The sequence below is a fragment of the Anomaloglossus baeobatrachus genome, chromosome 2, assembly GCF_048569485.1.
Source record: "Anomaloglossus baeobatrachus isolate aAnoBae1 chromosome 2, aAnoBae1.hap1, whole genome shotgun sequence".
NCBI classification, from domain to species: domain Eukaryota; kingdom Metazoa; phylum Chordata; class Amphibia; order Anura; family Aromobatidae; genus Anomaloglossus; species Anomaloglossus baeobatrachus.
In genome coordinates, this window is record NC_134354.1 from 200264335 (window position 1) to 200408513 (window position 144179).

Consider the following 144179-nt stretch of genomic DNA (forward strand, 5'->3'; position numbering starts at 1 on the left):
ATCTGTAGCGCCACCTGGTGGAAAACATGGAGTTAGCATAGAGAAAAAAAATTGATTAAAAAATTGTTGGGCATCAATAATTCAATACAAATCGACACCTTGCATTCAGAAATGCTATGATATGAAACCCATGCCCCCCCCCAAAAAAAAACACTGAATACTGGTCATGAATATGGCGCTCATTTAACTTTGATGCTCAAAGTGGCCATCATCAGCTGCAATGCACATCTGGACTCTGGACAGCATACTGTATCTTGTTGCACATTGTACAATATGGTAATTGACACGTTTGCACAAGCATCTGTGATACGTCATCGTAGGTCCTGCAATGTTGGTGGGGGGGTCGCATACACCTGCTGTTTGATGTGACCTCACAGAAAGAAGTCCAATGGGGTCAGGTCAGGTGAGCGTGGAGGTCACATCACGCAGCCACCATACCCAATGACTTGTATGAAGGTCTTCATGAGGTATCGCTTCATGTCCGCAGCCTTGTGAGTTTTCCACATTCTAGTCATAGCATTTCTGCATGCAAGGTGTCAATTCGTAAGGAATTGATGATGCCCTACAATTTTTTAATTCACTTTTTTTCTCTATCTCGTTCCGTTTTCGAGATAAAAATGCTAACTCCGATGTTTTCCACCAGGTGGCGCTATAGGTGGTTTCATTGCGTAGCGCATAACTACTTTACTATACCTTGACACCACTTCTATTCCTATAGCTGCCATTGTTCTCACGTTAATGGTAGTGGACAGGATATGGGTGGACACACTATATAAACACCCCCACAGCAGTCATCTGCACCCCAAAATGGAAAAAATTGAATTATTTTTGCAAGTTCAGTAGTCTAAAAAGTCTGATAAATAGCCTGTTTGTTACTGCTTTCCATCTGTTTCCCAGTAGCCAAGTAGGTTGAGGTCACTTGGACAGCCCTCTAAATTAAAGGAAGCTATCAGTGAGTCAAGGGGGCATGGTTACAGCCACTGCTTTTGTGGCGCCCCTGAGGGTTCAGTCGCCACAAAGGTACTGCACCTCATCCAGAGGTGTGGTAACCCATTACCTGGTAAGGAGGGGGACACAGGCTGTTGTCCACACACTCATAGCATAGACACACCCCTTCAGGTCAGGGTTAGGGAAAGATTGCTCCTAAGGGAGGGCACAGCACCAGAGCCAGCCTAAAGGTAGGGATTAGTTGGTGGGTGGAAATAGGTATAACATAAGAGAAAAGGAAGAAGGACAGTGAGGAGTGAAGGTGAGGGATGGAAGGAGGAGAGAGGTCCTGAGGACTGGAGCAGGTGGAGTTCATCCAAGGACAAGGAGGGAGCAGGAGAAGAAGAAGGGGTTCCAGAGTCACGGGCAGGCAAAGATCCACCTGTGGGCTCGGATTCACATCCGACGCACAGAGGAGGAGGAACTAGGCCGCAAAGGGGAACCATCCCCTAGACTAGTGGAAAACAACCAGGCTCAGCTAGAAACCAGAGGCTGAGGTATCTTTATATTCTGAAGCCGCAGCCACACACGAATCCGCCAACAAGGGGACCACTGAGGGCTAGGGGACAGGGCAGAGGAGCCTCCCTAGCAAGGCCCGCGGCACTGTGTGTGAGGCGCAGGGCAGGAGGGCGAAGCCAGCACAGGAAGATGACCAGGAAAGGGATACTGAAAGGGAAACCGGTTATGTGCCTCCAAATTGCCTGGGGATCGGCTGGATCCCGCTACTGCAGGACTCAGCATTCCAAGGGCGGTGTTTGACCGGCCGGCCGTGATAACCTGGAACTGCCAACTGTGAGTAAAAGAACTAATGACTACAACCCGCTGTCTGCTGGAATCATTGTCTGTGCTGCCAGCCCTGTGCTATTCAAAGCACTTTATCTGCTAAAGAACACCACAAACAGTTGCCCTTGTGTTCAGCTCCTGCTGTGGGGAGCTGTACCATCGTAGCTGCGTCACCATCTGCCCCAGAGTTTTTGTCCTGCAGCATCGGCCGAATACCACAGGTGGCGTCACGACTCCTTTTCCTCTGTAAATATATATAACCCCTTATTTTAGAATGACACCGCCAGGGTCACGGAATCAGGCCCCGCCTCCTTGACCTCCCGAATGGACCCGGCCTGGTTCCGAGTGCCACCCACGGCCATTGTGGGTGTGTTCTTTTTCATACACACAACGGTGACTGAACCCACACTGGCACTGCCTCCATGACTCAAACCCGAATGTTGCAAGGAGGATTAAAGTTAATTTCCTCCTGGCAGTGGGGTTTAATGTGCAAGGGCTAAGCAGGTTAAGAATGCTATTAACCTGCAGATTAACCCAATATCAGAAGGTTAGCAGCGTTTTTCCATGTGACAGTGTGCCGCCCCCGTGCAGCAGCCGGGCTGCTCGGATCTGGATCCGCGGTGGCTCGAAGGGTGTCCGGACCCGGGGGTCGTGTGGTCACTCAAATGAAGGGGGTATTTACAGGGGATAGTGTTAGAGTTTGTGACGCCACCTGCGGTATGTGGTAATGTGGAGTACCACCGCTGCAGTTGGGAGTACCCGGGAGTGATGGAGTGGGGTAGCCAGGGGATAGAACCCTCCACAAGTAGGGGGAATGCCCCAGGACTCGGTGCTGATGTCTGGGAAGTGCCGTGGGGAGTGAAGGGATCACTTGCATACTCACTCAGTCCATAAAGCTGACACCGACAACTGGATAAACCAAAGTTCTGAATACCGCTGTCGCTGAGGGGAGCTAGTTCGGGTCCTCTCCCCAATAGTGCTGTCTGGTGGTCCATGACCTGCCTCCTGGCACTAAATTTACTTCTCTATTGGTCCCAGTTGTATGGAACTAGTCGGGTCCCGCTCCCCAGTATGGCTAACTGTGGGATCTTGCTCTCAGGATTCACGCTTGGGATTTTCTGGACCGTTTTAGTGGAAAGTCCTATCCGCCTCATTGTGCTAGTACCCTGATTTTGGAGCGGGTGGAGAGCAGATCTTGAAGGCTCCACTCTCGTCGAATAAATTGTCAGGTTGCATGAAGCTACTCCCTGACCTAGAGTCCACGTACCCCGTAGTGCCGTGGTCCCAGCCCGATGATGGTACAAGGCCGCCGGCTGTCCTCCTCAACAGTTCCGTGGCCGTTGTCATGATCCCCTGTGACCGGGGGTTCAGCTCTTCTAGGCGCAGACCACCGTCTGCTACCTAGACAGCTCCTAGGAACCCTGCTCCTGATCTCCTCTCTCCTTCACTTTCAAACTACTTCTCTCTCTCCGACACTCCTGACCTCCAGTAAGCAACCCCCCAAGTGGGCGACCCTATTCCACTCAGGTCTGCCACTGGTGTGTCTGTTGGGTGTGATGCAGAGTGTACCTAGGATTTTATTATCATAACAGATCTCCAGAAAACCATACTAGAAATTTACCCGGTGTCCCTGTCTGCCCAGGGACCACACAGGTAGCACAAACTCCTAATTAAATCCAGGAAAGGAGAAACACGAGTTTTTATAGTGCAAACAATACATCATTTTTTTGGTGAATGTGGTGACAAGGGCTTGAAAGAGTTAAGATGAACACTAAAGAACTGGATCAGAAGATAGATATTACATGCACCTAATACGTTAGGTCCAATACATCCACAAAGAATGTCCCTCTGTTTACAAAATATAGATGATAGCGTACAAAATCGTATTTACATATAATACAGAGGGAACATTAGTATACCCAAATAGATAGTGGATGTATCAAGGCCATTGGCAGGTCCAAGGGTATGCAGTCCGATCATAACATTATATCAATAGAGTTCCTAGTGAGTCCAGGGTTTTGGCAAGCGTGATGTGAACATCACGCCTGAGCATAGATCATACCCTTTACTTGCCAGGCCCACGTCCGATAGCAGGTGCTGTGGTGTGACTTTTGATCCGGAAAGGAGGCCCCAAATAGCCCGACGTACGTTTCGATGAAGGTATTCAGTCTTCTTCAGGGGATGGGATGCCATGGGGTACGTAGCAGAAAAGCTGGTATTTAAATGGTGGCGGTAATTTTCCAATCCCGGAAATCACGTAGTGGCGAATGCGCAGATCCACCCGCAGAGTCTCGCGTGATGCGCCGCCGTCATATCATCCCGCGCATGCGCGGGAGCGGGGACGCGTCACCATAGCTCCCGCGCATGCGCCCGATACCAGACGGCGGCGACAGTCACGGAGACAAAAGCAGGGGGACCTGGGCATGCGCGCATGAGAGCCGGGAATGGAGAAGATGTACATGCATCAAAACATTCAAGCCACCAATGAAAATGTTTTCCAAAGGGATCCATAGTAACATCATTAGGTGAATAGGATGCCTATATGGAAAAAAACAGATAAAGCCAGCATTAAAATGATGGGACCATGAGAGCAGTTAAAAAAGAGTTTAAAAATCACATTAACAATGACAAGAATTGCAGTAAGGCAAAAGGTGGTCACTCGGAGAAGATCAAAACCAACTAAAATAAGAGAATTTAATACCTAGTTTTTTAATAATAACAATGTTATAAAAAGGGAGCGTAGCTAATGGACTCATTAAGTCCCTGAGGGGCCATGGTGTTAAGTGTGAGGATCCATTTCACTTCATATTGTGCCAAGCGCTTTTTAAGATCACCACCCCTGATCCCCCCATTTATCATATCAATACCTCTGATTTTCAATTGGGAAGGGTCACAGGAGTGGTGAATCTTAAAGTGTCTTGGCAAGGTTTTCAGGAGTGTGTCATCAGTTGCCGTCCTGGCTGCAGCAATGTCTCTCACATGTTCTCTAACCCTGATGCGGAGCTCACGTGAAGTGAGCCCCACATATATCAGGGGGCAGGTACAGGTTGCAAAGTACACCACATGTGTAGAACCACATGTGATGTATTGCCGAATATTATAATTTTTCCTGCCATCCGAGGAGCAGAACTGTGTACTGCGGATTACATTGCCGCAAGCCAGGCAATGTCCACAGGGAAAACATCCCTGTAATGGACCCCGTGAACCGAAAGTATTAGGTATGGGGTCCATTACAGGACATAATGACTTCTTACTAGAAAATCTTTCAGATTTTTAGCTCGTCTAGGTGTCATCAGTGGCCGGTCTGTAAGGTTCTGGGCCAACACCGGATCGGTTAATAAAACCGACCAGTGTTTCCTTATAATGTCCCGCATAGTATCCCATTTCTCATTATATGTTCCTATGAATCTTACTGAAGGGTCGAAAGAGTCCTGTTTCTTGGGAACGTGGGCAAGTAATTGTGCTCTAGGGGTTTTCTTGGCCCTATTGTACCCAAATTTGATGTTCCTATTGCTGTAACCCCTATCTGAGAAGCGGGCCCTGAGATCGGATGACTGAGTTTCAAACTTACTATCAGAGGAGCATATCCGCCTCATTCTCAGAAATTGTCCGGTAGGGATGGCACGGATAGTAGATGGATTATGGGCAGACGAAGCGTGCAGCAACGCGTTAACGGACGTCTTCTTACGAAAAACGTCCGTCTGGATTGACCCCCTGTCGTCAACCGATATTTCGACGTCCAGGAAGTCAATCACGCGATTGCTGCACTTATATGTGAGTTTAATGTTAAACTTATTTTTGTTCAACTGCCCCATGAACCGATCAAGCTGCTCCGCCGGGCCCTGCCACACAAAAAGAATATCATCAATAAAACGATACCAGCACTGCACATGGGCCGATGCCCCCACGCCTCCGTCACCAAAAACCAGCCTCTCCCAAAATCCAAGGAAGAGGCAGGCGTACGAAGGCGCGCAGGCCGCGCCCATGGCAGTGCCGCGTCGCTGTAAATAAAAATAATCTTTAGAAACAAAAAAATTGTGTGTCAGGACGAAGCGGAGCAGCTCCAAAATCAGTTCACCCATTTCATCATCCCGACCGGACATCTCCAAGAAGAAGCAAACCGCTCTTAGCCCGTCCTCATGCGCTATGCAGGTATACAGACCCTCTACGTCAGCAGTGACGATAATCATATCGTCATCTAAAAAGATACCGTCAATTCGCCTAAGGACGTCCGTCGTGTCACGGACATATGAGGGTAGTGTCTCAACCATTGGCTGAAGATAATAATCGATGAATTTACATATAGGGTCACACATCCCCTCAATGCCCGACACGATCGGACGTCCAGGCGGATTGACAGCATCTTTGTGTATTTTTGGTAAGACGTAGAAGGTCGGTATTTTAGGGTATTTTCTGCATAGGCCATCATACATTTTTTTTGTCAATCAACCCGATCTCAAGGGCCCTCTCAAGGATTACAGCAAGTTTGCTGGTATACTTTCCTAAAGGGTTTGAAGGAAGCCTCTCATATGTTCCCTTATCACGTAGTTGCCGAATTACCTCATGCTCATATTTAACAGATGACATAACCACAATGTTTCCCCCCTTATCCGCGGGCTTTATAACAATATCAGGATAACTCTGTAGTTCAGTGAGGGCCTTTCTCTGCGAGTGGGTTAAATTATCCCATTTACGCCGAGTGTCAATTTTTCTGAAGTCCTCACTGACTAGCATCACGAAGATATCTACCGCAGGGCAAAGTAAGAAGGGGGGAAACTTAGTGGATTTTGGTAAAAGAGACTGGGGGAACACACCTGTTGAGGGAGCCTCCTGCTCCTGGAGTAACTCTTCCAGGTTTTGGATGGCTTCCCTTTCGGCTTGGCTGTCTGTCACGGTGTCCTTCTTGTGGAAAAGTTTTTTAAGGATTAATTTACGTGCAAATAAGTTAACATCTTTCAGGGCTGTAACAAGATGGAAAGAGTTAGATGGAACAAATGTTAAACCGCGGGAGAGGACCTCCACCTGAGCACCGGAAAGAACTCGTTCAGATAAATTGATTACCTGTAACTTGTTTCCGGATTTTTTATTTTTTCCAAGGGGCACAAGTTGTCGGTTCCGCTGTTTGACGCGATCTCCCACTATCTCCGCAGGTATATAAGAACTCTCCGATGCCCCGGAGGAGGAGCCCTCACCAGAGGTCTGGGACACAGAAGATGCAGATCTAGTGCGCTGGCCTCTACCAAACCGGTTAAAAGGGCGTCCCCTACCATTATCAATTTTCCATCTATATGCTTTTTGAGTAGAATAGTCCAATAGGTCCCTATTGAATTTCTTGATTTTATACATTTTAATTTCTTTTTCCCATTTCTCCAATTCCTTCTCCATCTCTGAATTAAATCGGGTTATAACTGTGACATCACATTTCTCTGTAATAGTTTTGTCCAGGGTTTCCAGCTCACTTTCAATCAGAGTCAGGGAACTGTGAAAAACACAGAAATAATCAATATCATAACAGATCTCTCATCTTAACTCTTTCAAGCCCTTGTCACCACATTCACCAAATAAATTATGTATTGTTTGCACTATAAAAACTCGTGTTTCTCCTTTCCTGGATTTAATTAGGAGTTTGTGCTACCTGTGTGGTCCCTGGGCAGACAGGGACACCGGGTATATTTCTAGTATGGTTTTCTGGAGATCTGTTATGATATTGATTATTTCTGTGTTTTTCACAGTTGTTACCAGATCCAACATGAATTTTCGAGCCAGGGATACTACTTGGCTCTCCTTATTGGATGACGTTATGAAAATTGATGGTGACTCTGCTGGTGGGGCGACTGGTGGTCACTCGGATGATGGTCTTATTAACAAATACAAAGATCTTTCCAAAAAGAGAATGAAATTATGGTGGAACCGTGCCTTTTTAACTAAATATCTCGAAAGGGACATGGTCCCACGAGGCCTTAGAATTAAGGTATTCCCGTCTTTTGCAATTGAGGACGAGGAATTCCGCAGTAAATGGGAAACATTGGCACAAACCTGCTCAAAGGGGTTTTTGACTCTCTTGTGTGACCACAACTCCAGTTCCCTGACTCTGATTGAAAGTGAGCTGGAAACCCTGGACAAAACTATTACAGAGAAATGTGATGTCACAGTTATAACCCGATTTAATTCAGAGATGGAGAAGGAATTGGAGAAATGGGAAAAAGAAATTAAAATGTATAAAATCAAGAAATTCAATAGGGACCTATTGGACTATTCTACTCAAAAAGCATATAAATGGAAAATTGATAATGGTAGGGGACGCCCTTTTAACCGGTTTGGTAGAGGCCAGCGCACTAGATCTGCATCTTCTGTGTCCCAGACCTCTGGTGAGGGCTCCTCCTCCGGGGCATCGGAGAGTTCTTATATACCTGCGGAGATGGTGGGAGATCGCGTCAAACAGCGGAACCGACAACTTGTGCCCCTTGGAAAAAATAAAAAATCCGGAAACAAGTTACAGGTAATCAATTTATCTGAACGAGTTCTTTCCGGTGCTCAGGTGGAGGTCCTCTCCCGCGGTTTAACATTTGTTCCATCTAACTCTTTCCATCTTGTTACAGCCCTGAAAGATGTTAACTTACTTGCACGTAAATTAATCCTTAAAAAACTTTTCCACAAGAAGGACACCGTGACAGACAGCCAAGCCGAAAGGGAAGCCATCCAAAACCTGGAAGAGTTACTCCAGGAGCAGGAGGCTCCCTCAACAGGTGTGTTCCCCCAGTCTCTTTTACCAAAATCCACTAAGTTTCCCCCCTTCTTACTTTGCCCTGCGGTAGATATCTTCGTGAGGCTAGTCAGTGAGGACTTCAGAAAAATTGACACTCGGCGTAAATGGGATAATTTAACCCACTCGCAGAGAAAGGCCCTCACTGAACTACAGAGTTATCCTGATATTGTTATAAAGCCCGCGGATAAGGGGGGAAACATTGTGGTTATGTCATCTGTTAAATATGAGCATGAGGTAATTCGGCAACTACGTGATAAGGGAACATATGAGAGGCTTCCTTCAAACCCTTTAGGAAAGTATACCAGCGAACTTGCTGTAATCCTTGAGAGGGCCCTTGAGATCGGGTTGATTGACAAAAAAAATGTATGATGGCCTATGCAGAAAATACCCTAAAATACCGACCTTCTACGTCTTACCAAAAATACACAAAGATGCTGTCAATCCGCCTGGACGTCCGATCGTGTCGGGCATTGAGGGGATGTGTGACCCTATATGTAAATTCATCGATTATTATCTTCAGCCAATGGTTGAGACACTACCCTCATATGTCCGTGTCACGACGGACGTCCTTAGGCGAATTGACGGTATCTTTTTAGATGACGATATGATTATCGTCACTGCTGACGTAGAGGGTCTGTATACCTGCATAGCGCATGAGGACGGGCTAAGAGCGGTTTGCTTCTTCTTGGAGATGTCCGGTCGGGATGATGAAATGGGTGAACTGATTTTGGAGCTGCTCCGCTTCGTCCTGACACACAATTTTTTTGTTTTTAAAGATTATTTTTATTTACAGCGACGCGGCACTGCCATGGGCGCGGCCTGCGCGCCTTCGTACGCCTGCCTCTTTCTTGGATTTTGGGAGAGGCTGGTTTTTGGCGACGGAGGCGTGGGGGCATCGGCCCATGTGCAGTGCTGGTATCGTTTTATTGATGATATTCTTTTTGTGTGGCAGGGCCCGGCGGAGCAGCTTGATCGGTTCATGGGGCAGTTGAACAAAAATAAGTTTAACATTAAACTCATATAAGTGCAGCAATCACGTGATTGACTTCCTGGACGTCGAAATATCGGTTGACGACAGGGGGTCAATCCAGACGGACGTTTTTTGTAAGAAGACGTCCGTTAACGCGTTGCTGCATGCTTCGTCTGCCCATAATCCATCTACTATCCGTGCCATCCCTACCGGACAATTTCTGAGAATGAGGCGGATATGCCCCTCTGATAGTAAGTTTGAAACTCAGTCTTCCGATCTCAGGGCCCGCTTCTCAGATAGGGGTTACAGCAATAGGAACATCAAATTCGGGTACAATAGGGCCAAGAAAACCCCTAGAGCACAATTACTTGCCCACGTTCCCAAGAAACAGGACTCTTTCGACCCTTCAGTAAGATTCATAGGGACATATAATGAGAAATGGGATACTATGCGGGACATTATGAGGAAACACTGGTCGGTTTTATTAACCGATCCGGTGTTGGCCCAGAACCTTACAGACCGTCCACTGATGACACCTAGACGAGCTAAAAATCTGAAAGATTTTCTAGTAAGAAGTCATTATGTCCCCCCCATACCTAATACTTTCGGTTCACGGGGTCCATTACAGGGATGTTTTCCCTGTGGACATTGCCTGGCTTGCGGCAATGTCCTCCGCAGTACACAGTTCTGCTCCTCGGATGGCAGGAAAAATTATAATATTCGGCAATACATCACATGTGGTTCTACACATGTGGTGTACTTTGCAACCTGTACCTGCCCCCTGATATATGCGGGGCTCACTTCACGTGAACTCCACATCAGGGTTAGAGAACATGTGAGAGACATTGCTGCAGCCAGGACGGCAACTGATGACACACTCCTGAAAACCTTGCCAAGACACTTTAAGATTCACCACTCCTGTGACCCTTCCCAATTGAAAATCAGAGGTATCGATATGATAAATGGGGGGATCAGGGGTGGTGATCTTAAAAAGCGCTTGGCACAATGTGAAGTGAAATGGATCCTCACACTTAACACCATGGCCCCTCAGGGACTTAATGAGTCCATTAGCTACGCTCCCTTTCTATAACATTGTTATTATTAAAAAACTAGGTATTAAATTCTCTTATTTTAGTTGGTTTTGATCTTCTCCGAGTGACCACCTTTTGCCTTACTGCAATTCTTGTCATTGTTAATGTGATTTTTAAACTCTTTTTTAACTGCTCTCATGGTCCCATCATTTTAATGCTGGCTTTATCTGTTTTTTTCCATATAGGCATCCTATTCACCTAATGATGTTACTATGGATCCCTTTGGAAAACATTTTCATTGGTGGCTTGAATGTTTTGATGCATGTACATCTTCTCCATTCCCGGCTCTCATGCGCGCATGCCCAGGTCCCCCTGCTTTTGTCTCCGTGACTGTCGCCGCCGTCTGGTATCGGGCGCATGCGCGGGAGCTATGGTGACGCGTCCCCGCTCCCGCGCATGCGCGGGATGATATGACGGCGGCGCATCACGCGAGACTCTGCGGGTGGATCTGCGCATGCGCCACTACGTGATTTCCGGGATTGGAAAATTACCGCCACCATTTAAATACCAGCTTTTCTGCTACGTACCCCATGGCATCCCATCCCCTGAAGAAGACTGAATACCTTCATCGAAACGTACGTCGGGCTATTTGGGGCCTCCTTTCCGGATCAAAAGTCACACCACAGCACCTGCTATCGGACGTGGGCCTGGCAAGTAAAGGGTATGATCTATGCTTGCCAAAACCCTGGACTCACTAGGAACTCTATTGATATAATGTTATGATCTGACTGCATACCCTTGGACCTGCCAATGGCCTTGATACATCCACTATCTATTTGGGTATACTAATGTTCCCTCTGTATTATATGTAAATACGATTTTGTACGCTATCATCTATATTTTGTAAACAGAGGGACATTCTTTGTGGATGTATTGGACCTACCGTATTAGGTGCATGTAATATCTATCTTCTGATCCGGTTCTTTAGTGTTCATCTTAACTCTTTCAAGCCCTTGTCACCACATTCACCAAATAAATTATGTATTGTTTGCACTATAAAAACTCGTGTTTCTCCTTTCCTGGATTTTATTAGCTGTTGTAGACAACACCATATAGTTGGGGACCCAAAACCAAGAAGGAGGTGGGTATTGCACGGGAGGGCAGATTGTACAATACCCTGTGACGACCTGATAGTCCAGAGGCGTCACAACAGGATCTCTTTAAGGCTGAAACACTTTCTGTTGGTCAGCTACTTTTATAGCCTTGAGTCCATATTGTGGTCATAAGGAACAAAGCCGGCATGTTAAAAAACAAGTAATAGTCTAAAAAAGACAGGATCAGCCCTTTATAGTTATGTCCATGCATAGACGGAAAGGAAAGACTGTGGATAGTTCTCATTATTCAAATTATCATGACAGTACTTTCAGTAGCATCAGTGGTTTTCAGGTGTTTGTTGCCAATTGTCTAAAACTTTTGGACAGTCCATAAAAATATAGCAATAGAGCACTTTTCCCCTGTTCATAAAAAAAATAGTGTCTGTGATTTTTTTGCAATCCAGAGATATTTGTACAGTATACTATAACTGTAATTATCATCATGATTGCAGGTATTGCTTAGAATTCTTAGGGTTTACTGTTTTTTGAATGTATTAATAAAAATATTGTCTTTCCATGATCTTTTTTAGCCCAACACCCCTCAAAAATAAGGCAGCAACCCTGGTCTGTGTCCAGAAGGGAAATAGATGCAGATAACTCAAACATACGCAGCTATGACTTGATAAATGAAAACGTCCTCTTGTGGCTAGAACAAGGATTTTCATCTTCCCCTCTTTTCTAGGAATATTCATACAATATGTTTGTTATGTGATATGTTATACATAACAGTAATCCGGCACACGATACTACTATGCAGCTAAATTTCCAAATTTTTTGCAGGCGTCACAAGAATAAAATATTAATATTATAACTTTTATTAGATGGGATTTGAATAAAATCCCATGGGATAATGTTTCTTACTGTAGTTGTCTAGTATAACAGTAGAATTAGGCAAAAGGAAAGGAAAATGACTTCATGTTTGAGGAATAAAATGGTGTAAGCCCATAATCTTGCTTTATTTATACAACTGTTACTTATTGTCAGAATTTGCTTATTTTAGATGAGAGATGTTAATGATTATAGGTATGGAATTGCACAGAAACGCTGCAGGCTTTTTACTTAACACTGATAACAAAGACTATGTCATAATTGTAACAGACTAACAGATTTTGCCCCCAGCTTCTGCTGTATTGCATATTGTAGCAATACAGCACCATCTACTGGGAACATCCACAAGCTACTGAACATTTGGCTGAGGTTGTCCTGTGCACACAGGATCATTTATGGTGAACCATGAAATGCAGATAGATAATAATGGAAAACATCCTACCGTGTAGTTTTAACCAACAGACAAGCAAATGAAACAGAAAGATTGATGGGATATCCAGTTTGCTTATATGCTATATCATAATACCAATATTAACAAGTGTTTATCTGGTACCTGTGTAATGTACATAATGTATATATTCTGGGTTTCATTGGCTCCTACTGCAAATATGAAAATAAAATCTCCATAGACCAAAATTAGTTACATAATTATATAAGTTAGACACAAACCCATCCAGTTCAACTTTTCTCCACTAGTTTTACTTTTTCTGTTGCTAGATCATTTATAATCCGCTACACCTACAGTCACAGGTAGAGGACCATGAAAACCTTCAGCTGAGGCCGCAACTAACCTGAGTGACGTTACCGCTGTTCGCTGGGGATCACCCTCTGCCTGAAGTTACAGCATGCGGTCATGCTTTATGGCCCCATGCTGTGGCTTCAGATGTAGAAAAGTTGAAATCATAATGGGACCTCATGTGGATTGCGTTGGATCTGGCTATTTTTGGGGATAATAAAATGGTGAAAGAGGTTGGTTTTTTGTATTTTATTTCAAACGAATTTTTTGGGTGTTTGTGTTTATTTACTTTTATTTACAGATTAGTAATGGTGGAGTATCATAGATTCCTTCCATTACTAATCTAGGGCTTAGTGGCACCTGTGGGCTGACATTAACATCTTATTACCCTGATTGCCAAGGCACCAAGGCAATCAGAAAGAACCGGGTAAAGTGCTGGGACTGTCACATCTAATGGATGTGATAATCCTAGGTGGCTGCAGGCTGCTATTTTTAGGCTGGGGGGCCCAATATGCATGGGTTTCCCCAGCCTGAGAATGCCAGCCCCCAGCTGTTGGGCTTTATCTTGGCTGTGTATCAAAATTGGGCAAGGAACTGCATGCTGTTTTTTAAAAGTATTTATCTAAATAATAAAAAAGAAGTTGCATGCTTTTCCTCCTATTTTGGTACACAGCCAAGATAAGCACATGGCTGGGGGCTGCAGCCTGTAGCCGTGGGCTTTAACTGTGCTGGTAAAATAGATGGGGGGACCTTACGCCAATTTATTTATTTAATACCATGATATAGACACACAGACAGGGTCTGTGATTCCAACCAATCACAGGTGTTATCTGGGGGTGGGATCTGACTGCCACCAATGAGAGACAATAGTGGGTGGGAAAAGCAATGAATATGGATGAGAGATAATCAGCGGCCCTGGAAGTACAGCCACGGGAGTAGTTACAGTCGCGAGAGCACTTACACCCACCAAGGAGACTTGGTAAGTATGTCCTGCTTTATTTTCTTTTTACAGCCCCCTACACTTTTTTACAACACCTAAGTTTTGCCTCCCATTGAATTCAATTGGCACAATTCAGCGAACACTGGGAGGCTTGGTAAAGGTTGGCGAACCGAACTTTGTAAGGTTCGCTCATCTCTAGTCCCTACCTCTGGAGCTTCAATAACAGGCTATGTGGCTCAGTATCAAATACCTTTACAAAGTCCAGATAACTCTAATCAGCCACCTGGCCAACATCCAGATTTGCATTTACCTCCTTATAGAAATTTGGTATGCTGGTTAGACGTAAACCAGCAAGGTCTTAAATCACATAAATCTCCTAGGAGACACTAGTATAAAACTTAACATTTAATATATTGATTAAAAAGTGAACAGGGTCACTGAAAAACGTGACATACTAAACACAGAAACAACACATACATATATGGTGTTATATCACAGCCCCACACGTATTATTATATAGGTGCACTAGCACACCATCATACTCAGTACCAATGTCAGGCCTACTCAAGAATCAACACCAATATAAATGACATTTATATGTTCATATGAGAATTAACCCCTAGTTTAACTATCCTAGGAACTAACCACCTAATATAGGGGTACCCAGAGATAGAAGGGGAACAGGTCTCACTCAAAGTAGCGGGCTATATTAATGCAGCAAACCTGAAACTCGACTGTCATAGATCGAGTATACTTGTTTCCTTGATTTGTCAATGCATTTTTGGGTGAAAACTTCCATCAATGTACACATAACTTCCGACGCGTTTCATTAATATTCCTCAGGGAAGTCAATAATCCAAACTAGAGGGTAATACCACCGTCATAAGGGCAAGCATCCCCGGTGGAACCCCAGTGCTGGACTGAAAATGAAATAGAAATAGCCATAAGTCCACCATTCTAAATATCAATGTATCAAAAAAGACCCAAACAGGGCACTCACCCCATCATCCCCGATGATTCTGCAATGAGTGGTGGTTTAATAGAGTCTTATTTGTTTTAGTGTGCGTTCATAGATGGGCAGTTGATGTGGCCTAGCACCAGGACTTATAGAACTTGTTTCTTGGGTGAGTGCCCTGTTTGGGTCTTTTTTGATACATTGATATTTAGAATGGTGGACTTATGGCTATTTCTATTTCATTTTCAGTCCAGCATATTAATGAAACGCGTCGGAAGTTATGTGTACATTGATGGAAGTTTTCACCCAAAAATGCATTGACAAATCAAGGAAACAAGTATACTCGATCTATGACAGTCGAGTTTCAGGTTTGCTGCATTAATATAGCCCGCTACTTTGAGTGAGACCTGTTCCCCTTCTATCTCTGGGTACCCCTATATTAGGTGGTTAGTTCCTAGGATAGTTAAACTAGGGGTTAATTCTCATATGAACATATAAATGTGTCATTTATATTGGTGTTGATTCTTGAGTAGGCCTGACATTGGTACTGAGTATGATGGTGTGCTAGTGCACCTATATAATAATACGTGTGGGGCTGTGATCTAACACCATATATGTATGTGTTGTTTCTGTGTTTAGTATGTCACGTTTTTCAGTGACCCTGTTCATTTTTTAATCAATATATTAAATGTTAAGTTTTATACTAGTGTCTCCTAGGAGATTTATGTGATTTAAGACCTTGCTGGTTTACATTTTGCAAAATTAAGGTTGATATTAAGTACGTTTCTGCTATTATAAAAATATGCTGGTTAGACACAACTTATGTTAAATAAATCCTTGTGTTTTAAATATTTTTGCAGGTCATCTCTTATAATGTCCTCAAAAATGTCACACCCCATTGATGTCAGACTTACCAAGTGGTAGTTGCTTGGATCCAGCTTCTTACCTTCTTAATTTAAAATAAATGCAGAAGTGGCACCATTTATAAACATTTATCTCAATAATCACTCCACACTTTAGGTCACTAAATTCAAGATCAATAGGTCCCCAAAATATGAAAAAATCTAAATATAAAATCTAAACAAAATCTGAAAATAATAATTAGGATGATGGACTAGCAAAGGTAAATTATTTATGATACAAGATCTTGATGCCAATTTAAAATATTATTATTATTATTATTATTGCACCATTTATTCCATGGCACTTTACAAGTGAAAAGGGTATACATAAAAAACAATAAAAAACAAGTACAACAATCATGAACATTGCAAAAAGATATACTAAAACCCTTCCACATTCATACTGCACTAATAGACACAAAGAATTACAACTTGCTAAGCTCTGATACTATCATGGGGTTAATAACCATCTTTATGGATCTCATTAATGGAGTATATCAAGAAAAAAATAGAAATGTATGACGTCTTTCAGTCACCTATATAAGGTGCATAGATTAAAAGAAAATCGTTTTTGGCCAATTAGCCCAGAGAGTGGATCGTTAGAAAGTCAACTATCACACATTAATCTATTTTATAAATATTAGCAGGCTCATCCCCTTTGTATATTAGGCGTTCAGCTAGGGGAGCAAAAATGAATTTAAACTTTTCAACTGTGAATATGGTTATTTATTCCGTACAATAGAAGCTCCAGTGTTATATTTGAATATCGTTCATAAGCTTGGCCAGGAGGAAACAAACTCCCATTCAGTAGAGAAAAGTACAATACCACCCAAACAGAGGAACTTTTTTAAGCAATGTCCTGGAGCTTATACTAAAACAGAATGGGTCATATTTATTATATCATCTAATTCTTAGGCAGAAGCACTAAACTGATCGATAAATCATTGATTGTGGTGAAATATTTACCAACTATTGTTCAAAAGCTTATTTACACAGCCAAACCATGCTAATCGATGGGCACTGAACGAGCTGTAACATGTAATTATTCAGTGTAAAGGCAACATTTAGGTATGTTCACATATTGCCTTTTTGATGTGTTTTGACGCAATTTTTCCACTGCAGTTTTGCTACATACATAAGGCGGCCTTTTCTTGTACTAGCAAAGTGAATGTGATTTCTGAAATTTCATGCACATACTGTTTTTTTCTTTCTTGTACATTTTAAGCAATTTTAAATCTGTAGCATGTCAATAGTTTCAGGTTTTTTGCAGCATATTTCAACTATTCAAATGAATGAGAAATAAAATGCATCAAAATGCACTCAAAAATACTGCAAAAATGTGCCTATTTTACGTAGTGATTTCCTGCCAACACTCCAGTATTTCAGCAGATTTGTCTATTTCAGTTACTACTTCTAAATGTTTGCAGATAACCTTAGTCTGCATTCCCATCATGAGCTCTTTGTGAATGTTTTGATATTGCAGAATTTCTGCACCTACGAGGCGCTGCTGATAAGTCTTTGGCTTTGTGAATTTTTTTTGTTTCTATGGTAATTAATGTTACATCACATGAAAACCTTATGTGTCTAATATGTTTTCAAAATGTTGTGTTTGTTGCTTATAGCAACAGTGTTCTACGCACGTGGGAAAACAAAATGGCGAAGTCTAATGCGATATTCACAGGAACTGAGAACAGAGGAGTGATAAAATTCTTGTTTCTGCAAGGAAAGTCCACCAAGGATATTCATGGTGATATGTTGCAGACATTGGGGGATCAATGCCCTTCATATTAACAGGTATGAACTGGGCTTCCAAATTTAAAACAGGCCACTTCAGCACCAATGATAAGGAACATCCTGAACGACCGAGTGTGGTGGTTGTTCCGGAGATCATCGATGCTGTGCACAACCTCATACTGCAGAAACTATGAATTTCAGCTAAAGCAATAGCAGACATGATGGGGATTTCCCGTGAACGTGTTTGTGTCATTATCCATGAACATTTGGACATGAGGCTATCTGCAAAGTGGCTTCCCAAATGTTTGACAACAGATCAGAGAAGAATGTGAGTGAAAACTTCCCGGTCTATTTGTCAGCATTTCTGGACTGATAAGAACTTCCTTGATTGACTTGTCACTATGGATGAAACCTGGATTTATTTGTTTGATCCTGAAAACAAGAAGCAGTCAAAAGAACGGAGGTATAGTTGTTCTCCTCATCCAAAGAAGTTCAGGGTGCAAAAATCAGCCACTAAGGTGATGGTGTCGGTGTTCTTGGATAAGGAGGGTGTGCTGTTAGTGGACTACCTTCAAAAGGGTTCCACCATCACTGCAAGGTATTACATTGAACTTTTGGACCAATTCAAGGCAGCTCTGAAGGCCAAAGGCTCGGCAATCTGTCCAAAGGAATCTTGTTCCTGCAAGACAACGCTTCCACTCCCACTACACAAGCGACCAAGGCAAAATCAGCAGAGCTGGGCTTCCAGCTGGTTGACTGCCCACTTTATTCACCAGATCTATCTCCCTCTAACTATCATCTGTTTCCAAACCTGAAGAAATACCTCAAGGGTACCAAATTCAACACTATTTCTGATGCCATGGCTGTTATGGATGCCTGGTTTCAGGCACAACCAAAATCCTTCTTTTTTCTAGGCTTACAGAACTTGGAATACCGATGTAAGAAGTGTGTTGACATCAGTGGAAAGTATGTGGAAATAATGGAAAATTTCATCATCCTATCTCGTTTCTTTCTGAGTAAAGCCAAAGGTTTATCAGCAGTCCCTTGTATAATGTAAATTAGGTTATTGCATTTTTGCATGCTTTTTTATTTGCAATTTTTTTGTGCTTTCATCATGTTTTTTGACATTGTGTTTTTTTGTCTTTTGTTTGTGTGTCATATTTTAAACAAAGCTGCTTTGTTTTTGTTACTTTCTGGTATATGGCTTTAACAAAATCTTGTTGAAATAATTAGGTGCGAATTATATGCTTTTTTGATGCATTTCTGAAGCTTCTTTCTTGGCAGGATGACTCCAAGAGGTTATTCCCTGGTGGCTTCTCCTCACTATATTTACCTTGAGTGACAGATTTCTTCATATACAGACATGTGGGGTCAGATCTCTTACCTGCCTGGAAGTTGCCTCACAAACTAGTCACTAGTGAATCGTGAGCACTAAAATGCCCATTACTCGATTCAAGTTGGTCAGTCACTTAGACAAGCTCAACTGAAGTTACGAGCATTATGGAAAGTCAAAGATTAGCCTGTTTGGATCTCCATCAACATACAACCACCCATAAACAGAGCATTTCCAGCAGGAGGGAGGGCGGGGTTCTTTCTTTTTTTTGGTCTATCTAACTCTACATTTTTACCCCCAGTGAGAGCCTTTCAGAGACTCCGAATGTCTCTCCCTTAGGTGCCTACACACATCATGCAGGGAAGCAAGCCTGTGTGTTGTGGTCATTTCACAGACGACACATCTGAGCACCGGTGATACTTGGCCGAGCTCTGTGAGTACTCGAGCACCCCAATGTTCAAACAAGTAATGAGCAGAGCCGAGCATGCTTGCTCATCAGGACTAGTCATACAAGCGTCACTGCTCCCAGCCGGCTTTAATATATATATATATATATATATATATATATATGAAAATTGAAGGTCTGCAAGGATCCAGTACTAATTTAAAATAGCCTGAGACTGATGGGAGGAAAGATCAGCCATAATAATAATACATTTTTATTTCTATAGCGCCAACATTTTCCGCGGTGCTTTACAATTCAGGAGGTTCATATACAAACAAATTACAGTTATAGAAAATACAATAATTAGAGTATGGAAAAAAAGAGACAACCCTGCTCGTGAGAGCTTACAATCTACAATGCGATAGGGGGGACAAGGTACAAGTGCTTATTTAGGCCATGTGTGCACGTTGCGTTTTTTTCTGCATTTTGGCTGTGTTTACAACTGCACTGTGTCATTGACAAAATGCATGCGTTCTGCTTTCCCAGCAAAGTCTATGAGAATCATGCAAAATCCGTGCGCACGATGCTTTTTGAAACGCAGCGTTTTGATTGTCAAAAATTTGACAAAATCTCTGCGTTTAGAAAAGCAGCATGTCAATTCTTTGGTCCGTTTTGGCAGCGCTCTACACCCATTGAAATCAATGAGTTGTTGAAAAATGCTACCAAAATGCTAAGCAGTGCATTTCCATTGCATTTTTGTTGTGATCCGCATGTTTATTTGACATAACAAAAGCAGGTCTTTCGGTCTCTCTCTCTCTCTCTCTCTGTGTCGGTCGCTCGGTCGGTCGGTCTCTCTTTCTATGTCTCTATCTCTCTCTCTGTCCATGTCGGTCTCTTCCTCCCACCCCCTTTGTCATACTCACCGATCCACGATCACCGGCGCGGCGCTGCACGGCGTTCACACTGTGGCGGCTTTTCCTCTTTTGAAAATGCCGGCTGCTCATTAATCCATCTCATATTCCCTGCTTCCCCTACCCACCGGTGCCTATGATTGGTTGCAGTCAGAAACGCTCCTCCATGATGAGTGAAAGCTGTCTCACTGCAACCAATCACAGCCGCCGGTGGGCGTGTCTATATCGAGCAGTAAAAAAAATAAATAAATAATTAAAAAGAAAATGACGTGCGGTCCCCCCAATTTGGATACCAGCCAGGGTAAAGCCACATAGCTGAAGGCTGGTATTCTCAGGATGAGGAGCTCCACGTTATGGGGAGCCCTCTAGCCTAACAATATCAGCCAGCAGCCGCCTGGAATTGCCTCATCCATTAGATGCGACAGTCCCGGGACTCTACCCGGCTCATCCCGAATTGCCCTGGTGCAGTGGCAAACTGGGTAATAAGGAGTTAATGGCAGCAGCCCATAGCTGCCACTAAGTCCTAGGTTAATCATGGCAGGTGTCTCCCCGAGATACCTTCCCTGATTAACCTGTAAGTTAAAGAAAATAAACACACACATCCAAAAAATCCTTTATTTGTAATGAAAGACAAAAAAAAAATACCCTCGTTTACCACTTTACTAGCCCCTCAAAAACACCTCCAGGTCTGACGTAATCCACGCAAGGTCCCACAACGCTTTCAGCTCTGCTACATCGGAAGCTGACAGGAGCGGCAGTAGAACACTGTCGCTCCTGTGAGCTCCATGCAGCAACTGAAGTGAGTCATGTGATCAGATGTGCTGTCACTGAGGTTACTCACGGCCACCGCTCTCAGGTGGAAGACTGCAGCTGTGGCCGCGAGTAACCTGAGTGAAAGCACAGCTGATCACACGGCTCACTGCAGACATTCAGGGGATTTGCAATCACAGGTGAGTCCTTCAAGTGTGACCGCAAATCGAGCCGCGGCACACGCACAGAGCCGCGCGATCACAATGAAGTCGGGTGAAGTTCATTCGAGTTAATTCTGATCACGTGGCACTGTCTCGCAGCCAACCATGCTCTTTTTGACAGTGCAGCCCTACTCGGGTCTGCTGCAAGTCTATGGGGATGCTGCAGAGCCAAGTGGGACCGCACTGTAAAAAATGTGCGTTCTGGATGCTTTTCCCACTCTGTCTATGGCAGAGCAAGCATCTAGAACGTATGAATTCTACAGGAATGTGCGCATGTTGCATTCTGCCGAATGCGTCTCAGAACGCAGCTTTTTCGGCTGCGTTCTGAGAAGCACACGCAGTAACTTACACGCTGCGGAATAGAACGCAACGTGCGCACATAGCCTTACAATGACAGTCCAGCTATCTCAAGGAAATGGGGGATAGATAATGGCTGCCGGGACCAGTTGGCCAAAATCTTGAGATGCATTTGGGTGCCATGGAGTTTGACATGGGGTTATGTTCTGAGAAGACGTGGAGGGACTATGTGAATTTAGTTCGGCTAGGGAGTGTGATAGGCCACCCTAAAAAGAGTGTTTTTAGGTAGCGCCTGAAGCTGAGTAAGTTCTGATTTGTCCTAGCTTCTTGGGGTAGAGAGTTCCCGAGGATTGGTGCAGCTCGGGAGAAGTCTTGGATCCGGGAATGGGAGGTTTGAATTAGTGTGGATGTCAGTCATTTGCAGAGTGTAGAGAATGGGTAGGGTGATATAGAGAGAGGAGGGTGGGATGTAGGGGGTGCCGCACTGTGGAGAGCTTTGTGGGTGAGAACAAGCAATTTGAATTGGATCCTGTGAAATATGAGCAGCCAGTGAAATGACTGGCACAGAGAGGAGGCATCCGAGTAGTGGTTAGCCAAGTAGATGATCCTGGCTGCAGCATTAAGGATGGACTGTAGAGGAGAGAGTCTAGTTAGGGGGAGACCAATTAACAGAGAGTTACAGTAGTCGAGGTGGGAGTGGATCAGGGCCACGGTGATGGTTTTTGTTGTTTCCATTGTGAGAAAAGGGGCGGATTCTAGAGATGTTCTTGAGGTGCAAGCGACAGGAGTGGGCAAGAGATTGTATATAGGAGGTGAAAGACAGATCGGTGTCAAGTATAACACCCAGACAGCGAGCATGCTGCCTAGGAGTAATAATGGTGCTACACACAGAGAGGGAGATGTCAGGTTTAGGGAGGTTAGAAGATGGAGGGAATAGAAGTAGTTCAGTTTTGGAAAGGTTAAGTTTCAGATAGAGAGCAGACATGATGTTGCAAACTGCATGAATGAAGTCACCACCTCTAAATGTATACTACTAAAACACAAAAGAAGCTGACCAGCATATGAAACAGTTTTATAGCACTTATATGAGGAAAAACTGGGCCCTAAGAGACAAAGTAACCATTGGCAGTGATTTCCGGACAGTCAGTGCTGTGATTACAATATGGCGTAGAGAAAGCAGTCTGGCACTGGGAATATTAGAAGTCAGAGACCAATAAGTAATTAACTACACACAAGGAACGTACATTACTGATATCTACCTGATGGTGAAATATCGCATTTTTCGGACGATAAGACGCACTTTTTTCCCCCAAATGTTGGGGAAAAGTGGGGGGTGCGTCTTATAGTCTGAATGTAGGGCTGTGGGGAATGAGTTTGCTGCAGTGGAGTGAGTCAGTGGCGGCATGCATACTCTTTAGCAGCGCCTGCTGTGACCACGTGGGCCCGCTCATTTCATATGCATGCATCCTCCCGCCCATCATCTCTCAGCGCTGAAGCCGGCGCTGACAGGTGGGCAGGATGATAGGCAGGGGATGCGCGCATAAATAGCAGCCGGCCCACATGATCACCCCTGGCAACTACATCCTGTAGTGATCATGTGCGGCTGTATTCACTGCTCCCCTCGCATCATCATCAGCGTGGGGGGCAGTGAATAAGTAAGGTATACTCATCATTCCCTGCAGCATCGCGATGTCCTCCTCTCTGCTGGCCAGCTGATCTGTGTGGAGCCATGCGCACAGCGATGACGTCATCCCTGTGTCACCGCTGTCCAGGAGGACATTGCGATGTTGCAGAGAATGGTGACCGTCTTCACACAGGTCAGCGGCGCTGCTGCTGACACAGACAGGAGGACGAGCAATGCTGCTGGAGGGAGGAAAGGTAAGTATAAACGTTTATTTTTTTCTGTGCCACAGGATACAGGGCATATACCAGAATGGTGGTATATAGCAGGATGGGGTATATAGCAGGATGGGGTATCTAGCAGGATGGGGTATATAGCAGGATGGGTGTATATAGGAGGATGGGGGTATATAGCAGGATGGGGGTATATAGCAGGATGCGGTATATTGCAGGATAGGGGTATATAGCAGGATAGGGGTATTTATCAGGATGAGAGTATATAGCAGGATGGGGGTATTTATCAGGATGGTGGTATATATCAGGATGGGGGTATATAGCAGGATATGGTCATATATCTGGATGGGGGTATATAGCAGGATGGGGGCACAATTCATGATGTGGGCATATACCAGGATGGTGAACATATATACAAGGATGGGGATCATATACAAGGCAGGAGGATCATTACCAGGATGGGGTACCTTAATAGAGAATTTGGGGATATTACCCCCATAACAGTGTCAGAGCAGAACCTCGCCCGATAACAGTGTGTCATGACCACATTTTTTGCTTAAAATTTTATCTTCATATTTTCCTCCTCTAAAACCAGGGTGCGTCTTATGGTCCGGTGCATCATAAGGCCACTTTACGCACAGAGATAAATCTGCAGCAGATCTGTGGTTGCAGTGAAATTGTGGACAATCAGTGCCAGGTTTGTGGCTGTGTACAAATGGAACAATATGTCCATGACTTCACTACAACGACAGATCTGCCAAAGATTTATCTCTGCGCGTAAAGTGGCCTTTATAGTCCGAAAAATACAGTATATATTTTATTTAAAAAATGCCGGTATGGTAATAAATGTTATCTACAATAAACAATATGTGGTATGTTTGGAGAAAACACAATCAGAAAATGAAAAGCTGCAGAACTTCCGAACATAATGGAAGCCCAGCTTATTCATTTGGAAAAGACAATTTGTTAAACTACAAAAACCAACGATTGCATTGAAACGATGCTTTGTCAAATAGGATGCTTGATTTATTCCCCTAATTATCATATCACAGGAGCCCAGCGGTGTTACAGGAAAAGGTTGACTTGGTGCTTTGCTGACTTTCCTCTTTTTTTGCACCTGGTTGACCTGGAGCCAGTTTTAGATCTTTGCACAGCCTAACTCAATAGCAGCTTGTTATTTTACATTAATCCCTATGGCCATAATTACAAATTAAATCCGAACAGAATAAGCTCCTTTCTTCATGGAAAAATGTTCTATTTTGTAGGGTACAGACTGATATGCTTTGTTATCAACTTTTGACAGCCTTGCAGAGTGTATTAATAATATTCAATATACTTTACAGCAGATGTTCAGTGTGTGACGCCCTTGGACTAGTCAGGGTGTCACAGAGTACTGCATGCTCTTTATCTCTTAGTGCAGGACTCAAACCCCCATGGTTCTGGGTTCCCAACCTGTAGTACTGCCTCCATGAGCATCCAAATCCCAACCACACCTCATACCACACCCTGTCAGGCACACCAGTGGGCTGCTGAGCTGGAATAGGGCCGCCCACCTAGGGTTCAGGCAGACTGGTGGGAGGTGACAGAGTAGTTGGCTCCAGGGGAGCAAAGTGAGAGGAAGCTGGGGGTTGGAGCTCCCAGGAAGACAGAGGAGTGTGGGGCTCCCTGTTGTGACAGGTTGGGTCACAGACGGTGGTCTGGGACCGGAGGAGTCGGAGACCTGGTCGCAGGGTATTGAGGCTGGGTGCCTAGACCTGGTTTTGGGGACAGGAGGCATCTGAGACTAATAACCAGTCCGGGATCGAAAGCACGGCAGGGTGCAGGACCCTAGGTCGGGGAGTAGCTTCAAGCAACCCGGAAATTAACCTATGGAGGATAGTGACTTTATGGACTGTCCCCAAGAAGCTCAGAGATCAGGAGCACTAGCGCAACAAAGGGGATATGGATTTCCAACCCAAGCAGCCCACAGAAATCCCACATGTGAGCCCTTGAGAGCACAGCTCTTATACCCAAAAGGAGGGAGTGGGGCCCGGACAGCTTTAAGCCTACGGCCACAAGGACACTTTCAAAATTTGTGCAAGGAGGCAGGCTCCAGATCACTCGGCAGTACTACAGGAGACGGATATCCGGACGGGCTCCCCTAAGAGGGCAGCGGCACCCAGAGACTTGGTTTACATTGTTGTCAGAGTCTGCTTTGCGGTCATCACCACAGCTTCCTAAATGAGTACATGAGCCTCCCCTGCTTCCAACTGGCCCGGAGCACCCCCGCTCCACCATCACATAGAGTTTCAGGGTCTCCCCTCTCCATGAAGGGAACGTCATCTAGCTGACCCACTCCATCTCCCCCGGGTACTCCCATCGGCAGCGGTGGTACTCCCTTTTTTCCAAAAATTTGGCCACACACCCACCCCTTCAGTGGCAGCACTTATGCCCCAGTTGTACACTTCACAGCTAGATTTGCATCAAGCACATTCAAAAATACGCCATACTTAACCGTTCCCAGGATGACCCCGGGGTAGGTAGCAAAGTCTTTCCTGATCCCAGCTCTGTTCATCTTGGATCATTTTTAAAAACACTGTAAGCAAGGGTTACTCTAAGCGGAGTCTCCCTTTTTTCCAAAAATTGGGCCACACACCCACCCCTTCAGTGCCAGCACTTGTGCCCCAGTTGTACACTTTACAGTTAGATTTGCATCAAGCACATTCAAAAGTACGCCATCCTTAACCGTCCCCAGGATGACCCCGGGGTAGGTAGCAAAGTCTTTCCTAACCATGACTTGTTCATCTTGGCTCCTTTTAAAACACACAGCAAGCAAGGGTTACTCCAAGCGGAGTCTCCCTTTTTTCCAAAAATTGGGCCACACACACCCACCCCTTCAGTGGCAGCACTTGTGCCCCAGTTGTACACTTCACAGCTAGATTTGCATCAAGCACATTCAAAAATACGACATACTTAACCATCCCCAGGATGACACCGGGGTAGGTAGCTAAGTCTTTCCTGATCCCAGCTCTGTTCACCTTGGATCATTTTTAATAACAATGTAAGCAAGTGTCGCGGGCGGAGGAGGGGACGCTGCGCTCTCCCACTGCTCGGGTCCGGCCGCTGGTGCTGCTGCTCGGTGGTGGCTCGAGCGGTGGGCCAGATCCCGGGGACTCGAGTGGCGCTCCTCGCCCGTGAGTGAAAAGGGGGTTTGGATTGATTGTGGGGATTTATTGTCCGTGATGCCACCAACGGTTGTGGTGATAATGGTGACACCACCGCTGCTCTGGACGGGGATCCCGGGAGCGGTGACAGGGAGCAGCTTTGTTGTTAGTTCTCCCCTCCGTGGGTAGGGGGTTGGTTGTCCCGGGGCCCGGTGATGGGGTAGGGATGGATGGCAGGCGGGTTACGGGGCCTGGCGAGGTGCAGGGTCGCAGGGGCAGCGCTGTGCCGCATGGCACGGTGGTACTCACTCAGCCCAATGATGAAGACACAGTTCTCGGTAAAACACTCGGCTGGATGGAGGGGTCCCACAGACGGCTGCGGTGTTGTTTCTCCCGGCAGGTTGATGGTGACTGCCTTTCCCTGCACCTAAGTACGGTTGATGGTTCTGATGGGTTCCCACCGGTAACCCGCTCCCCAGCTTGGATATAGGCTGGAGGAGCCCCTGTTTGCCCGCAGGCACTGGCCCTGAGAAACGGTTGCCTTGGCGGTGGCGGTGTCTCCCTCTGTTGGTTGGACTGTTGCCTTCTGTCGGGACTTGACTGTTTGGAAACCCAGGAGGTCCCCTTCACTAATGGATTCGGCAAATTCACGGCGACTCCTAGCCTTGCCGGGGTCCGAAAGCCCCTGCCAGATGGTGCTGGCTTCTCTTTGTGTACCGGTCCGGTACCGCCGGGCCACCGCCCGTCCACGGTCCTTACGGTAACTCGGATAGGCCACTCCTGCAGACGGTCACCACCGTCTGCCAACCTTGCTGTTCCGCCCGGGCCACACACCCGGACGCTGTCAGTCAGTTGCTCCACTACCACACTTTCCTCCTTCCACTTTCACTGTCAAAACTAGACTCTAGCTCTGCCTGAGCTAAACTAAACTGCTTTTCCCGCCTCCAGGACTGTGAACTCCTTGGTGGGCGGGACCAACCGCCTGGCCCACCCCCTGGTGTGATCATCAGCCCCTGGAGGAAGGCAACAAGGGTTTTGTGTCTGACTTCGGTGTGCCTGCTGGGAGTGTGGGGTGAGTGGGTGTTGTGCTCTGTGGCCCCTGGCTTGTCCAGGGCACCACATTCCCCCTTAGTTAAATGCAGACCATCCGCGGGCTGCCCGTCCATCACCGGTTTTATTTTCATCAACTGAAAAAGATAGAAAAACGGTAACACACATACAATTATAATAACTTCTTCCCACATCGGGAGGTACTCTTACTTAAAACGTTACGGTTGCAAACGGTTACAGCTTCCGCTCTCTCCCACCCAAGCAACCTGGCCATGATGCTGGCCCTAAGCAAACAGGCAGCACCCCTTGACCCCAGTCCTGCACAAGTTGCCTGAGCGGGTTCTGTCCTTTTCAGGGGACCCACGTCCATGGGGAACCCCTGAAACCCCCAGAGGATTGCCACCAGTTCCGGTGGTGGCTGGGCCCCAGCCTGCTCCACTGCGGGCCCTTCCTCCAATCTGCCTCTCCGGAGGCGGTAACGGTGGAAGCCACAACAACATTTTTATTTACATGCCACTAAGTTTGTGGTTGCCCTGCAAGTTCTCAGGCCTGTTCATAAAGAGTTCTTTATGCAACTTTTTGAACGGTCCCCACGGGGACAACGGTGCCGGCAACAACCAGTTTCAATCAGCAGTAAATCAGATGGCAATCAGGTGACTTCATCGGTAGATTATCCTTATCATTTTTGAAAACATTCAAAACTTTAAACAGTGGTGGTCCCAACGGGGACGGTGACAACGGCATTCCGCTGCCCTTACTCTGAGTCCACTGTATCGGCTGGGGGAGGGGGCGCGGTACACACTCGGGCCTCATTGCTGCCCCTCAGCTTGGCGTCCAACGCAAACCACCCCCTCTCCCCGCAGTGCCGGGTGTATTGCACCAGGTCTCCTGGCATCAGGTTATGGCCTGGGTGCTCTTCTGGCAGGTGGGCATTAACATCCCGCCGGGCTATAAAGACTTCGGCCTCCAGGCCCGGTTCATAGATGAAACCATAGCCTCGGCAGACATCAAACTGCCTCACCTGCCCCTCATACAGCGGGCCCTAAACATGGAAGGTTGCCTGACGGAGGTTCTCTTTCTCCTGGATTGCACGGGCCACCAATTCCGCCTTCTTCCTTTCCCTTTCCTCAATTTCTGGGCCCAACGGTACCGGCTCCCTATCCCAGTATGGTGCTCCTGCGAGCTCCGGCGCACGGGTCGGGCCCGGCGAGACCTTTTGAACACTGCCCACTGCTGGTGATCTGGGCGGAAGGTCCCGCGGTGACTTGGCCTTGGGCGCCGCCTTGCAGCGGCAAACCGGCGCAACCTCAGCCGAGGTGTAGGGGATGGGCACAGGGGCTTTCTTCCGCTGGACCTTCGGCACGGAGCGGTCTGTCGGCTCCGGCTCGGGGAATCTCTCGGGGGATGCCTCCGGTTCAGGTTTCGGGATTTCCCCGGTAGCACCTCCGGTCGGCTACAGACTACGGCTACAGGTCAGTCCGCCTGGGCAGGGTATCGCTACCGGTTGCGGTGGTAGCGGGCCTAGTGGCGGGGTCATGGCAGCCAGGACGGGTGGCGAGGGAGGCAGTAGGGCGAGGGGGTTCAGACCGGGTCCCGCAGCCACGATGACCGATCCACTAGGGGTACCGGGGCGTGGGTCACTCATCCTCCCTTCCGCAACTTCCTCCTCGCGTCTCCGCACAGTCGCTATGATCTCCATCATGTCGATCTCCCACTCCTCCAAGAGGAGCTGCATCTTGACCTGCAGCCTCTGATAGAGCTGCGCGGTCCAGATCTCCACCCACGCCGCTGTTCCAGGCGCGGGGGCTACGGTGCCTCGGAACGGCATGTACATCTTGCTGGCGGCCTCTCCCAGGAACAAGATCGACGCAGGGTCCTGACGTCCCTGCTTTTATAGCCGCGCTCACATGCGACCAGCCGCCATTTCGTCCCCTTTAGTTTCTTTCCGGCTCCTCCTCTATTGGGGCGGGGTTTTGGCCTTCGCGCCTCTACTACTCGAGGAGACGATCGAGCGGGAACTCTTCGCGCCCAAGATGGTGGCTTCGGCAAATTTTCAGCCGGACACCTCCGGCAATAACAAGGCGCACCTCTACTCAATAGCAGAGCGGTAAGATCCTGTTCGTGATGCCAAGTTGTCGCGGGCGGAGGAGGGGACGCTGCGCTCTCCCACTGCTCGGGTCCGGCCGCTGGGGCTGCTGCTCGGTGGTGGCTCGAGTGGTGGGCCGGATCCCGGGGACTCGAGCGGCGCTCCTCGCCCATGAGTGAATAGGGGGTTTGGATTGATTGTGGGGATTTATTGTCCGTGACGCCACTCACGGTTGTGGTGATAATGGTGACACCACCGCTGCTCTGGATGGGGATCCCGGGAGCGGTGACAGGGAGCAGCTTTGTTGTTAGTTCTCCCCTCTGTGGGTAGGGGGTTGCTTGTCCCGGGACCCAGGGATGGGGTAGGGATGGATGGCAGGCGGGTTACGGTTCTTGGCGAGGTGCAGGGTCGCAGGGACAGCGCTGTGCCGCATGGCACAGTGGTACTCACTCAGCCCAATGATGAAGACACAGTTCTCGGTAAAACACTAGGCTGGATGGACGGGTCCCACAGACGGCTGCGGTGTTGTTTCTCCCGGCAGGTTGATGGTGACTGCCTTTCCCTGCACCTAAGTACGGTTGATGGTTCCGATGGGTTCCCACCGGTAACCCGCTCCCCAGCTTGGATATGGGCTGGAGGAGCTCCTCTTTGCCCGCAGGCGCTGGCCCTGAGAAACGGTTGCCTTGGCGGTGGCAGTGTCTCCCTCTGTTGGTTGGACTGTTGCCTTCTGTCGGGATTTGACTGTTTGGAAACCCAGGAGGTCCCCTTCACTAACGGATTCGGCAAATTCACGGTGACTCCTAGCCTTGCCGGGGTCCGAAAGCCCCTGCCAGATGGTGCTGGCTTCTCTTTGTGTACCGGTCCGGTACCGCCGGGCCACCTCCCATCCACGGTCCTTACGGTAACTCGGATAGGCCACTCCTGCAGACGGTCACCATCGTCTGCCAACCTTGCTGTTCCGCCCGGGCCACACACCCGGACGCTGTCAGTCAGTTGCTCCACTACCACACTTTCCTCCTTCCACTTTCACTGTCAAAACTAGACTCTAGCTCTGCCTGAACTAAACTAAACTGCTTTTCCCGCCTCCAGGACTGTGAACTCCTCGGTGGGCGGGACCAACCGTCTGGCCCACCCCCTGGTGTGATCATCAGCCCCTGGAGGAAGGCAACAAGGGTTTTGTGTCTGACTTCGGTGTGACTGCTGGGAGTGTGGGGTGAGTGGGTGTTGTGCTCTGTGGCCCCTGGCTTGTCCAGGGCGCCACACAAGGGTTACTCCAAGCGGAGTCTCCCTTTTTTCCAAAAATTGGGCCACACACCCACCCCTTCAATGGCAGCCCCCTGTGCCCCAGTTGTACACTTCACAGCTAGATTTGCATCAAGCACATTCAAAAATACGCCATACTTAACCGTTCCCAGGATGACCCTGGGGTAGGTAGCAAAGTCTTTCCTGATCCCAGCTCTGTTCATCTTGGATCATTTTTAAAAACACTGTAAGCAAGGGTTACTCTAAGCGGAGTCTTCCTTTTTTCCAAAAATTGGGCCACACACCCACCCCTTCAGTGGCAGCACTTGTGCCCCAGTTGTACACTTCACAGGTAGATTTGCATCAAGCACATTCAAAAATACGCCATCCTTAACTGTACCCAGGATGACCCCGGGGTAGGTAGCAAAGTATTTGCTGAACCATGACTTGTTCATCTTGGCTCCTTTTAAAAAGCACAGCAAGGGTTACTCCAAGCAGAGTCTCCCTTTTTTCCAAAAATTGGGCCACACACACCCACCCCTTCAGTGGCAGCACTTGTGCCCCAGTTGTACACTTCACAGCTAAATTTGCATCAAGCACATTCAAAAATACGCCATACTTAACCGTCCCCAGGATGACACCGGGGTAGGTAGCTAAGTCTTTCCTGATCCCAGCTCTGTTCACCTTGGATCATTTTTAAAAACAATGTAAGCAAGGGTTACTCCAAGCGGAGTCTCCCTTTTTTCCAAAAATTGGGCCACACACACCCACCCCTTCAGTGGCAGCACATGTGCCCCAGTTGTACACTTCACAGCTAGATTTGCATAAAGCACATTCAAAAATATGCCATACTTAACCGTTCCAAGAATGACCCTGGGGTAGGTAGCAAAGTATTTCCTTATCCCAGCTCTGTTCATCTTGGATCATTTTTAAAAACACTGTAAGCAAGGGTTACTCCAAGCAGAGTCTCCCTTTTTTCCAAAAAGTGGGCCACACACCCACCCCTTCAGTGGCAGCACTTGTGCCCCAGTTGTACACTTCACAGCTAGATTTGCATCAAGCACATTCAAAAATATGCCATACCTAACCGTCCCCAGGATGACACCGGGGTAGGTAGCAAAGTCTTTCCTGATCCCAGCTCTGTTCATCTTGGATCATTTTTAAAAACACTGTAAGCAAGGGTTACTCCAAGCAGAGTCTCCCTTTTTTCCAAAAATTGGGCCACACACCCACCCCTTCAGTGGCAGCACTTGTGCCCCAGTTGTACACTTTACAGTTAGATTTGCATCAAGCACATTCAAAAGTATGCCATCCTTAACCGTCCCCAGGATGACCCCGGGGTATGTAGCAAAGTCTTTGCTGAACCATGACTTGTTCATCTTGGCTCCTTTTTAAAAAACACAGCAAGCAAGAGTTACTCCAAGCGGAGACTCCCTTTTTTCCAAAAATTGGGCCACACATCCACCCCTTCAGTGGCCGCACTTGTGCCCCAGTTGTACACTTCACAGCTAGATTTACATCAAGCACATTCAAAAATATGCCATACTTAACCGTCCCCAGGATGACACCGGGGTAGGTAGCAAAGTCTTTGCTGAACCATGGCTTGTTCATCTTGGCTCTTTTTAAAAAACACAGCAAGCAAGGGTTAATCCAAGCGGAGTCTCCCTTTTTTCCAAAAATTGGGCCCCACACACACCCACCCCTTCAGTGGCAGCACTTGTGCCCCAGTTGTACACTTCACAGCTAGATTTGCATCAATCACATTCAAAAATATGCCATACTTAACCGTTCCCAGGATGACCCTGGGGTAGGTAGCAAAGTCTTTCCTGATCCCAGCTCTGTTCATCTTGGATCATTTTTGAAAACACTGTAAGCAAGGGTTACTCGAAGCGGAGTCTCCTTTTTTTCCAAAAATTGGGCCACACACCCACCCCTTCAGTGGCAGCACTTGTGCCCCAGTTGTACACTTCACAGCTAGATTTGCATCAAGCACATTCAAAAATACGCCATCCTTAACTGTACCCAGGATGACCCCGGGGTAGGTAGCAAAGTATTTGCTGAACCATGACTTGTTCATCCTGGCTCCTTTTAAAAAGCACAGCAAGGGTTACTCCAAGCAGAGTCTCACTTTTTTCCAAAAATTGGGCCACACACACCCACCCCTTCAGTGGCAGCACTTGTGCCCCAGTTGTACACTTCACAGGTAGATTTGCATCAAGCACATTCAAAAATACGCCATCCTTAACTGTACCCAGGATGACCCCGGGGTAGGTAGCAAAGTATTTGCTGAACCATGACTTGTTCATCTTGGCTCCTTTTAAAAAGCACAGCAAGGGTTACTCCAAGCAGAGTCTCACTTTTTTCCAAAAATTGGGCCACACACACCCACCCCTTCAGTGGCAGCACTTGTGCCCCAGTTGTACACTTCACAGCTAAATTTGCATTAAGCACATTTAAAAATACGCCATACTTAACCGTCCCCAGGATGACACCGGGGTAGGTAGCTAAGTCTTTCCTGATCCCAGCTCTGTTCATCTTGGATCATTTTTAAAAACACTGTAAGCAAGGGTTACTCCAAGCAGAGTCTCCCTTTTTTCCAAAAAGTGGGCCACACACCCACCCCTTCAGTGGCAGCACTTGTGCCCCAGTTGTACACTTCACAGCTAGATTTGCATCAAGCACATTCAAAAATATGCCATACCTAACCGTCCCCAGGATGACACCGGGGTAGGTAGCAAAGTCTTTCCTGATCCCAGCTCTTTTCATCTTGGATCATTTTTAAAAACACTGTAAGCAAGGGTTACTCCAAGCAGAGTCTCCCTTTTTTCCAAAAATTGAGCCACACACCCACCCCTTCAGTGGCAGCACTTGTGCCCCAGTTGTACACTTTACAGTTAGATTTGCATCAAGCACATTCAAAAGTATGCCATCCTTAACCGTCCCCAGGATGACCCCAGGGTATGTAGCAAAGTCTTTGCTGAACCATGACTTGTTCATCTTGGCTCCTTTTAAAAAACACAGCAAGCAAGGGTTTCTCCAAGCGGAGTCTCCCTTTTTTCCAAAAATTGGGCCCCACACACACCCACCCCTTCAGTGGCAGCACTTGTGCCCCAGTTGTACACTTCACAGCTAAATTTGCATCAAGCACATTCAAAAATACGCCATACTTAACCGTCCCCAGGATGACACCGGGGTAGGTAGCAAAGTCTTTGCTGAACCATGACTTGTTCATCTTGGCTCCTTTTAAAAAACACAGCAAGCAAGGGTTACTCCAAGCGGAGTCTCCCTTTTTTCCAAAAATTGGGCCCCACACACACCCACCCCTTCAGTGGCAGCACTTGTGCCCCAGTTGTACACTTCATAGCTAAATTTGCATCAAGCACATTCAAAAATACGCCATTCTTAACCGTCCCTAGGATGAAACCGGGGTAGGTAGCAAAGTCTTTGCTGATCCCAGCTCTGTTCATCTTGGATCATTTTTAAAAACACTGTAAGCAAGGGTTACTCCAAGAAGAGTCTCCCTTTTTTCCAAAAATTGGGCCACACACCCACCCTTTCAGTGGCAGCACTTGTGCCCTAGTTGTACACTTCACAGCTAGATTTGCATCAAGCACATTCAAAAATATGCCATACTTAACCGTCCCCAGGATGACACCGGGGTAGGTAGAAAAGTCTTTGCTGAACCATGACTTGTTCATCTTTGCTCCTTTTAAAAAACACAGCAAGCAAGGGTTACTCTAAGCGGAGTCTCCCTTTTTTCCAAAAATTGGGCCCCACACACACCCACCCCTTCAGTGGCAGCACTTGTGCCCCAGTTGTACACTTCACAGTTAGATTTGCATCAAGCCCATTCAAAAATACGCCATACTTACCTGTCCCCAGGATGACCCCGGGGTAGGTAGCAAGGTATTTGCTGAACCATGACTTGTTCATCTTTGCTCCTTTTAAAAAACACAGTAAGGGTTACTCCAAGCGTAGCCTTACTTTTTTCCAAAAATTGGGCCACACACCCACCCCTTCAGTGGCAGCACTTGTGCCCCAGTTGTACACTTCACAGCTAGATTTGCATTAAGCACATTCAAAAATACGCCATACTTAACCGTTCCCAGGATGACCCCGGGGTAGGTAGCAAACTCTTTGCTGAACCATGACTTGTTCATCTTGGCTCCTTTTAAAAAACACAGCAAGCAAGGGTTACTCCAAGCGGAGTCTTCCTTTTTTCCAAAAATTGGGCCCTACACACACCCATCCCTTCAGTGGCAGCACTTGTGCCCCAGATGTACACTTCACAGCTAGATTTGCATCAAGAACATTCCAAATTTACAAGCATTTACTCTCCCCAGGATGACAGGGGTAGTAAATTCCTTGTGGATCCATGACCTGTTCATTTTGATGAACGTTAGTCTGTCCACATTGTCACTGCACAGACGCGTGCGCTTATCTGTCAGCACACAGCCAGCAGCACTGAAGACATGTTCAGAGACAACGCTGGCAGCTGGACACGACAAAATCTCCAAGGCGTAACTGGAGAGCTCTGGCCGTTTTTCAATATTTGAAGCCCAAAATGAGCAAGGCTCCATTTGCAAAGTCATGGCATCTATATTCATTTGGAGATACTCCTGTATCATCCTCTCCAGCCGTTGACTATGTGTCAGACTTCTTGTCTCTGCTAGCCTTGCAAAGGATGGTCTAAAAAAATTCTGAAAAGATTCAATAAAATTGCTGTTACCAGCACCAGATACGGTGCTGCTGGTACTGGTAGACTGTTGAAGATGACGAGTCCATCCCATGTTTGTCAAATTACAACTGGGAGATTCACTCCCTGCACCAGGGTTGTTTGGTGGAAAAGCTGAGCTAAGATCGTGTAACAGCTTTTGCTGATACTCCTGCATACGTGCGTCCCTTTCTTTTTATGTCACAAAATTTGGACTTGTACCGGGGATCTAATAGTGTGGCAAGCCAGTAGTCATCATCACTTCTAATTTTGACAATACGAGGGTCATGTTGGAGGTAGTGCAGCAAGAAGGCGCTCATGTGTCTTGCGCAGCCATGCGGACCAAGTTCACGCTGTGTTTGTGGCATAGAGGTGCTAACCGTTCTTTCTTCCTCTGACAGCTCCCCCAACCTCTTTCAACTGAAATATGACCAAGGTCTCCCTCATCCGCTGAGTCTTCCATGTCCATGGACAGTTCGTCCTCCATTTCTTCATGTTCTCCTGCACCTTCCTCAACATTTCGCCTGCTACCATGCGCCCTTGTTGATCCCTGTCCCCCATGGTCCCATGCCTGCCGCCTTGGTGATGAACGTCTGGACCTTGGTGAAGTTGTTGCCTCTTGCGCATATGAATCCTCCTGTAGTTCCTCCCCTTCCTGTTGTCCCACCCCCTGACTCCGAATAGTGTTTAACGTGTGCTCCAGCATGTAAATGACTGGCATTGTCATGCTGATAATGGCATTGTCAGCGCTAAACATATTCGTCGCCATGTCGATCTGTGCAGAAGGGTGCATAGGTCCTTGATCTGAGACCACTCCATCAGGGTGATCTGCTCCACCTCTGCATCTCGTTGGCCCAGGCTATACGTCATGCCGTATTGCACCAGGGCTCAACGGTGCTGCCACAGTCGCTGTAACATGTGGAGAGTCGAATTCCAGCATGTCGGCACATCGCATTTCAGGCGATGAACCGGCAGGCCGAAAGACTTCTGGAGCGATGCAAGTCGCTCAGCAGCGGTGGTTGAACGGCGGAAGTGAGCAGACAGTTTTCGTGCCCTGTTCAGAAGGCCATCTAGAACGGGATAGTGTGTTAAAAATTGCTGGACAACAAGGTTCAACATGTTAATATGCAAGAGGAACAAACAATGAAAAAGAAGCAGGAAAGCCACTGCATGGCACCTGTCTGAGCACACTCTGAACATCAAACAAAGACTGGAGGACAAGGAGTAAAGTGCAAATAGGTTTAATAAATAGCAACTGGCACAAAAGAATCAGCGGCAAAAACAGGCCGGCAAATAAAATATAGATGTACTAGATGACAATTACATATAGGGCACAAGTAAAATGAATAAATAACAGACTGGGGCAAAAACATGAACAAGGCATCTTGCACATAAAGAGCATGGTGTAAAATTTTGACAATTGTTACACATAGACAGATGGAAAAAAACAGCTCTGGATAAGCACAATGATAACAGTGTATACTCTGAAATAACAGAGATATATAAAATATATAAAATAGGATCCAAGTCTCACTAATCAACAGTGCTTAATACAGATGCTGGTGAAAAGGCAACTTCTGCAGTGACAGAGTCAAATAGTTAGAAGTCAAAAAGCAGATAAACAGGTTTAGCCACCATGAGGTGCTAAATAGATGCCAATGAACAGTCAGATTAAGTACAAAGACATGAATGCATGAATAAAATCCCAGCCGGTTTAAGTAAACATACCCATAAGTGCACAAAGCCGGCCTGATAAGCAGCAGAGAAGACCCCCCCGGAGAGAGCCCCGACGTATACATTTCACAATCTCAGCTATAAGATTATTTCATCAGGGGGAGGTGGAACCTTGTGAAGCAACCATGTGTTTTTATACATGGTGCTCCCATGCTCCAGCTGCTCCACCCCCACTCTGTCAGCGTGGCCGGACCAATCGCGGCTGGTGACCAGCACTGTCAGCAGTCAACGCCCTTTTTTTTTTTTTTTTTTGGTAGTGTGCATGTGCGGAAAGCGGGGACATGTCACCCACGAACCGCGCACGTGCACAGGCGATAATGACGCCGACAGAGCTGGGCCAGTAGGTCACTGATGCAACCGCGCCGACGGGGGGAGGAGGGGCGGGAGCGAGCATGAGAAGACAAGGATAAGTAAATATGCAATGTAACAGTAATAAGAGAACATCAACTGTGACATAAAGTCTTAAATGTAACTTGAAAGGTCCTAGCCGTGACCCAAGAGGAAGATACATGGTAAATATCAAGGATATACATAGGTAATTATGGACAATGTGCCACTGATGAAAAAACATATACTATAACATCAAACCCTCAATATTAATGCAAGTGTCATAGTCGTGGTACAGAGAGGAAGGTAATCAATGCATAATACATGAGTTCCATATCAAAGTTAAACTAAATAAATATGAACAGTATAACACATAAGGAGATCATATACTGTAGCACAGATTGTTCAATATCACAAAAAACATCCCAAGTCGTGGCACAGGAGACGAATGACCAGTGTATAATATACATAAACTTCATGTCACAAGATGTTCAATGTAAATTGAGATCTCCTAGTCGTGGCACAAGACGGAAATAACCATTATACAATAACTCCATGATCATAAAAATATGAATATAAACACAATGACACTGGTGAAAAACATAAGTATAACATAGAGAATACAATATTGCTTCAGATGTCCCAGTCGTGGAACAAGAAGGAAGATAATCAATATATGAAAAAAATCCATGTCGATGTTCAATGTCAGAATTGTGGTTCCAGAAGAGTGCCAGCAGAAAAAAATCAGTGGATCTAAAATGAAAATACAAAAATTGTATAACATTAAAAACAAGGCACAGAAACCAGGAAGGTCAGAGAAGAGAGCAGTCATCGTAAGAAAGGCGCAAAACTCAGATGCTCATTAAGCCCCCTCGGGGACTGTGTACCTAAGGTATAAATCCAGCGTGTTTCACGTTGGGCGAGTATTTTGCGTATATTCCCACCCCTCGCCCCCCCATGTATAACATCAATACCCCTGACTTTCAGGGATGTTGGATCACAGTCATGAAAAACACGAAAGTGGCGAGGGAGGGTTTTAAGAGTGGAAATGTCAACCACTGTCCGGGCGGCAGCAATTTCCCTCACATGTTCCCTCACCCTCTTGCGCAGCTCCCTGCTAGTAAGACCCACATATATCATGTGGCACCCGCACGTGGCATAATATACCACGTTGCTGGTACCACACGATACATAGTGGCGTATATCAAAGCTGCGCAAACCATCAGCAGAGGTGAAGGAAGAAATCCGAAGAACATTGCTGCAGGCCAGACAATGGCCGCAAGGGAAACAGCCCCTGAGGGGGGTACCAAGGTCAAGAAAGGTGGTGGGTCGATTAGGAACGTAGTGACTCCGTACAAGCATGTCACGTAAATTACGTGACCTGCGAGGCGTCATTGAGGGGCTTTTGGGTAAAAGGTCACATAGAACAGAATCAGAAAGGAGAACATTCCAGTGCCTGCTCAAAATAGATTGCATATTGGACCACTCGTGATTGTAGGTGGAAATAAAACGGATTTCGCTAGGATTTGAGGAACCGCCGGATTTCGCCCCACTACTATATAAAAGAGTGGATCGAGGGGTATGCTTCGCTCGTAGATAAGCCCGCTTAATACTCCTATTGCTGTAGCCCCGCTCTTGAAACCGAATTTGTAAATCTGCCGCCTGTTCCTCAAACAGAGAGTCAGACGAGCAGATACGTTTCATACGTAAAAATTGACCAGTGGGGATGGCCCGAATAGTGCACTGATCATGGGACGACGAGGCATGAAGGAGGGAGTTAACCGAAGTCGTCTTACGGTAGACATTAGTCTGGATCTTCCTATCTTCACCAATTTGAATATCAATATCAAGGAAATCCAGACACCTACTATCATATTTATGGGTTAGTGATATAGAAGGGTTAATAGTTTCTATATTTCTTCATTAAAGATATTTTATTGTTATTAGTAAGTATATCTGGTGGTAGTTCATAGTCATTATGGAGCCTTCGGAATAAGAGACAGGCTCAAGGATTATTTTTGTCTCTAAATGTTCTTCTTATCTTCTTCTTATCTCATATGCATGACTCTACATTTTTGTTTTGCTAAAACTTAAAGGTCATATGAGCAACTTGTAAAGTCCAGCTTAGAAGCCTTATTTGCAATATCACATTGATCTGTAAATGGTATAAATAAAGTGTACTTTGGTTAAATAAACAGAAAATTGATCATGCCCACATGGATGCTGGTCTTTTTCTCCGAGCGCTCGATCTTGATTAGGTCTAAAGAGGCCTAATTGAGAAGACCTCACTGGGGATCCCATAAGCTGACTTGTGACAAAACAGAACAGCTACAACAGTTTTTGGTGCCCAACGTGGAGCCGTGGCCAACCAGCCTATTCGGAAGAAGTTTTGGGGACTCTGGAGACAGTGAAATTTCAGCTGCAGCAAGGTGAGAAGCTTTATTCTTACACTTTATTTCACTCTCTCTGATTTCCCGAATATTCTGGGTAAGGCTGTACACACGGTTCAAGAACTCTGGCATCACCAGTGAGTATTGTTTTTTCATGCATGTCTGAATGAGAGTTGAAATATAGAGTAATAAGATAATCTGTTGTCCGTCCATTAACTGATTGCATAGATTGCATAGCACGGAATTTGGGACAGTCTCTGTATAATTACATTTGCTGTGTTGCTGTGTTTTGTGTTTTGCTTTGGTCATCTTTGCATCTTTGATGGGCAATACACTGGTCTAGGGATATGTGTTCATAAGTGGTTTCATATTAATGCCTAGATAAAGTAGGCAGGCAATAGGTTGTTGTATATTGATGAGAAGCCTCTGAATAACAAAGTGATGAGAAATTGAGATAAGAGACTTGGTGAAATAATATGTATGTATAAGTTTAATGGTTATAGGTCATACTGTGGACTGTGAAAAGATGTTCCGGTTGTGAAATGTCACAGGGCATAGCCATATAGAGTATTTGAGTGGATACCTGACATATGTATGTTTTCCCATCAGTGTCAAGAGCGGTTTAGATAATTTTATTTGCATGTGAGGTTAACTGATCCTTGGAAGGTGTATTGTTACATATGTTTCTGGAATCAATGAATGAGTAAGACAAGTGGTCCTGGGATCTGTCCTTATAGTGAGATATTGTGTGTTTCTTCCCCTCAAAATGGGGATGAAGGTTTTATAGCAAAGTAGAATATTACTACTGTGAAGGTATATAAGTAGTCTCAATTTTCTGCTAGGATTGTGTATTATACCAGTGGGTATTAGGATTGTGTTTTGGAAAGCTGAATCTGGACGAGATAACACTCTTGCTAAACAAACTGTGCGCTGACATTCTTTTGGGAGGGGTCAAGTGAACAGCTGCGCGATTTTCTGCCCTCTGTGAGAAGTCAGCTCTGTTAATTGTTTTAACTCTAGTTTACGTTCGTTGCTGGAATACTTTGTAAAGGACCAGCATGGAGTAGCCAACTGCACATCAGGTCTAAGTGGGTTAGAGAGCATTTGTGGCCTTCCCACTTACATGGAGGTGGTCTAGCAGGTGAGAGGACTATCACACCTGGTCCTTCCTGCTTTAGTCATCTGGTCTATTGGGTGAGAGGTGTTTTTTAACCCTTCCCAATACGCCCTACAAGTGTAGCAGGTGAGAGTGAATGCTGATTGAGCCTTCTTGCTACCACTTGAGAGCCCATTCTGACTTGCCAGGAGACGTGTGGCCTGTTAACAAGGTTCAGGGACACTGAGAGGGCATTTGCAGAAAGGTGGGCTGTGTGGGAATAAGTTGAAGCCATGGGCAACTTGTTCAGTGTGCAGCGTGGGGCTCCAGCAGGATCCAAAACAGCCAAACAGATAGTGCAAGAAAGAGAAGGCAAAGAAGCAGTGAAAAATGTCAGACCGATACTCAGAAAGGCAGACATGCAAGAGTGTGGGTGTTTGGATGTTGAGAAATGGCACAGATTCAGGGAAGAGGTGCAGCATTGTGGAGGTAAAGAAATAACAGTGGGATGTATTATTATATTATTGTTATGTAAAGTGTATTATAAATGTTTTAATGCACCAAGAGCAAAAACTGTGACTGCTACCGCCCCCTTTCACATGATCAGAAACCCAGACCAGATGAATGGACTTGTAAACATTGTAGTCAGAAAAACCCAGACTGGAGAAGTACTTGTGCTACGTGTAGTGTTACTCGCCCTAAGCAGATTGCACTAACTCCTGTTCGAACCAGATCACATGTGATGACAGAGGACGCTGACACTGAGACAGAGGTAGTGAAGGAATTGAGTTTTGGGGAGGAAGCTGGACATTACTCTGACGGTGAGGAAAGAAAACAGTTATCTGACCCTGAAGACCAACCTTTCCCTCTTTCCCTGACTGACGTAATACAGCAGGAAGGGGAGAGTATAGAGACGTACTTTTGGAGGTTACAGCTGAAGTGGGCAGACGTGGGGTACAAAGTCAGAACCTCCCTTAATGACAAAATACTGATGAGTATATTTGTTAACGGTATGAATAAGTTTTTACGAGAAGCAGTACAGACAGCCAGACCTGAGTGGAGAAACATGGACCCAACAGACCTTCTGCAAGTAGCTAAGGGGGTTGAACTGACAAAATGCAAGCGACCAGTTATGTATGCTAGAGCACAAGGAAAACAGTGGAAGCAGAGAGGGAGGGCACCAGGTGACCGAGTGACCGTACAGTGCTGGAATTGTGGACAGAATGGACATTACGCCAGACAGTGCAAAAACCCCAAATAGGAGAGGGAGCAGACTGACTCTCCTCCTTCCTTCCCTCCTCCTTTGCCTCTGGCCTAGGAAACTGGTGACCACGAAGGGACTGGAGGGATTGGTGTTTGAAATTCCCTTGATAAAACAGTATCCCTTAAGCCCAGCCAAATCAATGGCCCTGACCAGAGAATATGTGCAAGCAGGGGCTCTAGTACAAAGGTCCTCCCCCCTGTAACACTCCCTTGTATCCAATCAAGAAAAAAAGGGCCCAAAGGTTCCCCTGAAACGTACAGAATGGTGCATGATTTGAGAGCTGTCAATGCTGTCACTGAGAGTGTAACACCAATTGTTCCAAACCCACATACCTTACTGTCACAAATCCCAGGGACCTCCAAATGTTTTACAGTAATCGATTTGGCAAATGCCTTTTTCTCTGTGCCTCTACACCCTGACTGTCAGTATCTTTTTGCCTTCACACATGAGGGGAAACAGTACATGTGGACAGTCCTCCCGCAAGGAGGAATGAATTCACCTACCATTTATTCTACAGCTATGGCAGGAATTCTGGAACAGTGGCAACCGCCTCATCTACAGGTTACGCTATTGCAGTACGTGGATGACCTTTTGCTCTGCTGTCCAGACCAGACGTCCTGCAGAGAAGCCACAATTTCTTTGCTGTGTTTTCTGGCAGAGAATGGTTGCAAAGTTTCACGTGAAAAATTACAGTACTGTAAGCAAAAGGTAACATTTTTGGGTCACTGTATCTCTGAAGGTACGAGACACCTGACAGAGGAGAGAAAACAAGCAGTCCAAAATCTCTCCTTACCCAGGTCCCACCGGCAACTGCGCACCTTTTTGGGCTTAGTGTCATACTGCAGGCCTTGGATAAGGTCTGCCTCGCAAATGATGCAACCCCTCTATGATTGTCTGTCATCTGACCCCTTTGACCTCACTCAGGAAGCTATTGATTCCTTTCATTTCCTTAAACTACTCATTGTATCTGCCCCGGCCCTGGGTATTCCAAATTACGATCAACCATTTTCCTTGTTTTGCACAGAACAGGGAGGGCATGCGACAGCCGTCCTCACACAGCAACATGGTGACAACAGAGACCAATAGCTTACTACTCAGCGCGATTGGACCCAGTTGTCAGAGGGTCTCCCACGTGTGTCCATGCTGTAGCGGCTGCTGCAGTACTGCTAGGGAAGGCTTGCGAGATCACATTGATATTTTCCCGCTACAATTTACTCCCCGCATGACATCCATGCTATACTTGTGCAAGTCCAACCGAAACACCTGTCTATAGCCAGACAGCTCAGACTTGAATGTGCCCTTCTGATTCCTGAGTATGTCACCCTCAAGAGGTGTAATGTTCTGAATCCAGCCACCCTTTTGCCAGTAGATTCAGAAAAGGGGGAATTGGTGACAATGGTAGCAAGTGAGGATGAATACTTTGACATGACGCACGAGCATGGCTGCATAGAGCTGATGAGTCAGGAGACTAATGCAGATTTTGAGTTTTTTTGTAGATGGCTCCAGATACCACCTGGATGGGAGATTCTACACTGGATATGCTGTAGTATCCTCACATGAGGTAATCCGAGCTGAACCACTCCCGCCGCACATGTCCGCGCAGGAGGCAGAGCTAACAGCGCTCATTGAGGCGTGTAGAGCGGGATCAGGTAGGAAAATTAATGTTTATCCAGACTCAAATTATGGATTTGGGATCTGTCATGATTTTGGCCCTATCTGGAGAAGTAGAGCTTTTCTTACGTCAGCTGGTAAGCCTATTAAAAATGCAGAATTGGTAAAACGGTTAATGGAGGCACTAATGTTACCAGTCCAGGTTGGCATCATTAAGGTGAAAGCACACACAAAAGGTGACTCACTGGAGGTAGCGGGCAATAGAAGGGCGGATGCAGCTGCGAAAGCAGCGGCAAAGAGGCCTAGGGATCAGAGGATAGTGGCAGGGAGCCAGCAAGTCCCAGCCACAGTGAGTCTGGATGTCCTGAAATCCCTCCAGCATCAGGCTGCCCAAACAGAGAAGGAACACTGGGGAAAATGGGAGCTGGGCTGAACTCGAATGGAGTATGGGAAAGTAAGGATAGGTTGTGTTTACCAAGGTCCCTGTTCCCTATGATGGCACAAGCAACACATGGCCCCACTCACGCCTCAAAAAGTCACATGTGTAACAAGGTGAATGCCTTCTGGATCGCTCCTGGCTTCAGTTACGTAGCCTCCAAACACGTACAATCCTGCATTATCTGCGCACAACACAACCCAGGTAAAACAGTAAAAGTCCCTAAGAAAGCAACACCCAGACCGCTCTACCGTGTCAACGACTGCGAATAGACTACATACAACTACCCAAGGTAGGAGTGTATGAATACGTCCTGGTATGTGTAGATCTCTTCTCAGGATGGGTTGAGGCCTATCCAGTAAAATGTGCAAATGCTAAAACAACTGCAGAAAAACTGATGAAGGAACTAGTCTGTCGGTATGGCATCCCAGAAGCCATAGAAAGTGACATGGGTACACACTTCACTGGAGAAATAATGAGGGACATTATGCAGGCCCTGGGAATAGAGCAGGCATTCCATACCCCTTATCATCCACAGAGCAGTGGAAAAGTAGAGAGATTAAACGGGACACTTAAACTAAAAATTCAAAAGGCCATGGCAGAGACAGGAAAGAATTGGGTAGAGTGCTTATCCCTGGCACTCTTTTCAGTCAGACACACTCCATATAGAAAGACAGGCTTGTCTCCTTTTGAAGTCCTTTTTGGTAGTGCCCCAAAAACAGGTCTCTACTTTCCACAAATGTTACAGATGCAACACGGCACTATGACAGCCTACGTCCAGGCCTTACAGGAAAGACTTAATGTGGTGCATAAACATGTCTTTTCATCCATTCCAGATCCCAATGCAAGTGCAGATGTGCATCAGCTGAATCCAGGTGATTGGGTGGTCGTGCGCAGACACGTGAGAAAGAGCCTAGATCAACGCTTTGATGGCCCATTCCAAGTCCAGCTGACCACATCCACCTCAGTGAAACTTGAGGGAAAGCCCACCTGGATCCACGCCAGTCACTGTAAAAAGGTCACTCCACCGGCAGAATGACAGTCTTGCTAATTATCCTGCTAGGTGTAGCAGGGTTGCTGCACCAAACAAAGACACTGAGCGAACTTTTAAATACGGACTGGGATAATAAACTCATTCGCCACCATATTTCTCTTACTGAGGACATGGAAGGAGAAAAGCCAAAAGACTGTTGGATCTGCACACACAGTTTTATTTTCTTCAAAGACTATGCCATATTTAGCCTTACCTCTGGAACCACAGGAGGTGTTGATATCAGACTGTATGTACAATGAAACCTGGACTCTATCGATATTCTGGTGAAAAGATGTATTTGCCACCTTGACTATAGCTGGAAAGGTCACTAATCCCTGGTTCCAGCTAAATATCACACAGCCTAGGGGACAGTCGTGGTGGATGGAATACAATCCGGACATTGAGGGTGTAGTTACCAAAGTAAAGACTAAGATCCCTCATTCAGGCCCCATTACCTACGATGGATTATGGTTCAGTCTTCAATATAATGATGTTGCTATCTGTGGAAAGGACAATGATTGTTTCCGTGTGTTTGTGTCTATGTGTGTATCTACATACATGGTCACCAGTTTTTGTCTGTTCTCCTATTATATGTATATACATGTGTATGTATATATGTATATATATGGATGACTCCAGCGAAGACTCCTGGTGAGGAAATACATTTTCTTTTATGAATCCAGCTAATTGGTTTAAGGGCCTAGCAGGTTGGGTTTCTGGCATTATACAGTCCTGTATGCAAATATTGTTATTCTGTCTATTGCTTTATATAGCTGTAAAAGCATTGATATATGCGTTAGCTAAACTATTGAATAATGTATGTTCTAAGAGTTTCAGTATTGAACCCTCTGTAGTTTACTACGGACCCCAAATGGCCTCTACTGACGGGGAGTAGGTGTCCACACTGAGGGTGGATGGGTGAAGTGGTAGGAAGACCCCTCATGGGTACTAGGCCCATGAGCCAGCAGCTCCTGTTTGGACGCCTACTGACCCTGTAGTGAAGGTTATACCATTTACAAAAGGGGGAAATTGATATAGAAGGGTTAATAGTTTCTATATTTCTTCATTAAAGATATTTTATTGTTATTAGTAAGTTTATCTGGTGGTAGTTCATAGTCATTATGGAGCCTTCGGAATAAGAGACAGGCTCAAGGATTATTTTTGTCTCTAAATGTTCTTCTTATCTTCTTCTTATCTCATATGCATGACTCTACATTTTTGTTTTGCTAAAACTTAAAGGTCATATGAGCAACTTGTAAAGTCCAGCTTAGAAGCCTTATTTGCAATATCACATTGATCTGTAAATGGTATAAATAAAGTGTACTTTGGTTAAATAAACAGAAAATTGATCATGCCCACATGGATGCTGGTCTTTTTCTCCGAGCGCTCGATCTTGATTAGGTCTGAAGAGGCCTAATTGAGAAGACCTCACTGGTGATCCCATAAGCTGACTTGTGACAAAACAGAACAGCTACAACAGTTAGTTTAATCCCAAAAGAATTCATGCCAAGTCGTTCCATGAACTCGTCGAGTTGCTCCGTCTTGCCCGTCCACAAAATAAACAACAGGATGGAAACTCACCTAATATAATTTTTTAGGTGAGTTTCCATCCTGTGCTATGCCCAGATCAACAAGGTTTCCCCCTTTGTCTGTTTGCCCGGCCGTTGAGATATTCACTAAACTTGTGATATCCGATTTTGAACATCTGTCCAGGAGACGTCGGTATGACAATTTAACTCATGCCGAGAGATTGGCAATCGAGTCCCTGGACAAACTTGATGACATCGTAATAAAGCCTGCAGACAAAGGGGGTAACATTGTGATCTGGCCAGCCGTCATGTATGAGAAAGAGGCGCTTCGCCAATTACGTGACAAGTCCACTTATGCTAAGCTCCCCTGTAGCCCCACTTCCACCTTTTCTGCTCAACTTCAGGTCATCCTCGGCAAGGCTTGTGATCAAGGGATCATTAGTAAACAGGTAGTGGAGGGACTCACGGTACGTTTTCCTAAAACACCTACTTTTTATTTGCTGCCTAAAATCCACAAAGATGCCCTTTGTCCTCCTGGTCGTCCCATCGTGTCCGGCATTGAGGGGCTGTGTCAACCTATATGTCAATTTATTGACTATTATTTGAAACCTTTGGTTGAGACACTCCCCTCATATGTCCGTGACACGACGGACGTTCTTAGGAGGATAGATGGCATCTTTGTGGACAATAACACTCTACTTGTTACGGCAGACGTTGAGTCCCTCTACACCTGTATTCGCCACGAGGATGGCCTGAAGGCTGCTGAATATTTTTTGTCAACTTCCGGTCGGGATAGCCCTTTGTGTGACCTAATCCTTGAGTTGCTCCGTTTTGTCCTCACCCATAATTTCTTTTTATTTAAAGATGTACACTATTTGCAGCAGCGCGGCACCGCCATGGGCGCGGCCTGCGCGCCTTCGTACGCAAACCTCTTCCTAGGGTTCTGGGAGAGGGGTTTGCTTTGCGACGGGGGCGGGCCGGCCGATGCCCATGTGCAGTGCTGGCTGCGGTACATTGATGATTTGTTTATTTTGTGGACGGGCAAGACGGAGCAACTCGACGAGTTCATGGAACGACTTGGCATGAATTCTTTTGGGATTAAATTAACCCATAAATATGATAGTAGGTGTCTGGATTTCCTTGATATTGATATTCAAATTGGTGAAGATAGGAAGATCCAGACTAATGTCTACCGTAAGACGACTTCGGTTAACTCCCTCCTTCATGCCTCGTCGTCCCATGATCAGTGCACTATTCGGGCCATCCCCACTGGTCAATTTTTACGTATGAAACGTATCTGCTCGTCTGACTCTCTGTTTGAGGAACAGGCGGCAGATTTACAAATTCGGTTTCAAGAGCGGGGCTACAGCAATAGGAGTATTAAGCGGGCTTATCTACGAGCGAAGCATACCCCTCGATCCACTCTTTTATATAGTAGTGGGGCGAAATCCGGCGGTTCCTCAAATCCTAGCCAAATCCGTTTTATTTCCACCTACAATCACGAGTGGTCCAATATGCAATCTATTTTGAGCAGGCACTGGAATGTTCTCCTTTCTGATTCTGTTCTATGTGACCTTTTACCCAAAAGCCCCTCAATGACGCCTCGCAGGTCACGTAATTTACGTGACATGCTTGTACGGAGTCACTACGTTCCTAATCGACCCACCACCTTTCTTGACCTTGGTACCCCCCTCAGGGGCTGTTTCCCTTGCGGCCATTGTCTGGCCTGCAGCAATGTTCTTCGGATTTCTTCCTTCATCTCTGCTGATGGTTTGCGCAGCTTCGATATACGCCACTATGTATCGTGTGGTACCAGCAACGTAGTATATTATGCCACGTGCGTGTGCCACATGATATATGTGGGTCTTACTAGCAGGGAGCTGCGCAAGAGGGTGAGGGAACATGTGAGGGACATTGCTGCCGCCCGGACAGTGGTTGACATTTCCACTCTTAAAACCCTCCCTCGCCACTTTCGTGTTTTTCATGACTGTGATCCAACATCCCTGAAAGTCAGGGGTATTGATGTTATACATGGGGGGGCGAGGGGTGGGAATATACGCAAAATACTCGCCCAACGTGAAACACGCTGGATTTATACCTTAGGTACACTGTCCCCGAGGGGGCTTAATGAGCATCTGAGTTTTGCGCCTTTCTTACGATGACTGCTCTCTTCTCTGACCTTCCTGGTTTCTGTGCCTTGTTTTTAATGTTATACAATTTTTGTATTTTCATTTTAGATCCACTGATTTTTTTCTGCTGGCACTCTTCTGGAACCACAATTCTGACATTGAACATCGACATGGATTTTATTCATATATTGATTATCTTCCTTCTTGTGCCACGACTGGGACATCTGAAGCAATATTGTATTCTCTATGTTATACTTATGTTTTTCACCAGTGTCATTGTGTTTATATTCATATTTTAATGATCATGGAGTTATTGTATAATGATTATTTCCCTCTTGTGCCACGACTAGGAGATCTCAATTTACATTGAACATCTTGTGACATGAAGTTTATGTATATTATACACTGGTCATTCGTCTCCTGTGCCACGACTTGGGATGTTTTTTGTGATATTGAACAATCTGTGCTACAGTATATGATCTCCTTATGTGTTATACTGTTCATATTTATTTAGTTTAACTTTGATATGGAACTCATGTATTATGCATTGATTACCTTCCTCTTTGTACCACGACTATGACACTTGAATTAAGATTGAGGGTTTGATGTTATAGTATATGTTTTTTCATCAGTGGCACATTGTCCATAATTACCTATGTATATCCTTGATATTTACCATGTATCTTCCTCTTGGGTCACGGCTAGGACCTTTCAAGTTACATTTAAGACTTTATGTCACAGTTGATGTTCTCTTATTACTGTTACATTGCATATTTACTTATCCTTGTCTTCTTATGCTCGCTCCCGCCCCTCCTCCCCCCGTCGGCGCGGTTGCATCAGTGACCTACTGGCCCAGCTCTGTCGGCGTCATTATCGCCTGCGCACGTGCGCGGTTCGTGGGTGACATGTCCCCGCTTTCCGCACATGCACACTACCAAACAAAAAAAAAAAAAAAGGGCGTTGACTGCTGACAGTGCTGGTCACCAGCCGCGATTGGTCCGGCCACGCTGACAGCGTGGGGGTGGAGCAGCTGGAGCATGGGAGCACCATGTATAAAAACACATGGTTACTTCACAGGGTTCCACCTCCCCCTGATGAAATAATCTTATAGCTGAGATTGTGAAAGGTATACTTCGGGGCTCTCTCTGGGGGGTCTTCTCTGCTGCTTATCAGGCCGGCTTTGTGCACTTATGGGTATGTTTACTAGAGATGAGCGAACCGGTCGCGGTTCGGCTCGAGGTTGGTTCGCCGAACGGACCTCCCGTTCGAGTTCGGTTCGTCGAACGTTCGACGAACCGAACTCGAACTGCATAGGAAACAATGGCAGGCAATCACAAACACAGAAAAACACCTAGAAAACACCCTCAAAGGTGTCCTAAAGGTGACAAACAACTCAAACACATTGGAAAGTGACAAGGACATATACTCGAAAACAAAACAGCTGGACAAGGAAAAAGAGGAGGACACACAGATATAGGCATGGCACGCCCTTCTAAAATCATGTAAAACACCGCAAGGTGACTCCAAGCGGAGTCTCCCTTTTTTCCAAAAATTGGGCCACACACACACCCACCCCTTCAGTGGCAGCACTTGTGCCCCAGTTGTACACTTCACAGCTACATTTGCATCAAGCACATTCAAAAATACGCCATTCTTATCCGTCCCCAGGATGACACCGGGGTACGTAGATAAAGTCTTTGCTGATCCATGACTTGTTCATCTTGGCTTCTTTTAAAAACAATGTAAGCAAGGGTTACTCCAAGCGGAGTCTCCCTTTTTTTCCAAAAATTGGGCCACACAGACACCCACCCCATCAGTGGCAGCACTTGGGCCCTAGTTGCAAACAGGATGTTTTGATTTGCATCAAGCACATTCAAAAATACGCCATTCTTATCCGTCCCCAGGATGACACCGGGGTAGGTAGCAAAGTCTTTCCTGATCCCAGCTCTGTTCATCTTGGCTTCTTTTAAAAACACAGCAAGCAAGGGTTACTCCAAGCGGAGTCTCCCTTTTTTCCAAAAATTGGGCCACACAGACACCCACCCCATCAGTGGCAGCACTTGGGCCCTAGTTGCAAACAGGATGTTTTGATTTGCATCAAGCACATTCAAAAATACGCCATTCTTATCCGTCCCCAGGATGACACCGGGGTACGTAGATAAAGTCTTTGCTGATCCATGACTTGTTCATCTTGGCTTCTTTTAAAAACAATGTAAGCAAGGGTTACTCCAAGCGGAGTCTCCCTTTTTTTCCAAAAATTGGGCCACACAGACACCCACCCCATCAGTGGCAGCACTTGGGCCCTAGTTGCAAACAGGATGTTTTGATTTGCATCAAGCACATTCAAAAATACGCCATTCTTATCCGTCCCCAGGATGACACCGGGGTAGGTAGCAAAGTCTTTCCTGATCCCAGCTCTGTTCATCTTGGCTTCTTTTAAAAACACAGCAAGCAAGGGTTACTCCAAGCGGAGTCTCCCTTTTTTCCAAAAATTGGGCCCACACACACCCACCCCTTCAGTGGCAGCAGTTGTGCCCCAGTTGTACACTTCACAGCTAGATTTGCATCAAGCACATTCAAAAATACGCCATTCTTATCCGTCCCCAGGATGACACCGGGGTAGGTAGCAAAGTCTTTCCTGATCCCAGCTCTGTTCATCTTGGCTTCTTTTAAAAACACAGCAAGCAAGGGTTACTCCAAGCGGAGTCTCCCTTTTTTCCAAAAATTGGGCCACACAGACACCCACCCCATCAGTGGCAGCACTTGGGCCCTAGTTGCAAACAGGATGTTTTGATTAGCATCAAGCACATTCAAAAATACGCCATTCTTATCCGTCCCCAGGATGACACCGGGGTAGGTAGCAAAGTCTTTCCTGATCCCAGCTCTGTTCATCTTGGCTTCTTTTAAAAACACAGCAAGCAAGGGTTACTCCAAGCGGAGTCTCCCTTTTTTCCAAAAATTGGGCCCACACACACCCACCCCTTCAGTGGCAGCACTTGGGCCCTAGTTGCAAACAGGATGTTTTGATTTGCATCAAGCACATTCAAAAATACGCCATTCTTATCCGTCCCCAGGATGACACCGGGGTAGGTAGCAAAGTCTTTCCTGATCCCAGCTCTGTTCATCTTGGCTTCTTTTAAAAACACAGCAAGCAAGGGTTACTCCAAGCGGAGTCTCCCTTTTTTCCAAAAATTGGGCCACACAGACACCCACCCCATCAGTGGCAGCACTTGGGCCCTAGTTGCAAACAGGATGTTTTGATTTGCATCAAGCACATTCCAAATCCACAAGCATTTACTCTCCCCAGGATGACACAGGGGTAGTAAATTCCTTCTGGATCCATGACTTGTTCATTTTGATGAACGTCAGTCTGTCCACATTGTCACTGGACAGACGCGTGCGCTTATCTGTCAGCACACACCCAGCAGCACTGAATACACGTTCAGAGACAACGCTGGCAGCTGGACACGACAAAATCTCCAAGGCGTAACTGGAGAGCTCTGGCCATTTTTCTATGTTTGAAGCCCAAAAGGAGCAAGGCTCCAGTTGCACAGTCATGGCATCGATGTTCATTTGGAGATACTCCTGTATCATCCTCTCTAGCCGTTGAGTATGTGTCAGACTTGTTGTCTCTGGTGGCCTTGCAAAAGAGGGTCGAAAAAAATTATGAAAAGATTCCATAAAATTGCTGTTACCGGCACCAGATACGGTCCTACTGGTACGGGTAGACTGGTGAAGATGACGAGACCGTCCCATGTTTGTCAAGTTACAACTGGGAGATTCCCTCCCTGCACCTGCACGGTTGTTTAGTGGAAAAGCCGAGCTAAGATCGAGTAACAGCTTCTGCTGATACTCCTGCATACGTGCGTCCCTTTCTATGGCTGGAATTATGTCACAAAATTTGGACTTGTACCGGGGATCTAATAGTGTGGCAATCCAGTAGTCATCATCACTTCTAATTTTGACAATACGACTGTCATGTTGGAGGTAGTGCAACAAGAAGGCACTCATGTGTCTTGCGCAGCCATGCGGACCAAGTCCACGCTGTGTTTGTGGCATAGAGGTGCTAACCGTTCTTTCTTCCTCTGACATCTCCCCCCAACCTCTTTCAACTGAAATTTGACCAAGGTCTCCCTCATCCGCTGAGTCTTCCATGTCCATGGACAGTTCGTCCTCCATTTCTTCATGTTCTCCTGCACCTTGCTCAACATTTCGCCTGCTACTATGCGCCCTTGTCGATCCCTGTTCCCCATGGTCCCATGCCTGCTGCGTTGGTGATGATGAACGTCTGGATCTTGGTGATGTTGTTGTCCCTTGCACATATGAATCCTCCTGTAGTTCCTCCCCTTCATGTTGTCCCACCCCCTGACTCCGAATAGTGTTTAGCGTGTGCTCCAGCATGTAAATGACTGGAATCGTCATGCTGATAATGGCATTGTCAGAGCTAAACATATTCGTCGCCATGTCGAAACTGTGCAGAAGGGTGCATAGGTCCTTGATCTGAGACCACTCCATCAGGGTGATCTGCCCCACCTCTGCATCTCGTTGGCCCAGGCTATACGTCATGACGTATTGCACCAGGGCTCTGCGGTGCTGCCACAGTCGCTGTAACATGTGTAGAGTTGAATTCCAGCGTGTCGCCACATCGCATTTCAGGCGATGAACCGGCAGGCCGAAAGACTTCTGGAGCGATGCAAGTCGCTCAGCTGCGGCGCTTGAACGCCGGAAGTGAGCAGACAGTTTTCGTGCCCTGTTCAGAAGGCCATCTAGGCCGGGATAGTGTGTTAAAAATTGCTGCACGACAAGGTTCAACACGTGAGCCATACAAGGTACGTGTGTCACCTTGCCCAGGCGAAGGGCCGCACCCAGGTTTGCAGCATTGTCGCACACGGCCTTACCAGGCTGCAGGTTGAGTGGAGACAACCATTTATTAAACTCGGACCGCAGAGCTGACCACAACTCCTCAGCTGTGTGACTCTTATTACCAAGACATGTCAAGCTAAAGACCGCCTGATGCCGTTGCGCTCGGCTGCCAGCATAGTAATGAGGCGTGCGTGATTCCTTCTGCGCAGTGAGAACGCTGGTGGCCTGACCAGGCAGGCTTGGGGCGGAGGTGGAGGACCCAGATGAGGTGGAGGATGCAGAAGCTGTGGCGGAACTTGGACAGACAGAGGATTGACACACAAGTCGTGGGGACGGCAAGACTTGTGCAGCAGACCCTTCACCATCTATCACCATAGTTACCCAGTGCCCAGTCAGCGACATGTAACGTCCCTGTCCATGCTTACTGGTCCAAGTATCGGTGGTGAAATGCACCCGTTCACACACAGAGTTTCTCAAGGAAGCGGTGATGTTGTGTGCGACATGCTGGTGTAGCGCGGGCACACCTTTCTTAGAGAAGTAGTGGCGACTAGGCATCTGGTACTGGGGCACAGCGACAGACATAAGGTCTCTAAAATCCTGTGTGTCCACTAGGCGGAAAGGCAGCATTTCGGTAGCCAACAGCTTACAGAGGGATAGAGTCAACCTCTTAGCTTTGTCATGGGTCGGAGGAAGTGGCCTTTTATTTGACCACATCTGAGGGACAGAGATCTGGCTGCTGTGTTTAGACGGTGTTGAGTAGGGTGTCCCTGGAAAAATGCAGGTTTGTGAGGAAAGTGCAGGCGGAGACATGATGTTGCCTTCATCCAACGTTGGTGCTATCGATGTCTGAGAGAGCTGTACACACTCACTTGTTTCCCCTTCCAAACCAACTGACGACCTTACAAGCAAACTGCCTGTTGCGGTTACAGTGGTGGAAGTTTTGCGTGGAAAAACAGGTGTGACAGCTGTCCCCACAGTCCTAGAAGATGAAGAGCGCGCGGATGCACTGGAAGGGGCGGGCGGTGGATGGTTCGCTCCGCTAGCCGGCATTGCAGCACGGTGAGCTTCCCACCGGGACTTATGATATTTATTCATGTGACGATTCATGGAAGAAGTTGTCAAACTGCTGAGGTTTTGACCTCTACTAACAGAATCATGACAAATGTTACATATCACATGAGTTGGGCGATCTTTTTCGATGTGAAAAAAGGCCCAGGCTAGGCAAGGCTTAGAGGCCATGCGACCTGTTGATCCACCCCGAATAATGCTCATAGGCAGAGTGGTGGCTGAGGATGCAGTTGTAGACGTGCTACCAGTGCTCCGACTCTGTCCAGGAAGGCGCAAGGTAACTTCGTCGTCGGTTGCATCCTCCTCCACCGCCTCTGTTGACCTCCTCGAGTGCCTTACTGGGGGTTGACAGTAGGTGGGATCTAGAACGTCATCATCAATTGTTGTGTTTGCACTCCCCTCCCCCTCAGACCGAGCCTCTTCTTGCCCTGACCGAATATTTAAGTTGTCATCCCAATCGGGTATCTGCGTCTCATCTTCATCAGTATGTTCCTCATTGTCTATAACCACAGGTGTTACAGTTTGTGACAAAGGGTCAACATTATGCTCAGAAACTTGGTCCTCACGGCCTGAATCTGAGTCACAAAGGTTCTGGGCATCACTGCAGACCATTTCCTGTTCTGTACTCACTGTAGCTTGGGAGCAGACCTCTGATTCCCAGGCTATAGTGTGACTGAACAGCTCTGCAGACTCAGCCATCTCAGTTCCACCATACTGTGCAGGGCTGATGGAGACTTCAGAGCTGGGAGAAATCAAGTGTGATTGGGATGACAACTCAGAGGAATGGTGTTTTTTGGATGCGGTACTTGAAGTGGCTGAGAGGGCACTTGTTGGACCACTTGAGATCCATTCAAGCATTTTCCTTTTTTGCCCATCATCTACCTTTGTTCCTCTTGTTCGTGTCCGTAAAAAAGGGAGCACATCGGATTGTCCACAATAAGTAGTAGACATCTTACTTTTGCTAGTAGATGGTCTATCTTCAGCAGATGATAATGGAGCTTTGCCACCTTCCCCACTGACAAAACATTTTTTGCCTTTTCCACCACGCCTCTTCCCCTTTCCACCAGCATCTGTCATTTTGCCACTCATGTTGATTGCGACAAGATTGTGGACTGAAAATGTGGTAGTAAAAATTGAGAGGTGGTGAAGATTGCAGTGGTGGTCTAGCTTTATTAACAGCAGAATAATAAAGAATAAATATCCCTGACAATGTAACTTAGTTATAATTCGTTGGAGTGTGCAACGCAGGCAGACGTGCTGCAAATGTCTTGGCACTAGTGGGACTATAGCAAAGTCCAATAGCCACGTATAGGATGCCACTAGGTACACTGAGTGTTTGCTAGTATAATGGCTTCGTTATAATTAGTTGGAGTGTGCAACGCAGGCAGATGTGCTCTGCAAATGTCTTGGCACTAGTGGGACTATAGCAAAGTCCAATAGCCACGTATAGGATGCCACTAGGTACACTGAGTGTTTGCTAGTATAATGGCTTCGTTATAATTAGTTGGAGTGTGCAACGCAGGCAGATGCGCTCTGCAAATGTCTTGGCACTAGTGGGACTATAGCAAAGTCCAATAGCCACGTATAGGATGCCACTAGGTACACTGTGTGTTTGCTAGTATAATGGCTGAGTTTAAAAAACTTGGAGTGTGCAATGCAGGCAGATGTGCTCTGCTAATGTCTTTGCACTAGTGGGACTATAGCAAAGTCCAATAGCCACGTATAGGATGCCACTAGGTACACTGAGTGTTTGCTAGTATAATGGCTTCGTTATAATTAGTTGGAGTGTGCAACGCAGGCAGATGCGCTCTGCAAATGTCTTGGCACTAGAGGGACTATAGCAAAGTCCAATAGCCACGTATAGGATGCCACCAGGTACACTGAGTGTGTGCTAGTATAATGGCTTCGTTATAATTAGTTGGAGTGTGCAACGCAGGCAGATGCGCTCTGCAAATGTCTTGGCACTAGTGGGACTATAGCAAAGTCCAATAGCCACGTATAGGATGCCACTAGGTACACTGAGTGTTTGCTAGTATAATGGCTTCGTTATAATTTGTTGTAGTGTGCAACGCAGGCAGATGCGCTCTGCAAATGTCTTGGCACTAGTGGGACTATAGCAAAGTCCAATAGCCACGTATAGGATGCCACTAGGTACACTGAGTGTGTGCTAGTATAATGGCTTCGTTATAATTAGTTGGAGTGTGCAACGCAGGCAGATGCGCTCTGCAAATGTCTTGGCACTAGTGGGACTATAGCAAAGTCCAATAGCCACGTATAGGATGCCACTAGGTACACTGAGTGTTTGCTAGTATAATGGCTTCGTTATAATTAGTTGGAGTGTGCAACGCAGGCAGATGCGCTCTGCAAATGTCTTGGCACTAGTGGGACTATAGCAAAGTCCAATAGCCACGTATAGGATGCCACTAGGTACACTGAGTGTTTGCTAGTATAATGGCTGAGTTTAAAAAACTTGGAGTGTGCAATGCAGGCAGATGTGCTCTGCTAATGTCTTTGCACTAGTGGGACTATAGCAAAGTCCAATAGCCACGTATAGGATGCCACTAGGTACACTGAGTGTTTGCTAGTAAAATTGCTTAGTTTAAAAAACTTGGAGTGTGCAATGCAGGCAGATGTGCTCTGCAAATGTCTTGGCCCTAGTGGGACTATAGCAAAGTCCAATAGCCACGTATAGGATGCCACTAGGTACACTGAGTGTGTGCTAGTATAATGGCTTCGTTATAATTAGTTGGAGTGTGCAACGCAGGCAGATGCGCTCTGCAAATGTCTTGGCACTAGTGGGACTATAGCAAAGTCCAATAGCCACGTATAGGATGCCACTAGGTACACTGAGTGTTTGCTAGTATAATGGCTTCGTTATAATTTGTTGTAGTGTGCAACGCAGGCAGATGCGCTCTGCAAATGTCTTGGCACTAGTGGGACTATAGCAAAGTCCAATAGCCACGTATAGTATGCCACTAGGTACACTGAGTGTGTGCTAGTATAATGGCTTCGTTATAATTAGTTGGAGTGTGCAACGCAGGCAGATGCGCTCTGCAAATGTCTTGGCACTAGTGGGACTATAGCAAAGTCCAATAGCCACGTATAGGATGCCACTAGGTACACTGAGTGTTTGCTAGTATAATGGCTTCGTTATAATTAGTTGGAGTGTGCAACGCAGGCAGATGCGCTCTGCAAATGTCTTGGCACTAGTGGGACTATAGCAAAGTCCAATAGCCACGTATAGGATGCCACTAGGTACACTGAGTGTTTGCTAGTAAAATTGCTTAGTTTAAAAAACTTGGAGTGTGCAATGCAGGCAGATGTGCTCTGCAAATGTCTTGGCCCTAGTGGGACTATAGCAAAGTCCAATAGCCACGTATAGGATGCCACTAGGTACACTGAGTGTGTGCTAGTAAAATTGCTTAGTTTAAAAAACTTGGAGTGTGCAATGCAGGCAGATGTGCTCTGCAAATGTCTTGGCCCTAGTGGGACTATAGCAAAGTCCAATAGCCACGTATAGGATGCCACTAGGTACACTGAGTGTGTGATAGTATAATGGCTTCGTTATAATTAGTTGGAGTGTGCAACGCAGGCAGATGCGCTCTGCAAATGTCTTGGCACTAGTGGGACTATAGCAAAGTCCAATAGCCACGTATAGGATGCCACTAGGTACACTGAGTGTTTGCTAGTATAATGGCTGAGTTTAAAAAACTTGGAGTGTGCAATGCAGGCAGATGTGCTCTGCTAATGTCTTTGCACTAGTGGGACTATAGCAAAGTCCAATAGCCACGTATAGGATGCCACTAGGTACACTGAGTGTTTGCTAGTAAAATTGCTTAGTTTAAAAAACTTGGAGTGTGCAATGCAGGCAGATGTGCTCTGCAAATGTCTTGGCCCTAGTGGGACTATAGCAAAGTCCAATAGCCACGTATAGGATGCCACTAGGTACACTGAGTGTGTGCTAGTATAATGGCTTCGTTATAATTAGTTGGAGTGTGCAACGCAGGCAGATGCGCTCTGCAAATGTCTTGGCACTAGTGGGACTATAGCAAAGTCCAATAGCCACGTATAGGATGCCACTAGGTACACTGAGTGTTTGCTAGTATAATGGCTTCGTTATAATTTGTTGTAGTGTGCAACGCAGGCAGATGCGCTCTGCAAATGTCTTGGCACTAGTGGGACTATAGCAAAGTCCAATAGCCACGTATAGGATGCCACTAGGTACACTGAGTGTGTGCTAGTATAATGGCTTCGTTATAATTAGTTGGAGTGTGCAACGCAGGCAGATGCGCTCTGCAAATGTCTTGGCACTAGTGGGACTATAGCAAAGTCCAATAGCCACGTATAGGATGCCACTAGGTACACTGAGTGTTTGCTAGTATAATGGCTTCGTTATAATTAGTTGGAGTGTGCAACGCAGGCAGATGCTCTCTGCAAATGTCTTGGCACTAGTGGGACTATAGCAAAGTCCAATAGCCACGTATAGGATGCCACTAGGTACACTGTGTGTTTGCTAGTATAATGGCTGAGTTTAAAAAACTTGGAGTGTGCAATGCAGGCAGATGTGCTCTGCAAATGTCTTTGCACTAGTGGGACTATAGCAAAGTCCAATAGCCACGTATAGGATGCCACTAGGTACACTGAGTGTTTGCTAGTATAATGGCTTAGTTAGAATGAGTTGGAGTGTGCAGAGGACAAGAGGGTACAGTGGCAGGATTGTGGTGCTCTGGGTAGAGGAATGGAAGCCTGCCTTTCTATTCCCTCCTAATGGTGAAATGCAGGGAGGAAATCCCTGACCTGGGCTACACAGACGCTGTTGCTGTTTGCAGGACCTGTCACCTATGGCTCTCTGACCCTGCCGGTACGAGCCCTTAAAAGGACTGCTAGAATGTGCTCTCCCTAAGCTGTCTAACGCTGTGTATGCAGCGCATACAGCTGTATCGGCGATAGGACAAAGGACGGAACTGCGACAGTGATGTCTGACACCAAAGACGCAGAAGGCAGATAATGGCGATCGTGAAGAAAATGTCCGGTTTTATAATGCAGGGACATGTGACATGCAGATCCTATCACACATGCCGTTGCTTCTCTGCCTCAAAGTCCACTTAGGTGTGTGTGTGTCTGTGATTGGCTGACATGCTGGCCAGCCCCACAAGACGCGCGCGCTTAGGGAAGGAAGACAAGAAAAAAAAAAAAAAAAATGGCGATCGCCATTATAGAAACAGCAGTGATCTGAAGGCGCTGTTCACGCACACTATACACTGAAATGTGATAATAGTTTGATTCACAGAGTGACTTACACTATTACAGCAGAAACCAAGCTAAGATTTAGCTGTTTTTTGGCTGCTAGAACCGTTCTCGAACGTTTCTAGAACTATCGAGCTTTTGCAAAAAGCTCGAGTTCTAGTTCGATCTAGAACATGCCCCAAAATCACTCGAGCCTAGAACTGGAGAACCACGAACCACGAACCGCGCTCAACTCTAATGTTTACTTAAACCGGCTGGGATATTATTCATGCATTCATGTCTTTGTACTTAATCTGACTGTTCATTGGCATCTATTTAGCACCTCATGGTGGCTAAACCTGTTTATCTGCTTTTTGACTTCTAACTATTTGACTCTGTCACTGCAGAAGTTGCCTTTTCACCAGCATCTGTATTAAGCACTGTTGCTTAGTGAGACTTGGATCCTATTTTATATATTTTATATATCTCTGTTATTTCAGAGTATACACTGTTATCATTGTGCTTATCCAGAGCTGGTTTTTTCCATCTGTCTATGTGTAACAATTGTCAAAATTTTACACCATGCTCTTTATGTGCAGGATGCCTTGTTCATGTTTTTGCCCCAGTCTGTTATTTATTCATTTTACTTGTGCCCTATATGTAATTGTCATCTAGTACATCCATATTTTATTTGCCGGCCTGTTTTTGCCGCTGATTCTTTTGTGCCAGTTGCTATTTATTAAACCTATTTGCACTTTACTCCTTGTCCTCCAGTCTTTGTTTAAGGTTCAACATGTGAGCCATACAAGGCACGTGTGTCACCTTGCCCAGGTGAAGGGCCGCACCCAGGTTTGCAGAATTGTCATACACGGCCTTACCAGGCTGCAGGTTGAGTGGAGACAACCATTTACCAAACTCAGTCTCCAGAGCTGCCCACAACTCAGCCACTGTGTGACTCTTATTTCCAAGACATTTCAAGCTAAAGACCGCCTGTTGCCGTTGCGCTCAGCTGCCAGCATAGTAATGAGGGGTGCGTGATTCCTTCTGCGCAGTTAGAATGCTGGTAGCCTGACCAGGCAGGCTTGGGACGGAGGTGGAGGACCCAGATGATGTGGAGGAGGCAGAAGCAGTGGCGGAACTTGGACAGACAGAGGATTGACACACAAGGTCGTGGGGACGGCAAGACTTGTGCAGCAGACCCTTCACCATCTATCACCATATTTACCCAGTGCCCAGTCAGCGACATTTAACGTCCCTGTCCATGCTTACTGGTCCAAGTATCGGTGGTGAAATGCACCCGTTCACACACAGAGTTTCTTAAGGAAGCGGTGATGTTGTGTGCGACATGCTGGTGTAGCGCAGGCACACCTTTCTTAGAGAAGTAGTGGCGACTGGGCATCTGGTACTGGGGCACAGTGACAGACATAAGGTCTCTAAAATCCTGTGTGGCCACCAGGCGCAAAGGCAGCATTTCGGTAGCCAAGAGTTTACAGAGGGATAAAGTCAACCTCTTAGCTTTGTCATGGGTCGCAGGAAATGGCCTTTTATTTGTCCACATGTGAGGGACAGAGATCTGGCCGCTGTGAGTAGATGGTGGTGAGTAGGGTGTCCCTGAAAAAATGCAGGTTTGTGAGGAAAGTGCAGGCGTAGACATGATGTTCCCTTCATCCAACGTTGAATGCAACAAGAGAGAAAAAGCAACCGCACATGGATCAGATGCACACCAAAAGTATAAGATAAAATAGCCTTTATTGTATACCAATTTTAAAAACATTTAAAAAGGTGCAAAACATGCAAACAGCCAGAGGTGGAGGCAGGAGTGCCCTGGGCAAAAAAAATCACAACAGCATCACATAACGGTAATAATTACATACATGAGTAGATTAATCAAAAATGCTGTAAAGAAAAAGTGCCAATATATAATGCTGAATGCCCAACAATGTTAGGTCTGGACAACCAGGAGCAATAGAAGTAACATAAATCAGCCAGATATATGCAATGTTCCAAGAAGGGGATAGTAAATATAATAGTACGGATGAAGGGTCACAGGTACACAATTTGCGCAAATAATGAAATACAATAATACAAAGCATAAATCACAAATACGCAAGAAATGAATCTGAGTAGGAGGTCTCAGAATAGGAATAACAAAATAAATGACCTGAATACAATCCCTGAACCTGCATCATAAAGTGCAAAGTGTATAACCCATGTAAGTACCAAGGGGTTAATGCTGACAAGGAACTACAAAAGCACCTGGTTTAAGGATAAATACCCCAAATGACCAATAATGGCAATGAAGGACAGGCACTGAAATAAAGCAAAAATATGCCCAGGGCAGGCAGGCCGACGCGTGTCGCCGCCTTAGCGGCTTCCTCAGGGCAAGTGCCCGCTTAGGCGGCGACACGCGTCGGCCTGCCTACCCTGGGAATATTTTTGCTTTATTTCAGTGCCTGTCCTTCATTGCCATCATTGGTCATTTGGGGTATTTATCCTTAAACCAGGTGCTTTTGTAGTTCCTTGTCAGCATTAACCCCTTGGTACTTACATGGGTTATACACATTGCACTTTATGATGCAGGTTCAGGGATTGTATTCAGGTCATTTATTTTGTTATTCCTATTCTGAGACCTCCTACTCAGATTCATTTCTTGCGTATTTGTGATTTATGCTTTGTATTATTGTATTTCATTATTTGCGCAAATTGTGTACCTGTGACCCTCCCTCCGTACTATTATATTTACTATCCCCTTCTTGGAACATTGCATATATCTGGCTGATTTATGTTACTTCTATTGCTCCTGGTTGTCCAGACCTAACATTGTTGGGCATTCAGCATTATATATTGGCACTTTTTCTTTACAGCATTTTTGATTAATCTACTCATGTATGTAATTATTACCGTTATGTGATGCTGTTGTGATTTTTTTTGCCCAGGGCACTCCTGCCTCCACCTCTGGCTGTTTGCATGTTTTGCACCTTTTTAAATGTTTTTAAAATTGGTATACAATAAAGGCTATTTTATCTTATACTTTTGGTGTGCATCTGATCCATGTGCGGTTGCTTTTTCTCTCTTGTTGCGTTCACCCACTCTACCGCACCAGATAGCACCCCTTTGTTATCATCCCTTAATCTCTCTAGAATGTTAGTGCGCTCCTATCAACTTCTATGTTCATCCAACGTTGATGCTATCTATGTCTGAGAGAGCTGTAGACACGCACTTGTTTCCCCTTCCAAGCCAAATGACGACCTACCAAGCAAACTGCCTGTTGCGGTTACAGTGGTGGAAGTTGTGCGTGGAAAACCAGGTGTGACACCTGTCTCCACAGTCCTAGAAGATGAAGAGCGCGCGGATGCACTTGAAGGGGCAGGCGGTGGGTGGTTCGCTCCATTAGACCGCATTGCAGCACGGTGAGCTTCCCACTGGGACATATGATATTTATTTATGTGACAATTCATGGAAGAAGTTGTCAAACTCCTGAGGTTTTGCCCTCTACTAACAGAATCACGACAAATTTTACATATCACATGATTTGGGTGATCTTTTTCTATGTCAAAAAAGGTCCAGGCTAGGCAAGGCGTAGAGGGCATGCAACCTGCTGAGCCCCCCCGACTAGTGCTCAGAGGCAGAGTGGTGGCTGAGGATGCAGTTGTAGACGTGCTACCAGCACTACTCCTCTGTCCAGGAAGGCGCAAGGTAACTTCGTCGTCAGTAGCATCCTCCTCCACTGCCTCTGTTGACCTCCTCGAGTGCCTGACTGTGGGTTGACAGTAGGTGGCATCTACAACTTCCTCATCAAGCGTTGTGTTTGCATTCCCCTCACCCTCAGACCGAACCTCTTCCTGACGTGAACCAATATTTAAGTTGTCATCCCAATCTGGTATCTGCGTCTCATCGTCATCAGTATGTTCCTCATTGTCTATAACAACAGGTGTTACAGTTTGTGAATAGGGGTCAACATTATGTTCAGAAACTTGGTCCTCACGGCCTGAATCAGAGTCACAAAGGTTCTGGGCATCACTGCAGACTATTTCCTGGTCTGTACTCACTGTAGCTTGGGAGCAGACCTCTGATTCCCAGGCTATAGTGTGACTGAACAGCTCTGCAGACTCAGCCATCTCAGTTCCACCATACTGTGCAGGGCGGATGGAGACTTCAGAGCTGGGAGAAAGCAAGTGTGATTGGGATGACAACTCAGAGGACTGGTGTTTTTTGGATGCGGTAGTTGAGGTGGCGGAGAGGGCACTTGTTGGACCACTTGAGATCCATTCAAGCATTTTCTTTTTTTGGCCATCATCTACCTTTGTTCCAGTTGTTCGTGTCCGTAAAAAAGGGAGCACATCGGATTGTCCACGGTAAGTAGTAGACATCTTACTTTTGCTGGAAGATGGTCTATCTTCAGCAGATGTTAATGGTGCTTTGCCACCTTCCCCACGGACAAACCCTTTTTTCCTTTTCCAACACGCCTCTTCCCCTTTCCACCAGCATCTGTCATTTTGCAACTCATTTTGATTGCGACAAGATTGTGCACCTAAAATGTGGTAGTAAAAATTGAGAGCTGGTGTAGATTGCAGCGGTGGTCTAGCTTTATTAACAGCAGAATAAACAACAATAACTATCCCTGACAATGCAACTACGGCCCTTAAACTGGCAGCATAGTTTGCAATTAGAATGGCTTAGTAACAATGAGTTTCAATGTGCAATGCAGAGGTGCCACAAATAGTTTTGCACCAGTGGGACAATAATGGAAGTCCAACAGCCACTTTTAGGATGCCACTAAGTTTACTCATTGTTTGCTAGTATAATGGCTTAGTAACAATGAGTTTGAGTCTGCAATGCAGTGGTGCTGCAAATAGCTTGGCACCAGTGGGGCACAAATGGAGTAAAACAGCCACTTTTAGGATACCACTAAATTTACTCAGTGTTTGCTAGTATAATGGCTTAGTAACAATGAGTTTGAGTGTGCAATGCAGTGGTGCTGCAAAGGGATTTGCACTAGTGGGACATTAATGGAATTCCAACAGCCTCTTTTAGGATGCCACTAAGTATCCTCAGTGTTTACTAGTATAATGGCTTAGTAACAATGAGTTTGAGTGTGCAATGCAGTGGTGCCGCAAATAGCTTTGCACCAGTGGGACAATAATGGAAGTCCAACAGCCACTTTTAGGATGCCACTAAGTTTACTCAGTGTTTGCTAGTATAATGGCTTAGTAACAACAAGTTTGAGTCTGCAATGCAGTGGTGCTGCAAATAGCTTTGCACCTGTGGGGCAGAAATGGAGTACAATAGCCACTTTTAGGATGCCACTAAGTTTCCTCAGTGTTTGCTAGTATAATGGCTTAGTAACAATGAGTTTGAGTGTGCAATACAGTGGTGCCGCAAATAGCTTTGCACCAGTGGGACAATAATGGAAGTCCAACAGCCACTTTTAGGATGCCACTAAGTTTCCTCAGTGTTTGCTAGTATAATGGCTTAGTAACAATGAGTTTGAGTCTGCAATGCAGTGGTGCAGTGGTGCTGCAAATAGCTTGGCACCAGTGGGGCACAAATGGAGTACAACAGCCACTTTTAAGATGCCACTAAGTTTCCTCAGTGTTTGCTAGTATAATGGCTTAGTAACAATGAACTTGAGTGTGCAAAGGGCTGGAGGGTACAGCGGCAGGTTTGTGGGTCTGTGTAGAGGAAAGGAAGCCTCACTTTCTATCCCTCCTAATGGTGAAATGCAGCGAAGAAGTCCCTGACCTTAGCTGCACAGACGCTCTTATCTGTAGCTGTTAAAATCTGTTTCGATGGACCTGACTGTCACGTATGGCTCTGAGCCTGCTGTTATTAGCCCTTTCAAGAGCTAAAAGAAACTTCTATCCCTATTCTGAATAGCGCTGTGTGTAGAGCGTACACAGCAGTATCGGAGACAGGATCTGCACCTGCGGTGACTGACTCCCAGACGCAGAAGGCAGATAATGGCGTCCTGACGGGCAGATACCCGTTTTTATAATGCAGGCACATGTGACATGGACATCCTAACACACATGCCGTTGCTTCTCTGGCTAAAAGTCCACTTAGCTGTGTGTGTGTCTGGGAGTGGCTGACATGCTGACCCGCCCCACTACATGTGCGCGCTTAGGGAAGGAATACAAGGAAATAAAAAAAAGGCGATCGCCATTATCCCATTAGCAGTGATCTGAATGCGCTGTTCCTGCACACTATACGCTGAAATTTCATAATAGTGTGAGTCACAGAGTTACTTACACTATTACAGCGGAAAGCCAGCTAGTAATTAGCTTGGCTTTTTGCTGCTAGAACCGTTGTCGAACGTAACTAGAACTATCGAGCTTTAGCAAAAAGCTCGAGTTCTAGTTCGATCTAGAACAGCCCCCAAAATCACTCGAACCGCGAACTGGAGAACCACGAGCCACGAACCGCGCTTAACTCTAATAGTAACACCAATGTACCTAGTGCAAAAAATAAATCAGTCGCATGTTCATAGGGAATAAGGGAGAAATGGCATTGGTGCTCACAGGCTGGGAGCACCGATGACGTGATACTACCCCCTCCCTTACACCACCTGTTCCTTAAAACGAACCAATCATCAGGATTTTCCTATATAAATTAAAACCAGTGCTATACTGGCACTATCATGCTGATTCTAAACATACATTTAGTTGGCAGCAGCTACCAAATAGCTAATATGTGAGTTGAGATTTGCTATCTATTCCTGCCCCAGTCTGCTGCCTATTCTCTGTAAATGTTAGGGCTCGTGCACACATTGCTTTTTTTTACGTTTCCGCAGAGTTTAAAGCTGCAGCGTCACATTGTCAAAATGCATGCGTTCTGCTTCCCCAGCAAAGTCTATGAGAATCATGCAAAATACGTGCGCACCTTGCTATTTTAAACACAGTGTTTTGAAAGTCAAAAATTTGACAAAATCTCTGCGTTTAAAAAAGCAGCATGTCAATTCTTTTGAGCATTTTGGCAGCATTTTACACCCATTGAAATCAATGAGTTGTTGAAAAACGCTACCAAAATGCTAAGCAGTGCATTTCTACTGCATTTTTGTTGCGATCCGCATGTTTATTTGACATAACAAGCGCAGTTCTTTCGGTCTCTCTCTCTCTCTCTGTCGATGTCGGTCTCTCCCTCTCACCCCCTCTCTCATACTCACCGATCCCCGATCACCGGTGCGGCGCTGCACGGCGTTCACACTGTGGCGGCTTCTCCTCTTTTGAAAATACCGGCCGCTCATTATTCCATCTCGTATTTCCTGCTCCCCTCGCCCACCGGCGCCTATGATTGGTTGCAGTCAGAAACGCTCCTCCATGATGAGTGAAAGCTGTCTCACTGCAACAAATCACAGCCGCCGATGGGTGTGTCTATATCGTGCAGTAAAATAAATAAATAATTAAAAAAAAACGTGAGCTCCCCCAATTTTGATATCAACCAGGGGAAAGCCACACGGCTGAAGGCTAGTATTCTCAGGATGGGGAGCTCCACGTTATGGGGAGCCCCCCCAGCCTAACAATATCAGCCAGCAGCTGCCCGGAATTGCCACATCCATTAGATGAGACTTAGCTGCTACTAAGTCCTAGGTTAATAATAGCAGGCGTCTCCCTGAGATACCTTCCTTCATTAACCTGTAAGTTAAAGAAAATAAACACACACACAAAAAATCCTTTATTTGAAATAAAAGGCAAAAAAACACCCTCTTTCACCACTTTATTAATCCCCAAATACCCCTCCAGGTCCGACGTATTCCACATGAGTTTCCACGACGCTTTCAGCTCTGCTACATGAAGCTAACAGTGAGTGGCCACAGACCACGACCGCTCTCTGTCAGCTCCACGCAGCAACTGAAGTGAGCCGTGCGATGAGCGATGACGTCACTAAGGTTACCAGCGGCCACGGCTCTCAGGTGGAGGACTCCAGTTGTGGCCACGAGTAACCTGAGTGATGGCACCGCTGATCGCGCTGCTCACTTCAGTCACTCAGGGGATTTGCGGTCACTGGTGAGTCCTTCACGGGTGACCGCTAACCAGGATGCAACACACAGACAGAGCCACCGGATGACAATGAAGTTGGGTGAAGTTCATCCAAGTGCATTCTTATCGCCCAGCTCTGTCTATGTCTGCTGTCAGCGGGCATGTAGCAGAGCTGAATTGCCGGGGGACCGCACTAATAAAAATGCATCCAAAACGCATGTAAAATGCATCCAAAATACATGCGTTTTGGATGCATTCTTTTTGTCAAAACGCAGTGTCAAGTCTGCCAGCAGGTGCGCTTTTTTCTGCACTGGTAAGGACGCAGTGTTCGCATGAGCCATTAGACTGTATGGGTTGCATTTCTAACATGCCCATATCACATGACAGAAATGACTCATACCTGGAAGGAGCCCATAAAAATCAAACCAATCAAAAAGCTGTACATTTCTGTAACTTTACTTGCCTGTATTTAAAAATTTTAGCACCAGTATAGCACTGGCTTTAGTTTATATAGGAAAATCCTGGTGATTGGTTTGCTTTAAACTGGACAGGAAGTTCTTAAGAAAGAGATGGGCATCAATTCTCCAGGGGTTCCCAGGACCTCTGCTCAGGATGAAAGCTCTTCTAATCAATAAGAAAAAGAGTCCTACTTTTCACCCTCTTCATGACTACGATATCCCTCACCTCGAAGATGTTGTCAGAGCAGATGGGTTGACAACAGGCTTAAGCCAAGACATATGGATGGAGTTGGGAATACAAAGTGTGGCTGGAAACTTCAATTTATAGGAGACTTAATCTGGTTGACAACCTCAAAAGGACTGATGAATCGGGTACCCAACTTGTAAGATGAAACCGTTAGGCAAATATATTTAAAGGAGAGCCACACCTTGTCCCCAGGAAGAATGCGAGGAGGATCCAGCCATCTCTTGTCCACATGTTTCTTCATCCGACTAAACGCATGCTTGAGAGAGATTAGTGTCTTCTGATATCTTGGAGAAGTCCCTGGAGAGGGCATCAGCAGCAGGCATATCAGATGTGGAGGATATTGGGAGTGGAACACAAGGCTGTTGACCATGGATGATACAAAATGGAAATCTAGCGGAAGACTCGCTGGAATGGTTGTTGTCTGAAAACTCAGTCCAAAGTAGCAGTTTGGTCCAATCACTATGATGAACGTTAGTGAAATGCCACATAAACGAATTCAGGATTTGATTGATCCATTCAATTTGACCATTGGACTTAAGATAGTAAGTAGAGATGAGCGAACCGGCCGTGGTTCGGCTCGAGTTCGGTTTGTCGAACGGAGGTCTCGTTTGAGTTCAGTACGGCGAACGTTCGACGAACCGAACTCGAACCAATTGGAAATAATGGGAGGCAATCAAAAACACATAAAAACGCATTATAAATGTACACATACAGTTAATAAACATTGCCATAACATTTACCGGTCCCCGCGATCCCTCCTGCACTCTGTCTCCTGCCGCTATTCCATCCGATGATCGCTGAATCCTCCCGGTGACCAGCACTGCCAGCAGTGATGCAGGACCTATCGTGACGTCAAAATAGCCATGTGACCAGTCACGTGGCTATTATCTCATTGGCTACAGACTGGTCACATGACTTTGACGTCATGTCCTGTCCTAGCTCCTGTCATTGCACTCTCCGGTACACGGTGCACATTTGTGTATCGCCGTGTACCGGCGACATGCTCTAGTACATGGTCGACTCCCCGTTCCGTTAGGGACCGGCTGACACAGCCGGTCATTAACGGAGATCACCGTTGCCATAGCAACGCAGTTAGTGGTGACGTCACCGCTAACCGCGGCTCCGGGAATTGCATGATCGGAGCACCGTTGCTATGGTAACGCGTCTGTCAGCATTACCGCTGTTACCGCTAACAGCCAGCAGCACTGATCACTCACGGAGTGAAGGCTGCACGCTGCTTCCCGTGCAGCCTTCACGGAGTGAAGGCTGCACGGGAAGCAGCGTCTTCCCCCATGCAGCAGTGATGGAGCAGAGCTGCATTTGTTGAACGAGAAAGACAGAAGACCATGGATCATGGAGGGCTGACAGGGGGTAATAAAGATGGAGTCTCTAATGTGTCTGTGTATTTATTTCTATTAAAGTATTTTTTCTCTGTGTGGTGTCTTTTTTTTAACCCTTTATTGGAGATTCCTAATGGCCGGGTCAAACGTGCCTGACATTAAGAATCTCTGGCTTAATACTGGCTAGTAAAACAAAGCTAGTATTAATTCATTATCACCCAACAAGCCACCCGGCTTCAGGGCTGTTGGAAGAGTTGGATACAGCGCCAGATGACGGCGCATCTATGAAAGCGCCATTTTTTGGGGAGGCTGCGGACTGCAATTCGCAGCAGAGGCGCCCAGAAACCTCGGGCTAACCTGTGCTGCGGATTCCAATCCCCAGCTGCCTAGTTGTACCTGGCTGGACACAAAAATGGGGCGAAGCCCACGTCATTTGTTTTTTAATTATTTCATGAAATAAGTGAAATAATTAAAAAAAACGGGCTTCCCTATATTTTTGGTTCCCAGCCGGGTACAAATAGGCAACTGGGGGTTGGAGGCAGCCCGTGGCTGCCTGCTGTACCTGGCTAGCATACAAAAATATGGCGAAGCCCACGTCATTTTTTTGGTGGGCAAAAAACTTCTGCATATCGTCCTGGATGGAGTATGCTGAGCCTTGTAGTTCTGCAGCTGCTGAGCATACTCCATCCAGGACTGTATGCAGAAGTTTTTTGCCCCCTGAAAAAATTATGTGGGCTTCGCCATATTTTTGAATGCTAGCCAGGTACAGCAGGCAGGTACGGCTGCCCCCAACCCCCAGTTGCCTATTTGTACCCGGCTGGGAACCAAAAATAAAGGGAAGCCCTTTTTTTATTATTTTATGAATTTCATGAAATAATTAGAAAGCAAATGACGTAGGCTTCGCCCCATTTTTGTGTCCAGCCAGGTACAACTAGGCAGCTGGGGATTGGAATCCGCAGCACAGGTTGGCCTGAGCTTTCTGGGCCCCACTGCTGCAAATTGCAGTCTGCAGCCGCCTCAGAAAATGGCACTTTCATAGAAGCGCCATCTTCTGGCGCTGTATCCAACTCTTCCAGCACCTGCCTGCTATACCTGGCTAGCAAACAAAAATATGGTGAAGCTCACGTCCTTTTTTTGTAGTTTTTTGGCAAAAAAAATAAAAAATGCTTCCATGGATTTTCCATTGCCAGTGAAGGTAACACTAAGCAGTGGGGGTTAGCAGCCAGTAGCTGCTTGGATTACCCTTAGCTAGCAATACAAAAAATGCAGCGGGAGCCCATATATATTTTTTTTAATTATTTATTTAAATAACTAAAAACAAAATGGGCTTCCCTGTATTTTGATTGCTGGACATCACAGTGCTGTAAAAATAAATCTTTAAAAAAAATGACGTACAGCTCCGCGGTATTTTTAATTCTCAGCGCAGATAAAGCAGACAGCTATGGGTTGCCACCCCCATCTGCCTGCCATTACCTTGGTTGGCAATCAAAATACAGGGAAGCCCATTAATTTTTTCTATTTAAAAAATAGTTAAAAAAAAATGACGTTGGGTCCCCCCATTTTTGATAGCCAGCTAGGGTAAAGCAGACAGCTGTAGCCTAAAAACCACAGCTGGCAGCTTTACCGTGGTTGGGGATCCAATGTGGAGGTCCCCCCAGGCTCTTTTTTTATAATTATTTTATAAATATTAATAATACACAAACAAAGTAGGGTCCCCCCCAAATTGGATCACCAGCCAAGGTAAAGCGGACAGTTGTGGTCTGGTATTCTCAGGGTGGGAAGGTCGATAGTTATTGGGCCTTCACAGCCTAAAAATAGCAGGCCGCAGGCACCCCAGACGTGGCGCATCCACTAGATGCGCCAATCCTGGCGCTTCACCCCAGCTCATCCTGTGCCCTGGTGCAGTGGCAAACGGGGTAATAAATCGGGTTGATACTAGCTGTAAAGTTACCTGAGATCAAGCCCAGCAGTTTGTGATGTCATGGCATCTATTAGATACCCAACATCATAAACTGTCAGTACTAACAAAAAAAAATCGACAAAACAAATTTATTTGAAAAAACAGTCCCCAAAACATTTCCTCTTTCTTATTTATTGTAAGAAAAAAAATAAAGGGGTCCCACGACGACTCTGGACCGTCTAGAATATGGGGGGGGAGACACTCAGGAAACGTATCCCCCATTTTCTAGGAGTGCAGACCCTTCATGTGAGGAGTGTGGGTGCAAAGAATCTGCACTCACTCTCCCCGGGTCCACAGCTGCAGAGTCCATGTCGTAATGGTTGCTACCAAAGCTGCAATGCCCTGCTCATGAGGTATGGGCATGCCTAATCAGGAGAACTATTCTACATTTCCAAATTTTGGTATTTGCTGATATTATTGCTATTCCACCTACTATATATTGGGGATAGGATCTTGGAGATGGAATACCCCTTTAAGTCCAGTTATCCAGCTGAATGAATACTTAACAACAGAGCTCGCTATTTAGATGTGTTTTCTTGTGGCGTATAACGGACTCTCATGTTTGGGAGTCGTTCAGCAGGGAAACTATAAAAGCAAATCCCTCCATTTGGAAATGTAGTATATAGCTCTCCTGATCAATTATGTTCCTTACCTCATGAGCAGGGCATTGCAGTAATAATAATAATTTATTGATTTAGATAGCGTTATTAATTCCATAGCGCTGTATGTCTTTGGAGTGTGGGAGGAAACCGGAGTACCCGGAGGAAACCCACGCAAACACGGGGAGAACATACAAACTCCTTTCAGATGGTGTCCTTGGTGAGAATTGAACCCAGGACCTCAGCGCTGCAAGACTGCAGTGCTAACCACTGAGCCACCGTGCCGCCCATTTAGCTTAGAGATGCATAACCATCACTCACTGTGTCTGAACACAGGAAGCTGAGCTGACAGCCGCTCTGTGCATGCGACAGCGTCTATTGTGAAGGAGAGGGCCGTGGGGGGGTCAACGCTGAACAGGTACCGTGGGACACCGGGGAACACCGGTGGGGTTATAGGGGGTGACCTGGCAGGGCCTGGGGAGGAGTTTTATGTCGCATGTGTCATGGCACATGCGACAGAAATCAGAGAAGTAGGGTGAATGCAGCCGGCGCGCTGCTGTGCGCGCGGCCATCTTGGATTTCTGGGAGGGCATCAGGGGGGGCACATTGGCGACACCGGGGGACCGGAGGGGACCAGGGAGGAGATTTATCATGTTTGTTCATGCCAGATGGGAGATAAATAATTTACTGTAACGTGATCATCGGTATACGGTGTATACCGGTGATCACGTGAGCGGGGACCGGAAAAACCGTCCTGAATCATGATCTCCAGGGTCTCAGCTAGCCCTTAAACCCCGGAGATTTTCTGACGCTGGGGGGCGTTATTCACTTATTTCTGCCTGCTGTTTATAAATGGCAGATCAGAATAAGGCTACATTAACACGACCGATCCATTTTTGCGGTCTGCAAAAAACAGTCCGGTTTTTTTCACGGGTGCATCCATGTGGCATCCGTTTCCATTCCGTAGACGGTCCGTATGTCATCTGTTTGTCATCCGTGTGCCTTCCGTTTTTTTTGTGTACTGCAAAAAAACTGAAGGAGGGAAAATACATAAATTTACCCAGGATCCATAGCTTCATCCTACATGAGGCGGTCACATGTTCACTCCAGTGCCATTTTCTACTGCTTTTCACAGCGTAGAGCGCTCTGGTGATTTTCTTGTGCTTGTGCACTTCATATCAGTCTTTTCTGTCATTATAATGGCAGAAAGACACATAATGTCCCACTCTCCTTTATTTTGTAATTTTGCACCCTTTGGTGCCTTTCATGTGGCACTAAGGGGTGCTTAGCTTTGTATTTAGCCAAAAAAATGAAAAAAAAAATGACGTAGGGTTCCCCCTATTTTTGTAGCCAGCTAGGGTAAAGCAGACGGCTGCAGCCTGCAGACCACAGCTGGCAGCCTCACCTTGGCTGGTAATCCAAAACTGAGGGCAACCCACGCTGTTATTTTAAATTAAATAAATAATTAAAAAAAAAAAACACGTAGGGGTCCCCCCAAAATCGGATCACCAGCCAAGGTAAAGCAGACAGCTGGGGTCTGATATTCTCATACTAGGGAGGTCCATGGTTATTGGACTCTCCCCAGCCTAAAAATAGCAGGCCGCAGCCACCCCAGAAGTGGCGCATCCATTAGATATGCCAATCCTGGTGCTTCGCCCCAGCTCATCCCGTGCCCTGGTGCGGTGGCAAACGGGGTAATATATGGGGTTAATACCAGATGTGTAATGTCACCTGGCATCAAGCCCTGGGGTTGGTGAGGTCAGGCGTCTATCAGATACCCGACATCACCAACCCAGTCAGTAATAAAAAAAAATAGACGACAAACACATTTTTATTTGAAAAAACACTCCCCAATACATTCCCTCTTTAACCAATTTATTAGAAAAAAAAACAAATCCAGGTCTGGTGTAATCCAAGGGGTTGCCATGACGATCCACACTGTCCCAGTCAATGAAGAGCAGGATGTTCCCCATTGGCTGGGAGAGCAGTGCAGTGACCTGAGCTAACATCAATGGGTCAGCCCAGGTCACTGCAGGGGATGACAAGTGCTGCTGTCAGCGAGGTATATTACCTGCGCTGATCTCCTGCACTGCTGACAGCCCCTGTCACTAAGTTCAATGACCACCGCCTTCACAGCCAAATATCGCGAGCGGCCCGTGACGTCACCGCTAGTCAGTCTCGGGTCGGAAGCGAGAGAAGGTGATGTGACAAGCGGCGGCCATGGAGGACAGTGACAGCGCTGAGGTCAGGACTTCATCACTGCAGGTAAGCCGAGCGGGACCATGTGTGCAGAGTGCAGGTGGGCGGAGTCATGTGTGCTGGCGGCGGAGTGCGAAGTGGGTGGCACTGATGACGTCAGTGTCATGGACTGCTTGGCTGGGGACAGGTGAGTGTGTGTGTGTGTGTGTGTGTGTACATGCCGCATGCAGGAGGGGGCGGAGTGAGCTGAGCGGGGAAGTGTGGGCTTCCTGCACGTAACTAGGATAAACATCGGGTTACTAACCAAAGCGCTTTGCTTGGATACCCGATGTTTATCTTGGTTACCAGCTTCTGGCAGGCTGCCAGCGATGGCTCCTGCACACTGTAGCTGTAAAAAGCCCTGCTTTTTGCTGCTAGAACCGTTCTCGAACGTATCTAGAACTATTGAGCTTTAGCAAAAAGCTTGAGTTCTAGTTCGATCTAGAACAGCCCCCAAAATCACTCGAGCCGCGAACTGGAGAACCTCGAACCCCGAACCGCACTCAACTCTAATAGTAAGCCAAAGAAAGGTCCAGAGATACCTCCAATAGTTTGCAGATTGCTCTCCTGAACAGGGACGTGAATTGTGCTCTTCTGTCTGACGCGATGTGCAGTGAGAAACCGTGAAGCCGAAAGATGTGCTTCAGGGCAGAGGGCAGTCCAGGTAATAGGACAAAATGAGCCATTTTGGAGAAGTGATCCACTACCACCCAAATAATAGTAGCCAGAAGACACAGGAAGATCCGTAATGAAATCCATAACAATGTGATACCAGGGAGCAGAGGGTATGGGCAAAGAAAGCAGTAGACAAGAGGAAAACTGCTTAAATTTTGTTTCGGGCACAGGATGGGCAGGAAGTGACAAAGTCACCAAAATCCTTACAGAGAGCTGGCCACCAGTAATGTCAGGAGATAAGGAAGAGAGTTTTCTTCATGCCAGCATGACCGGCCACTTTAAAAGAATGACCCCACTGAAGAATCCATTTCCTATTGGCTTCAGAGACAGAGGGCTTCCCTGGAAGAATATAGGACAGGTTGATGAGGCCAGAGGGATCATCTTGATGGGATTAATGACATGCTGGGCATCCTCCTCTAGATCAGTGTGAAGGAAGAACCAGAACAGTGCATTTGCCTTGCCATTTTTGTCAGCCAGTCAGAAATTCAGAAGGAAATCAAAACAAGAAAAGAATAGTGACCACATGGCCTGCTTAGGATTCAGTCTCTGATACAAGTGCAGGTAGGCCAGATTCTTGTGGTTGGTATAGATCCCTACCGGATGAAATATTCCTCCCAGAAGATATTGCCACTCTTCTAAGGCCAGCTTGATGGCCAATAGCTGACGATCTCCAATGGAATATTTCATTTCAGGAGCCAAGAAGGGTTTCCAGAAGAATCTGCAAGTAACCATTCATTCAGATGCAGATTTCTGCATGACACTGCTCCAGCCCCGGAAGATGAGGCATCTACTACCAGAAATAACTGCTCATTCACCTCTGGTCTATGCAAGACTGGGGAGAAGGAAAAAGACTGCTTAAGAGAAAGAAAGGCTATTTCGGCCTCGAGAGACTAGGTCTTAGGATTTGCCCCCTTTTTCATCATAGCAGAGATGGGAGCGGTCCAAGCGGAGAAGTGTGGAATAAACTTCAGGTTGTAGTTTGCAAAGCTAAGGAACCACTAGATGGCTTTAATTCCATAGGTAGACAATAAGGTTTGTTCATATTAGAGGTGAAAAGCCAGTCATATGGATTCTATCTTGAGAGTCTGGATGTCTCTCGTTAATGGGAGGGTACTGTCATGGTCGTCTGTTTCTCTGCTATAAGAGTTTATTGACAGGTTTTAGTTCTGAGTCACGCTTTACCCTCTGAGACTATGCTATTTAAATGTATTCCCTTTCCTTTGGGGAGGAAAGAGTTAATGCCAATATTCCTTGTCAGCAAGCAGTCTAACTGCCATCTCAGGTATTTCCAGTTTGAGACCACTCCCAATGTCTTTATGCCAGTTATTCTCTGATCTGAGTCATTTGGATGCTTGGCTTGAAGGTGTAAGGAGCTGGAGGACTCTCTTTGAAGTTGCAGTGGTGGCTGCAATCTTGGGTCTGAGTGCAGCTGATATTTGTTGTTTTTCCCCCTGTCTGCCTTCCTTCCTTGGGGTGCTGTTTCAGTGCAGCAGTGGGACTAGGAATCCTTACCTACCCACACCCTAGTCAAGGACTACTGTAGGGACTTTTCAAGACTTCACATTCCTGCTCGGCGACAGGTGAAGAACCTGTATAGGGACTGGTTAGGAGTGCAGGGTACAACAGTAGATAAATGTAGGAGGTGTCCATCTTCCCTCTCACTAGTGCTAGGGCTCATGGGGTCCATGTTCAATCCTGTGTCAGAGATGACATAACCAAGGAAGGGAAGAAATGACCACTCTAAGAGGCATTTGTTAAACTTGGCATATAAATGGTTCTCCCTCAGTCTCTGCAGGACTAGACGAACATTTCTCCTTTGGACAGTCAGGTCAGAAGAGAAGACCAGGATATCATCCAAATAAACTTCCACACAAGTGTACAGGAGTTCCTGGAAAAAATTCATTCACCAGATCCTGGAAGATTTCTGGGGCATTAATGACCGAACAGCATGACACAGGATTCATAGTGACCGTTCTGGATGTTAAAGGCGGTTTTCCATTCATCCCCCTGTCAGATGCGTACCAAGTTGTAGGCTTCACGAAGGTTGAGAGTGGTGAAGTTTCAAGCTTCTCTGAGGCGATCAAACAGTTCTAGGATAAAAGGAAGAGGGTATTTGTTTTAACCGTAAGCTGTTTGAGACCCCTGTAATCTACGCTAAGTCATAGGGAACCGTACATCTTGACAGAGAAGAATCCAGTTCTGGCCAGAGAGGAAGACTTCCATATGAACCCTCTGGCAATGTTCTCCTTGATGTATTCAGACATGGCCAGCGTCTCTGTAGGTGACAAAGGATAGACACGTCCTTGAAGCAGAATGGCTCCAAGCAGAAGGTCTATGGGGCAATCATATGGTCTTTTCGGATGTAGCACTTCAGCCTTCTTCTTGTCGAACACATCCATGAAAGACCAATAGGCAAAGGGAAGACCTGGCAGGCTGGATGGTCTTCCAGGTTGCTGTACCGGTTGAACAGGAAGAAGATACATCTCATGGCAGTACTGACCCCAACTAATAGCTTCTCCTGATCACCAGTCAAGGACAGGTTCATGAATTTTTAACCGTGGCAGGATCAGAAGGAGCAAGTGAGCAAGATCTGGAAGCATATGAAAAGCGATTTTCTCCATATACAATGCGCCAATCTGAAACTCCACAGGCATGGTAACAAAGTGCATGGATTCCTAGAGAGCTCTCCCATCTACTGAACAAATTATGAGAGGATTTGGAAGGGGGTAACAGGAATATGATTATGATTCACCATGGCCTGCTGCATGAAGTTCCCAACCGAAGTAGAGTCCAGATATACCACCTCCGTAAACCAGGCCTCCCCTACTGACACTTGGACGATTATTGTCTAAGGCGAAGAGGTGTTATCCTCACCTAAGGTGGACTCTCCAACCAACCCTAGGTTTCAGAGTTTTCCGGTTTCTCAGGCAGAAGCGAATATGGCGTGTGGTGCTGCCACAGTTGAAGCACAACCATTTAGTCAAACGATCCTCATGGCGCTGTTCAGTCATTCCTACATGACCAATTGCGTAGGTTCAGGTGTGGAGATGGATGGTAAGAGCTGAGGAGTGACTGGTCTCTGGAAGGAGAAGGTTAGACGCACCAGTGTCTCCTCGTGGGCCATTTTCCTGTACCATTCCTGGAATCTAAGATCTATCCAGGTGGTGAGGGAGATCCGGACAAAGAGGAAGTGGGTCCATTGATCCGTGATATCATTTACTGACCCAGACGATTGGACCTGAGGGGCCACCGAGACGTCACCACAGCTAAAGAAGGTGAAAGCAGACAGAACACTGATAAATGTCTGCCAGGAGACAGCCCCGGGGGAATCCCGATACCATGGTAGCTGATGCCACAGTACAGAGACCAGGAACTGGAGTAGCTGAGGGAGAGGCTGGTGTGGACTGCTGCAGACCGGTTCCGGAAGCCACAGGAATACAGAAGGTGCAGGCAGAGTCTGGAATACACAGGAGGGACACAGGTGGGCACATGGACAATACTAGGCAGGAACAAAGACAAGGTCACAGGACAGTACAGAGAGCAGGTATAAGCACAGGGACCTGACAACTAGCACAGGCAGGCCAGTTCCTGGGGCACTTTGAACAAGCACCTTCCAATGGGAGAGGTTGCCTTTAATACACTATGCCTATAGTGGCAAGCTATAGGTACTTCCGGGATAGGTCACACCTGGCCTTTAAGAAAAGGGAGAGTAGTACACCCGGGCCCTAAGCATGCTCCTGAGAGCCCCACCGTGTGGGCCTAAGGAGCCAGAGGATAGGCTGGACAGCAAGGGGGAGGTGGTAGCAGCAGACCATCGGTGCTCCTGACAAGGGGCCGAGGGGAAGGACCAGAAAAACGCGGACCAGAGAGGTGAGGGACTGGTCTCCGACGGCTGCAGCAGCTGTTCGGTGTCTGCGCGAGGTCTCCAGCGGCTGAGGCTGCTGTGCTGGGTCTACGGCGGCTGCAATGGCACTGCAGGTCGGGCGGTTGAGATTTCAAATAATACCGCTCGGAGTCGGCACGTGCGCAGATGGTGCTCTTGGCCCAAGCTCTCATCTGCGCAGGCGCTGCCTCCGACCCAATGATCTCCTTCCAGCAGACTTCAGGAAACTGACACCCAGAGGTGGTGTTTGCGCAGATGAGATCTCGGATTGCCATTAAGCCTAGAGCTCAATCTGCTCTGACTCCGGGCGTCATTTTTTTTTAAAACCTCACCACCCACAGCTGCCGCAGCAGCTGCCCCAGCACAGAGCCCGAGGCTCTGCCGCAGCCCCATTCTCCGCCACAGCCTCAGCCCCATTCTCAGCACAGCCTACAATTTCTAGGACACCCACCGCCTCTGCCTCCTGTGACCCCTCCATCGACGCTACTGCCCCCTCTGGTAAGACACCACCGGATTACAAGATGGACCCCATTTTTTCCCCCTTTTTTTGTTCTAAATTTGGGGTGCGTCTTATAATCCAGGGCATCTTATAAAACAAAAAATGCGGTACATGTCTTTGCACTAATAAAAGCAAATTTTGCAATTTTTTTCTATGAGTGCCAGAGTTTATATATTTCCTATTTTGTATTTTTTTTTGAGAAAGTGATCCTCTCTGCCTTTTAAACAACAGCAGTCACCAACTCCTGAATCTATAACTCCCAGTATGTCCTGTCATTTGGAGGAACATACTGTTTATGTCATACATTAGCTGTAATTTTGGGGCTTTTAACCTTTCGTCTTGCTTGTTTTTAACATCTTAGAAATATTGAAATAGGAAATTGAGATGACGGGATAGTGAAAAATCAATATCAATAAATCTACCCTTATAAAACAACGATACATTATTATGAATTATTAAAACCAACACCGTAAGTGAAGGAAGCTTAACATAAAATGCACAGGAAAGGAGATGGCTGGCCCTGATACAATACTCCCTGCTGTGCACTACCTGACAGCGGGGTCGGCACCCTAGAAATCGCTGTGGTACTTTTTTCACTGACGTGTTACACACGCATATGTCCCTCCGTGTGCCATGATTCACTGCACATGTGAGTTGTCCATGTGTAATCCTTGATCTGTGCTCCGTGGTCCGTGATTGCACATGGAAATAAACTCACCTGTCCCGTTCCTGCTGTCCGTGGTGCTGAAGAGTCCCACGGTGCTGCATCCGACCGCCGCTCTCTGACCTCTGCAGCTACTTCCGGGTCGGCTGTGTCGTGCATAATGAATATGCACAGCATTAATGAGCCAGCCAGGAAGCTGCGGAGAGCAGAGGCAGAACACAGCTTCGTTGGAGACAGGTGAGTTGAAAATGCTTTTTATTTTCAATGCACTTTTTTTTCTGGTACGTGTTTCACGGATCACACCATAGTGTGGTCCGTGGGACATCAGTGATGCCAGAGAAAAACGAACATGTCTCCGTGCGGCAATCACGGACATGTGTGTATGCCGCACAGAGATACGGTCAGTGAAAAATCATTGATGTGTCCGCAGACCCATTGATTATAATGGGTCTGCGTATGTGCATGATTCTGGTACGTATAAAAACTAGCACATAAGTACCAGAATCACTGACGTGTGAAACTGGCCTAAATGGCAGTTTGAATGAACCTGATCTTACCTGCTGAGCACTGATACATGCATTTTCATTTCCTAAAAGTACTTTGTAGTTGTTCTTTTTGTATTTTCTTCATACAATCAAGCATAGGTCAGTTTTCTATTTTTGTAGTATGTTCTGTCACTATGAATTTATTGCCATTGGTCACATTTTATTAGACCTTTGTGTAACACTTGATATATTTCACTCTTCAGAGAGGGCAAGCAATTTCCTATTACTGGTAAACAGGTTACCACTTAAAAGAGCATTTTCTTCTGTGTACTTTTGTACCAGACCTGCGGCGTGTACTCTACAGCAGTCATTCATTCCGTATATTTATACATCCTTTGTTCCCTCTTTAAACTTCCTTTTTCAAGCAGTTGTTCCGCCAGTGAACACTTTACACAGAAATCACTCATGAACGTGGCTCAAAGGCAGTTTTGTAATTGGTCCTTGAATATCTCTTTGAAATCACCCAGAGTGAATATTTTTTGCCATTTTTGTCATTTCAATGGCTATAACAATCATAATAACACATCTACGGGAATGTAAATGTGGACCTAAAAAGAAATGTTAGGTGAAAATGGAGATGTTTTAATAGAGATCAATATTTCATATTAACATTTACAGTCACTGACATACAAAACCTGCTATTCTTTGCAAAATAGACATTTTTAACCCATTCCAAATATATGGTGCTAAATAATTGCAACCAAAACATACTGAGCATGTTATAATGATAGAAAATACAACTCAACCAGGCACATAATTAATTAAAGAAAACCTGCCAGCCCAATTTAGCATTTTAAAGTCTGATTCAGTATGTGTTCATTGACTTTCCTAGTGTTCACCAAACAGCTTAACGAACAGCTCAACGAACATATCAGAACACCATTGAATTCAATGGGAGGTAAAATTTATGTGTTAGTAAGGGCTAGGGGGCTACAAAAAAAAAGGAAAATAGGGAATAAAGCAGGAGCATTATACTTACCGAGTCTCATTGCTTCCGAGACCTCTCATTATTCTTCATGCATATGCACTGCTTCCCCGCCTACCGTCTGTGATAGCATCTGTGATTGGTGAAGTCAGACTGCCAGTGTCTCTGATTGATTGCACTCATAGTAAAGGGTACTTTACACACTGTGATCTCGCTAGTGAGATCGCTAGCGAGCGTACCCGCCCCCGTCGGTTGTGCGTCACGGGCAAATCGCTGCCCGTGGCGCACAACATCGCTTACACCCGTCACACGGACTTACCTTCCCTGCAATGTCGCTGTAGCTGGCGAACTGACTCCTTTCTAAGGGGGCAGTATGTGCGGCGTCACAGCGACGTCACATGGCAGCTGTCCAATAGAAGCGGAGGGGCGGAGATGAGCGAGACGAACATCCCGCCCACCTCCTTCCTTCCTCATTGTTGCTTGTTCCTGCGGTGTCACAAATTGCGATGTGTGCTGCCGCAGGTACGACAAACAACCTCACTACTGAATAGGCAACGATTTTTGGTAAGTGAACGACGTCTCACATACCAACGATTTTTGCCTCTTTTGCAATCGTTTAAGGTCACTCATATGTGTTACACGCTGCGACGTCGCTAACGACGCCAAATGTGCGTCACAAACATTGTGACCCCTATGATATATCGTTAGCGATGTCACAGCGTGTAAATGGCCCTTAACTGTCTGTCTGCTTGAGTGAAGTGTAAAAATAAATAAACAAATTGGCTAAAGGTCCCACGTATATTGATAGTGCAGATAAAGCTTACGGCTACAGGCTACAGCCCCCAGATATGCACAATATCTTGGCTGTGTACCAAAATTCAAAGGACCTCATGTGACTTTTTAAATTATTTAGATAAATAATTTTAAAAAAGCGACAAGTGTTTTCCCTACAAAGTTTGATACCTAGTTAAGACAAAGCAGACAGCTGGTGGCTGGTATTCTCAGGCTGGGGAGGCCCTTGGCTATTGCCCCCCCCTAAAAATAGCAGCCTGCAGTCACCCAGAATTGTCACCTCCATTAGATGCAACAATCCTGGCACTTTACCTAGCTCATCATGATTGCACTGGTGTGGTAGCAAGCAGAGAAAAATAAGGTGTTAATGACAGCTCTTAGCTGCCACTATGCCCTAGATCAGTAATAAAAGAAATCTATGAGACCCCCTACCCCATTACTGATCTGTAAGTGAAAAGAAATAAACACAAACACCGATAAAATCCTTAATTTGAATAAAATATAAAAAACATCTTCTTTCACCCTTTTAATAACCTCAAAACACCGATGTAATCCAAATGAGCTCCCACAATGATCCCGGCTCTGCTATATCCCGCAGCCACAGAATGTGGGCATATAACATAACCACCCACTGCGGCTGCAGGCAGAGACTGACTGATCCGCAGCTGTGAGCGATGACATCACTGAGTTTATCACAGCTGGAGGTTCTCACAGTACCCTACCTGTGACTGCAGGTAAACTCACCTCAGGTGAACTGAGTTCAGTCAGACTTGCATCTCGTAGCAGAAAACCAAATTTGTTTTGCTCCAAGATGTAAATTTGGTGCTGAAATTTATACACCAAATTCCTGCACCAAAGCTGTATCTCCTGGCAAAAAAATCACATCACAGCCAAGATATTGTGCACAGTTGGGGCTGTAAACTTTAGCTGTCAGCTTTATCTGTGCTAGTATCAATATACGGGGGACCCTAGACCAATTTTTTTTTATTTATTTTTACACTTCACTCAGGCAGACAGACAGCTACTGTGAGAGCAACCAATCAAAGACACAGGCAGTCTGACTGCACCAATCACAGACGCTATCACATATGGTTGGTGGGGGAAGCAGTGAATATGCATGAGGGATAATGAGAAGCCCTGGAAGTAGTGTTACAGCCTCCCGGAGACTAGTAAGTATGTCCTGCCTTAACCATTTTGCTTACCCATTTCTGGCATGCAAAGAATTGAGGATGGAAACCATAGGCACCAAAAAAGTGTGACTTGAGAGTTCACTCATTGTGACAATTATTTAATCCAAATTAAGCCAACGGTAGGTAAGACTAACAATTTTCATGGTTTTCTGACACAAAACATCTTAGTTAGGTCTCTAAACTCTGATGTAAGCATTCTGTCTGCCTGTTGGATTTGGGATTGAACGCTGAGGAAAAATACAGATGTACCCCCAGACGAGAACAAAAAACCCTCCAACACTTAAAACAGACTAGGTCCCCCAATCTAACACCACATCGGAGGGAACCCTGTGAAGCTTCATGATTTCAGACACAATCACATGAGCTAATGTGCTAATGTGCATGAGCTATAAGCAAGTCCTTGGTTACCTTTCTCCACACAGCAGTTTTTAATTGCAATGAGATGACACACAGTTAGGGTCATAGAGCTAGGGACCCCAATATAGAGATATACCTTGACGAGGTTTTGGGGCTCAGTTACATTAATCAATGTGATTGCTAAATATCTCCTTTTTTTAATATTCATGGCAGGCAGGTATGCATTTGATTATTCACACTTTCAAGTTAGCAAGTGGCATTTTTCATTGCATGCTTCAATGTTTTTCGGTATGCTTATAGCATTATACTATTATCTAAGCTTGATGTGCAGCCTTATCCTTATGTATTATGTATTTTTTTGGCTTGCACTCATAATATATATTAGTGCTCACTTCAGTTATCCCATTTAGTAATATGATTTTTTTTTCTGAATGTAAACACAGCTCCATCTCCTATATAAGCAAGTCCTTGGTTACCCCTCTCCACATACAGCAGTTTTTAATTGCAATGAGATGACTCACAGTTAGGGTCATAGAGCTAGGGACCCCAATATAGAGATATACCTTGACGAGGTTTTGGGGCTCAGTTACATTATCAATGCGATTGCTAAATATCTCCTTTTTCCTAATATTCATGGCAGGTATGCATTTCATTATTCCCACTTTCAAGTTAGCAAGTGGCATTTTTCATTGCATGCTTCAATATTTTTCGGTATGCTTATAGCATTATACTACAGTCATGGCCAAAAGTTTTGAGAATGCTACAAATATTAATTTTTACAAAGTCTACTTTTTAAGTTTTTCTCATGGCAATTTGAATATACTCCAGAATGTCATAACGAGTGATCAGCTTAACAGCAATTACTTGCAAAGTCAATATTGGCTAAGAAAATGAACTTTAACCCCCAAAACACATTTCAACATCATTGCATTCCTGCCTTAAAAGGAGCAGCTAACATTGTTTAAGTGATTGTTCCATTAACACAGGTGTGGGTGTTGATGAGGACAGGGCTGGCGATCAATCAGTCATGATTAAGTAAGAATGACACCACTGGACACTGGTATCATTGTTTCTCTTCAGTTAACCATTGTTATCTCTAAAGAAACACGTGCAGCCATCATTGCTCTGCACTAAAATGGCCTAATAGGTTAGAGTATCGCAGCTACACAGATTGCACCTCAGTCAACAATCTTTTGCATCATCAAAAACTTCAAGGAGAGAGCTTCCATTGTTGCCAAAAAGGCTCCAGGGCGCCCAAGAAGGACCAGCAAACGCCAGGACCGTATCTTAAAACTTTTTCAGCTGCGGGATCGGACTACCAGCAGTGCCGAGGTAGCTCAGCAATGGCAGTAGGCTGGTGTGAGTGCTTCTGCACGCACTGTGAGGCGGAGACTGCTTGAGCAAGGCCTGGTTTCAAGGAGGGCAGCAAAGAAGCCACTTCTCTCCAGAAAAAACATCAGGGACCGACTGATATTCTGCAAACGGTACAGCGAGTGGACTGCTGAGGACTGGAGTAAAGTCATTTTCTCAGATGAATCCGCTTTTCGATTGTTTGAGACATCTGAAAAACAGCTTATTAGGAGAAGAAGAGGTGAGCGCTACCACCAGTCTTGTCTCATGCCAACTGTTAAGCATCCTGAAACGATTCATGTGTGGGGTTGCTTCTCAGCCAAGGGAATCGGCTCACTCACAGTCTTGCCTAAAAACACAGCCATGAATAAAGAATGGTACCAGAATGTCCTCCAAGAGCAACTTCTCCCAACTGTCCAAGAGCAGTTTGGCGCCCAACAATGCCTTTTCCAGCATGATGGAGCACCTTGCCATAAAGCAAAGGTGATCACTAAATGGCTCATGGAACAAAACATAGAGATTTTGGGTCCATGGCCTGGAAACTCCCCAGATCTTAATCCCATTGAGAACTTGTGGTCAATCATCAAGAGACGGGTGGACAAACAAAAACCAACAAATTCTGGCAAAATGCAAGCATTGCTTATGCAAGAAAGGACAGCTATCAGTCAGGATTTGATCCAGAAGTTGATTGAGAGCATGCCAGGGAGAATTGCAGAGGTCCTGAAGAAGAAGGGTCAACACTGCAAATATTGACTTGCTGCATTAACTCATTCTAACTGTCAATATAACCTTTTGGTACTCATAATATGATTGCAATTATATTTCTGTATGTGATGTAAACATCAGACAAACACAATTAAAAACCAGAGGGCAATAGATCATGTGAAAATATAATTTTGGGGTCATTCTCAAAACTTTTGGCCATGACTGTATTATCTAAGCTTGATGTGCAGCCGTATCCTTATGTACAGTCATATGAAAAAGTTTGGGCACCCCTATTAATGTTAACCTTTTTTCTTTATAAGAATTTGGGTTGTTGCAACAGCTATTTCAGCTTCATATATCTAATAACTGATGGATTGAGTAATATTTCTAGATTGAAATGAGGTTTATTGTACTAACAGAAAATGTGCAATCCGCATTTAAACAAAATTTGACCGGTGCAAAAGTAAGGGCACCCTTATCAATTTCTTGATTTGAACACTCCTAACTACTTTTTACTGACTTACTAAAGCACTAAATTGGTTTTGTAACCTCATTGAGCTTTGAACTTCATAGGCAAGTGTATCCAATCATGAGAAAAGGTATTTAAGGTGGCCACTTGCAAGTTGTTCTCCTATTGGAATCTCCTATGAAGCGTGGCATCATGGGCTCCTCAAAACAACTCTCAAATTATCTGAAAACAAAAATTATTCAACATAGTTGTTCAGGGGAAGGATACAAAAAGTTGTCTCAGAGATTTAAACTGTCAGTTTCCACTGTGAGGAACATAGTCAGGAAATGGAAGAACACAGGTACAGTTCTTGTTAAGCCCAGAAGTGGCAGGCCAAGAAAAATATCAGAAAGGCAGAGAAGAAGAATGGTGAGAACAGTCAAGGACAATCCACAGACCACCTCCAAATACCTGCAGCATCATCTTGCTGCAGATGGTGTCAATGTGCATCGGTCAACAATACAGCGCACGTTGCACAAGGAGAAGCTGTATGGGAGAGTGATGTGAAAGAAGCCGTTTCTGCAAGCACGCCACAAACAGAGTCACCTGAGGTATGCAAAAGCACATTTGGACAAGCCGGTTACATTTTGGAAGAAGGTCCTGTGGACTGATGAAACAAAGATTGAGTTGTTTGGTCATACAAAAAGGCGTTATGCATGGAGGCAAAAAAACACGGCATTCCAAGAAAAGCACTTGCTACCCACAGTAAAATTTGGTGAAGGTTCCATCATGCTTTGGGGCTGTGTGGCCAATGCCGGCATCAGGAATCTTGTTAAAGTTGAGGGTCCCATGGATTCAACTCAGTATCAGCAGATTCTTGACAATAATGTGCAAGAATCAGTGACAAAGTTACGCAGGGGATGGATATTTCAGCAAGACAATGATCCAAAACACCGCTCCAAATCTACTCAGGCATTCATGCAGAGAGGACCAATTACAATGTTCTGGAATGGCCATCCCAGTCCCCAGACCTGAATATCAATGAACATCTGTGGGATGATTTGAAGCGTGCTGTCCATGCTCGGCGACTATCAAACTTAACTGAACTGGAATTGTTTTGTAAACAGGAATGGTCAAATATACCTTCATCCAGGATCCAGGAACTCGTTAAAAGCTACAGGAAGTGACTAGAGGCTGTTATTTTTGCAAAAGGAGGATCTACAAAATATTAATGTCACTTTTATGTTGAGGTGCCCATACTTTTGCACCGGTCAAATTTTGTTTAAATGCGGATTGCACATTTTCTGTTAGTACAATAAACCTCATTTCAATCCAGAAATATTACTCAGTCCATCATTTATTAGATATATGAAACTGAAATAGCTGTTGCAAAAACCCAAATTGTTATAAAGAAAAAAGGTTACCATTAATAGGGTGCCCAAACTTTTTCATATGACTGTACTTTAAAATTTTGAGGCACAACTGCAGTGGCTCAAACAATTTCCCCGAGTTGCAAGAAGCAGGGGCGTGCCCCTGAGTCTTCAGCACCTCACCCTTGAGCTCTGAACATACAGACAACCACCCAAAAATGGCGCTATTCCTCAACTGCCAGTTTAATGGCCAACAATTCCACATTGCTAGTATCATAGTTCCTTTCAGCTGGCGACAACTACGTGAGAAAAAGGTACATGGATGCCACATGCAAGGAGACAGCCCTTGCGATAACACTGCCCCAACCCCCACATCGGACACATCCACCTCAACAATAAATGGTTGTAAGACATTGGGTTGGACGAGCACAGGTGCAGTAGCAAAGCATCTCTTCAAGGAAGAGAATGCCTTGCAAGCAGACAACCTAACAAAATGTATACCTTTGCTTGTCATATCCATGAGGTGTGCAAATACCTTACAGCATTAGACACCTTTATAATGTGAATACATATTGCACTCAGAATCATTTTCTTTTTTCTGCATCAGACTCTTAACACATGAGAACCTAGTTTCTTCTGTCCTTATTACAGCCCCCCATCTATATTGGGTGTAAAAATAAACAACTACTGTGGGGTCACGGACTTACTTTGAAATAGGTGTACACTGTTTGATTTTTATGCTACTATTTTTTTCAGTGTTGCGGCAATTATTACATGTATGCTATTTTAACATCGCTCAGTGAATATTAGTGTTTCATTTTTTACCACCATGTATACACTGTTTTACTTTTTGTTGGTTTGATACCTGCTAACCATCATATATTGTATATACAGTGCCTACAAGTAGTATTCAACCCCCTGCAGATTTAGCAGGTTTGATAAGATGCAAATAAGTTAGAGCCTGCAAACTTCAAACAAGAGCAGGATTTATTAGCAGATGCATAAATCTTACAAACCAACAAGTTATGTTGCTCAGTTAAATTTTAATAAATTTTCAACATATAAGTGTGGGTCAATTATTATTCAACCCCTAGGTTTAATATTTTGTGGAATAACCCTTGTTTGCAATTACAGCTAATAATCGTCTTTTATAAGACCTGATCAGGCCGGCACAGGTCTCTGGAGTTATCTTGGCCCACTCCTCCATGCAGATCTTCTCCAAGTTATCTAGGTTCTTTGGGTGTCTCATGTGGACTTTAATCTTGAGCTCCTTCCACAAGTTTTCAATTGGGTTAAGGTCAGGAGACTGACTAGGCCACTGCACCACCTTGATTTTTTCCCTCTTGAACCAGGCCTTGGTTTTCTTGGCTGTGTGCTTTGGGTCGTTGTCTTGTTGGAAGATGAAATGACGACCCATCTTAAGATCCTTGATGGAGGAGCGGAGGTTCTTGGCCAAAATCTCCAGGTAGGCTGTGCTATCCATCTTCCCATGGATGCGGACCAGATGGCCAGGCCCCTTGGCTGAGAAACAGCCCCACAGCATGATGCTGCCACCACCATGCTTGACTGTAGGGATGGTATTCTTGGGGTCGTATGCAGTGCCATCCAGTCTCCAAACGTCACGTGTGTGGTTGGCACCAAAGATCTCGATCTTGGTCTCATCAGACCAGAGAACCTTGAACCAGTCTGTCTCAGAGTCCTCCAAGTGATCATGAGCAAACTGTAGACGAGCCTTGACATGACGCTTTGAAAGTAAAGGTACCTTACGGGCTCGTCTGGAATGGAGACCATTGCGGTGGAGTACGTTACTTATGGTATTGACTGAAACCAATGTCCCCACTGCCATGAGATCTTCCCGGAGCTCCTTCCTTGTTGTCCTTGGGTTAGCCTTGACTCTTCGGACAAGCCTGGCCTCGGCACGGGTGGAAACTTTCAAAGGCTGTCCAGGCTGTGGAAGGCTAACAGTAGTTCCATAAGCCTTCCACTTCCGGATGATGCTCCCAACAGTGGAGACAGGTAGGCCCAACTCCTTGGAAAGGGTTTTATACCCCTTGCCAGCTTTGTGACCCTCCACGATCTTGTCTCTGATGGCCTTGGAATGCTCCTTTGTCTTTCCCATGTTGACCAAGTATGAGTGCTGTTCACAAGTTTGGGGAGGGTCTTAATTAGTCAGAAAAGGCTGGAAAAAGAGATAATTAATCCAAACATGTGAAGCTCATTGTTCTTTGCGCCTGAAATACTTCTTAATACTTTAGGGGAACCAAACAGAATTCTTGTGGTTTGAGGGGTTGAATAATATATGACCCTCTGAATAAACTTTTCACAATTTAAAAAAAAAAATAAAAAAAGAAATAACATTCTTTTTTTTGCTGCAGTGCATTTCACACTTCCAGGCTGATCTACAGTCCAAATGTCACAATGCCAAGTTAATTCCGAATGTGTAAACCTGCTAAATCTGCAGGGGGTTGAATACTACTTGTAGGCACTGTATGTGTAGCACCCCTGAAACATTCAGGAGCTACAAGGAACTGGATCCCGTCAAAGATGTAGGGCCAACACCCAGGGACCCAGAAGACCAGTTCCGGTAACACCAAAACACATATATAATCCCTGTTCTTCCCTTTCCCAAGGACTAGTGACAGGTTAGGGTTGGACCCAATGGATGGCCACAGAGGGGGGGAACCTATCCAGTCCACTAGATGACAACCAGGGAGAAGGGGTCAGACGGTCAGTAAGTGGAAGTGAAAGGAAACGGACGTAACAGTACTGACGGGAGAGTGTAGCAGTGATCTGTCAGGCTCAGGCGTGTGGTTGCCGAAGGAGTAGGGTGGAGTACTCTCGGAACCATAGCACCGACGGGGTGTAGAACCCTAGGTCAGGAAAATTCTCCAGGCAGACCTGATAAAATCTGCATGGTGAGGGGACCATCAAGGACCTCCATGACCATAAAGTCTGGGGCACCAGCAGTAACGAGAGAACCAGGGACCGGAACCAGAGCACCGACCCCACAGGGTTCAAAATTGCCTGCCGTATGGACTAAGACTGAAAGACTACTAGGAGGGGACCCCAGATGCTCCAAGCCACGGGGACCCACCAACCAGAGACAGGTTTAGGGGAAAGAAGCCACCAGGTTACCACACCAGCACTGGGACTAAAGGGACCAGTGGTGAGGACCAGCCTCCATCGGGTTGCAAACATCACCATCGTGAGTAAAGAACCAGTTATACTGCAATCCCTTGTTTGGTCTACCTTCTTTCCGCACCCTGGTACTGTTAATGAACTTAAACATCAAAAACCATCATTTGTCCCCTGGGGCCTAGCCCTACTAGCGGAGGGCCACAACATCCAGGCTGCCATTAACATCAGCCCCAGCAGTGAGAGACTGTGCAGCTGTGGCTCCATCTATCTAGCAGCAACCCGCAAGTGGCGTCACGACAAAACCTTTATTATAATTTTACAAAGAAACTAGGTTCTCATGTGTAAAGTGTCTGATGCTGAACAAAGAAAATGATTCTGAGTGCAATGTACAAAGAGCAATTCCACTGTACATAACCCCTTTTAAGCAACCCCCAGGGTCATGGAACTGGGCGACGGCCACCCAGTTAACTGTCCCAGTAAGCATATGGCCTAGGACCGAGTACCCCAAATCCCTAGTGTGCGTCATATGTACATCCTCACTGTGTCATCAGATTCTCCACTTCTCTGTCCACTGTTATGTTATCAGTTGTATTTAGTCTTACATGTCAATAAAAATGTTGTGCGTGTATGTATATATATCCATATATATAATATATATATATATATATATATATATATATATATGTATATATATATATATATATATATATATATATTATATATACCGTATTTTCCGTTTTATAACACGCGCCAGATTATAAGACACACCCCAAATTTAGAGATTAAAAAAAAGGTAAAAAAAATAAAAATGGGGTCTGTCTTATACTCTGGTGTTGTCTTACTGGAGAGTGGCAGCAGTGGTGGTGAAGTGGGCTCACAGGAGGTTGTGCTGGCAGTCGCGGCGGGACAGTGGAGTCAGCAGCAGCGGGTCAGTGGCGTCAGCAGCGGCGGGTCAGTGGCGGCAGTGGCGGCAGCAGCGGCGGCGGATCAGTGGTGGAGCAGGCCGGTGCAGTGAGTGTCCCAGTCTGTCCTCGATCCCGGTTCAAATGATGTCGCCTGGAGCGGCGCATGTGCAGATAGAGCTCTCATCCAAGAGCTCCATCTGTGCACGCGCTGACTCCCGGCGCCATCATTTGAAACTGGGACCGCGGAGACACTGGGACACCTGCAGCACAGCCACCCGCCCGCACGCACAGAGTGGCAGCCAGCAGACCGCCCGTCCACCCACCCGCACAGAGATGCAGTCGGCCTCCAGGACAGAGGGGCAGCCGACACCGACAGGCACCCGGCCGCCCGCACGCACCCGGTCTCCTTAAAAACAGAAACCCCCCCCCGTAAAGCTATATGCAGATTTTAAAATGCACTCCTCATTTTCCTCCCAAATTTTTTGGAGGAATAGTGCAGTGCGTCTTATAATCCGAAAAATACGGTATATACTTTCTGCAATCAATACTTTATAGTGGGGTTTTCTTATCCTTAATGGGAATTGTTTGGAGATTTTTTATTTAACCCCACACACACACTTATGCTGTCCTTGTTGTTCTGGTGTAGCATTACATTTTAACCAACCGATCCCCATCTTTTTCAGTGTACCACCTATATAGGGGTCGCACTTGTTTTCCTGTGCACATTTTCATTTTACCTGGGCACAAAAAATCCATAGGTTGGTATTTATTTCATCCTTCACTAGTCAGTGCTGGAGATCTGTTTCCTCTCTTTGTTTTGCTGCAAAACTGTGCTCAATCACGCACAGACAGCACTACATTCTAGTGCATACCTTCCATATGTGGTACACCTTATCCATTTTATCAGATACATTTTTCATATAATTTTTTTGGTATACTATTCATCAGTCTGTACCATTCTTCATTGTTTTCATTTGGCTGTCTTGTTACATCACCTTGGATTGTTTTTACATTTTTGTTAAAATAAATTCTCAAAATGTCTCAAAAATCAACGGGGTCGTGCACTTTGACGCATCAATAGTGTCGTGCACTTTGGCTGCGGGATGCTGAATCCATGCTTCCATGAGTCATTGTACCCGGAGTTGAGCGCTACTTTCAGGTGTCGCCATTACAGAATTACAGAATTGCTCTTGATTGGATAGCCCTGCCTTTTTAAACCTGCGCTCCCTAATCTTCGGTCACCCCTTCTGAGGAAGTGTTCAACACGAAACGTGCGTTAAGGGGGTGGGCAGTGGTCTGTGCTTTCTGGTAACTAGGCTTGATTCTCTGTATTGAACTGTTTCTTTGCAAGATCGTTATTATGCTCTTGTCATATGATTTTCCTTATGTGCTGACTGGAGATTCTGAGTGAGTGAGGCACTTTGCTTGTTGATTATTTATATTGGTATTTACCGTTAATTTTCTGATACATTTTTCCAGCATTTTGTCCCTTCTTTTGTTCTCCATTCTTTGTTTTTTGTTATTATTTGTCCATATCTGTGGACTGATCAGAAGATTTTCTATTTTTCAAAACAAACTGTTTTTCAGCATTGTTGCACTATTATTCATCTGCATATTCTTGCATCAATTTTGGTTCTAACATTATCTTGTATGTAGATTGGTATTCATCTTGTTATATATTTTTTGCACAGCACTTAATGCACTTTAATGTTATTATGTTTACTAAAAAATTATTTTACTTACTGCTTGAATGCATGATATATTTGTATTTTTGATCTTCCGAATTTGCATTACTCTTTTTCATCTACCCAGCACCAGAGGTTTTTTTATGGAACCATTTTGGTCCAAGTGAATTTTGAAAAATAATAATTGTTACCAGATTACAATCAATTTTGGCTTTAATTGTTATACTTACCTGCTCTGTATCCATACATCTCCTTGTTTTTATTGGTTCTTATTATCTCTGGATCTTTGAATAAAGGATTTTATTGTTATTGTGTGTGTTTTGAGTCTATTCATGTTTAGGATTTGTTAAAATAAAGTTTATATGTTTAGCTAATTTTGGTTATCCAAGTAGCGTGGCATATTCTCTCTTTTTTCCTATTTGCTATTTGACTTTTGGAGCTCAGAGTTTGCTAAAATATTTTGCAGACTCTATATAGAGAGCAGCTATGTGCCAGAAGAGCAGAAAACTCCCTCAAGAAACTGCAATTTTGATTTACACCCATCTGAAAATACATCTACTGGTGTAATGATGATTTTGACTCCATGAGTGTTTTCCAGAAACAAGGAGCAATGGATGGTGCAGAGTGAAAAGAGAAATCTGCCATTGTAGTGCCCAGTACATTGTAGTGCCCATACACTGCACCCAGCTTGAACTTCTGAAGACCTGCCACCTGTTAAATGCCAAACATTAATGAAAACTATTGTTTAGACACATTATGGTGTTCAGAAGAGAGGGGAGCATTTTGATTTGGTAGTGCAAATTTTGTTAAATTTCTTTTGGGGGTGAGGAGTCATAGCGCGTTTCCAGAGCCTTTGTGTTACCAGTAATGTGGAAACCACCTATATTCTTGTTAGCAGAATACGAACCTGTTTGGGAACTTGTTTTCTGTGGGTTGAGTACAATGCTTTTGTTAGTGGCATTTTGGGGTACAGAACATTTTGGATCAGTTCACATTTATCTCATTCTCTACTGTGAGCACTTACATCTGTTTATAAAATAAATGATTTAGATGAAACCACCCAATAAATTCATTCACTAATAAGGCAGCAGAGATACTGTGGACTCTTTTAACTTCTGTTTGGTGGTGTCAAGCTTCTAAGATGTGCACAAAAGAGGTGGTCGACCGCACTTTTATGTTCACCTAAAAGACGGACACGGTCAGATCATAGGCCAAAGAGAGTCAAAAGTGTCTCCACCTGCCTCATTATAGTGAATATATGAACAGGAGAAACAAGGAGTTAAGGGTCAAGTAAAAGTACAATTTTTATTGGAACAATCATAAATGTCCACAATGGACCATAACATTACAAAACAGGACATAAAAATATGGTACATTGAAGTATATGGTGGGTACAGGCACCCAGGTAACAAACCAACAAGAGACACACTGAAATATAGAAAATCTGAATCCTTTTACCCAGTGATACCCTTACAAATGAAGTAAGTACATTCAAAGAAGGGAGTTCAGAAATACATACGAAAGTGCTAAGTGCTTAAAAGTATGGATGATTAGTCTCAAGGACCTGAGGTCCGAAGTCCATGATTGGAGAATTTTCAAGGCACCTTTGGTTCTACCTTGAGATTAATCATCTATACTTTTAAGCACTTAGCACTTTGGTATGTATTATATTTCTGAATTCCTTTCTCTGTAAATGTACTCACTTCCTTGTACGGGTATGTGGAGCCCCTGAGGCTTCAGTAGCCACAGGGCATTGCATTTCATTTATGGTGCAATGCTTGGACTCAGTTGATGAAGGAGTTAATCACTGGTGTTACAAAACATCTAGCTATGAGTCACCACTTATACAGTAAACTAGGTAATCTGTGGAAATCCAGGTTGCCAGGGCAACAGCCACTAACAGTCATCCCAAGGGTGGGGGCACTGAGTGAGTAAGAGAGACACAAACCTTTTTGACTTCAATTCAGTCTGGGAGCAGGAGAGAGCAGGTAGCCTTAAGAGAGGAAGAAGTGCAAGGCTAGTCCTCGGGATGGGAGACTGGTGGACTTTGTCCCAAGACCAGGGGCCACAACATCACACTGAGTCTGCAGGAATGAGCCTGGAATAGGACGAGAGGTGAGAGGTGGAGATGGTGAGACAGAGGCGACATGGCGACTGAGGTCGAGCCTAACTGTTCCCACAGTGCCAGCACAGTCGGGGTGCAGAGCCCTCGGTTAGGGAAACCTTCATGGACTCTAACAAATCTGCAGGGGTTGGGGATTTCATGTCCCATCGTCCACCACCCACTTTCCCAGAGCACAGTGAATTATAGAATCCGGGGTCGGGTTTACAGCCAGGCCCTACAGTGAGGACCCGCATCACCTGCACACGGGTATGGGACACTTAATACAGACAGCAGGATTCCCAAGTTGCTTCAAACCACGGGAATCCACAATCAAGCGCAAGGAGGAAGGTCTCACACATTTGCACAGACACCGGTGATTGCCTCTGATTCACCCTGGACCGGCTGGAGTCCATCCATGGCAGCAGAAAGCCACACCTCTGGGGAGCTTTAAGAACTGTGAGTACGCTGCAAAGCATCCCCAATTCCCATCCAACACCACTCCTGGAAGAGAAAAAGTCACAGGAAGGGTCCGCGGTGAAGGAGGCCAGGACCCCCGTCACCACTGCAACCGGTGACATGCTTCCCAGGGACCCTTCACCTTCCTTCCATCCCCTTTACACCGGACACCCATTCATGTGTCCTTTACATGTAGCCGACGGGGCCACAGAGCCGGGTCAGGCCAGTCACAGCAACTGCACAAAACCACTGGCCCGGTGACGAGTAACCCCTGAGGCCCCATGGGGCACTACAGGTACCATTGTGTAAAGCCTAATTGCAAAACTATGACACAAACCATTTCTTGACTGCTACAATGAGGGTACAAATTGTAGAAGAATGTAAACTGCCACAGAAACAAATTTTCCTATTCAGATGTCTTTTATCCCTGTCCTGCGCTGAATAGTGTGCTATAGGAACAGGAAACTTACCCCATTTGGTAGATTACATGTAGCCATCTTCAGAAGATGTTTAAATCGCTGAAACTGGGGAGACAATAACCCCTTCACTACGCAGGACTAGCTGTGGTTTCTGTATTAAGCAGGAAACAGGTTGTCCTTTTAAAAATTAAACTTGAAGACAATCTGTCACCTGACTTTTGCTACGTCCTCTGAGAAGAGCATAATGTAGGAATATAAAACTGATTCCAGCAATGTATCAATTTGTTCACTGGGTGCAGTGGGAGTTCTTATATGTAGCATGTAGCAGAGCTCAGAAAGCTAATACCACCCACATCACGGCTTTCTGTGTACACTGTGTATTGACAATTGCTAATGAGTGCTTTGTGCGTTAGAGCAGGTTTCTGGACTAAAGGCCCAGTCACACACAACGACTTACCAGCGATCCCGAAAACAATGCGACCTGATAGGGATCGCAGGTAAGTCGCTGGGAGGTTGCTGGTGAGATGTCACACAGTCAGACCTTACCAGCGATGCAGGAACAATACAGGTTGCAGTAGCGATCTGTACAACGATCTCGGCAGTCACTGTGACCCTGTCACACATTGTCAAACACAGCGATGGGTCCTGCCCAGCAGGACATCGCCTTTGAAGAAAATGGCCTGGACCATTCTGCAACGAGCGACAACCTCACAGCAGGGGCCTGATCGCTGGTAGATGTCACACATAACGAGATCGCTAACGGGATCGCTACTGCGTCACAGAAACCGTGACTCAGCAGCGATCTCGCTAGCGATCTCGTTATGTGTGACGGTACCTTTAATCTGGACAGTGATCATTTTCTGCTGATAAAACAATCATTGTATTGAAACAACAACACAGAGCCTGATGAAACATGAATTGCATAGCAAACACCTGCAGACAGAATCCCTAAAATTGAACATGAGTGGTGGAAAGTAATTAAAAATATATATTATGATACGGTATGTAATTCTCAACTCCTAAACCAGCACCACTCCTCCTCCTTTGGTGTGGTCACCAGCTAGATGCTTTACATCAATATCCAATGGGGGTGTTATGTGACCACTGCAACCAATCAGACTGATGGAAAACACAATTCTGAGTGCAAAGAAGTGACATTGATCTGAGAGTGTATTTTTTTATTGTCTTACATTACCCTGGACTAATTAAGTTTCATTTTTAAAGTAAGGGACAACCCTATCAATCTTTATACTGCTGTAGACCACTAAGGATGTTGACATAAACTTGATCTCTATAGTAGACTACCAGGCATTAAGCCCTTCAATATACCGTATATACTCGAGTGAGGTTCCCACAAAAAATTATTCTCACCTGTCCTCCGTTCCTGCAGTGTTCTCTTATCTGCTTCTTGCAAACTGCAGGCACATAATCGTGTCTGTGGCACGGGGCTGCTGCTGCTGTCTGCTGTCATTGTTTACTTCAGTTAAATACTTAGCAGCGCCGCAAAGCATTCAACTGCAGTAAACCAACGACAGCAGCGGCGGCCCTGGCCACGATCATGGAGTAGTCTATGTGCCTGCTGTCTGCAAGAAGCACTCCTCGATGATTGCGGTCCGGGCAGCCTCTGCCATCATCGCTTTACTGCAGTTAAGTGCTTTGCAGCACCGCAAAGCATTCAACTGAAGTAAAGCGATGACGGCAGATGGCAGGAGAAGCCCTGTGCTCCTGACGCGATTATGGAGGGGGTCTATGTGCGGTCTGCAAGAAGCAGGTAAAAGGACACCACAAGAACTGAGGACAGGTGAGAATATTTTTTGTGTGAGTGTATATGAACAACGGCATAATAGGGGACAAGAAGGGGACCGGAATGAGGACATTTCTAAAGCATGGGTACATTACTACAGGATGGGGCACAAGGATGGGACACATTACTACAGCATGGGTACATTACTACAGGGTGGGGCACAAGGATGGGGCACATTACTTCAGGATGGGCACATTACTACAGGATGGGCATATTACTACAAGATGGGCACAAGGATGGGTACATTACTACAGGATGAGGCACAAGGATGGGCAAATTACAACAGGATGGGGCATAAGGATGGGCACATTACTACAGGATGGGAAACAAGAATGGGGCACATTACTACAGGAGACAAGGATGGGCACATTACATTTTATTGGTATCTATTTTTATTTTTGAAAATTACCAGTAGCTTCTGCATTTCCCCCTAGGCTTATACTCCAGTCAATAAGGTTCCCAGTTTTTTTGTGGTAAAATTAGGGGCCTGGGCCCATACTCGGGTCGGCTTATGCTCAAGTATATATGGTACTACTCTGCCAAGTTTATTAAAGTGAATCTGTTTTCTTAAGATGCTGCCCTATATAAGGGCATCATATTGCTAGATGTAGCACCTAGGCACTAGCTATACAGGTCTCTCCCTATAAAAAAAATCATAAGATAAGACTTGTCAATCTAGATAAGATGACGCGGAGAATCTGGCAGGTACCTGACAATTTGGGAACAGTTGTGGGGGCCCTTCTCTGTTCCAGCACCTGACTGTGCCCCAGTGCACAAAACAAAGTCCATAAAGGTATGGTTGCATGAGTTTGGTGTATAAAAACTTGACTGGAGGTACAAAGTCCTGATCTCAACCCCATTCAACACCTTTAGAATGAACTAGATCAAAAATTATGAGTCGGATCCTCTTGTACAACATCAGTATCTGACTTCACAAACACTATTTTAGATGAAGGGGCAAGAGTTCCTATATCTACACTCCAAAATCGTACAGAAAAGGCTCCTAGATGAGATATTACTGATTTTGAATATAATTTTAGAAAAGCTCCTCTAGATGTGTTGCATAGATGTCTCAATAGAGTCCATATCAGGGGTAGACAAATCATTGATGCAAACTGTGCAGCCGCACAAGAGTCCAAGCGGTCACAGAGCCTATTTCTACCTCCGAAGTCAGTGTAATTGTGCATTTTGATGAGTTATTGGACTGAAAACTGCACATTTACTGTGTTTGCACAGGGGCCCTCTTCTCTCTGTGTCCGCCAGTGGTCCATATAATGTAGTCATATACTCCACTTCAATACTAAAATTTTTAACATTTTTAACACTTTGATATTTAGAAATTGGTAAGCAAAGACAACACAAACTAATTGCTTTCTCAAGAACGGAGAACACATTATCCAGAATCCTCAGTTACATTACTTGCTCTGTTGTTTACTGCTGTCTTTCCCTATTGTACAGTTACATTGATTTAAGAACTCAATTTAAATGCACCTGCCATGTTGCACTATCCCACATCAGCATATTATTTTCTAGCCCACAATGTAGTACAGTAAGAGAAGAATGCTTTAGGGCAGCGTGTTCTGTCATAGAAATATCCATCTGGACTTATGTATCCCCGCTGACCCTTTGTGTTCTGGCTCTTGAGTTCTCCTTTTTCACTATTTTCCAACAACACCTGCTAGGGCTAAGTCAGAGATGATTTCCCTAATGATATTTTGTGTGCAAATGAGTATGTTATGAGCCCTGGGCATCTCATCTATAGTTTTCTAAAAAGATATAAAAATAGCTGTGTTCAACGTCTCTGCTGTGGCTGAGCGCTCCATACTAACCAAGGGAATGACACTTTGTACAGTGATGTGAATACCACTGCAGTGCCAGCGTGCATTTAAATCCATAGAGAGCCACATGTTCTCAGACATTTGACAAGGTGAGGTCAATGAAACGGGTATCACCTTGGAGCTATTTAGAATTGGGATTGTTCTGGCATGTTTTATATTTCACAGTTGAAACAGCAGTAATTTAATAATTCAGAGATTTTCTGCAGTATCTTAACAGTGCTACTTTATGACAAATTTGACAGGCAATGTGGTATCCTGATGCTGAAATGCGTGACACATGTATTCAAGTTTTAGCTCTGCAAACTGTATATTCAGGGGGGACGTAGAACAACATATTGTGTTAAAGGTTAAAGTTATATAACTTCTTTGTGTTTTAAATAGGCCTGGTATGTCAGTATAACTAATAAAAAAATTATTAAAGGTTAGTACTATACCTTTAAAGGCCCTTTTTAAGTATCTTTATGCCCTAACCACTTTTGTAACTAACTTTATTATTAAATTGCCTATCCTGCTATTTCCTATACGTGTTATCTTTTTTACTTTACTTCCGGTTACATTTCATTAGATGTATAGACAATGAAGAGAAAAAATCTGGCACTACTCACATGCGATTTCTAGGTGCGACATATGAGTATAATGGACTTTCAAATACACAGAAAAGGATTCCGATGGTGCACAACTTCCAAGTGATGGTGTATGGATAACACAAGAAAAAAAGATAGTGGCACATCACCTTCCTTATAAAATCATTATTGTTTATTAATGTTTCTTAAAACACAGACAAGCAGAGAGACGCCAGGAGCATGTGAACGATATCTGTTTTGTTTTACATGGATTAAATTTCAACAGGTCCCTCCTATAAAGGGAGGACTCTATTTAGGACCCTGGGGTGTTGTTCAGCCTGTCAGAGACTGTTCATCAGTACTTTCCTTGTTTATATATACCTTGACTTCCTTATTACTTGGTTCTGGTGATATTTGGTACATGTTTAGCAAGTCTTCAGTGCAAGCTGGCAGCTTGCATATATTAGGAGAATCTTGGTGGTTGTTGAAGCTTCTCTCCCTGTGACAACTAGCGATAAGTTGTTTGTGGTTTTCACTTGTTTGTTATCCTTGTGTGTCCTTTAGTGCCTAGTTAGGTTAATGAAGAGCTCATCCCTTTTATTCTCTAACTAGGGCCCAGATCAGGGTCAGCCTAGGGTCAGGAAGGCGGCTCGGCGCATAGATGCGAAACCTATCTAAAGTTGTGTGGAAACCCAAGGCCCAGCCATAGGCTTGGACATGGGTCACCATCCCCCCCTTCCCTAGACACAGGGTTTACCTTCCCTTTCACTGGTCTCTTGTTACTTCCCAGTGTCTAGCGTGACAACATTACTAAACAGTTTGATCTCATTTTGGATACTACTGCCCTCAAGGAATTCATCTAAGGGTGTGTTGAGCATCATAAGCCCACAGCTGTTTAACAGAATTTTATAACTTTGGGATGTGAAAATTAAAGATTACATTTTTGCCATAAAAATGTTTTAGGCAAAAGTTTTTCACTTTCCCAAGGATAATATAAAAAAATGGACACTACAATTTGCTGCTCAATTTCTCATGACTACATTAATAAACCATATGTAGTCAGAACCTATTATTCAAGAACACTGGCGAGCTCCAAAAGGAAGGAGTATCATTTTGAGGCACAGATATGGCTGGAATGATTTGAGGGTAACATGTCACAATTGCATAGCCCTTGAGATGCCAAAACATTAGAAACCCAAAGTAACTCCAGTTTATTAATTGATTTAGGGATCCATTTTGCTGGTATTTAAATGTATAATGTGGTGGCATATGAACATTGTGCAGAGTTCATCAAGTGATGGAATAAGAGGGTAAACCAGAAATACATTTAGTAATCCAAGGATGTGTGGATCATTTTGAAATAGTCATTTATGCATAGGCTACGACACATGTTGCTTTGCCAAGTGGTGTCCTTTCCTATTCCATTTTTGTAACACACTTTGCACCTTTTTTGTTATCTTGTTCTCCTTGCATTGTGGGGACCTCATTAAGAAAATGATGCCTTAGCACTATAGGGCACGTTCTGTTCCAGAAATTCTGAGGCCCTTCCTTTCCTCAGTTCTTAATATTAAGACCCAGTTAAATACCTCTTAAAACTAAAGGAATTTGACGGTCTGGCCTACACATCATGATTGCATGTGTGGCGCCCTGGAAAAGCCAGGACGTCACAGGTACTACAACAACACACCCCACACCCCGGTTAGGCAGATCAGTCACACACAAATCCTTGTTGCCTCCCTCCAGGGGCTGATGTCCACACCAGGTGGGGTGGAGCCAGATGGTTGGCCCCACCCACCGAGGAGTTCACAGTCCTGGAGGCAGGAAAGGAAGGCAGATGAGTTCAGGGAGAGTGAAGTGAAGGAGTGAAGTGGTAGTTGAGGAGCAGTCTGACCGTGTCCGGGTACATGGCCCGGGCACATACAGCAAGGTTAGCAGACGGTGGTGACCGTCTGCAGGAGGGGCCGATCGACGCGAAACCGTAGGACCGGGGATGGGCGGTGGCCCGCTGGTACCGAACCGGGGAGCGAAGAGAAGCCAGCACCATTCGGCAGGGCCTACGGACCCCGACCAGGCTTGGAGTCGCCGTAAAACCGGTCAAATCCATTAGCGACGGGAACCTCCGGGGTTTCCCAGCAGCAAAGACCCGATTGAAGGCAACCGCTCAACCGTGAAGGGAAATACAGTCACCGCCAAGGCTACAGTTCCCAGGGCCAGAGCCTGTGGGCAAAAGGGGCTCCCTCGGCATCTATCCACGCTGGGGAGCGGGTTACCGGTGGGAAGCCATCGGGGCCGAAAACATACTACAGGTGCAGGGAAAGGCAGTCACCGCCAACCTACCGGGAGTGACCACCGCAGCCGGCTGCGGGACCCATCCATCCAGCCGTTTGTTTTACCAGAAACTCCGTATACGTTATTGGCTGAGTGAGTACCTCCGTGCCGTTTGGCACCACGCTGCCCCCGCGACCCTGCACCTCACCCAAACCCTGCCATCCACGTTCCAGTCACCGGGCCCCGGGACCAAACCAAAAACCCCTACCCACGGAGGGGAGAGAAACATCTCGGCTGCTCCCTGTCATCGCTCCCGGGATCCCCGTCCAGAGCAGCGGTGGTGTCCCAACCTCACCACAAACCGTGGGTGGCGTCACGGACCGACTACCCAAACCCCAAAAACTATCCCCTTTTCACTCACGGGCGAGGAGCGCCACTCGAGTCCCCAGGTCCGGCCCACTGCTCGAGCCACCAAGCAGCAGCAGCGCCGGACCCGAGCGTTAGCAAGAGCGCAGCGGCGGCGGCCTCCTCCCCGCCCGCGACACATGTAAGCGTTATATAGCGCCATAAGCACGGCCAGCATATTGCATCACACATTTATTTTTCACATAGCATTACAAGGGTGGAGGAATTGATCAGGTATATTGACTCCCCCCATGTTATAACTGTACCCCAAGATACAGTCTGTTTTTGGGATCTTTGTAGTAGTACCTCATACGGCACTGGAGGTGCTGCCATTTTCATGAAGCATGGTTAAAATAAGGACTTCCTTCTTGTTCTTATAATTGACCAGCAGAAACGCTCAGTACCAGTAGGCCGCACACAAAAGTGGTGCAAACACAAAAATGAAAAACTCACAGGTAAAAAGGTAAAACAATTAACAATGATATTGCTCAATGATGTGAATTACTGATCTGCATTCAGAAGCCGCAGGATGCACTCAGTGGTGGTACAAATTGAAAAATTATAAAAGGACAATGAAAAATGCTCTACACGGATCAGTAGTTGGACACACAGAGATAGGAGGGGTTGGGTAGGGGGGAATTAAGGTGGAAGGGCAAGGGATCAGGAAAGTCAAGGATCATTTGTTAGTCTTTAGCTATAAAACAGCACAGCAGCAATAACAAAATAAGGAGTTGATTGTTGTAGTAGCACAAGTCTCATCAATTTCACAGATCATGCAGAAAGCAAATACACAAGTATAGTAGGGTCCGTACTGGGACCCAAAAGGGGTTAAAAGGGAGGTCCTCATGACTAGGATGCCTGTAGACCCTAGCCAGTTTATGGGATTAAAATGGGGGTTTTCGGGCAAGATGGCATTTTGCAGGCCCAGGGGGTGGGGACCTTTTCAAATTTGTAGGGTGGTGATAGGGGTCGGCCCCATGTGGGGTCTTACCTGATTGTTGCAGGATCCTGGGTACATAATGGTGCAGGGTGTGGTTTGGGTCAATTCTTTGATGGATCAGCGTGTCCCACCGATCCTCCCTTATTTTATCATTTAGTTAATGGTTTGGAGTTTTGCAATTTATATTAGCATAAATATCATGACAGCTGGTGGGAGCAGGTCTTTTGAAAGCCAATTGGTGATGTATAAGAAGAGAGGTGGTGGTCTCGGTTGGTTAATTCCCTACTCCTACTCTCCTCCCTTTCTTTTTAAGTTAAATGGTTGAAAAACACTTTGGAGTCCCTACTGAGCTGAGGTCTCATAGGGACAATTTTATGGTGGAAGGGGCGCCATCCAGCAGGAGGACCTCCGAATCAGTACAATGTGGTTGGGGCAAAGAGGCATAGGGGATAGTGCCAGGTTTTTGTCATTGGTTTTCATAGACTTGTTCTACCTCATGGTTATTTCTTATGTTTTAAAATTAATTTCAATAAAAGGATGCATTGGCCAAAATATATCAATAAAATCTCAGGGTTGTCATTATTGGGAAAGGATATACGGGTGGTTATGGTGGGGCATGGTTAGGTAGAGGCCCAAGGTCAGTCATTCCATAGTCAAGTAGGATCCGTACTTGGACCCCAATGGGACCTCATGACTTGGATGCCTGCTAGACCCTAGTTAGTTTATTGGATTAAATTAGGGGTTTTTGGGCAAGATGGCATTCTGCAGGCCCAGGGGGTGGGGACCTTTTCAAATCTGTAAGGTGGTGAAGGGCGTGGGGCTCCATGTGGGTCTTACCTGATTGGTGCAGAATCCGGGGTATATAGAGGCAAAGGTTCAGGCTTGTGGTAATTCGTTGGTGGATCAGCGTGTCCCACCCTCCCTTATTTTATCATTTAATCAATGGTTTGAATTATTGTGATTTATATTGGCATGACAGCTGGTAGGAGTGTGTCTTTTGATAGCCCATTGGTGGTGTGAACAAGAGGAGTGGTGGACTCGATTTGTTAATACCCTACTCCCCTCCCTTCCTTTTATGTTAAATGGTTGAAAACCACTTGGGAGTCCCTACTGAGTTGAGGTCTAGGTTAGGTTAGTTAGGGGCCCAAGGTCAGCCATTCCATAGTTATGTCACTGCTCTGTACCACATTCCTGAGTAGAAAAGAGGCAGGCAGATCGATGACTGACAGATAACCCAGCTCCCCCGGCATCAGACTGGAGAGTTACACTATTGCTAACATATATGGCAACCAGATGCTGGGTGGTCACCTTCACAGGTTCTGACTAGCAGCACTAGTTGTCATCATGGAGAAGTGCTGTCCACCAGCTGGATAGGGCTTTTAAATGCACAATTGATCACCAAAGTGGCGGAGTGTCAACGACCTTGGTCTGATGAGAGAAGATGGCCTAATGTCAAGGTCAAAATACATGGCAATTATTTACCCTTAACTCTAGAACGCATACCTGGGGCCTCACAGGCCTGCTAGGTTATTTGTTTTCTATTTTCTGCGAGATTAGTTAGAATTTTGAAACTCTAGGTATTCCTCAGGTATGTAGTTGTTAGTAATTTCCAGTTGTTCATATATTTTTATGTTATAGGCATTTCGGTAAAACAACTCTTTTTTGGGACTACCCCATATTCACATACCTGGGGCCTTTTAGGCCTGTACTTGGTTTACATGTGATCCTCAGTCTTTTTGTCTGTACTGTTGCTGGGGAAGACTTCGTCGTTATCTTGTCTTACTTTGTCTTTGAACTTTTGATGCCTACCATGATGGAGCGAAGCAACATGAGATGCTTGCCAAGGCAAATTATGGAAGCTATGATCCGATGCGGTATACAAAGAAGAAAAGGAAATGTGGGCATTTCTGTACTACTTGTGGACAAAATGTCTGCAAGGAACATTCTTCCGAAAAAATAATATGTGAAAATTGTTGGGGTAATCAGTAATGTTGAAAAGGAAAGTTTACTACAACTTTTATATATAAAAACATTTAGACAAAAAAATTGTTATATATACTGTATATATATAAAGAATTATATAGAATGCATATATTGAGCGTTTTTATTAATTTTTTTTTTATTTATGCACATAATAATAATGTTTTGAAATATTCACATCTCAAATAAACTTTGAAAAGTATTTCTATTTGAGTTACTCCATGTTATTTGCACACAGGCCTAAAAGGTCCCAGGTATGTGAAAGTGTAGATTTCTATGGTTGCGCGTTCTAGGGTTAACACATATAGGTACATGACATAAGTCTATTTGTGTCAAGTATCTGCAAAATGTGATATACTGATACATCATACATTGGGAAGGGGTTAAAGGATACATCATTAGTCCGTCTGCTGTTAAAGAAAGATACAATGTTCACCCTCCTAACACATTGTGCTATGAAAGTCTCTGTGTAGCCCCAGCCTTACAGTAAATTCATGAGTAACACAATGTTCCTGTATAGCTTGGGGACTGCCATAAATCTTAAATTCTAAGACTGTCCCTGTCTTTTGCTTAAAAACAGCATCATAGAGTATATTATTGGAATAAATGATCAAACAGAGCATAACTTACCAGTATTCTCCCCTCACAGTACCATACTAGCAAATGTGGCTGCACCTTGTATTCTGGGCTTTATGTGGATGTTCAGGCTCATTGGCTCCCATTACAAGTGATATTCGATTGAAGTGTGCTAAATGAATATGTTCTTTAAAGAAACCCTTGTACAATCACAGGGACTAATACCATCAGCTGCAGTAATATTGAAGCTCACGGCCATTTAGGAAAGCAATATAAGTAAAGGTAACTGCGCTATAAACCTCTCTAAAATCAGTGGCCAATAACATTTTATTACCACTCTTCACATCTGAATCTGGCATCAAGCTGGCAGATTATGGACCATTCTATACTAAGCACTGCTTTTTTTATGCATAGACATTAGTTTAGCTTTGTAAAATGTACCTATTTGTCCATTTCAGATATAGGATGAAATTGAAGCCTAAATTACTTAACATACCAGATACAACTTCACGTCCATTATCTGTACGGCTTCATACTCATTTGTATAGTTCTAAAGGGAACCAAATACCGGGATTTTGCTATATGAAGTAAAGGCAGTGCCATACTGGCACTAGGATGCTGAATCCAAGCTTACCTTTTGTTTAAAGATCCGATAGTCAGTTGCTGAAATATCTTTGATCAAAGTTGCAGAAATGCACTGCACTTTGATTGACATGTGCACCGGTGGTGCCTGGGCAACGAGTTCTATACGTTGCTAGTTCTGAGGTCTCTTTGGCTGCCGCTGCGGTTACTGTGCTGTTGATGATTTCTATCTGTGTTTCAGTGCATGACAAGTCCGCTGCTGCTGCAACTATTCATGCCAGCCGCCTCCTATGATATCCACTGCCGCTGTTGCAAGTATCCATGCCAGCCGCCTCCTATAATATCCACTGCCGCTGTTGCAAGTATCCACGCCAGCCGCCTCCTATAATATCCACTGCAGCAAGTATCCATGCCGGTCACTCCTACAATATCAGCTACTGCAAGTACCCACACCAGCACATCCTAGGATATCCGTCGCTGCAGCTTCTACAACCAGAGACTGTTTGTGCCTGTGGCAACAGCTACTTAGGTACCGTTCATCCCTTGGAGATGCCCTCTGTCGGCTGTTTGCCAGCATGTGTGTTTATCGCCGTGGTTTTAGGGAAAACTCTGTAGCCATTCTAGCTTGCTCCTCCAGGCCAGTGATCGGTGCCAGAGAGCATTACACCCTGAATCTAATGTATCACTTAGTTTTCTGGGTGTAGCAGTAGTGACACAATCAAAGTTTTTAGATGTAGCCTGTAGCAAAATTCAGAATGCTAACCCCACCCACACACCTGATTAGCAGCTTTCTATGCACATTGTATAATCTCCTGGTAATAAACACTTATTTTATTAAAAGAACAGCACACAACCTAATAAATGACATATCCATGAAATTAGTGACTCAGCCACTATCTCATGCTGCCCTCAGATATCATAGCAAAAACTTGGTGACAGATTCCCTTTAACAGTTATAAGTAATAAAGCATATAGGAACTGCAAAGAAGTGAAAAAAGTGGAACTCACACTGTTCTTAAAAGCAGTTATCTTCATTTTTATCCAACAGCATAAATCAGCAGGTAAGTTTCAAGTGAATAAAATTCAACGGCCGCTTTGCGCTAATGATATGTTTCCTCTGGCCCCAAGCATAGCACAGAGGCCAGAGAAAACACATCATTTATACAAAATGGACATTTCTTAATGTTCGCCAGCTACTTAGGCTATGTACGCACGTTGCGTAAATTCATGCAGTTACGCTGCGCTTTGCAGCGCAGCGTAACTGCATGCGTCCTGCGTCCCCTGCACAGTCTATGGAGATTGTGCAGGGGCCGTGCGCACGTGGCGTCTCAGAGCGCAGCGCTTCGGCTACTGCCGAAGCGCTGCGCAAAAAGAAGTGACATGTCACTTCTTTCCTGCGCTTTGCCGGCAGCTCCTGCTCTGTCTATGGGAGGAGCTGCAGGCAGAGCGCATGGAATCGGCGCTCACTACGGACATTTCTGCAGCGATCTAAAGCGCACATGTGCTCTTCAGATCGCTGCAGAAATTTCTGCAGGGCTAGTACGCAACGTGCGCACATAGCCTTACAAGGGAAATCCTATCTTTATCATTTCTTTGAAGACGAATTACATATTAAGTGTGTAGAATGCAGCTCCCAAAGCGAAACATGAGAATTGTGAGCATACCGCTACTATCATTGATGCAGGTGAGAGGAAACGTCTGCACTAGGATGTTTGCCCAATATGTAATACTCGAATATGGAGACTACTAAATTACATAGTTACATAGGTTGAAAAAAGACCTAGGGTTTTTTTTTCATCTAGTTCAACCTTCCTCCACCAATTATACATTTTGCCATTAAGTCATTTATAAGTTCAGCTCGTCATAAATTGCATGTACTACAGCTACACTATAGCCAAAATACAAGTTGCTTCATCTCAAATTTCTTAAGAAATAACATGAAAAATTATAATGACATGTTCCTAGAGAGGCTATGCTATGGAGGCATTGCATTTAGGAAACAATATCTGTAATACACAAGTATCATATAATATTTTCAAACAGGCTCACAGTACACGGCTTTATCTTGTGTATGTAGTGTGGCACCCCAGGGTTCAGTTGCCACAAATATACCTGTACCTGGGCAGGGAAGGATCTCCACATTAGGTAACCCCACATACAACATTTCCACTTCAAGCCTGGAGGGGGAGCTCCACAAGTTGCGTTCAGGTGAGGTCCCCTTTAAAGCCAGGTTTGGAGGCGGAGTCAGAGACAGTTGACAGTTGGAGAAAAGGAGACTGTTCGAGCAGAGAGTGAGGGGAGACATCAAAATGGAGAGGGCAGTGCTTAGCCCGCACAAGTAACTGTGTGACCGCCTGAGGGATCAAGAGTGAGGCAAAAGAGGAGAGACCGGGGAGGTGGAGCCTGACCGGTTCATCCCCAAGGAACAGCGCTGATTATCGGACACCGGCGTCCGAGATTGTGAGGGATCTAATCTGCCCAGCAATAAAGACCGGAGGCCAGGGAGACTGCAGATCTCCTGGCCGCAGCAGCACCTGAAGGCAAAGCCGCTATACAGAGCTTAGGGACCGCAGTGAGTACAGCAGTGACCCTTAGAGAAGCTCCCGCCGACTGCCATACAGGTAAAGACAGTGAGAGAGGGACAAGGTATACCTACAGGCAGCCTAGTACCAAGGAGAAACATAGCGCAGCAGGAAGGCCACACAACTGACCTGGTGCAGAGATCCTGAACTGTTCCCAGATCACCAAAAAACTGTAACATTAGAAACTGAACCCCTTTTTAACACCTGCAAGTAAAATCTGGTCAGAGTTAATGAATTGGTGTGACGCACTTTATTTCTTCATCTGAGGAGCCATAGGCTGCTGCACTAAAGTGACAGTTGAAAAGGCTGTGACGAAAAACCGCCATATCTGTGTACTACTAAAACTGCCCTGGGGACCCCACTTCACCTACGGGAAGCGTAAACAACTGGCTGCCTAACCATCACCCCAGAGGTCTGACCTGCAGCCCCAGTAACCATACTGGAACCGTAGGTGGCGTCACGAAATACTTTTATTTATTTATTTATTTTTCTTTATTATTTTCTTTTTTCTTTTTTTTTTTTTTTAATTTTTATTATTTATTGATTTTCAGCAACCACCAGGGCCACGGAACCGGGCACAGGCCCCCGTGACATATTCCCATTAACCAACACCCAGAACCGAGTACCCCACGGCCCTGGGGCGGGTCAGCTTTTGGCGTCACGAACAGGATCTGGACAAGGCCTAGTAACCCTGGGTAACGAGTGCTTTTAAAACTGTTTAATAATAACTGAACTTTGCCGCCATTTTGAGCATTTGAAAAACTAACTGCGCCACAGTGAGGATGGAGATGCAAGGCGATGCTGATGCCGCTGGAGCAGCTGCAGCACCTGAAGCTGTAGCCCCGATCATGCCGCTTGCTCTGCCGTATGTCCCAGGGGCGGCATGGTTACCGCAATATGCTGGGGAGCCCAATACCCTAGCTTAATTTAGAGAAAAGATGTGCAATTTCCTGGATATATACTCTATGACTGACAAGCAAAAAGTGTCTGTTTTGCTGGGGCAACTGACGGGTGCAGCAGAGCGAGAGGTTAAATCCTGGCTGAATACAGATAAAAGGACAATAACCCAGGTATTTGCTAATTTAAAAGCTGCTTTTGAAACTCGTACTGTAGCTGAGCTAAGAATGAGATTTTACAACTGCAAACAAAGACCGCAGGATAGCATACGGGATTATGCATTGAACCTTCAGGAGGCGCTGCAGGCTGTAAAGCAGGTAGACCCTGAAAGTGCACGAGAGGAAAATAAAATGTTAATTGAACAGTTTCTTGAGGGGCTACATTCACCAATTCATCAAACACAGCTGCGTCTATGGGTCATGGAGCATCCGAGTCTAAACTTTGTAACTCTGAAGAACCGGGCCATTAGAGCACTGCAAGTCTCTGTGACTACAGACCCCGCACTTCAACCGCGGCAAGCCATCACCTCTCCATCAGAGGTGGCGTCCCTTTCCTTAACTCCAGCAGAAATCAGTGGACAGACTGTAATACCTGGTGCCTCTGATGACTTGCGTTCCCAGGTACAGCAGCTGACAAAAGATGTGGCCATGCTCCTAAAGGCCATGCAACTCCAGCAGAAACCACAGTCGTCGGAGAGGATCCAGTTGGCTGACAGCCCTGAGGACGTCCCGTGGATGCGAGGAAGGAGGAACCCATCGCCCAGAGGAAGACCCAACGACCGCTACGACTCGTCAGGACAACCTATCTGCCGCCGTTGTAACGAGGCGGGCCACTTTGCCAGGTCATGTCCTTTAAACCAGCGACTCCTGGGGCAGCGGGCCGGCCACCAGGAATAAAACAACCAGGCCCATCGAACTAGCGCGATAGATATGTGGGAGGACGACCATTCCTATCTATCATGCTAGATGGCATTCCCACACTTGCTCTATTGGACACTGGCTCACAGGTGACGACGATCCCGCATATCCTTTACAAAAGATTTTGGGCCGATTCTGAGCTCACTCGCCCAGACCCAGACCTTACTATATATGCTGCTAATGGACAGCCGGTATCACAAGTAGGGTACAAGGAGGTGACGATAAAGGTGGGGAGGGAGGAGCTAAAGGGCCAAGGACTTAGGCTGTGTGCACACGTTGCGTTTTTTACCGCGGAAACGCTGCGTTTTGAACCGCAGCGTTTCAGTGGCAAATTGCATGCGTTCAGCTTTCCCAGCAAAGTGTATTGGAAAGCTGAAAAATCAGTGCACACGCTGCGTTTCTTTCCGCAGCGTTTTGGATGCCAAAAATCGGTGCGGAAAGAAAAGCAGCATGTCACTTCTTTTGTGCGTTATGGCTGCGTTCTCTCCCCCATTGAAATCAATGATGTGGGGTCAGAACGCAGCTACAGCGCATGGACCTGCTTTTTTGTTGCGGTCCGCGGCCTTTGTCGGCACGCCAGAACGCAGGCATTTACCTGGAAGTGAGGTCAAGAGGTTTCCTGTTGACCTCACTTCCTGGCAAAGCCCCCGGTGTCGCCAAAGTGCCCGCCCCGACCCCCGACCCCCCTCCCAAAAATCCAACATGGCCGCGCGCACAGTAGCGCATCGGCTGCCCTGCTCCTATGATTTCTGTCGCATGTGCAATAACACATGCGACAGAAAAATGCCCCCCAGGCCCTGCCCGTTCACCCCAATTCCCCCCGGTGTCATACATACCTGTCCGGTCGCAGCGCTGATCCCCCGCGGCCCCCTCCTCCTTCACAGCAGACGCCGGCCGGTCACATGTGCAGAGCAGCTGACAGCCAGCACAGTGTTCAGTGTGAGCTGTGCTGGCTGCTCGGCAGTCTGCAGCTGTGACCCGGGGAGAGTGGGTGCAGATTTTTGCACCCACTCTCCTCAAATGGAGGGTCTGCCCTCCTAGAAAATGGGGGATACGTTCCCTGAACGTGTCCCCCATATTCTAGAAGGTCCAGAGCCGACGTGGGACATCCAAATGGATTTCTGCGGACCCATTTTTTTTATTAAATTGGAGAACAAGGGAATGATTTGGGGAGTGTTTTTTCTAATAAAAAATTTTTTGTTGTCTTTTTTTGCTTTTGTTTACTGTCAATTAGTTATGTCGGGTGTCTGATAGATGCCGTGACATCACTAATTGCTGGGCTTGATGCCAGGTGACATTACACATCTGGTATCAACCCCATTTATTACCCCGTTAGCCAACGCACCAGGGCGCGGGATGAGTTGGGGCGAAGCGCCAGGATTGGCGCATCTAATGGATGCGCCACTTCTGGGGCGGCTGTGGTCTGCTATTTTTAGGCTGGGAAGAGTCCAATAACCATGGCTCTTCCCACCCTGAGAATACCAGACCCCAGCTGTCAGCTTCACCTTGGCTGGAGATCTAATTTGGGGGGACCCCATGTTATTTTTTTTTTATTATTTTTATTTATAAATAAAAAAAAAACCTGGGGAGCCCTCCAAATTGATCACCAGACAAGATGAAGCTGCCAGCTGTGGTTTGCAGGCTACAGCTGTCTGCTTTACCCTGACTGGCTATCAAAAATAGGGGGGACTTCACGCCATTTTTTTGTTTTGTTTTTGTGATAAAAACTAGGCTAGGCACCCTTTAGTGCCACATGAAAGGTACTAAAGGTGCCAGCTTAGAATATGCAGGGGGGGGTGGGACGTTGTATATATATTTGACCTCCATTGACGCTTTTTAGGCTGTGTGCCCACAATCGGGGTTTGCAGCGTTTTGGGCGCAGATTGTTTTCCCTGCGTCCATGACGCTGCGTTGTGCAGTAGAAGCACAGTGGAAGGATTTTTAGAAATCTCATGCCCACTGTGCTTCTTTTCTCCGCAGCATAAACCGACCGGTGGCGCAGCTTCCCGAGCCTCAGCATGTCAATTTATGCTGCGGAGACGAGAGTGTTCTCTGCAGGTAGCATAGAGCTCCACAGCAGCCTGAACCCAAATCGTGGGCATGGCCAGCTGCGTTCTCCCGTGGACAACACTCACATCTCTGCAGGAGGCTGACACTGTGTACTGGACGCCGTGTCGCTGGATCATGGCCACATAGCCTTAGGCCTGTTTCACACGTCAGTGATTCTGGTACGTTTGTGCTTTTTTTTAAACGTACCAGAATCACTGACATACGCAGACCCATTCTAATGAATGGGTCTGCTCACACGTCAGTGATTTTTCACTGCACGTATCTCCGTGCGGCGTACCCGCGTGTGCGTGATAGCCGCACGGAGACATGTCCATTTTTTTCTGGCATCACTGATGTTCCACGGACCACGCAGTGGTGTGGTCCGTGAAACACGTGCCAGAAAAAAAGTGCTTGTAAAATAAAAATCATTTTTACTCACCCGGCGTCCAGCGATGTCCTCTGCAGCCCGTTCTCCCTGCTGCTTCTGAGCCGGCTCATTATTGTCGCGCATATTCATGATGTGCGACACAGCCGACCCGGAAGCAGCTGCTGCGGGGGTCAGCGCCGGCCGGATGCTGCACCGCGTGAGCGATCAGCACCATGGAGAGTGGGAGCGGGCACAGGTGAGTTAATCTCTAAGTGCAATCACGGGCCACGGAGAACGGAGCCCGGATTGCACTTAGACAACCCATGTGTGCCGTGATTCACGGCACACGGAGGGACATGTGCATGTTTTACACGCCAGTGAAAAACGTCACTGTTTTTCACTGACGTGTGAAACGGGCCTAAAAGTGAGAATATTGTTGCTACAGCAACATTTTGGGTGACGTAGCTGTGGATTCAAAATGCTTAATATACTCCTGAATAAAATCCTTGAGGGGTGCAGATTCCAAAATGGGGTCACTTGTGGGGGTTTTCTGATGTATAGGTACCCAAGGGGCTCTGCTAATGTGACATGGTGCGCAAAGTTTATTTCAACTTTTCCAAAATTCAAATGGTGCTCCTTCCATTCCAAGCCCTCCCATTTATCCAAACAGAATGTGGAGAAGGAAATGACATCACAGGGTTTTTTTTGCCAAAGGTCTGTGTTCAACCAACTTTATTAACACTGACAAGTCTTAAAAAACGCACCTAAAAAAACGCATGAAAAACGCATGAAAAACGCATGAAAAATGCATGAAAAAAGCATGAAAAACGCATGAAAAACGCATGCGTTTTCGATGCCTTTTTCTCAAAAAAGCATTGTTTACAATTCTCCCCTCTGCCAGAGGGTGCGTTTTTTTCCGCGCTGAAAAAAAAGCAACGTGTGAACATACCCTTATTGTGGTGGATACTGATTGTCGTGAAAGAAATCCAACAATGATATTAGGTACTAATGTTGTTGAAAATTGTCTAGGAGAAGTTCTTTTCTTGCTCCAGCAGGTTGCAGAAACTGCCAGCATCGGGCAGCAGAGGGTCCTACAGAAAGAAATCAAAGCCCTTCTGCAGAGACAACAGGTAGAGTTATCTGGTGGAGAAATCGGCAGTGTACGGGTAAGCGACCCATTCCCCATTGTGTTACCCCCAAGAAGTGAAGTGATGATTTGGTGTCGGGCAGCTATAGGCCTCAGAGGCCGGGATTACCAGGCAATGGTAGAGCCCATGTACTCAGATAGTAGGCCCACAGTCCTGACAGCCAGGGGGATAGTTGATGTACGCAAAGGGAGGGTACCTGTACGAGTTTTAAACTGTGGAGAGGAAGAGGTCAAGCTACCCAGATATGCTACTGTTGCCAAGTTGTTCACTGTCAACAACAACTCAATTCAGGCAGTGGAACCCTTGACCCCATCCGACCAGGCGGAGGACAACAGCTCCAAGGGACAGCTGGAGGACTGGTGTCAGAAGCTGCATGTCGGCACTGATTCCACCCCTTCTTACCAAAGGCACGGAGTTTATCGGGTGGTGAAGGAATATGAACGGGTCTTTAGTAAGCATCCATTAGAGTTTGGGCGGATAAAAGGGGTACACCATCGCATACCCACGGGAGACCATCCACCTATAAAAGAGAGATACAGGCCTATCCCACCAGCTCACTATCAGTGTGCTAAAGATATGTTACGGGAAATGAAGGAAGCTGGGGTTATTAGAGATACTTGTAGCCCCTGGTCAGCCCCACTTGTCCTGGTAAGAAAGAAAGATGGCACAATGAGGATGTGCGTTGACTATAGGCAGATAAACCGCATAACACACAAGGATGCTTACCCGTTGCCCCGCATTGAGGAATCACTTGCTGCACTGAAAGCTGCTAATTTCTTTTCCACCTTAGATCTTACCAGTGGGTATTGGCAGGTTTCCATGGCAGAAGAAGATCGAGAGAAGACCGCATTCACGACACCGATGGGTCTGTGTGAGTTCAACAGCATGCCGTTTGGACTCTGCAATGCACTCGGCACGTTCCAAAGGCTGATGGAGTGTTGCCTGGGGCACCGAAACTTCGAGACTGTACTGATATATCTTGATGACGTCATCGTGTATTCCAAGACGTATGAGGAACATCTGGAGCACCTGGCCGAGGTGTTTGAAGCATTGTCAAAGTTTGGTATGAAACTAAAGCCTTCAAAATGCCATTTTCTGAAGCCGAAGGTTCAGTATCTTGGGCATGTTGGCAGTGCGGATGGTGTGGCACCAGACCCTGAAAAGGTCACTGCTATCAGAGACTGGCCAAAGCCAACAACCGTCAAAGAGGTGCATCAGTTCTTGGGGCTGGTAGGATACTACAAGAGGTTCATAAAGGACTTCACGAAAATAGCGGCGCCTTTGCAAGATCTCCTGGTAGGCCAGACCAAAAAGGGCAAGACTTCCGGCCCTCCGTTTGAATGGGGTGAGAAAGAAGAAGACTCCTTCAAGCACATGAAGTGGGCCCTGACCGGTGAGGAAATCCTGGCCTACCCTGATTATAATCTGCCATTCGTGCTGTACACAGATGCCAGTAATGTGGGTTTGGGAGCTGTGCTGTCGCAGAACAGAATGGCAAAGAACGTGTAATTGCCTTTGCAAGCAGGAAGCTCCGTCCTACTGAGAGAAACCAAGAAAACTACAGTTCGTTCAAGCTGGAATTCCTGGCCTTAGTCTGGACCGTCACTGAACGATTCAAGCACTACTTGGCATCTGCGAAGTTTACCATATTTATGGATAACAACCCGCTTACTCACTTGGACTCCGCAAAGCTAGGTGCACTAGAGCAGCGATGGATGGCCCGGTTGTCAAACTATGACTTCACCATCAAATATCGGGCAGGCCGTAAAAACGCTAACGCTGATGCATTGTCGAGAATGCCCCATTTACCAGATGCAGGAGAAGACTCAGATGAGCTAGAAGAGATAGAGCTGCCGGCTTTTCACCGCAACAGTGCATCCCAGTGTAACCAAGGTGTTAAAGGCAAATGCCAAGAGGCCACGCTGAACCCGTTACCTTACCACGGGTGGGAGGAAACGCAAGACAGCGATCCGGCTGTTCGCCTAGTTAAAGAGCTAATAATCCAACTAGACTCAAGTCTTAGCCCAGATGCCCCACCGGAAGCGCAGCACCTGTGGAAGGAAAAGAGAAGATTGTTCATCTACAGGGGTAGGCTATGCAGACATTACATCAACCCCCGAACCTATGAGAGGGTGTGGCAAATAGTGGTACCGAAGAGAGATGTTCAGATGGTGCTAGAGGCGTACCATGACGGAGCAGGACACTTCGGGTGGAAGAAGCTTGAGGCACTGTTACGCAACAGATTCTATTGGGTTGGCATGAGAACTACCATTGAGAACTGGTGCCGAAACTGTGGCCCATGCAACCTGATAAGAAAGGATCGTGACAGTCAAAGAGCTCCACTACAACCAATTGTCACCAAGCAGCCGCTGGAACTTGTAGCCTTGGACCATGTGAAATTGACACCCAGTAGATCCGGTTATACGTATGCCCTCACTATGGTGGACCACTATTCCCGGTTTCTGGTGGTAGTACCTGTAAAGGACTTGACAGCAAGAACCGCAGCAAGAACCTTTTAAGCCTACTTCTGCAGACCACATCAGGTGTTGACAGATCAAGGTTCTGCGTTCGAAGCTGAAGTGTTCCAGGAGTTTTGCAACCTGTATGGATGTAAGAAAATCCGAACCACACCGAATCACCCACAGACAAACGGCATGTGTGAGAAAATGAACCAGGTTGTTATAGACCTGTTAAAAACCTTGCCCTTGGAAGAAAGAAGCATGAGGCCAGAGAAGTTGCCTGATTTAGTGGACATGTACAACAACATCCCTGTGAGTTCCACCAATTGCACGCCAGCATACTTGATGAGAGCAAGACCCGGGAAGTTACCAGTTGACTTAGAAATGGGAATTGTTGTTCCTGAAACCAGTTCACCTGAAGCTGATTGGGACACTAAGCGCCAAGAGCAGTAGAAAAAGGTACAGGAGTGCGTAGAAAGAAACCTAGACCAAATTAGAGAAAGGCAAGAGAAAGATTATAACAAGAATGCACCAGCTGCTCCTTTAATACCTGGAGAGATGGTTCTAAAAAGAAAAAGAAAGACCCATAAGCTTGATGACCAGTGGGAAGCAGAACCATACACAGTATTGCCCTCTAAATTTGACAACAAGAAAATCTGCTTAATCAGCAAGGATAAGGGAAAAACGTCAGCGGCAGTTTCTAGAGACCACTTTAAAAAATGTTCTGAACAGTTGAAGCAAAAAGAAGTAATCCCCTGTATACCTCAACCTAAAGAGGAAAAGAAAGAGAAGATGATAAGAACAGTACCTGGTGATTTTCCTGAAAGTTGGCCTCAGTACAATGGAGCCATAATTATACTATTATTGACTGGCGCTCAACCAGTAGAAGTCCCAGAAAGACTGGAAGAACCGGTCAACGTTTCAGAAGAACTACCTGTCGCAGCAGAACCAGAGAACACTGCTATTGGGGATCCTGCCAGTCCTATGGTAAGACTAAGACAACATTCACGCATACCAATATTGCGTAGATCCTCATGCAGACTAGTAGATAGTGCACGCATAGCACCAGCACTAGGTACCAGTACACTGCACCGACCAGTTGTGACACAGGCATTACGTAGGTCTAGCCGTAGAAACTTTGGTCAGCCCCCGTCCCGTTATATAGAAGAATATTAAATAGAAAGTGTAGTAGTTAGTAAAATGTAAAAATATTTTATTTATTTGTTTATTGCAACTAAGTAAATCCGTAACCGTCAAGCGTGTTGAGCCTGCAGGACTTTTTGCATGAACTTTTGCATCTTCTTGAACTTTTATGGACCAATGGATCACAGAACTGGTAGTGGTCAAAAACGTTCTTATACATACCATACTCACATTTTGCAGCGGAAGGACTGCATTTTTTTGTTTTATTGGTTTTTGTAATTTTTATTTTTTTTTTAAGACTTTGTAATACTCTTTATTGTTCCTAATGTTTTATAAGTTTGTGTTTCCAGTCCAGGAGTACTGAATTTAACTAAGGGGGAATGTGGCACCACAGGGTTCAGTTGCCACAAATATACCTGTACCTGGGCAGGGAAGGATCTCCACATTAGATAATCACACATACAACATTTCCACTTCAAGCCTGGAAGGGGAGCTCTACAAGTCGAGTTCAGGGGAGGTCCCCTTTAAAGCCAGGTTTGGAGGCGGAGTCAGAGACAGTTGACAGTTGGAGAAAAGGAGACTGTGCGAGCAGAGAGTGAGGGAAGACATCAAAATGGAGAGGGCAGTGCTTAGCCTGCACAAGTAACTGTGTGACCGCCTGAGGGATCAAGAGTGAGGCAAAAGAGGAGAGATCGGGGAGGTGGAGCCTGACCGGTTCATCCCCAAGGAACAGCGCTGATTATCGGACATCGGCGTCCGAGATTGTGAGGGATCTAATCTGCCCAGCAATAAAGACCGGGGGCCAGGGAGACTGCAGATCTCCTGGCCGCAGCAGCACCTGAAGGCAAAGCCGCTATACAGAGCTTAGGGACCGTAGTGAGTACAGCAGTGCCCCTTAGAGAAGCTCCCGCCGACTGCCATACAGGTGAAGACAGTGAGAGAGGGACAAGGTATACCTACAGGCAGCCTAGTACCAAGGAGAAACATAGTGCAGCAGGAAGGCCACACAACTGACCTGGTGCAGAGATCCTGAACTGTTCCCAGATCACCAAAAACTGTAACATCAGAAACTGAACCCCTTTTTAACACCGCCAAGTAAAATCTGGTCAGAGTTAATGAATTGGTGTGATGCACTTTATTTCTTCATCTGAGGAGCCATAGGCTGCTGCACTAAAGTGACAGTTGAAAAGGCTGTGAAGAAAAACCGCCATATCTGTGTACTACTAAAACTGCCCTGGGGACCCCACTTCACCTACGGGAAACGTAAACAACTGGCTGCCTAACCATCACCCCAGAGGTCTGACCTGCAGCCCCAGTAACCATACTGGAACCGTAGGTGGCGTCACGAAATACTTTTATTTATTTATTTATTTTTCTTTATTATTTTCTTTTTTCTTTTTTTTTTTTAATTTTTATTATTTATTGACTTTCAGCGACCACCAGGGCCACGGAACCGGGCACAGGCCCCCGTGACATAATCCCATTAACCAACACCCGGAACCGAGTACTCCACGGCCCTGGGGCGGGTCAGTAGCTTAAGGGCTCATAAGGTAAGTGTGTGAACGTAAGGTAAGTGTGTGTGTGTGTGTAAGGGTAAGTGTGTGAACGTGACCAGGTTGGTAGTCATGGTCAAGGGCCTCTCTCTTCTTGCCCTGACCCAATACTGACAACATTGGGATGTATGTGGAAACCTGTCTATCTAATATGGGTACCTCTAGACCAGAGGCCTCCTGCATCTCCTCTGTTGCACATAGTGGGGTACTGCTTAGTGTAACTCACAGAAAATCCACAACAGAGGTTAAAACTTTCACTTTACTCACAGATAACTTCAGACACTGATTTTCACAAAGCATTGTCCTCTTTTCCATTCTAACATAGACTGGCTCTTCAACATTGTTGTTAAACATTTTCTTAGTCTCAATTGCAGAGGCGATCACCAACGCAAGGTTATTATTGATACTGCCCCCTACTAGTAATTAATCATACATTGCTACTCTTTAGGGTGGGTCGCATAGTCATATGGGTCCAGGTATAATGCTATGACTATGCACCTTTAGCTACTTTTCAGTATTGCTCGTTGAGCTGATGCCATTGTGTCAATGTCCCTCAGCCAGACATCCCTTTACTCTCAGGAGATCTCCATTCTTCTCTGGCCAACACTGTCTCTGCACTGTTTCCGCACTTGCTGGTATAGGTTCCCTTATCTGCTTCTTCTTGAAGGTCAACTGTGAATTGTTATCCCAGTCTCATGTATTCCATCTACTTTTGCCAATCTCTGGTTTGTCTTCTCTCTCACATGCTACACTACACTTTCCTTAACAGGAGCTCCTTCATCTCCATATCAGTTCACTTATCCCACCCCACTGTTGGTCAGCCATGTAATTAACCCTTGTCAAGACTCTTTCTGTTTCTACATAAGCTCATATCAAAGAGAACCAGTGGCATCTGGTGCCTGTAAACAGCATGGCATACCATAAATTGCTTTACACCATATAACGCATTACATATTAACAATAAAACCAGCAATGTCTTCAGGGGGGTACACGACCTAGGTCACCCTTAGAAGTGTATTATGGCTTTATACTCTACCTGCCAACATGATATCAATTTTCCCTATACCATACCATGCCCCCTCTTTACATCCTTTGCATGTGCAGTTAGATACTTGGATTTCATCTGATGACAAAGTATTCCGGCATCAGGCATAAGAAATCTTCCTTCAGTGCGGCTTTTAAGAAGATTTTGGTAGCCCCTATGAGCTTTGTTGACTTTTCCAAGAGTCCTAGGCTTCTCCTCTTTTTCCTGTAGAGTTGGCAAGTAAGTGCTATAAAACCTTTGTTAAAATGTACAGGGTCCTACTGCACCAGCTTTATATGGAAGCATACGGATGCCTTTTTTATATTCTGTACAGCTGGCATATTCCAAACTTATTTTTCTGTTATGCATCACATGGAGTCATGATACTAATAAGTGCAACAGGAACTTTGTGTAGGTCTGCATAATCCCAATTCACATGGCTCTGTATGATAAGTGTCACAGTCGTCTCCCTGTTTTTGGAGACTGATGGCAGCTTCAGGACTGGAGTGCCTTATCTCTATCTGGGACTCTGCATTTAAATGTTGTTTCATTTCCTTTAGTATTGAAGTAGTTAATGTCAGTTTTTCTGCTAGCAGCTGTTCTGCAGTTGTCAGCTGCACCTGCTTTGTACACACACCCCTTTGTGCTTAAATAGCTAGGTCTCCCAGCATGCTTTGCTGACTATACCAAGCCATTTGTATGAAAGCTGCCTTGGTGAAAGGAGCTGCTGTGGATTCTCCTGAAGTTGTATCCTCTCCAGTTTGGTTATTTAGCCTCTGTTTGTTTCTCCTACCCTCTTGTCTTTTTAGTGCATTCTAGTGTACGTCACCTGCCTCTCACTAGTCAGGGCATCTATAGGGCTTTTGTAGGGACCCAGAGTGCTGCTCGGCGACAGTTGCAGAGACTGTATAGTGACTGGCGAGGAGAGTTGGAACACTTATAGGTTAGGTTAGGAGGTGCCCACCTACCCTCTCACTAGTTCCAGGGCCCACAATTGTTATTGTGTCCCCGGTGTTTCCCCCTTGTCTGTGGTGTTTTTTAGGGGTGTTTTTCATGGTGCAATCTGCGTCAGACCTCAGTTGGTCTGAACGTACTCGCCACATGTGTTGCATGACAATAAGGTTTTAAGTTGTATATATCCAGAGATTGTGTGAAATTGATTGCCCAGTTCTTTTTTTTTCCTATTAATCTAATAACAAAACTTTATAAAAATAAAACAGTAAGAATGCCATTGTTTGCTGATTTAAGTCCACGATAGAATGACTTTGAATGTTTAAGTGGGAAGAAAGAGTTAATATCTTTTATGTTTCAGTTTGGCTTATAATAGGATGATCACTTTTATAGTTATTACGATTGACATAATGCCATTAAGCGTGCCGTAGCTTTTGGGCAGTGCTGGCATATGTTAGAGAATGATTTACTAAACTGCAGCTCACATAAAAGCTTATAGCATCCTTAGGAAAATAACTGGCTAATTTTTCATCTCCATATTCCTTGACCAGCTGGTAAGACCATTCTATCCGAAGTGTATTGCACATACAGCTGTAATTTGTTCCGCATCGCTCAGCATTTTAACTAGGCAGAACTGCTGAACTATAGTGTGACTAATTTTAATACACAACCTTAAAATTTGATAGGAGAGTCTTTACGGTTTGAAAGCAAAGCAATTAATAGCGTGTAATTGCCAAACACTAATGACCTAGAACAACTCCACATTTATTTTATGTCAAAACAGGTGGTATTTTCGCCATGATTCTAATATCTAGAAATAAAAGTGAAATGTGAGGTTTCAATGCTTAAAATGCTCGACTTTACTGAACAATAAATCTACTTTTAATTAAGACCAATCTGATATTTATTTTTGATTAACAATCACATTCAATATATAATATGGCAGTTTTTCCAGCCATGACCATGGGATGAATACAATTTATATGGCAATGATATAACTAGGAAATGTCAACTCTGGGGAGTTTTTAAGAAAAGCCAGCTCAACTTTTGATTACAGCATCACTGCCCCAAAAGTCCCATTAATTACACTACATGTTCCTTTTTAAGGGGTTGCAAGCACATTAGGCTTCTAAGAGTATCTTAATATCATGGCAGGTCTCTCGGCAGTTCAGCGCAGACATGAATCAGCAATATGTACTCCTTTAGACTATATGAATCAGACGGAGATGTATTTAAATAGAAATAGGACATCCTGGGCCAAGGGGACCATCTGCTTTATAACAGATGGAAAAGGAGTTATTAATAACATGTAATGGTGAGGAAGGAGATGTCACGGACAGTGTTAATAGGGAGCAGGAAAGGCACAGGTGAGCTGCAATGATGGAGTGAGGTACATGAGAAGAACAATGTATCAAGGCCATAAAAAATGAGTTTTAAGATGTTGTCATTTTTCTGTAGAGCTGTTTTGCTTTCTAATATGTCAAAAAGTTAATTAAGTGTGATGGGTAAAATTCATCATTTATGTGCAACATGGGACATATGAAGAAAAAAAACAGATAAATCTATTTAACATGTCCTACAGAAAGACAATACAATAGTTTAAGAAGCAATGTCATTTGGGAACTCTTTGGTTTCTTCTTTCTCAATGAAATACTCACTTTGGCAGACATCAATTTTACTAAAACTATTCAAAAATAACTGGTGACTTCCATTTTACTAAATGAACTGATTTTTAAATTGCAACTGTCTACACAAAGATGAATACAAGTTTATACAGAGGGGAAAAGGACTGAAACTCTAGTGCCACTTATTAGAGATAACAGTCAATATCAACACTTTAAGGGGCCTTGCCACATGATTTACGATAAGAAACTAAATCAGAAACTCAATTTCCAGACACGTGCTTGATGCTACGGTCATCCTGGAGAAGCTTTGCCAAGCTCACACAACCCACATGCATGGGTTCAGGAGAAGCAGCAAGAATAGCAGACTGTGGCACGAGGGGTCTCTGAAAGGTTGGAGCAAGACACAACAACCTCCTTTCTCTGCTCACCTCTTCACAATGTTCTTGCAATCTGAGGTCAATCTGGATAGCTAGAGTTACCAGGTTGTCCAAGGAATTAGGAACATCTCAGCCTGCTATTATTTCTTTTATTCTCCTGGACAGACCCTTCCATAATGGCTTACGGAGAGACTTCCCTGGCACAGTCTCAAAAGACGTTGTTGAGGTTACACGACCCGACTCATTGAATACCTTGTGGAACGCCTCCAGGAAGGTTTTCAAGTTCCAGAGAGCAGGATCACTTCTCTCCCATAGTGGATTGATTCAGGCAAGGGCCTCACCAGAAAGGTGAGACATCAAAAAGGTCCAAAAGACCATACAAAAAATGAATATCAGGGGTAATTGACAGAAAAACCAAAAGAAAAACCCCTAAAACTTCAATTTTATTATTTCTATTAAAAAGCAGATAATTCCCACATAAAAAGCAAAACAATTACTGGGAACAAAAAACAGTGCTTAAGTTCAAACAAGACATCAAAAAATGACCTCCCCCATATATCAGTGCTAGAATAACAGCAGCCATGATATGTCGGCGGGAGCAGAGGTAAAAAACCTGTATTTTATTGAATGCAAGCAATTTTTAATTAATCCCAAATGTCACATAAACATAAATGTTGCCCGTAAAAAGAATACCAGTGGTAAATGGGAACATACAATACTGCAGTGCAATAAGGGGTGTGGCCCAAAAACTTCCTTCTATAGCCCAACCTTGCAGCGGAGGTTGGCACCCTAAACCTATACGCAATGGCGCCCCTGCTCATCAATGGCTCATCCTTCTTTCCCTCCACTGTTTTCAAGTGCTCCTGGTCTGGGAGAAGATGAGTGCAGGAATATTTGCGCTGCAGACAAAAATTCTCAGTCACCAATCACACAAAATTAGGGCAGTATCAATATGATTATTATAGTTACCTGGACCTTGTTGTTCTATCTCCATATATTACTGTTACTTCACTTTTTAAAGTGCCTTCTATGAAGTGTTTACATATCCCCTATGTGCCTTCTGTGAAGTGTGAATATATTCCCCCTGTACCTTCTATAAAGTGTTTATTTATGCCCTAGGTCACCTTATAAATATCAATAAGGGTGATATGATTGCAGTTCAATGATTCCTCTGCTTTGGGCCTCTGTGAGGATTATAGAGTGTCCTTTATGCTATAGACACCTGAATTATCTCCTTTGTTCTGAACACAGTGGGGCTACTGAGGGACTATTTGATTAAATATATCTGTATAAAATTAATCACATTCTGTAAACAAATACACATATAGCCACTATTTACATGAGGAAATAGCCATTTCTAGCTGGAGGACTGATATTCCACTATATACAGTAGATACTGGCAATTTTTAGTGCGGCCATAAAATAGCCACTATTTAGAAAATGAATGATTTTTCCACTATTTAGATAATGAAATAACAATTTTTGGCTTGACCACAGAATGACCACTATTTAGATAAGGAAATACCAATTTTTTGCTGGTGCACTGATTTTCCACTATTTAGATGAGGAAATAGCAATCCACCTCACAACAGCTACAATTTAGATGAGGAAATAGCAATTTGTAGCTGGAGAACTGATTTTTCACTATATAGATACTGAAATAGCAATTTTTAGAGTGACCTCAGTGTGGCCACTATTTAGATGAGGAAATAGCAATTTTTAGCTGGAGCAATGATTTTCCACTATTTAAATGAGAAAATTTTAATTTTTAGCTAGAACACTGATTTTCCACTATTATATAATGAAATAATAATAATAATAATCACAAAATGGCACTGACGCCATATGTCTGCTTTTTATATGCACAAAGCCATGCGACTTAGGCAGCATTCAATGACATAAGCACTTGTACTTGAACGTTGTGGATGGTTTCTGCACCCTGATTGGCTGACAGAACATACACAAATAAAGTTAAGAACGATACAATAAAACATCCCCCACTCCTATGCCCTCTCCCAACCCCCTCCCCTCATCAAACACACCCCCTTACTCATCATACACCACTATCATAGCCAATTTAATAGTAAGGTATTAGAAAAGCTGTAAACAGTTACCGAACAGAAAGGAACATTGCTGACCTTTGACAAATGTGCTCGGAAATTCAAGCCCAAGCTGAACGGGCCAAGGCTCATACCGAATTTGAAATTGGCGAACCTTTTCTGAACAAGTTTGTTCATCTCTAATGTGCACTACAATGTACTGGGCACTACAATGGCAGATGTGCAATTTTCATTCAACATCCATTGCTGTTTGTTTCTAGAAAACACCCATGGAGTCAAAATCTTTACTACACCTGTTGATAAATTCCCAGAGGGGTATATTTTCCAAAATGGGGACACATGGGAGATGCTGCTCGTCTGTCATTTAGTGGCTCTGTATATGGAATCTGCAAACTATTTTAGGAAATAGTCCAATAGTTAAATAATGCTACCTGATTCACTGTGTGGCTAAGTGTACTGCAAAGCTACATGTGGGGTACTGACATGCTTAGTAAAGATTGTTTGACAAGGTTTGGTGCTCTTTACCAATTTCCCCAAGTGAAAATGTAAAATCTGGGGCTTGAACAAACATTTTGTGGCAAATTTTTTTTTTTTTTCTTTACCGCCAAAGGGGATATAAAATCTGTGACAGATCTCTGGTGTCAAGATGATCACTGTACCATAGATGAATTAATTGAGAGGTATAATTTGTAAAATGGGGTCTCTTCCAGAGGGGTTCTGCTGTTTTGGCCCCTTGGGGTGCAGGCAATGTGAAGTGGCACCTGTAAACTAGAACAGTAACAGTTCCACTTCAATACGGAGTTACGTCCCTTCTGAGCCCTGCCGTGTACCCATAAAGTAGTTTTCAACCACATATGGGGTATTGGTGTAGTCAGGATAAATTTCACAACAAATTGTAATGTCAATTTTCTCCTGTTACCATTGCAAAAAAACAAACATTTGGAATAAATCTAAATTTTTGAGGGACAATGTTTTTTTTATTTCCACGGCCCAACATTATAAAGTTCTGTGCAAACACCTGTAGGTTCAAGGTGCTCACTGCACCTCTAAATAAATTCCTCCAGGAGTGTAGTTTCCAAATTTGGGTCACTTGTGGGGAGTTTCCACTGTTTAGGCACATCCAAGCCTCTGCAAACCAACAAGGCGTCTGCTATCTATTTCATCCAATTTTGCACTCCACAATGCAAATGGTGCTCCTTCTCTTGCGAGACTTGCCATGCACAGTTGTTTTCCATCACATATGGGGTATCAGCGTAATCTGGAGAAATTTCACAACACATTTTTTGGACCATCTTCTCTTGCTCCCCTTGATAAAATTTAAAATGTGTGGGTAAAACAATATTTTTCAGTGAAAAAGTAAAATTGTATTTTTTTTTCATTCCACAATGCTTTAAATCTTGTAAAGAACCTAAAAGTTTAGTAAATTTCTTGAATTTAGTATTGAGTTCTTTGAGGGGTGCAGTTTTTCAAATAGTGTCACTTTTGGGTATTTTCTGTCATACGCCCCTCAAAGTCACTTCAAATGTGATGTGGTCTCTAAAAAATGGTTTTGTATATTTTGTTTGAAATATGAGAAATTGTTGATAAACTTTTAACCATTTGAGCTTGCTAACAAAAAATATGTTTTAATAATGATGTTGATGTAAACTATTCATTGATCAAATATTATTTATCAAAGATTTTGTGTGGTATAACTATCTGGTTAAGGGTATAAAAAATACAAAGTTTGAAAATGGCAACATTTTCAAATTTTTGGTCTTTTTTTATATTTTTATATATAAACACAAGTCATATTGACCAATATTTACCACTATCGTGAAGTAGAATATGTCACGAAAAAACATTCTCAGAATAACTGGGAAATGTTAGAGTTTTACAGAGTTATTACCACATAAAATGACACTGGTTAAAATTTTAAAATCTAGTCAGGAAGGTGAAACAGACTTAGCAGGGAAGGGGTGAAAAGGCTAGCATTATGCGATTTGCTGGTGAATTCGGATGAGATTCATCCATTCAAGTGCATGGGTGTGAGAAAAAATATCGGATGTCACAATGTAATCTCCAATTTTTACGGCTAGATTGTAAATCTGTAGCATAGGAAACTTTTAATCGCACCTTTAAGGATTAAATACTGCTACTGTAAAAAAAAATGGACTGACAAATAAAAACATGGATGGCAAGTGAATAAAAAATGGTACCACTTTTCTGGGTGAAAATCCAAGTTTTTTTTATACTGCCATGTGACCTTAGCCATATTTTGTAAATTAACCTCATGTCTGCAGGTTAATAGTGTTTTCGTACACAGCTTGTTCTGATATTAATGCCAAAGGAGGTGTGGGATGCTGCCATATTTTAGTTAGAAGAGTGTTGGAGACTTTTATGCATTATGTTCTTCAGTACTTGGCAGCCCCAATCTTTAAGTTTACCTGGTCTGCTAGTTGATGGCTGAGTTGCAGTTGTTCCTAAATGCTTTAATAGTATTACTCACATTTGATCATGGAATATTTAGAAGTAGAGATGATCAAATTTATTAGATGCAAATCAAATATGAGTTTAATTTCCTAAAATCTTTAGGCACTCGTAATTACATAATGAGTGATTTGATTGAAGCAAATCACCAAAACATGTCCTCCAACATTTTATTTTAGCAGATTGCATGAGTCACATGGGGATTTTCCAATATACCTTGAACTATGAAATGACATATTAAAGCACCATTAACCAGTAGACAATAACTTACCTTGTTTGTCGGATGGTAACGCAATAGTTAGCATTGCTTGCTGTGCATGCACCTGAATATTGGAAGCACTGCTTGCTGTGAGCATCTTCGATCAATCCCTAGGTTTCTCTCACCTTCCTAACTGCAGGATTACCGCTACCCATTTCTAGAGTTAGCTCATTTCAATATTATTAAGGCTGACTTTCCTTTAACACTATAAAATGAATTGTATCAGCTCCTAGGAGACCTCAGAGTGATAGACATATCTTTTCAGGACAATTCCTGCAATTTCCAGTGAAAAGAATTTTGGGGAAAAATTGGCCAACGCTGGGGAATTTGAATTTCAAAATTCTCTATCATTTCTATTCTGGAGGGAAGAAATGTCATAAACTGACTTGTAACAATGGTGACATCCTGTTACAGGACCGCTCTCAACTTCAGTGCGCTCTTAAGAAGGGTCATTCTTTTATAATTGTTAGTAAAGGACAGACTGCATGGCTAGGGGATGGATTTTATACACCTATAATAATGTGATGGTAATTTGACAGAATGTAAAACTGGAATGATTAAAAGGATTGTCCCAAAAATAAGATGTCAATCTAGGAGAAATAAGTGTGACCAACACTATAACTTGAATGTGAAGATTAAGCAATGGTTTGAGAATTACATATAGCATGCTCTGATATTGAAAGTTTTACTGAGAAATCAGGGCATGCTGGGAATGCTGATTACTACAGGACTCCTACAACATCATGCCATCAGTTTAAAGGGGTTGTCCACTACACAAATTTATACTCACTGCCCGTAGTGCTCTGTTAAAATTCCCAGTAGCTAACATGCTGTTGTTACATGACCACTGCGGCCAGTCAATGGTTGCTGATCAGCTGCAGGTTATCAACATTCTATCAGTTTATGTCAGCAATGATAAAATAATAAAGTTCCTAAGGCATCATGTCCAATCTATGGTCCTGCAGAGTACTCTGATTAAATTCAGAGATTTATATTGATGTTGCCCTATTTTTTTCTAAGTTATTTTTCTAAATAGTGGAGAAATAAAGTGACAACAAGTATTAAGGCCTAAAAAATGAGTCGAATTTAATGAACAGGTGTCTAAATAAAGAGAAAAATACTAATCTAGATATTCTAGGTAATGTAATATATGAGATGTTTTGCCAAAGAATTGATCATGAATTACACAACAACCTAATACTAATGCTACAGTTGTGTGAATTGGGTACAATATGTTGAATTGAGGTGTTTAAAACTTTTATTAAAGCCCCATTCACACATGATGGTCATGTAGATTTATTTAATGTTTTTCAAAATTTAAGGTAAAGTGCTGTAATTTTTCAGCAATCAAGGCAAAAAAACAACAGCAGGACTATGAGTGAACACAGCCTAAAAACTCTATAAGTAGGAGAAAAATTATAGTGACAGTGATAGATGATAAAAAAAATTTCATCTAACACTGTCACTTTACTTTTGAAATTTTTGTTTGACTGCAGAACAATAATAAAGTTGAATGGGAGTGTTGGCTATAGCCCTCAAACCCAATTAACTGTAAATCATCTGTTTGTTTTTGATAGTGCCCTTCAATGTGAATGGGAGTGTTAAAAATAGACAAATAGGTGTAGTTGGCTGCTGCTAAGACCCTATTCACCTTTGTAGGGACAGGTATCACATGCGTCTCTTTCTCTGTAGCTGAAAACATGGACTGCGTGCCCCAATATTGGCCATGGCAGTAGTCCCAGAGGTTGGGCCTATTTAATTATTGGTTTATAGAAGTAAATAAAGAGTTGATGTTAGACCACAAAGGATCACAATATGGCTGCACCCACTTATGAAGAAAATATATATCCCTTAAACCTCTGCTAGTAAAGATTTATAGATGAATGGCAACTTTCATTGATTTGTAAAGATCATCACTTTAATATCTTTACGAATCAATGGCAATTGTACACCAGTGAACAAATCCCACTGAGAAGTCAAATAAAGCCATTGATTTGTTGTTCTGTTTCTGAGTACGATGCCTTCACCATTGTGGTTGCTGCAAAGAAATAAATAACATGTAGCTCGGTGGGGGGAAAGCAGTTGTCAAATAGAGTCTGGGCCGAAATCAATCTAAACAGAATGGGAAAGCCAGCTAGAAAACACTTGTTAGAAGACTTTAATTAAAATGCCAACAAAGCCAGGCCTCAGAGAACAGATGAAATAGATTACGAAGGTTATAGCAAACTAAGAACATATTTCGCCTTCTTGAACCCCTTCAATGCCATGTAAGTAAGCGATAGTTGGAAGTGTAAAGAATTTTTAAAATTTAACTTATACTGTACAAACCTGAAACATGTGAAAACTATTAAACGTTTACTGATATAAATGTATAAATATGTTTATATTCCTTCACTGAATTCAAGGAATATGCATTAACTAGAGTTGTAACTAGTTCTCAGAAAACATTTCTAATAAAGTAAAGCCTCATGCAGATGTCCATATGACTTGGTGACAGTATGGAGAAAGGACTGCCCACAGGACTCCTGAACTGAACTTTACAGTCTCCTTAAAGGACCCATTAAATTGGGTCAAGCACTCAAAAGACACTTTGCCAAAGCAAATTTGTTTATGCAAAAATGCATGTCGTCAGCCACATAAGATTTTGGCCAAGCCAAAACCAGACTATGTGGCATTATCCTTACCAGCTAACAGTTGTGGCTGCTTTATCATTACATTGCGCAATCCCAGTCTTAAGGCTGCTTTACATGTTTCAATTTCTGGTGCGATCGCATTTGCGATCGCACCCACCCCCATCGTTTGTGCGATATGCGCAATTACTTGCCCGTGTCGCACAAAGTCGTAAACCCCCGTCACACGTACTTACCTTCCAAGCGACCTCGGTGTGGGCGGCAAACATCCTCTTCCTGAAGGGGGAGGGACTTTCGGCGTCCCAGCGACGTCACACAGCGGCCGGCCAATAGTAGCGGAGGGGCGGAGGTGAGTGGTACGTAACATCCCGCCCACCTTCTTCCGTCTGCATTTCCGGCGGACGCAGGTAAGCTGTAGTTCAGCGTTCCCGGGGTGTCACACGGAGCGATGTGTGCTGCCCCGGGAACGATGAACAACCGGCGCAGAGAAGGACGTGCGATTTTTAGAAAATGAGCGCCGTGTCCACAAGCAACGATAAGGTGAGCATTTTTGCTCGTTAACAGTAGCTGTCACACGCTACGATATGTCAAACGGCGCCGGATAAGCGTCACTTACGACGTGACCCCGATGACATATCGTTTCATATATCGTAGCATGTAAAGCCCGCTTTAGGCTAGGTTCACACCAGAATATAAAAAGTCATATGATTTTCAAGCAGAAAAAACACACAATTTTCATCTCAATTGTAATCCATATGTCATCTGCTTTTAAACATAAGCAATTATCAAAATTGACAAGACTAAATACAGATCCATATATTAATTGCAATGTATCCATAAAAATTGGATGCTATACAATTGAACTGTATTATATCCAATTTCTTTTATGCACGCATAGACTTGAATAGGTAACTTGAATAGGTGAGTTTCATCAATGCAGAAGAAACTGGTTCATGATACAAATTTTTTTCACTCACAGATTTGGTCTGTGAAAAACAAAAAGCTTACCTGAAAAGCCTAATTGAATAATCTTGAGCCTAATGCTGTTTCAAAATATTTTTAGTAAGGATTTTAACATATTTAGGGAGGGAAAGAGAAAATGACGCAAACACGTTGATGCATATAACACAGTATATCATGCAATATAATAAAAGAATCTTGATAAGTTGTATTATTTGGATGGGAAGGCGGGGGAGGGGAGAAATGAAGGGATAAGGAACAGGAAAATGTGTTGATTAATTTGAATAACTAGGATCGAGTGGAAGGATAAGAAAGGAAGGGAGTAAAGGAGAACAAAATATTGACTTTTGTCAAATCAGTGGACAAGAAACTAAAATTATGTACATAATAACTGTAACTACTTGAAATGACCAAAAGTAGTTAAATAATGATATACATTTTCAAACGTAACATTTGTTATCATAAAATATGATTTACAAATAATGGACATAGGTGGGCTCTTTTGAGGCACAGGTATTATCTGTCAGGAGACTCCCGCTCGAAATATATCCCCGGGGTACAAGTTTTGTAATATCGCGCATTGACGATGGCATGGTTTTTTTTTATTTGGTCTGTGAAAAACAAAAAGCTAACCTGGACAGCCTAAATGAATAATCTTGAGCCTAATGCTGTATGTGTTATGTCAGTTTTTCATGGACAGTACTTGGACCAAAGAGGTAGTATGAAATGGCCTTCATGTGGGACCAGACAATATGATTTAATTTAACTCCCAAGTGTCCGGCATCCAACAAGAATATGAGATGAAGATTGTACCCACCATAGGGATATTTTTCGTAGCTTTTATTCACATTAAAAGCATCACTGACGCGTTTTGAGCTGTCAGTAGTTCTTAGTCGTAGCATAAATGCATACACATATACAACCATTTTATAAACATTGCAAAAAAACTACATCCAATCAGGCCATATTGTTAATTAATCACAATTTGATACACATGAATAAGAAAAGTTGCCTATTACAATTTTAATCTATTCAATGCTAATCCAAACCCATTACTATTATCATTATAAAAAAAGATTTTTTTCACATAAACACTATTCAATAATAATATAATAGAATAATGTTTATGTGAAAAATATCTTTTTTATTATTATTATTATTATATTAGCACTGAATAGGTTAAAATTGTAATAGGCGACTTTTCCTATACATGTGTATCAAATTGTGATTAATTAACAATATGGCCTGATTGGATGTAGTTTTTTTTGTAATGTCTATAAAATGGTTGTATATGTGTATGCATTTATGCTACGACTAAGACCTACTGCCAGCTCGAAACGTGTCAGTGATGCTTTTAATGTGAATAAAAGCTATGAAAAATTTCCCTATGGTGAGAACAGTCCTCTTCATCTCATATTCTTGTTGGATGCCGGACACTTGGGAGTTAAATTAAATCATATTGTCTGACCCCATTTTGGAAACTAGACCCCTCAGGGAATTTATCTAGGTGGTTGGTGAACGCCTTGAATTCTCGGAGGCTTTACAGACGTTTATAATGTTGAGCCGTGAAAATAAAGAAAAAAACCACAAGACTGTTACTTCAATCAGGTAGCTTTTTTCACAATGGTATTAGGAAACAATGCACCAGAAAATGTATTGTGTAATTTTTCCTGAGTAGGCTAGTATCTCATATGTGGTGAAAATCAATTGTTTGGGCGCATGGCAGGGCTTGGACTGGAAGGAGCGCCATTTCATTGCAAAATTGGCTGGAATCAATAGCAAACGCCATGTCGCGTTTGGAGAGCCCCTGATGTGCCTAAACAATGGCGCTCCCCCACATTTGACTACTTTTCTGAAACTAGACTCCTCAAGGAATTTATCTAGATGATTGGTCAGCACCGTGAGCATAAAAATAAATTTTTTTAACTACCAAATTGTTGCTTCAGCCTGGTTGCTTTTTTTCACAAGGATATCAGAAAAAAATGCGCCATAAAATTTGTGTAATTTTTCCTGAGTAAGCTGATACCTCATATGTGGTGGAAATCAACTGTTTAATCACACAATAGGACTAAGAAAGCAAAGAGCGCCATTTGACTTTTCAATCTCATGGATGCCAACAGGTGATGTGCATCACTGATTGGCAGCTGCAGGATACACACACTGATGAGATCCAAAAAGCGACGGAGAATACGGATGAAAAAAAAAAAGTCCTGCCCAAAATTAAGCACAGACATCGATCCATCATATGCATCAGTGTTTGGCACTCAGCCCTTGCAGTACACACATATGGATGAGGTACAAAAAGCAATGGGGGATACGGAGAAAACAAAAAAAATCCTACCCAAAATTGAGCACGAACGCCGATCCATGATGTGCATTACTGATCGGCACCGGGTAGGATGCACACACAGATGAGGTGCAAAAAGCAACAAGGGATGATGGAAAAAAAATTTTTTTAAAAAAATAAAAAAAATTATACTCCCAGGACCAGAGGAACAGAAGGAGGATCAGTCACAAGAGGAACTGCAGGAGGAACAGAAGGCAGAGAAGGAAGCAAGATGGACGTCTCTCCATAGGACTTAGCAGCAGGCAGTAAGATGGATGGTTCACCAAGGACCAAGGAAGGACCCAGTGATAGAGGCAGATGTGATCAGACTAATAAAGACCTCAGAATACCTGGTGGCAGCAGGTAGGGTACATCGAAAGGGGGCAGCAGATACCAAGGGGGAGACAGGAGAAACCGAGAGATTGCATTGACCGCAGGGGCAGGAGAATCGGGGCACTAGGAGAGAACGCAGGGAGCAGATGGAGAGGTTGCAGGAGTGCAGATGGAGAAAACGCAGGGGGCAGATAGGGAGGTCGCAGGGGCAGACCGGGAGGTTGCAGGGGCAGCATGCAATACTTACAATGGAAGCAAGATTGAGAAGCAGGAGCGGCGATTAGACAGCGGCAGTAGCATAGTGCTACAAGTACCAGCAGAGGCACGGTGCAGACTTGCTGGGGGAGGACTCTCCAGGCCAAAACAAGCCTGGGGAGGGCAGTCATCACCAGGTCAAACTGCCCCCTGCACACTGAATGGAGTGATTGCACATCATAGCACGATCGCTCCAATCAGTGCTGCAGAGTGTGGCATCATGTTTTCTGACCTCCAGCCAATGATCCAGTGCTGCTGCAGTATGGATCATAGCTGGATCTCACTGGATCGCATGATTTGCAGCACTTTTTAGCCAAAGACAGTGCAATCACTGTGCCTGGCGGTTCAGATTTGAACAGTTAATCACAGCAATCATGGATGGGGGGTTGTAAGAAACAGCAGGGGGCATCACTTGAAAGCCGTTGCTATGCCAATCAAATGAATTATGGACACACTGTTATGTCCCTGGTCGTTAAGTCACGTAAAAATAGGACGTAACGGTACATTCCACGATCGTGAAGGGGTTAAAATTAATATTGAATTGTCCTTTTCATCAGCTTATCACCCAGAGACCAATGATCAGACTGAACGTGCCAACCAAACACTGGAGGAATTTCTTTGGTGTTATGTTTTTGACCATCAGTCTGACTGGAAGGAACACTTGCCATTAGTCAAGTTTGCCATTAATAATCAAATATCAAGAATCAATTAAGATATCTCCTTTCTTCTGTAATCTTGGGTATCATTCAGGTCTTGGTTCCTTAGCAACCTCTAAAAGTTAAACCCCAGACGATGGTAAATCTATAGACAAGTTGAAACTTGTCTGTTCTGAGAAAACCTGAGACAGGCACAGGGTAGACAGACCTCATCCACTAATAAAAGGTGCATAGATGGGCCAAGCTTTGCTATTGTAGACAAGGTGTGGTTATCCACCAGAAATATCAAACTCAAGGTCCCCTTCGCTAAGTCAGGTTTCATGTTTATTGGGAGATATATCAATATTATGACATAATCAAGGTGGTCAGTCTAGTTGGCTTATGATTGAAGCTTCCCCTCTTATTCCGGATTCTCAATGTTTTTTAAAAATCCTTACTAGCGATGTATACATTTGCTGCTGCACCCAGTTTATAACCCCCTCCACCTTACTTTCCTGAAACACTTGATTTCAGGAAAGTAAAGTGATTTTTGCAGTAGCTTGTTCATGGGAAAGGCTATGGACTAGAGAATACCATGGGTGACAGCTAAAAATGTCAATGTTGGCAATCCTATCAGAAAAATCCTTCGATCATTCCCTAGTAAGCCTTGTCCAAAGTAGAGATGAGTTGTTCTGTCAAGGTTCGGTTAGCCGGCAGCAATCAAGCCTAGCTCCACAGGCTCGGGCTTACCCAAACACCAGATCCAGTCACTGACTGGCAGTTTGAGTCTCTGCCCACGTACAACCAGCCATAAGTAGATCACTTCCAGGGAAGGGTAGGTGGGCTTTTTCAAACTTTTTTTTTGTTGCACACTACATATAATCATGCTGTTGTCGCTCCCAGTGTGCGCTGTTCAAACATTGCAAGTGGCTTGCACAAACAGCATCAGATCCCTGAACCCGAACCTTAATTTTTAAATTTGGTGTTCTGTTCGAAAAATGAACCTCAGGTTTGCTCATCTTTAGTCCTAAGTGTGTGGGGGTGGGGGCCTCTTAAGATTTGTACCTATGCAATTTGAACCTAGGCTATGTGCACACACTGAGTATTTGGTTGCAGAACTTTCTGCACCAAATATGCATGTCTTAGGCCCCCATCAGTCACAATCCGTTGAATTTTGAAAAAAAACGAATCCAGCGGCATCTGTCGCTGGATCCGTTTTTCTTATTGGCTTGTATTAGCGATGGATTGCAATGGATAGTCTCATGTTTCATCCGTCGTTCGACGGATCCGTTGAAAATTTTTTGTCTGTCAGATGGAGATGACTACCAGAGAAACGTTTTTTTGTGTACGTTGAAAAATGGTAGAATGGAAGCCTAAAATCTGATGATGGATTCCGTTTTTTTTAACTGAGCATGCTCCAATTATTATTTAGCCCTCAGCTAGTCGGATTCATTGAAAAACGGAACCATCGCATCAGTTTAGCCACAATCTGCAACAGATCCGTCGATCCGTCGAGAAAACAGATTGTATAGGTAAGGATGGTTGACCTCAGAGAGATCAACATCCAACACTGTAGAGACACCATCACATGTTTCTCAACGCTGGCAGGAAACTAGCCAGGTCTTTCACCGGGAATCAACAACCATGGACAGCCTCCAGTCAAGGAGACCGCCTATGCCAAACATGGTATCCATCCACAGACAGCTGTTTCGGAGTATTTGACCCTCATCAGTGTGGAGTAGGAAACTGGCTAGTGGGAGCAATGCCTAGTATAAGACTACATAGGTAAGAAAACGGATTGTGACTGATGGCAAAAAACTGATGTGTGAAATGGGTCTTAGCAGAAAAATACGCATTTTTTGAAGGGCTTTTGGTGCGTTTTGTGCATGCATCTTTTTTATGCATTTTCAATGCATTCTGGAGTGTATAAACATTGCAAAAACTGAAAGAATTGACATTCTGCAGATTTATTTCTGCAGGAAATCTGCAAGGGAAAAAAAGCAACTTGTGCACCAAACTTCAGGATTTTCATTCACTTTGCTGGCATAAGGATTTGCATGCAGTTTTCTGATAAAACTGCACTCAATAGTGCATTCAAAAAACATAATAAAAACACATTGTGTACACATACCCTAAGGGTCTGTGCGCACGTTGCGTATTTATATGCGTTTACACAGCATTTTGAACTGTAGCATAAACGCATGTGTTCTGAGTCCCCAGCAAAGTCTATGACAATGAAGCAAATTCCATGCGCCCGTTGTGTTTTGAAATGCAGTGTTTTAAATGCCGATTTTTTTACAAAATCGATGCTTTCTTTCTTTCGATGTCACTTCTTTTGTGTGTTTTGGATGCTTTTCCCTTTCTGTCTATGGGAGAGAAAGTATCCAGAACACATCAATTCTGCATTCAAAATGCCTTCAAAATGCACCCAAAACTCAGCGTTTTGGCTGCGTTTTGAAATGCACATGCAGTGACAAAACGCTGCATTTTATTTGTCACGCCAGAACACAACGTCTGCACATAGCCTTAGGCGAGCTTTGTACGTTGCGACATCGCAAGCCGATGCTGCGATGTCGCACGCGATAGTCCCCGCCCCCATCGCAGCAGCAATATCTTGTGATTCCTGGCGTAGCGAACATTATCGCTACGCCAGCTTCACATGCACTCACCTGTCCTGCGACGTCGCTCTGGCCAGTGACCTGCATCCTTCCTAAGGGGGCGGGTCGTACAACGTCAGAGCGACGTCACACAGCAGGCGGCCAATCAAAGTGGAGGGGCGGAGATGAGCAGGATGTAAACATCACGCCCACCTTCTTCCTTCCGTATAGCCGGCGGCGGCAGGTAAGGTGATGTTCCTCGCTCCTGCGGCTTCACACACAGTGATGTGTGCTGCCGCAGGAACAAGGAACAACATCATACCTGTCGCTGCATCGGCATTATGGAAATGTCGGAGAATACACCGATGATACGATAACGACTCTTTTGCGCTCATTAATCACATCATCTAGGATTTACACACTACGATGTCGAAAGTGACGCCGGATGTGCGTCACTTTCGATTTGACCCCACCGACATCGCACGTGCGATGTTGCTACGTGCAAAGCCGCCCTTAGACTTTTAAAATCAATCATTGTTGGAAAAAAAACATTCTTTCAATTAGCCCAAAAGAAAAACAAGAATTAAATGGCCCAAAACCAATAAATGAATATTGTTTACCAGACAAACTATATTTAGCATATAAAATTTGCACACCTCATGCATTAAATTAAAATATTGGACTTTCAATGTAAATAACAAATCGTTCTTATAGCTCACGCCAGAAGGCGTTCTGCTTGCAAGATGGAAAATCCAAAACGCCCCTATGGCAAGAACTTGCCTCGTCCAATTATCAAATCTAATTGATATGTGCACTTGTTCAAAGGCAGAATTCTGGCAAGGTTAGCAGAGCATTTAAAGCTAAGGTTAAGGAGAAACACGAAGTGGACTATGAGGGCAGATATAGGGCAAAAGATAAGTAGAGCTGTGTTTTACATACAAGCCAACAATAAGGACAAAAGTGGCACAAATTTAAAAATATATATAGTTTTGAAACTGAAAAGAGTGGAGAACCTCATGTTACTAACTGCTATAACTAGCATCTACCAGCCTCTCGAATATGCAAATACAACGCAAGAGCATGGATGAACCAAAGTTTCAAGCGATTTCTTGTTTAACCAAATCCATATACTATATTGAGATACCCTCTGGATGAACAGGACACTACATGTGCTGAAAAAAATTACAGTCTGGCACGTTGCCCAGTACTGCGATCTTTCGTGGGCTCACTTCTTGTTTTTATTAATAAAATGTAATGAATAAACTGAGCAAAATGATCTCTAAGCTAAGTCAGATAGAACATGAAAGATATTGTATGTATATATATATATATATATATATATATATATATATATATATATACAGTCATATGAAAAAGTGATTGGGCACCCCTATTAATGTTAACCTTTTTTCTTTATAACAAGTTGGGTTTTTGCAACAGCTATTTCATTTTCATATATCTAATAACTGATGGACTGAGTAAGTAATATTTCTGGATTGAAATGAGGTTTATTGTACTAACAGAAAATGTGCAATCCGCATTTAAACAAAATTTGACCGGTGCAAAAGTATGGGCACCTCAACATAAAACTGACATTAATATTTTGTATAATAGTGCTAAAAAACAGAAGCGCTGATAGGGTTTTACCAGATAAGTACAGGTTAGTATATAGATAAATACACTCACCAAAAATGGTTGTGAAGGGTCACAACCACCGTAGATAGCATAGGATAATGGCGGCTGCCGCGGCCCCACGTGCAGAAGTCTTCAGTGTAGGAGGAGAAAAAGGGGTTAAACCCGCGCAATCCGCCAAATAAGATGTAGAGATGTTGATAGTTTAATCACTCTTTTATTCCATAGGTCTACGCGTTTCAAGGTGCAGGGACCTCTTCCTCAGGACCAGAAAATCAACAATCAATGTTGATTTTCTGGTCCTGAGGAAGAGGTCCCTGCACCTTGAAACGCGTAGACCTATGGAATAAAAGAGTGATTAAACTATCAACATCTCTACATCTTATTTGGCGGATTGCGCGGGTTTAACCCCTTTTTCTCCTCCTACACTGAAGATTAATATTTTGTAGATCCTCCTTTTGCAAAAATAACAGCCTCTAGTCGCTTCCCGTAGCTTTGAATGAGTTCCTGGATCCTGGATGGAGGTATATTTGACCATTCCTGTTTACAAAACAATTCCAGTTCAGTTAAGTTTGATGGTCGCTGAGCATGGACAGCACACTTCAAATCATCCCACAGATTTTCAATGATATTCAGGTCTGGGGACTGGGATGGCCATTCCAGAACATTGTAATTGTTCCTCTGCAGGAATGCCTGAGTAGATTTAGAGCAGTGTTTTGGATCATTGTCTTGCTGAAATATCCATCCCCTGCATAACTTCAACTTCATCACTGATTCTTGCACATTATTGTCAAGAATCTGCTGATACTGAGTTGAATCCATGCAACCCTCAACTTTAACAAGATTCCCGCTGCCGGCATTGGCCACACAGCCCCAAAGCATGATGGAACCTCCACCAAATTTTACTGTGGGTAGCAAGTGCTTTTCTTGGAATGCCATGTTTTTTTGCCTCCATGCATAATGCCTTTTTGTATGACCAAACAACTCAATCTTTGTTTCATCAGTCCACAGGACCTTCTTCCAAAATGTAACTGGCTTGTCCAAATGTGCTTTTGCATACCTCAGGCGACTCTGTTTGTGGAGTGCTTGCAAAAATGGCTTCTTTCGCATCACTCTCCCATACAGCTTCTCCTTGTGCAATGTGCGCTGTATTGTTGACCGATGCACATTGACACCATCTGCAGCAAGATGAAGCTGCAGGTCTTTGTAGGTGGTCGGTGGATTGTCCTTGACTGTTCTCACCATTCTTCTTCTCTGCCTTTCTGATATTTTTCTTGGCCTGCTACTTCTGGACTTAACAAGAACTGTACCTGTGTTCTTCCATTTCCTTATTATGTTCCTCACAGTAGAAACTGACAGTTTAAATCTCTGAGACAACTTTTTGTATCCTTCCCCTGAACAACTATGTTGAATAATCTTTGTTTTCAGATCATTCGAGAGTTGTTTTGAGGAGCCCATGATGCCACTCTTCATAGGAGATTCAAATAGGAGAACAACTTGCAAGTGGTCACCTTAAATACCTTTTCTCATGATTGGATACACCTGCCTATGAATTTCAAAGCTCAATGAGGTTACAAAACCAATTTAGTGCTTTAGTAAGTCAGTAAAAAGTAGTTAGGAGTGTTCAAATCAAGAAATTGATAAGGTTGCCCATACTTTTGCACCGGGCAAATTTTGTTTAAATGCGGATTGCACATTTTCTGTTAGTACAATAAACCTCATTTCAATCCAGAAATATTACTAAGTCCATCAGTTTTTAGATATATGAAACTGAAATAGCTGTTGCAAAAACCCAAATTGTTCTAAAGAAAAAAGGTTAACATTAATAGGGGTGCCCAAACTTTTTCATATGACTGTATATATACATTGGAGACAAATTGGTTTATGGGATTTTGTGTGGTCAGTTGAAATTTTATCAAAACACATTATTAATAGGGATGATTGAATACCTCAAATATTCAGCTTCGCGAATATCCGACGAATAGGTCGCTGCTATGTGGATATTCGATGTGCAATGTAAGTCAATGGGAAGCCCGAATAGTTCTGAATAGTTGTTATTCGGGTTTCCCATAGACTTACATTGCGCATCGAATATTCACGAATAGCGAATAGCGGCGACCTATTCAGCAAATATTCGCGAAGCCAAAAATATTTGAGGTAATCGATAATCCCTAATTATTGACATATTACAATTATTTTTTTTTAATCCCTTTTTTGGATTGTTTTCTCAATACACTTGGAAAATGTGCATATTTAATAATGTACAATACATTTCCAAATGTATTTCAATTTATTTCATGCCTTAATTAATCTTTTTCATTGTCCTGTATAGCTTTCTTGACAGATACTTGGTAGGTTTATTTATATAGAATATATTAGCATGATTTGTAAAGTAAAGACATGGCTGTAATGACAATATAACACTGACTATATTGATATCTTTGTTGAAGAAATCCACTTTGTTGTTCTTTAATCACTAACTAACTGCACATACAGTTGGAAGGTTGTCTCAAGTAGGTTTACCACAGGGCTCTGTCCTGGGCCTCGTTTTGTTCAACATCTTTATCAA